This window comes from Caloenas nicobarica, chromosome 6 (genome assembly GCF_036013445.1).
Source record: "Caloenas nicobarica isolate bCalNic1 chromosome 6, bCalNic1.hap1, whole genome shotgun sequence".
NCBI classification, from domain to species: domain Eukaryota; kingdom Metazoa; phylum Chordata; class Aves; order Columbiformes; family Columbidae; genus Caloenas; species Caloenas nicobarica.
In genome coordinates, this window is record NC_088250.1 from 5,999,826 (window position 1) to 6,134,582 (window position 134,757).

Below are 134,757 nucleotides of genomic sequence, written 5' to 3' on the forward strand. Positions count from 1 at the left end.
ATAAACAGCCCCATGTCCCTCAGCTGCTCCTAATCAGGCTTGCGTTCCAGGCCCCTCACCAGCTTCGTCACCTCCTCTGCACTCTCTCCAGCACCTCAATGTCTTTCTTATGATGAGGGGCCCAAAACTGAACATGGGATTCAAGGTGCACCCTCACCAGTGCTGGTACAGGGAGACAATTACTTCCCTAGTCCTGCTGGCCACACTATTCCTGATACAAGCGAGGATGCTGCTGGCCTTTCTGGCCACCTGGGCACATGAAATGCTGGAGGAAAAGTCAGGCCCTGAAGCAACCAGGAACCTCAGGATGCGAGTCGCCAGCTGTGTCCGCTTTGCAGCAGCTGTTGGCACTGAGATGTACCAGGTGCAGTCTCCCAGTGCCAGAAGGGTAATACTGGCTACGCTTGCTAATGCAGCACCTCGTGGGACAGATGATGAAAAAATCCTTGACAGCACATGCAGGTTTTATTGAAGTTTCTCCTATGTCTGATGCTAGGGAGCCAGAAGACAGCAAAACGCACTGTTAGGAAGAAGCAAGAAGCATGGACACATCATATAAAATGCTACAAAGCTTTTTATTTTTCTTAACGAGGTATACATTACATGTAAAATGCCACCATCGCTTTACACACTGCCCTGGCTACACAAGAACATTTGACTTAATAGGAAAAGGCACTGCTCTCTGAAATGCTGGGCTCACCACTTTGACATCAGAGAGGCTCAGCTGCTGCACAAAGGTACAATCAACAGCTGGGAAGAACAGGAGAGCTGCTGCTCCTGCTGTCTGAGAAGTCTTCACAGCTTCTGCTGCAGTTGCACGGGAGGAAACAACCTCTGTGAAATGTCCACTGCACAGTGTGGGAGGGTTAAATCTACTCCTACTCAGGCCGAGACCAAAGACCAAGTGAAGGGTCAACTAACAGCAAGGTAATCTGTTAAAACAGATTTTAAGGAAAAATATCTGCTTCACCTTTTGAAATCTGTCTCCTAGTCCACTTCTGAAAAAAAGTTTCTCCTGCTTAACAGGACCGTGTAAGCCTGCAGGGCAAAAGACCCACCTGAAGCACCGAATGGTGCAGAATACTTCCCAGCAGCCATTTCTACGTAGCAGGAGACTGCAAGAGCTAGAATTGCACTCACACAAAACCCTTCTCAGACAGGAGCTGCCCTTTCCCTCTGGCTGGTGGTGCAGAACAGGGCTCTTTCCCCCATACCTCCACCCCAGCACAACCTCAGCTGCAGGGCTCCCCACTGCTCGGCTTATACACATTATCTTGAGGCCAAATGACCTTTGCTGTCTGTGATTGTCATCAGTTTGATCTCTTGCATAAACTGAAAGCAGAAATGCAGAAAATTTATTTGTTAAATTACTGGGAAGATCCATTTAACTGACGTAAATACTTGAAAGGCCTTCTACCACGCTCCCTAGCAAAGCATCACTGTCACTGAACTGAGTGATGGGCAACCCCAAAAGGGTGCTGACTCTTGCAGCAGTCCAACTAAATAAGCCTTTGGGAGGATGATGGGGGAAAAAGTTTCCTTTGTGAAGGTAAAACATAAGAAGAAACATAACCTTTCTTTTACCACCCTACAAGCCCCAGCTTTGTGCCTCTCTCAGCACAGAGACTGCTATTAGAAGCAGCTGGTGTTCAGGTAGAAATACCACCTCCTCTCCTTTTATCGAGCACTAATTGCATCAATTTGAACATTCACAAATTACTATTTGAAGAGGGATGATTTCCCCAAGGAATGGCAGAGTTTACACACAATCTGCAGCTCACGTAGCACAGGTTACAAAACCAAGATGTATTTTTGCCATCAGAGGCAAACACTGAACAGCACAAAAAATAAATACAGAAATGCCGTACAGACCACAGCTCTGTTAAATTTGTATTAATAAAAGTTAAACTGTTTCTCTTCTTCAGAACTTCGAAGAAAGCTCCAACTTACTTTGTTACTCAATTTCAGGACAAATTTTGGTTTTCAAATCAATTGCAGTGTCCAGTGTTGTGCTCTAATCCTGGGTACGCTGAGAACTGGATCATAGGCTGATTTCATTTTCATCGCTCCCATCAGTGCCTGGCTAAGAAGGTGAATATTGCTTGTACTTCAGAACCCAAATGTCAAGTAAACACCAAGAAGAAGGCAGACTGAGTTGTAGTTTGGTATTTCCCCATAGTTTTTCCTTATTCTTTTGAGCTCACCAGTATTGAAGTTCTTGGATTTCTCTGTATTTTAGTATACGATTTTCCAGTGAGTTGGCTGCTCACAGTTTTTCTCTTTATCGCCACAAAATCGGTTGTAAGTTGTTTTTGGATCAAATCCCAAGATCTCCCTCTCCTCATGGATCCGGAAGGAAAATGTTGAAACTGAGGTGCCTATAAAATACCTGTGAAAAAAATCAGAATGGATTTGTGAAGGGGGCCAGTTTTTAAAATGCAAGTAATTGCTAATGTTCATTGAAATGATATGATAGTTAAGTTATCATATATTTTATATATATACAATATAACTATTACACATCTATTTTATCTATAGATCAAATATATAATATAATGTCACATATGATTTTTAAGCAATTATATCTGGGTCAAAAACAATATTCAGTTTTGTGACAGTAAGATTTGGCTCCTCAAAGAAAAGTCAAAGTCGCAACCTTGCATGTGCGCAGATCCACTGGTCGATCACAGCCAAGCCCCCATCTTTGTAGAGTTCCAGCTCCTCCCAAGAAGGTTGAAACCTCACCATCTCAGGCAGCAGTTTCTTCAGCAATTCAACCTCTGAAAAAGGGGAAGATGCATATTTATTTTTATGTTATAAAGAGCTGAAAATTTGATTCCCAAATTCCCATTGTAGAGACCATCAAACCTCCTATGGGAAATACCAAAAGAATGGTTTGATACCAGCTATTCAAGCTGGAAGGAAACAGCTGCTCAATCCTGTTCAACTCCCCACTGAATTATGGAGACATATGGACTTCCAGTAATTTATAAAAAAAAAAAGTGGTAATTGCTGCACTCATTGTCAAAAGTTACCGATCCTAAACTGACTATAATCTGCCTACCCTCCTCGACAGCATCAGTGGCTACAAACACTTTTTCAAGTTTATGGGTCTCCAAGAGGCTGCGGATTTTCTTCACTGCTCCTTGTAGGGAAGGCACGTCTTCTCTGTGACCCCAGATGAAGTCTTTCCTTCTGAGATGAACCCCAAGGTACGGACCACCTCGAGCTGTGCCCGTCTTAACCTAAGAGAGAAAGATCAGTAAACTTTAAAACTCGAGAGCACCACTATTCATTCACACTGAAAAGGCCTGAATGCGTAACCTCTGGATTTTGAATTGCTCTAGCTACAGAAAGTAATTTTAAGGTATGGATTGGCAGTATTTTGGGACACTTATTGCAACATTTCCATCTTGGGCGGCCTGCATCATACAAGAGAAACTAGAGTGTGAAATATTTGTAAGCAAAAAGTCAACTCTGCTTGACCAAATCCACAACTGGCAGTTTGCGGCTGAACTTTACACCCAAAGACGATGCTGAATCCAAGAACAAATACCAGTTTCCTTCAGTGAAATGAGGGTAACAGAAATCTGGCACGCAGACCCAGTCAGCCACATCTCAGCAGACTCCATGAACTCATGTCACACAGGGAGAAGAGGGTACAGTAGCAACATGCCCATCCACCTCAATTTGAGCAGGGAGAGCTAGATTCATCTGTATCTTCCAAAATTCCCTGCAGCGTACGGCCAGGAGTATGCAGACAAAAAATTACATTTGTTATGGGAAACAGACTGTTATGATTTTACCTTCATCTGAGTCCAGTCCTCCTTGTAATGAGTCCTGTCTGCCTCATCTGTGGATTGAAGATATTTGTTTCTAAACTCATCTCCCACTACACGGAGGTGTTTAGCAAACACCATACTCCGACGGGTCTGTTGGAATAAGAGCAGATGCCGAGTCAGAAAAAAGGGAGAGCTAAAAATGACTAAATGGAGACAGTTTCACATACACAGAGCCTCCAGGATGCAGTTAGTTCTGATACATCCATGCAGCCCTACAAGCAACGATTTCTAACTTTTCATCTGAGCTTTAAACGTTTAATCACAAGTACATTTACAACCAGCATACTCGTCTGACTCTGCAACACACAGGCGTACAGAGCAGACTGTGGTTATTTATCATGGCACAAAGGCAGTTTCCTGCTGATTGCAGATGTGTTGCATAGGGGAGGTCCTCCTAGATGTCACGCCCTGCAGCACTGAATCTCTGGGGACAAGACACCAGGACAAATTCCTGTATCACATTAATCAACAGCAGCCTGAAGACCATCTTTAAGCATACACTACTGAAACATACGACACAAGTTACTTTCAAGAAAAGAAACCCCAAGCAAAACTGAAGCACACATCGGTTATGGAATTTTTATCAGAACCAAGTAAAAAGTCTAGAGAAGCTAACTGGAAAATACTCACATTCCAATAATCTTTCCCTCCGTAGTGGTCATGAAGAAGGTTTTCAGCTCTGTCTAACATCACTGACCTATTAAAAATTGTAAAACTGAGTGCAGTTCCCTTAGGAATAGAATTTACATTACGATGTTTATACAGTTGCCAGGATAAAGCACAGACTATGATCTGTTTGCAAAGGGAGCACAGGGAATGAGGGACAGGCTGCCAATCTGTTCTGTGTAAAGTAAATTGTGACCCATAGCCTACTGGGGAGAGAAGGGAACTGTATCACTGTGTGTGCCCGTTCTCTTCCTTAATACGTGATACTTTTAATTCTGACAGTTAAACACAAAGAAGCATTAACAATCCCTCATGTAGTCCTCGTAGTAGTTGATGCTGGAGAAATAAGATTGTCCACAGAGAGAGTGACTCAAAGGGGAGAAGCAATCTATGAGATGATGCTCAGCCTTGGAGCAAGAGGTGTGGAAGAAAATGTCCTACAGCAAAGGAACACATAGAGACTACAAAAACGTGTGTTAGCAACTAATCACAAATTCTAAAATGGAAATTTTTTACTACCATGAAAACAGCCCGTGCTTTTCCTAAATACACACAGTTCAGGATTGTGTACTGGAAACGTAACTGTTCCAAGTTCTAAGAAGCAGAAGAGATTTCGAGAGTATCCAAGAGCATAGGGGATGTAGGCTTGCTTTGTGCATGCTGAGCATAAGTGAACACAGCGAAATGCTGGATCTTCTTCTACTAAAATGAGAGGACGCAAATACCCAATCAACTTCAGATTATCACTGCTGATAATCAGCCGGAGACTTGCACATAAGGCTACAAATAATCTGGAAATCAGAGTACACTGTGCTGGTGGAGAAGCAGCACTGTGTGTAGCGGGAAGCTTGGACGTGAATCAGATTAATAATCGAAATATATCAGGAAGATTCCTATAAGTGACCACACCTGGAGAGTAATAATACAGTACCAGGACCACACAACTGATTGTCTGGCCAAAAGGGCAACGTGGGAGATCAGAGAGGCCACGGAGCACAAGACACCATTGCCACTGGAGATTTCAACTATCCCCGGGTAGGACAAGCAGGACGGGACTCAGCAACTGCAGTTTCGGACACTATTAAAGACAGTTCCATGAACCAATTGGGCAGGGAGCAGCGCCTGACATCGTCTTGAGAAGCAGCAAGACATGGACCAAAATCTCAGAGCTACTGAGATTACTGTGGCCATAAACGTACTCATCTTCAACATCCTACTGGATCAACAATGGCCCAAGGAAAGTTACCGCAGTTGCATTCAGTTTCAAAACTATGCAAAAATGCAGAAGTAGTGTCCAAGTGAAGAAAACAGAAAAGCTCATAAACTGCATGAAGTTAAACAGAAAAAGACAATAAAGAAGGTCAAAATAGAGTTAGAGCAACGAGAAAAAAGGCCTTCAATCTATTGACAAATCTTCATTCCAATGCAAAGAAAAAGGAACTTAGAGGCTTAACAAGCACTTAGAAACAGTAATGTCACGACAGAAACAGCTAATGTAATTTTTTGTAGCTGTGCGCTAGGTAGAGGAGCTGGGAAGACACCCATGCCAGAAGTACTTTTTACAGGGAATGTGTCTCAAACCAAAGTGTCCACAGGAAGTGTCCAGTGATGGAACAGCTAGACAAAATGAACCAACTAATGGCCAACGCCGGGCAGTATTCACCCAACAGCTGTCAAGGAACTCAAGTTTGAGGACTGGCCAATAAAATGGCAGATGAAATCTAATTAGGAGTGCATCTAGTAAAAAAAATACTGGCCTCACCTGATAACTAAAGGGCTCTGTGCTAACCATCAATGCTCAGGAATGAGGACAGTTTGATGAAAATGCCAAGGCAATACTCAGAGGTCAAAAAAAAAGAACTTGTATACTAGGAATTTCCAGAAAAAGAAGAGAGCACTAAACAGAGTGTGTCATTGTGCCACCATGTAATGGGATCACCCACACTCAGTGTGCAGGATCCAGCTGAACTGTAGAGGTTCAGTGAAAGGCAGCGAGGACCAAAGGCATGGAACAGCTTTCACATGAAGAACAACTCGGGGGGGATATGAAAGATGTAAAATCACACATGGTGTGGAGGTAAGTATGGAAGAGCTGTTTGTTCACTGTCCCTTGCGCTACATGAACTAGGGGACATTAGATGAAACTTGCAGGCAGGAGTCACAAAAGGAGGTGGGTTTTCACAGGATGCGCGGTTAAGGTGCAAAACCTTCAGGTCTTGTTCCAAGATTTTGTGGATGCTAAGTGTGCATGGGGGTTCGAAGCGAAGCTGCACAGCTCACTGAAGGATAGAAAAGATGTGAAAATCACTTTTGGTTCAGAAAGTCCCTACAATCGCAAATCTGAAGAGTGTGACAGGACTTAGGGCAGGTATTATACACACCTACCCAGTTCTTATACTTTTGCCCAGACATCTGATTTTAGCCAGTCTTGGCTTTCAGACACTAAACTAGATTGACTTTAACAGGAACCATTAGTTTTAACATTTAACTGTAGCTGCCCTTACATCTCTGCTATGTCAGTACTTCTTCCTCCTCATGTCTGATTGAGAAATGTGATCTTGTGGATAAAGCACTTTGCCTGCATGTTAGGAATACTTGGGCATCTATCCTAATTTTCCTCTTGACCTTCCTCATCTCCAGACCTTTGACAGTTGCCATGGAAGAGTTAACTGTAGGGCTAAACATGGGGATCTCTATGGCTTTTTTAATCCAGTTTTCTGCTGTCACTGGCAAAGATTATGGTATAATTCCTACAAATAAAACAACATTCCTGTTAAAAAATAGGACTTTGCTTTCTCTGCTCCCAGCAGGTGGTACTACAGATCTCCATGGCTCTGCTTAGGGGAACCTTCATCTCATTTCCAATTAAATCGTATCAGTGTCAAATTTTTGGATGTTTTTGCTCTCACGGCAAAACTGCAGTTCAGCTTACACCGTTTGCATTTCTTTTCTGGATTTATTCCCCTGATGTATTCATGGACAGAGATTTTTTTCTTCTTCCCACTCTGTTTTTTCCCTCTTGACCCAGCATCGAAGGGCAAAGGAAAGGTAAACACAGGGTGGCAAGGACATTTAGCTACCTGAGAATACGAAGCAGCTCAAAGCTATTTCCTCTTAGGTTTTAGCACTGCAGCATTTAACCTAGCTTACAATTAGGTGTTTCTTACAGTGTAAATTCCTTTTTATAATGATTTCAATGGATTACAATAACTCAGTGATGAAGTATCACAACAGTGGGACATGGGCTATAAGTTCCCTTCCCACCTGGCAATGGCTTTGTGAGCACACTATACCACAACGAATAGTAATACAAGGCAACTCACTGTGCTGAAGTGTTCTTCAAAAGGATGGGAGCCACAATTGAGGCAGATCCTTGGACAGACAAACAAGAGAGATTTAGGCCCCGCGTTTCCTCATAACCCCAGAACCATCCCCTGAAAGGGAACACAAAGTATTGGTTCACAGGCTTGTATTTTAAATTAATGCCATATGTATAATGAAACAAATAAACAGTACACCCTAGAAAGATGATATATAATGTAAATAAACCAGGCAGCTCCTTTTTTTCGTGTGAAACAACAACTTTCTAAAATTAGATCTTCTAGCACATTCTTATTACTGATGGGGTTTTAAAAAAAAGTGAACCCCAAGCATCCAGATATTCAGACAACACTACAACAACCGCATGAGTCTGTTCTTTTAGCGCAGGCCAATGTCTCACTGAAAACAATGCAAAAGAAGACTGAAATGACTGCTAGATGTTACCTGTAGTACTCATGTTTGTCTTTGGAGTACATAAGCTGATCAATACATGGCCTTTCATCTATTTTTTCTTCCCACGTTCCTTCTTTCCATCCTTCTGCATAGCCTTGTAGGACGTAAATCTGTTCAATAAAGGGCCCACCTGACTCTGAACAGAAGGCAAAGCAAAGGATTTGTGAGCATGAAAACCACATGATAAAGATATGAACTCACATTACCTGCAGTTAAAATTCTGCTAGAAATGCTAATATTACGCTACTCTCTGTTTTCACTATAAAAAAGGAAAGGAAGTTCTGTGTGAGCCAGAAAAGCTAAAAAGGTCAGGGGATGTGACAAGCTGGTACTCCCACCCAGCTATGTGTGACTTAATGTGCCAAACAGAACTGAATCGCCATGGAAAAGTAAATTTAAAAGCTGAGTAAAACACACCATGAAGCACAGAGGTTTTCAATGCTGCAGGTATCTGCTCTGGAGAGAGTACCTCCAAGAAAATGACAAGTACAAGCCCTTCTTCCCCCAGATTTCAGGGCTTCTAAATGTTTTTTTTTTTTTTTTTTCCTGAAAGGTAGGGGACAACCAGCTCTTCGGAGCTCTTTGCAGAGGTGTGACATTTGGTGGTCTTTATTACCTTTGCTGAAAAAGTCTGTGACACTGCTGCAGATTTTGGCATTTGGTGATTAGCTCAATGTGGAATTAAACCCTAAAGGAACCAACTTCACAGTTTCCACATTTTTAGGGAAAGCCTTTCTCTTATATGCTATTTTGTACACAAAAAGCGGGGGAGAAGTATTTTGAGTAAATGCAGCATCGACGATGAAAAAGTAGGTTCACCAAAGAACCCATTGTCCAGCCACCTCCAGAAAAAGGTGGCTTTTCTGTATTTCGACAGAGAGCTGCAGGATGTCTCTCTCTCCTTACAGGGCTGTTACTATGGCCAAAATTACACAGAAGTATCTTTGTTTTTAACCAGAGGCATCAACTTTCTCTGGGGTCCCTAGGAAGTCTGAGGGCCGACAGTGCTACGTCAAATGAGCTGCCAAATAATTGGGTTTATTTCATCCTAGTGGTTTGTTACTCTGCACAATCCTTTCCCACCCCTCCTCTCACCACCTTTAACTTTTATTTTACATATAAGGATGAAACCACATAAAACTGTGAATAAACCACTTCAAATATCTAGTCAATTGTAGATCGTATGATCCCATGCTCTACCTGCAAGGAACTGCTCATATTCAATGACAGGGATGTTCCTGTTGAGGCTGGGGACATCGAAGAACTCAGACCAAGGGATGCGGACCTGAAGGATGTCAGGGCTCTGCCAGTGATACAGGCGTCCCCAGGGAGGCAGAACCAACACCCAGTTTTCACTTTTCAGCAGGGTCTTTAGAAGGGAAGCGATGCGAATGTAGACGTCCCTGCGAAGGTTGAACCCTTCTGGAGGATTTACATCATACAACAGGTATCTGGGGAGAACAAAGCAATATAATTACTTCAGGGATTTTAAACCTTTTACAAGTTTATGGTTTGCTTTTTTTTTTTTACCCCACAATCATGTGATGCAACTCTATTGGGATGGCAACTGCTCATTTATCACGAGTTCATGGTACTCAGAAGCTGTAAGGGGATGAAGCAGAGGAGCGTAGAGTTGAATTTGAAGACAGGAGGACACGTTCAGGAGGGACAGGAGGAAAGGCTGCATGTCACCTGCTGTGGGGCAGATGTCCCCAGCAGGAAAGCCCCAAGACAGCTGCGATGGCAGCATCTTGCAGAAACAATGCAAAGAGCAGCAGCAGGTAAGGAAGATCTTTACGTGCCCACCAGCCGATGGCTCAGGGACACGAGCAACTCTATTGGGATGGAAACTGCTCCTCTTTCAGGAATTTGTGGTACTCAGAAGTTGTAAGGGGATGAAGCAGAGGAGCGTAGAGCTGAATACGAAGGCAGGACACATTCAGGAGGGACAGGAGAAAAGGCTGCATGTGTGAGAAAAGGCGGATGTCCCCAGCAGGAAAGCCGCAAGACAGCTGCGACGGCAGCATCTTCCAGAAACGACATAAAGAGCAGCAGCAGGTAAGGAAGACCTTTACCTGCCCACCAGCCGATGGCTCAGGGACACGGCAGGTCGCCTGTGCGGGGCACAAGGGGTCCCGGGGGGCGACAAGAGCTGACCCTGGCGGGCAGGACCGGCCCGGGGCGAGCGGGCCCTCGCCGGCGGTGGCTGCGGGGCCGCTCCTCACCTGGTGCGCGGCGCGGCGGCGGCTGCGGGCAGCGAGGACGCGGCGTGGCCGGCGCGGAGGGCGGCGGGAGGCGGCTGGGCGGCGGCGGGCGGCGGGAGGGCGAGCGCGGCCAGGCCCAGCAGCAGCAGCGGCGGCGGCAGCGGCAGGCGGCAGCCGGAGCCGGGCGCCGCCATCCCCGCTTCGCGCCACGTCCGGGGCGGCCCCGGCGGCGGCCCGGCCCCTCGGTGCGCGGGAGGGAAGCGGCGGCCGCGGGGTCCCCGGCGCGGCCGCCTCAGAAGAGGCCAGCGGTCAGGGGCCGGAGGCTGGCGCCGGTGAGCCGGTTCAGCTCCTCCAGGATCTCCGCCTCCTTCTGGTACATCTGCGGGAGAGGAGCCGCGGTCAGCGCCGCTGGCACCCGCGGCTTCCCCGGCCACGGGGGTGCGCGGCGGGGAGATGCTTTCCACCCGGGTGCGAGCTGACACGGGCACCGCACGCCTTCCCCAGCGCCACGGCATCGCCGTACCTGTTGCCACTCGGGTTTGGTGTTGTGCTGGTAGCCAAGCAAGTGGCACAATCCGTGGGCTGCCGTCACCTGCGCGAAGAGGCAAGAACAAGCGACATGTGTGACAAACGCAACCCCAGCAATAGCCCCTCGCCTGCGCAGACGGCCCCGGCGCCAAAGCCTGCCCCGCACAAGCCGGGGTGCGAGGGGTGACCACGGCTAACCCTGTACCGCACCATTCGACGTTTTGCCAGAACGTGCGGGGAAATGCGAAAACGACAAAGATCAGGCAGTGTCCCAACTCGCCAGTTCGTTAAGTTTTAAAACACAAGAGTTAATCTTTTCAGGGTACGCTGCAAGATCATCGCCCCCTTGTTTAGCCCGGCCGGGCTAGGGGAGCGGCAGCCGGTGCCCTGTCCCCGGGGGACACCCCGCCGTTCTCCGTCCCTGCAGCGCACGGGCGGGGGGATCGCTGCCCGCGGCGGGGCTCACCGCCAGGACGCCATCGAAGTCCTCGCCGGTGTCGCGGCACTGCTGGTGGATGTACTCCACCCCCAGGAAGATGTCCCCCAGGTTGTACTCGTCGCGGCAGCTCGGCCGCGGCAGCTCCCCCGCCACCACCCGGTGGAAGGGGAAGGAGAGCACGTCGGTGGGCTCCGGGCGCTGCCGGTACGCGCCGTTGAGGCGCCGCATCAGCCCGTTGTTGGCGCAGACCAGCCCCACGTCGAAGCGGGAAGCGCCCAGGGCGGCCCGCAGGATGCACACAGCGCGGCGGAGCGGGGCGCGACGCACCGGCACGGCCCGCTGCGCGTTCCGCAACGCCACGCTCATGGTGGCGGCCACCGCGCCGCTGACGGCGACAGCGGCGGGAGCCCGCCCACCCGCGCGCCTGCGCCTGCGCGCCGCGGCCCCGCCCCGCCGCGGGACCACGCCCCCGCCCGCTGAAGAGAGGCGGCGGCGGGGCCGCCATGAACGCCGGGGGCCCTTTCGGCGGGCCGCCCGCCTTCTCGCCGCCGCTGCGCTTCGGGCAGGCCGCCGTCTTCGGGCAGGGCGGTGCGGCCGCCGGGCTCCCCTTCGCCCCTGGGCCCGCCGGCACTGCTGCTGCTGCCGCCGCCGCCGCCTTCGGGTCGCCCTACGGGCTAGGCCAGGCGCCGGCCTTCACGGCGGCGGGCGGTGGCGGGGCCCCGGCGGGCAACGCGGGCTTCAGCTTCAAGCCGCCCACCAACCTGGGCGGCTTCTCGGGGCCGGGCGAGGCGCCGGGCGGCGGGGCCTTCGCGCCGCCCGAGTTCCGCTTCAAGGCCCCCGAGAGCGCCACTGCCACCTTCAAGCCGCTGGCGGGCGGCGACGGGGAGAAGGGCCCGGCCGTCCCCGCCGACTTCACCTTCTCGCCGCCTTTTGGCTTCGCGCCCGAGCCGGGCCCCGAGGCGGCGGGGCTGGGGGGGCCTTTTTCCTTCTCTCGCCCCGCCGCCGCCCTGGGCCGCCCGGAGGAGAAGGGCCCGCGGCCGCTGTTCGAGGAGTCGGGGGAGCCGGCGCCCAAGGGGCTGAAGCGGAAGGAGGAGCGGGAGCGCTCGCCGCGGCAGGCGGCGGCGGGCGGGCGGGCGGCGGTGGCGCCGCCGGAGAAGCGGGCGGTGCTGCTGAGCCGGCCCCGCGGCGGGGCGCTGTTCGGCCGCACGCTGGAGGCGATGCTGCGCAGCCAGAACCGCGGGCAGCGCGACCGCGGAGGCGCCGGCGAGGCCGAGCGGGGACCCGCCGAGGAGCCGCCGCCGGCCGAGGCCCGGGACCCCCCGCGGGAAGGTAGGTCTGGGCGGGGGTCGGGGGGTAAAGCCTCGGGACACCCCGGCGCTCCGTTTTCTGAGGTGCCCGCCAAACTCTCTTAACAGATGCCACCCCCGCGACCCCTGCGCGCCGGGCCCGGGGCAGCGAGAGCACAGAGGGGCTGGGGGGCCTGTCGCCCGGCGAGCTGACGGCCATCCAGTGCAAGAACATCCCCGATTATCTCAACGACAGGACGGTGCTGGAGAAGCACTTCGGCCAGTTTGTAAGAGTTCGACGGGTCATGACCAGGCGCAATAAAAAAATGGCCGTTGTCCACTTTTTTGATCATGTGAGTATTGGAAGTGGTGGGCACAAGAGCAGGCTTAAACCTGAATGCTTGGGATGGATGCAGCTCTGCTGAGAGTTTTGCTCTGTTTGGTAGTGTGGCGTGTTTTTCACCTGGGGCAAGCTTTGTATCCTGAGCACTGTGTCACAAACAGGCGTAGAAGTGTAGTGAGCTATACCTAAAACGTGGTAAAAACCAGAGCTCTGCCTGGCTTTAGCCGTCCTGTTAGCATCCAGCTCAAACACCAAACCAATCCTCCCTGCTGCTTGTATCATGTTGCCCAAACCTGAGTTACATACGCTGCTGCGTTCTTGCTCAGGCTCAGCAGCACTGAGGGTGGGATGAGCTTGTGCAATATCTGCAGAGTGACCAGCTTGCTGGATTACCGCTGTTCATCAGCGCTGAGGTGTGTTGAGGAGCCAGGTCAGGGACTGTGTGATCTGTTCCTGTTTTGTGCTTAAAAAAGCATCCGTGGGCTCAAGCGTTTGTTGTAGCTCTTAGAAAAGCAGCACTTTTTGTGGAAAACAGGCCTGCAGGTTGCATGTAAGTCTTAAGTGAGAGGTTAAAATGCAGCCACAAGAATTTTATGGAAATTGGTAAATGTTTCTCTGATGAAAACTGCACTGTGTGTTTTGGTGTTTTGCTGCTAATAGGTTTTCATACTTTGCTTTTGTTTTCTTTCAGGCCTCTGCAGCTCTTGCCAGAAAAAGAGCGAAAGAGTTGCACAAAGACATAGTAACATTCTGGCAAAAGAAGAAAACGAGTAAGTCTGTGTTTCCAGATATGATTACTGGGTGATTAAAAAAATGGAATGCCATGTACTCTCCTTGTTTCCTGATGTGCTGAGAATGATACAAAGGTGATCTCCACAGTAGGAATGTTACAGTTTCAGAAGTGTGATTATTTGTTTTGATATCTACTAGCCACACTGCTCAATGTGCAGAAATGCTGAGAGCATTGAGGGCTGGTCATTAGGGAAGCATAAAAATAATCGCCTTGCCATTCTATGTGATGTTTCAGCTAGCTCTGTCTCTGCCAATGTGAATATGCAGAGGAGGGGAAAAAAATAACAGGATAAAGCATGTAATTGCTTCCAGAATAATTTCTCAGCCTTTAACAGTCTATGGCTTGGGAATCCTGGGTGCCAGAAGGGACGTCTTAGACCTTGGAGCTTTTTCTCTTGTCGTTTTTGTAAACTGTGTAAACTTCCAGCATCTGTAGTACTGTCCTCTGGTGTTGAGGAAACTGTAAGTGAGCAACTGCAAATCTCAGTTGGAAATTGCACTGATTCTTTCTTAAATTCTTGTTGTTTAAAATGTTTTGCTTAATCTGAGTGAAAAGGCTGTTTCAGCCATACGAAAGAGCTAAAGACACATGAAACGACAGTGTAGTTTTACAAGAGAATTTAGAAACCATTTATGGAACCACGCAAGAGGAATATGGTGATGTTAACTTTCTGCTCTATATAAAATAGGATGTTCCTTGGGGTTGTAAGAAAACCCAGTTTCAAAAGCCTTGTTACTACCTGCTTCAAAGCGTGGGCTCGGATGTGGGCTTCCAACTTTCGGGAAGGTATCCCAAGAACCGAGTTAAGGAGTATTCTGGAGTGAGCGTCTGTTCTGTATATCAACAATTGCATAGTGCTTGAACCAAAAAGAGAACAATAATTTGAATTGTCAAGTGCTTCTCTTTGTGAATGCTGTGTGTGTGCCTCTGAGATCCCAGCCTGGGGATACGCTTCAGCTGTCAGCAAATGAATGGTTCTCCACAGCTTTGACCAACCACAGACTTGCCTTCCAGAAAATGAACAGCTGCTGAATTGTCTTCCTGAGAATTCGTGTCTTGAAGCAGCAACTGTAGGAGTTCCTGTTCGCCTTTGTGATTTTTTTTTTTTTTTTTTTTAAATTGTGGTGTTAAGTCTATAAAAACATAAATGGCAGTATTCTAAAATAACTAATCTGAGAATTCAAGAAATCACACTGGCTGAAAATTTGGTCCTGGGAGAAGAAATCTCCCTTCCTGCCAAGTGAAGATGGAACTCTTGAAGGCATGCCAATGTCAGTCTAGGCTTGGGTATGTGAAATTAATAATTAAAACCCTTCAGTGGGAGCACTGGGAATTGTGGTTTACATAGGTGAGATGAATTACATGTCTTGTTGAGTGTTATGATTTGTGAATTAATCGCAAACCCAAGAGGACATAAATTCAGATGATGATCAGACTTCATTTACTGGCAAGCTGCTGACCACTTATAGTTGTCGCTAAGTGATTTTTGATTGAAAAATATTCTTTACAGAACAGCGAAGCTGCCAAGCAATTAGTAGACTTACTTGGTGTACAGCTTCTCGTCCTGCATACATGAACAAAAGCATGAATCTTGGATTTATTTTCTAATAGTATTTTTTAACAAACTGCTCACCACCATCCCCATGGGGAAAAAAAGAATTGTTGCTTAAACTATTTGAAAAGTACCTGAGTTCGTATTTGTGTTGCTTCAGGTCCAGCAAAAAGAGAATTTTCATCCAAAGAGAAGAAAGCAGGTGAAGATGAAGTAAGGCAAAACAGTGAAGAGCAAAACTATCAGCATTCCCCTCTTCGAAAACCATTAATAAGATCCTCTGTCAGCAGTGTCATGCCTGGTAAAAGGTACGTGTGCTCCTCTGGGAAGCCATCTGGCAGGAGACAGTGTGGATGGTGGAAAATGATGATCAGTGTTTGCCACATAGTCATGTTCTTGTTGGGGAGTGTGCTTCATTTGTCTCTTCTGGTTTGGCTGAATTACAAGCTCACAGATCTCATGCTTAATTAGAAAGATAATTCTAACTGCTTAGTAAGGTCTTTTACTTTGGTCTGTATTTTGAATATTTTGTTCACAACATGAGTAACTGCCTGCAATAGTGAGGCAGAAGGGAATTGAATGAAACAGCACAGAGCCAAAATAGGACCAAGCAGTAATGACACTGTTCTGTGGTCATGATTAAATGAGCTTCTGAAGTGAGTAGTTTCATTTGTGGACAATTACAGTTCTGTAGAATGAGAATCCCCTTTTCAGAGTAGCTGGTGAGTTTGGACCGTTGTCGCATTTCAAGTGAATGGTCTTTGTACAGGAATCCTCCTGTTTCGTGTTGGTCACTGCAGTAGTAGGCTTGTTGTCTTTCTGTGGTACCTTAATGGTGTGTCTAGTTTGACAAAAGTAGCTTGGTATGCGCAGTCATAGAATTATAAAATTAGTAATATGTTGTGAAGGAATGCATGTTCCTCGATTTTTAAATGTTTGTATCTCTGCTGCTATAGAAAGCACTTTTTTTTCACACCAAGCAGCAGGCTAGCTCCTGATTCAAAATGCAAACTGCTGTGCCTTAGTGATGCAAAAATGCTGCAACAACCATCTGGTTCTGTCCACTCTAAGACAGATTCAGTAATACTACTTCTGTTGTACAAAGGCTGAGGCTTTCACCACAATCAAGAATGCTTGGCAGTGTTGTCAAGGCAGTGCTGAGGATTTAACCAGATTAACTCCCAGTGCTAGCATCATTATGATATTAGTATTTTGAGACATACTTTTTTGATACAATGCCTTGTGAAAAAAATCATTTTCTAAAGAGAGATGTTGACATCCTAAAGAACAGTGAACTGGTTAAGGCTAGGGTGTGCACGAGTGTATTATTGATAAAAATCTTCTACATTTAGTTCTCCAGCAAAGAAGCCTGGTCTTCGAAAGGCTCTGCAGTTTGAAGCGGATCTGTTTGATGCTGGTTCTGAAGGGCAGAGCTCAGAGGCCTTGGGAGCTTCCTTGTCATCTCTTGGTAACCTGGTAGGATTAGTGGCTGAGACATCTGAAGAAAGATACCGTCTTTTGGACCAAAGGGACAAAATCATGCGACAAGGTAATTACACAAGTTAATGAATGTAAAATCTGCTTCACTGCTGGAAAGAAATTAAGTGTTTGGTGTCTGTTGCTGAGCTGTTTAATACTATGGAAATGGCTTTAAAGAGTCTTTAATGTGGAGCAGTCTGCAAAATACTGTTCTATTGTGAGGGATTGTTGTATACATTAATTTATTGTAGAACACAAGTCTATTTTACTTATTGCACATGTGTATTTCTTGCCGAAATTGAATGGCAGATTGTTCATCTCCTGTGAAGGAAGCCATGTAGGGAGATAAGCATCCCCAAAGGCTCTTGAAAGAAAGCTACCCAAAGCCCAATGGTGTTTCCCTAAATTCAAACTATTATAAAGCTGGTCATTATTTCAAGAAATGGCCCTTTGTTTCACAGTGCTGGGTTGTAAACCCTTCTGTCATGTTCATGCTATTTCAAAGCTGACCCTACTTTTAATTTAAGATCTTATTTTTGATATAGACAAACATGTTTCTCAGCAACTTGATGTGGAATTGGGAAATAGCTGGTGCTTAGTTAGCACACAAAACAGGATAGACTGGTAGGATACAAAACATTTGGTATCTTTTAGAGGCTTCAGTTTTTTTGAGCAGAACTCCAGAGTGGAGGAACCCATCCTTGTGTGTTTTTGACCATGCCAGGGCATGGGTACTGCTTTGCTCTGAGTAAGGTGGGAATCTCTAGAGACCTTTTCCCACCAGCTTTTTTTGTCAAGTGTTGCCCTAGCAACGTACTTCTGACACCCATCTGACCAGTGTGCAGACCCCACTTGAGGTGTCTGGCCAGCTTAGGACTCTGTCAGCATATCAGGGTAACAGCTTGTCCTGAAAACAAAAATGAGAGATGCTCAATTGTTGAATTTTATTTTTTTTAGCTCGAATAAAAAGGACTGATCTTGGCAAAGTAAAAACTGTTGTTGGCACTTGCCCAGACATGTGTCCTGAGAAGGAGCGCTACATGAGGGAAACGAGAAACCAGCTCAGTATCTTTGAAGTGCTTCTAGGATCTGACAAGGTATGAGCCTTCTGTATGCTGGGGTTTGTTCCCAGGACAGCAGTTCACTTTTTATTTATATGAAGTTGTCAGTGTTGTCTAGTTGGTTACAGAGTTAATTTTGGTGCAAAAATTCTGGATGCTATTTCATTAATGTCTTTCAATTCTATGTTGTAAAACAAGAAGGTTAGAGAATTGCTTTTTCACTCTCTCATGTCTGTTATTTAGCTACAGACAGGCTTTCAGAACTACAATTCTAAGACTGTAGGGCAGCAGTATACACTGTCCTGAAAGTTATGAGTTGAAGTCAACACTTAGGATCCCGTCGTAAAAGAAAATAAAATATGTTTGCTCTTGTAGCAGAATGGATGTGGGCTGATCGTGTGAACAGTGGAGAAAGTGCTTTAATAGTCTGCTCCTTACTAAAGTAAAGGCATGGATGGGATTACATCCTCTGTACGCTTAAAAAGTTGGAAATACTCCTTGGACTTTTCTCTGCATCTTGCAGGTAGATCACGCAGCAGCAATCAAGGAATATAGCAGGTCTTCAGCAGATCAAGAGGAACCTTTGCCCCATGAACTGCGACCCTCTGAGGTGTTGAGCATGACCATGGACTACTTAGTGACAAACATTATGGATCAAGGAGAAGGAAACTACCGAGAGTGGTATGACTTTGTCTGGAACAGAACTCGCGGAATAAGAAAGGTAAGCAGTGGTGAATGGAGGTGTTTGATAGAAAGCATATCACATAATCCTGTAAAATGTAAAGCAAAAAGCAATAGCAATTCAAACGTTTTGAATTGCTAAGTGACTCAAAGCACAGATCAAATGAGTTTTCTAAAGGTAGTGCCAGATGACTGTGCTCTTCACCTGTAGTTCAAAAGTACAGGCAATGCTTTCTTTATCGTTCTTGTTAGGATATAACCCAGCAACATCTCTGCAACCCGCTGATGGTGTCTCTGATTGAGAAGTGCACTCGCTTTCACATCCATTGTGCTCACCACTTGTGTGAAGAGCCCATGTCCTCCTTTGATGCCAAAATCAACAACGAGAACATGACTAAATGCCTGCAGAGCTTGAAGGAGATGTATCAGGACCTGGCTAACAAAGGGATTTACTGCAAAAGTGAAGCGGAGTTCAGAGGTTATAATGTCTTGCTGAATCTCAACAAGGGTGATATTCTCAGGTAGGAATAATGGATATCACTTGTTTTCTCTCTTTGCCTCTGGGAACAACTGGGATTAAGTCCAGACAAATTGTAATGGAAGAGCCTAGTTGCAATTTTTTTTTTTGCCAAAGAAAGCGTGCTGTAGTAATGTTTTAATTGAATTTTTCAATAGGTCATTTTTAAAAGTGTCTTTTAAGAAGAGGAAAAAAAAAAGCTGTGTTTTGAATAACTCACTAGACCTGCAGGTAGTAAAAAACCAACCAGCCAAACAAAAAAAGTTGAATCTTCACTATTCTCAAGCAAGGGAACTTTTTTTCTCTTCCCAGAGTGATATGCAAGGTTCACTGATATATCTGCAGTAGGATCAAGCAAAAAATGTTTTGTGGGCAGTGTCATACTTTGCTTTTCTGGTCAGTCTATTAACTGCCATCCTCCCTAGACACTGGAGTGATGTACCTAAATAATAGCATGCTGATTATGCAAGCATCATTAGAAGATTAATGACTTGTAAATAATGCTGCAAATTCAGTTCACAGCTGTTTGTTTTGTACAGGAGTTGCACATCTCGCTTGCATTTCCTAATTTTAATTCCCCTTTGTTACAAGTTGTAATTGAGTTGTGATTGTTCCTATGGAAGCAAAAGTTTTGTCTCTGTTTTTTGTCTCCACAGAGAAGTACAGCAGTTTCATCCAGAGGTTAGAAACTCTCCTGAAGTTAGATTTGCAGTTCAGGCTTTTGCTGCGCTAAACAGCAACAACTTCGTGAGGTTTTTCAAGTTAGTGCAAACAGCTTCCTATTTGAATGCCTGTATCTTACACTGCTATTTCAACCAGGTGAGAAAAGGGCAAATGGATTTTTTTTTTAAGCATTAATCAGTAAAACTGTCTGGGACTGTTGAGAGGAAAGCTGCTTAGAGAGCATGAAACTGATGCTTAGCCTTAAAAATAATCTTGTTCTTAGTTCTTCAGAAGTGCTTAAAAAACTTAGCAAGAGTTTTCTGCCACGATATAAAAGGTAAAACCTAAAATGCTCATTTCAGCATTTTTTCCCATAACTGCGTACAAATACATATTTCCCCTAAAATCGTTGGGAAGCAGAGAAGCGGGCGTGAAACTTTTTTGCAAAGGAAGTATCAACCTGTGCTCTCAGAAGCCCTTGCAAGCTTTTCCTTCTGCACAAGAATCAAAGGGATATGCTCAAAATGAGAAGCGCCAAGGAGGAGCTGAAACTAGAAAGCAACTGCATAGAATTTTAAAAGAAAGTTAAATCTGAATAGTTGTTTGTGTGAATATTTGACAAAGTACTGATTTCTTTTAAACATGATTTTCATGTTTATAGTACACTATTTTGGAGTCTTTATAGTTATGTGGCTCTTCATTTTATCTTCCCTCAGATTCGTAAAGATGCTCTCAAATCTCTCAATATTGCCTACACTGTGAGCACCCAAAGATGTACAGCGTTCCCCTTGGATCACCTGGTCCGCATGCTGCTGTTCAAAGACTGTGAGGAAGCAGCTGATTTTATAAGTTATTACGGCCTGAGTGTGTCTGATAGGTAAGTGTAAGGAAAAAGGTGTCTGTGCCGTAGGAGGACTAGTGGGGTTAGACCACTGTGAAGTGTTAATGTGGATGGGCTGCCCCTGGAGTTTGCAACCAGAAAAAGAGGTGAAGGGCAGAGGCTGGGCACTGTAAGCAAAGCACTAGGATAGGGATGGGTGCAAATTGTCATGATCTGTTCTATTTTTATTGCTGTGGTTTATGTAAAGTTCTTCAATTTTGCATCTTTCCCTTCAGAAATGGGGTTTGTATCCCTGTAACTACTGTGACTTCCCATAATAACTTTTTTTTTGCCCTTATATATCTTTTTTTATAATACTTGGTTTGATGAGGTGACAAGAGATTTCAAGGGCACAAAATTCCTTCAGCCTTCTGGAAGGTGGGGAAAAAAGCAAGAGAAACTTTTGCACCAGAGGAACGACTGCCTATTGAGCTGTCTCCACTGGACTCCAGGGGCTTCCTAGAAAGAGACATTGTGGATAACCCTGTAGAAAAAAAAAAATTGTTTGGGTTCTTATCTTGCAGTTGAATTGTAGTAAATTGTAGCTCTCTAGGAAATGAGGATATAGGTCTGCTTCTCAGGAAACTGGCACTGTGGGGATGCATGTAGGGTGGGATGCAGCTGAACAGCATAAAACAGTTTTTAGAGGATGTTGGAGGCCAATGACTTGCAGATCAAAATATCTGTTGTGGAAATACATACATTGTAAGGTATGCTCATACAAACACCCAGTCTCATGAGACTGGAGAAGGTAAAAAAATTGAGCATGCCAGTTAATTTCCTGTAAACATTCTGTTTTGAGGTGATGAATTAGCCATACTACAGGTGCCAAGATTGGAAGAAGATAATCTTGGCATCTATCATGTGGGATGTAGTCTAGGCAAAATTATGTGGATATTATACACAGAGGGTAAAAGTTAAAAGGACAAAGAGACGAAACAGTCCATGAGAGTGCCCAGAAATGTTAGTTCAGTGTGTACTCTTTTTTATTTTTCCCCAGCGCTTATGTGGAGCTGAATCGCTCAGCTTTCTTGGAGCCAGATGGGTTACGTAAGCCACGTAAATCGATGTTTGTCAGCCAGAAGCTGACGGTGTCAGTTGGGGAACTTGTGAATGGGGGGCCGCTGCCCTCTGTGCCTCACCACGTGCCTCTGTCCAGCTTCAATGCACAGAACAAGTATATTGGCGGAAGCACCTCTGTGGATCAAGCCAATAGTGGCCAAAAATCCAGTCTGGAAGCAACAGGTAAGAGCAAACAGGTGTCTTTGGATGCAGCTCAAGAACATGCTGCTGGGTCAGCTCTGTGAGTGGTTTTATGTTACAAAGCAGAAACTGTATTTGGCTCATATGAGTTGAACTGCATGGAAACTTTGGGTGTAAAGAAAGCATGTTTTGATTTAAATGTACTTATGTATCTGTAAAAGCTAAGAAACTTTGTGATTAATAAAAAAATATTTCCCAAAACAGGAAATATACTAAAGGAAATGAGTGCAATTTTGCCAACATAAATGAAATAACTTGGCTACTCCAGACAGCCAACCGTCCTTTTCAGCTTTTGCAGATTTTGTATTGCAACTGTTTGTTCCCAATGTGTGTATAATAATGTTTTTTAAAAAGTTGGCTAAACATATATTCTTTTTCCTTGTTGAAAGTGTGGATATTTTGCATTTATTGAAGTGGTATGTGTAAGTGCTAAGTACGCTTGACTTCAAACAGTCGTTTTATTGGAAATGTATGTAGTTGGTGAAATTTTTGAATGTTTTGTATAAAATATTCAAAAATATAAATTAGTTTCTATGATATATTTTTAACTTTAAGGCAGCAAGCTTCAGATATGGACAAGTTTTATGAGCTGATGAGATTTATCAGTTAAGCAAGATCTTGAAGAGAAGAATAGCTTTGTTTCTATTTGTGACCGAACTGGTTTCTTTAATTTTTCTCTCCCCCGCCTCCCCCCCTTCCTCCCAAGAAGGAAGAGCAGAGAGCAAAGGTGTGGACTTAGATGCTGCAGCAGTAAGAGTCCAGCCCCCGGCTCATCTTCTGCCCTCGCTGTTACCTCGTCAGCTTGTGCCATTGCTGCCTTCTGCCCCAGCAGTGTCCCAACCTGCAGGACAGCCTGAGCCTCTCCCTCCAAAGCCTCAACCTGTCTACACAGACACAGTAAGGAAACTTAAAACCATCTTGAAGTATTTGGGAAAGATCTGTGAAATATAATGGAAGGTAACCAAATTCCTTAGGTTTAGTTTTCCAGAATCTGCATGTGTTATGTAGAGCCTAGAGGAGATGCTACCTGCTTCAGTGCCGTGGATGCTTTGAGAAGTTGTTTTCCTTGAACGGTTCTGGAGAGAAAGTCTTGAGTGATTTTTTTTTTTTTCTTTTTGTTTGGATGCAAGCCTGAAAAGGTAGTGCTTGCTCAGGCTCCTTTGTAGAGTAAACAGTCCTGTTTATTGTGAATATGACTAACATTGGGTTTTGGATGTGTACCCTGTGTATCTGTGCTGTTCCACTTTTCCTCTGTCCCACACATGTTTAGATATGTACTACTGCTGAACCCATCTTGGAGTATCTCATTGCTTTGTGAAGTACAGCTGCCGTATTCTACCTGAATGTGGCTATGTTTCAGTAGTCGTTTCACAGAAATTGTGTGAAATTCAGTGTGGAATTAAATCAGGTCCTACTTGTAGAGCAATCGCAACTCTATAAGAAACTCTCCAGTACAGAAATAGGGATCCCTCTCAAAATTTACTTTTCTTAGCTATTATTTCCAAACTTGAATTGCTCATATTTAATACAGAAAGCTGTAAAAATACAGGTCATGCTGATTACAGTCAGTTAAATGAGGCTGAAAGGCCTCACTCCCAGTTCACTTGTGTGCCCAGGCCATCCTGAGCAGGACCACATCTTGCTCCAACTGCTTCTTCTGTGTTGCAGGACATCGCCGAAGTGGTGGACGGTCTGGTGCAGGACGTCCTCAAAGCAGAGTGCAGAGAAGTTGGCACAGCAGGAGCGGCTTATGTGACTGCTGCCATCTGGTAAAGACTGTTTATTGCTGGTACTCCTGGAGTCTGCTGGCAAAGCTGCAATTTGCCGTAGTTGGCACCATGTGTGAAGGTCATAAAATTAAGCAAGGCAAAAGCCTGTTGCGGAGACTGTCTTAGCTGATACAGTTGAGGGAAAAGTGGGCCTTTCTTCAGATGTCTGCCCCCTCTGTTACACACTAGCTAGCCTAACGGAAGGCTAACTGCAAACCTCTGTGAACTGTAGTTTACATGACACACCACTGCCGCAAGAAATGTGTGTTGTGGATGGGAAGGTGCCTGAAGTGGGGGCAAGAGGAGTAAGTCTAGATCTGGCTGCTTCTCTGCTTCTAATAGTGCTTCCTCTCCAAGGCACTTGGTAGAGTTGTAGATTTGGGTTTGTGACCAAAACAGTGTTTTTATTGCACCAGTGTTTTGGTTGCTGCTGAAGAGCACAGTGTCAAGGCCTTGTTTCCCACTCTACACCTCTGTGAGTAGGTTGGATGTGCTAGAGGCTGGGAGGGGACACAGCTGGGACAGTTGACCCAGACTGACTTTTGTTCTTCCTTTGTTCTTCTCTGTCACAGTGTGGGGAGGGGAGCAAGCTGGTAACAGCACAGGTGCTTGGCTGGTAGCTGGAGTCAGTCCTCCGCAGCAGAGCAAAGGTGTGCTTGAGAAAAGCACAGACATAGGGTTTTGAATTAAAACTTTCTGGCTTTGAAAAGAGAATTATTGTTTCTGCACAGCACCTCAGAGGCCACTGTGGAGGAACTCATGACTGAAGTGACAGGGGAGGTCCTCAGACAGGTGGCTGGAAGCGTCCTCAGCGCAGAAAGGGAGCGTGTCCAGGAGGAGAGGCGCAGAGTGGAGGAGGAGAGGTGAGTCGCTGCGTTTGCTGTGGGGCAGGGTGGGCTGCACACACCCTTAGGCAATGTACCTAACCAGAGTGCCTACCTAACGTGCCAACCAGAGTCCTTGTGTGTGTGCTTGAGCCCTGTTTCTTTCTGCCACGCTGACAGCACTTGGTTTGTCTCACCTTGAACTGCCCTGGGATTGTGCAGACAGGCTGTCCCTGGTGACCTGCTAGTTAGTAGTTTGGTGACCTGACAGAGCCACTATTAGTTACCCAGAGCTTCCAGAGAGGGAGATGGATTCCAGCCCTCCTGTATGCAGGAGCTTTTCCTGCTGAGTGAGCTACTTGTCTGTAGTTTACTGTGGTGAGAATAAAATTAATCCCATTGTTAGCTATATTTTTGAGGGAAACCTGGCTCCATGCAAAGCTGTTTAGAGAGAAACCAGCTAGTGGGAACTCAATTTTAGGTGAATTAATGCTGAAGCTGCACGTAGTGCTTGTGTAATTAAGTGACAGGTTTGCCAGTGTGAATCTTTTCACTTGTGTAAGTCTTGCCACTTGTGTAAATCTTTGTCCTTCCAGGCAAAAGCGGGAAAGAGAACAGTTAATAAAGCAGTTGAGCCAGTTGGTGGGTATGGAGTTAATGGAAGAAGTAATAAAGGAGAGTGTTCAAGAAGCTTCAGCCAATGAGTTAAAGTAAGTACAACACACCATATTCTATACTTTGCTGTAGGACGCTTGCCTAAGGGTAAGAATTTGTCAGGGAGTGGAGGGGGCTTCTTGCCTGGTGTTCTCTGAGGTCATCCTCAGTAGGCTACTTTAAAGAGAGGGAAGGTGTACTTGGTTGTACAGTGGTTGGCAGTTTGCAATCGCACTGTGTTAGGCAGTATTGGTCTTCCAGGGTGGAGGGAACAGATGCTTTGTGCAGGATAAAGCTGCACTTTGCTTATTCTTCTTCTGACTCCCCTATGGCTCAACCGTGGGCTCTCTTGTAGACCCTACTTTGGAAGCCCATGATCAGTGTAAAACTTGAATGACTTCTGTTTTGATTGTAGGCCTTATTTAGAAAGGCCACACTGTAGAAGTGTGGACAATACCTCCCCTTTGCTGAATATGATGGTCTTCCCTGTTTCCAACTTGGCTATTTGTATTGCATTTGCTGCAGCCTCCACCTCGCTAGATGTCTTGGTTTGTTTAATTTTGCACTAGGTGTGCCTTAGAGAGAGATCAGCAAGCCCGTATTGCCCGCTGTTCAGAAGAAGTCTCTGGTCATGTCATGGACCTCTTTCTGGAGGATGAGATTTTCCAGATTGCCAAGGAAACCCTTCAGGAGCTCCAGTGTTTCTGCAAGTACTTGCAACGGTGAGTTGCCATCCTGCGACACAACTGCGCCGCTTGGGAGCGTTGTCACAGAGCAGTTAGTTTGAACTACTGCTGTCTGGTTGCATTGTTTTGGCTGTCTTGTCCCCACTATAAGGGTAGACTTAGTCTTACTGCCACCCTCTGAGTGAGTTACTCAGCTGTATGTGGGGAGAAGAGCAAACCTCATCGAGAGTCAGGTAGTGAGCTTGGTAGGAGATCTCAATTCCGTTCTGTCTAGAAACTTGCAAGAATTCCTCCTTGTATTCTTTCTGTTGGATGCCTGTTTCTCTGGATACGTGCTATGTGTTCAGTGGCTGCTGTAGTTTATCTCTGTGCTGTGCTGCCCCAGAGCAGCCAGCCTGAGGTGTGTTTTGGGTGGCATTTCTCCCTGCTGAAGAGGGAGCAGCAGGCGAGTCTCTATTCTGTGGAGCACCTTCCCTCACAGAGTTCTTCCTGTCCTAAAGCTGAGTTCGTGCATCTCTTAAGGGTGTGTGCCTGCAGAAGAGTTTGTTAATGTGACATTTTTATCTCTTCCAAAGGTGGAGGGAGGCAGTGGCAGCTCGAACAAAGTTGAAACGTCAAATGAGGGTGTTTCCGGCTGCTCCCTGTTGCACGGATCCGAAAAATAAACTGAAAGCACTGTCCCCCAGTGCTGAGTGGCCTATAGCCATGGAGAACTTGTGCAAGAGAATTGTAAACCTGGGGAACGGAGGAAAGCTGGGGACCTCTTGTACAAGGTAAGGATATTTACAGTGGCAGCAGTTGAAAATCTGATTTTTTGCAAGGCAAGTTACAGAGCAGCACTCTTCCATTGTGAACGTTAACGGTTTTGTAAAACTCTTTGTTCCTAAGTACCCCCCAAAAGATCCTTTCTGTACAAATGCCATGGCAAAGGTTGCAAACCTAATAAAACTCTTCTATTAACAGCAGCTTTCTAAAGCGTCTGCCGTACTTCTCGGATCTGAGCAAGTTTCTTAAATTCAGTTGAAGTGCCTGTTCAATACCAAAAATTACAACCAAGAATCTTTTTGTTTCCAGATTGAATTGGCTGAGAAACAAGACAGTGCATGAAATTAAAGTTCAGCACTTCTACCAACAATTGTTAAGGTATGTTGGTGTTTGATCCTTGTCTTCTTTCTAAGCAAATTGTAACAAATGCTGGAGATGTTAAATATCAGTAAGGAATGGCAAATGATACTTGAGTGTCCACGTGCAGCCCTGCTTCTGGGAGTATTTTCTAGATGAGGGAAACTAGAAGATAAATTGGTGGAAGTGTTAGGCCATCTGATCCTGTTGCTGTAGATGTAACTTTAAGGATCTGATGGATGTTGTGTGTGGTGGTGTGGTTTTTTTGTTGTGTGTTTTGTTGTTTTGTTTTGGATTAGCTCTGAATTTGGACAGTAGCTTGTTCAACACAAGCAAAAAATTCCTTAGGTGGGAATAAACACTAGGGGCATCTTTTCACCAGCTTCTGTATCTTTCTTTAAGTGATTTAGCTTGGACTCCACTGGATCTTGTCTCATTAATCACTGAACATATTCCGGTTCAACAAGAACATGTTTTTTGGAAGGTGCTATTGGTTTTGCCAAATGATGATGAATATGCGGAAGGTGATCCCAACAGGTAAGTAGAAGAGTTGGTTGTTGGGCCCCTCTTTCAAACAGGGCAGTCAAGTAGAAGAAAAGTAGTAGTATACAGTCCTTGATATGTTTTTTTTCCCCCTACTGTGTAAGCTTCCAGGTTTTTTCGTTGTGTGCTTTTTTTTTTCTCCAGAGCACTCTAAAGACTATAGCTGTAATTTGTTGCAGTGGTCTGTATCTTCTGGCATTGGTCATTGAATTCCTTTTGCTCATATTGAGAACAGAAAACCTTGAGATACATAGCAGTGTGGATAATTGCAGGACAATTAATAGCTATTTGGGAAAATCCAAGCAATATGAAGATTGGGGTTGTGATAGTTTGTGATATCTTAGAGGTGTTGGTGCTAAAACACTAAAATGCCATTTAAAAAAAAACCACCTCAAAAGCTCACTCTTCTTGTTTGCTAGGATACTGGTGGATTGGTTGAAAGCCAAATTTATGGGAGACAAAAGCTGGAAGAAAACAGATTCACATACAGAAGGCAGAATTCAAACACTGACATTATTTAGTTCTCTTGGCACGCAAGGGAGCAGAAGCATTAAAGTCAGCGTGTGTATAAAGGTAGGTGAGAACAGTTTTGTGATACCTAACAGGCCATAAAAGCAGGATGTGCTTTGATTTGCTTTTGCTACATAACTGTTGTCATCTTTGTTACTTGTATAGGTGGCACACGGTGTGCTCTCTGACTCTGAACTTGATATGGCCGAGATGCAAAAAGACTTGCTTGGAACCAGCGGTCTCATTCTTCTCCTGCCCCCTCGAGTCAGGAGTGAAGATGTTGCAGAAGATGATGTTTATTGGCTTTCAGCTTTGCTGCAGTTGAAACAGTTGCTCCAGGCCAAACCTTTCCACCCAATAGTTCCCCTGGTGGTTCTAGTCCCTGGTCAGGAAGAGGAGGCCACAGAGAAAGAAGTAGAAGAAGGTATATAATTATTTCTGTGCCTTGGGAAAAAAAAAAAAACCACAATGTAAAAGTTTAGCGCTGCTTGAAGTATAACTGTTGCAACTAGTGCAGTCTCTCAGATACATTGTCTGGTAAAGGGAGAGACTGAAGCACAGTACTTGTCAAATCTTTGCTAGAAATCCTGAGGCCTTAAGAACTGTACAGGATGGAAGGAGATGAACTTTCTTTTTGGCTTCCAGTTTTCCTGTGCACACAGTATTTGATTCTGACAGTCTGCAGGGAAGGGATAGAGGAAAGAAGTGATGCTGTGAATGTATGCAGAGTGTGAGAGTAGGTTAGAGAGGGAGATACCTGTTTGTTCTTTCTCTGTGTATATGGCAGGTTTTCTTATTTTTCAGGTTTGATGCTGCAGGACTTGATTTCAGCCCAGCTTATTTCAGACTACACCATTGTTGAGCTCCTGGGTTCTATCAATGACTTACAAGGCACCAAAAGGGTAAGAACAGCAACTCATGTGAAGAGATACTTAACTTGTTTATCATTGACCTCTTAATTACTAATGCCTAATAAGGAACTATTCTGTTCTCAGTAGCTTAAATTGCAACTGAGTCTTCTGTAATGGGATATTTTTTCCATTGAAGTTTTTGTTCAAAAAGCTCTCTTACCAATTTTTTTCCACACACCTGAATGTGGAAACAAGACACATTTGGAGTGATGCTCCCCCACAAACCCTCAGAGTGTACATCTCCTTGCAGTTCAAGGACTGCCAGGATCAGACATGGCTTCTTTTGGGCATAGTCACCCTGGGCTAATTCTGTGGAGTTGTCTAATTTCTCCCAGATAAGTTTTTGTCATCCCCAGTGTCCTGCCGCAGGGAATTCCACTGCACAACTGTACCTGGTGTGAACAGTCTCTTTCTTTCTGTTCCTGACCCTGCTGCCTGTGAATTTAGCTTATGACCCCCTAGCTGGAGAACTTACTGTTGCAAATATCAGGATGATGATAGTTGATTTGTTTGCGTTTTGCTGCATAGTACCTTGAATAGTGTTATGTCAAACTAAGAGTTGCAGGATTGAATCCTTTGTGTCCTGGTCCCTGCAGAGCAGTTTCCAACCGCCCGTGTTTTGTGTGTCGTAGATCTCTGAAGCTGTGGCCTGGCTGATTTCCCAGTGCCCCGAATCCCTCGAGCTCTGCAGTCAGACCCTTCGGGAGTACATTGAGGATGGGATCGACAGGGAATTTGGCAAGCGCTTCTACCATGACTGGAAGGAGAGGCGTTCAGCTGGCCTGCCATCTCAGGAGCCTGGAGTCATCATAGAGCTGTACAACAGCGTGCTGCAGTTTCTTTCGGATGTGGCATCCTCAGAGCACCTTTGTGACTTGTCATGGCCTGTTACTGAGTTTTCAGAACCTGGAGGGAACAAGCTGTTGCCCCACCTGCAATGGAATGTGCCTGATCACCTGGCCTGGCTGAAGAAGGCTGTGTTGTCCTTCCAGATCCCGTACCTAGACCTGCCTCCATTAGGTGGTATGTACTTCGTGCTGCAGTATCCTCTTGGTGGCATGTCATCCTCTCATATGTGCCAGCTCTGTGTTGAAATAGCAGCCTGTAAGGTGGGTAGTTTTGCTCTGTCACAAATCCTTGCAATTTACTTTTTTTTCCCAATAGCTCCTTGGCGTCCAGTTTGCCGCATGATTTTTCAGTATGCGTCTCAGATTGCGAGTTCTTCCCATACTCAACCACTGATCCAGTCTCAAGTGGAGAATCTGCTGAGCAAAACTTACCAGAAGTGGAAAAATAGAACATCTGGGAACTCTGAAGATGGACCTTCTGTTGATGAGATCCCTTGGGATAATCTCTTGGCAGTTTGTATTGATCATAAACTGAGAGACTGGAAACCACCCAAACTGCCCATTGCTCCAGGTATTGTGTGTCCTACAATGTGGATGACTGTTCTTGTGTAACTGTTTAAGAGCTTGACAGTGGTGCCTTTATGTATGGCAGTGAGTGATACATAGCAGGAAGGGAGCTGTGGTCTTGATCTCCTCCTGTAGAACAACACTGTGCTTATTGCGCATCTTTCTGCTCTTTGGAGTGTGTCTTTAGTGTTGACTATGACTTGAGCTTGTGATTAAAAATTTGTCTTTGTGGAGGAACATGGTCAGTCTTTCAGCCCTCCCCTCCCAGTAGGAGAGGGTTCATGTTCAACCAGAGGCCAAGAATTGGTCCCTCAGAAGTCACATAAGCTCAGGTCAGCTGAGATGGCAGATGCCACTGTTACTGAGCATTTCCATGAATGGAGAAATTTTCTCTCTGATTCTGTTTGATTTCAATTTCAAGTGTGTGGTGTGATCTTGCTGTCCTATAGGGAGCCTCTTCTAGTGAAATGACTGCTGAACCCACTGAATGCTGAACTTGGATGCACTAGATTTCTTAAATTTTAAGATAAAGCAGCATTTTACAGTCTTTCCCGGTAATCTCATATTGGAACAGTAAGTCAGTTCAAGAAGGCTCCTTTTCATGTGTATGTTACAATTTAAAACTACTTCAAAGTGAACATGCAATTTTTCTTCAGTTCGGCTTTTCAATACTGAGCTTTTTTTCTGAAGGGGAAAATCTATTCTAATATTAAATGTTGGGTTTGGCTTTATTCACAGAAGCAGTAAGTGAAGATGGTCAGATTCGCGTGTACTTCTTCAAGGAGCACTTAAAGAACTTCACTGTCCCTTTTTTGTGGGAACAAGCCAGACTGCGCACGCAAGAGGAGATCCGGCAAGGCTGCGAGAGGTGAGGCGGCTGCTGGCACTGCAGCGTTCAGCTGTCCAGTGTGCCCTCCGAATTGCTCGTGAACTCTAAGGAGGTTGTTCCAGGCCACTACGATGAACATAGTGCTGTCACAATGCTGGAACCATGTGGCATCCTCCCAGAATGTGCTTGTGTACATATCCTTAAAATGATGCACAAGGTTGTGCTGAAACTGGGTAGTAAGTAGATTTTATTTCTGCAGGATTACTCAGCTCTCAAAGAAATGGATTGCTTGGGTTGGGGGTGCTTAAAGTGTTACGAATAGAGAAATTATCTTCTGCCGAAGAAAACAGTGCTGAGGCTTTGGAATTAGATCTTAGGTACACAAAGCGTGGAAGAAAAACAATATGAGGCTGGAAAAGAGCATAGGGATAAATCATGAGTGTACTTGTTATTCAATAGCATGCCTTCCCTTGCATTCGCCTTCAGTTGCACTCTGGATCCGAGAGATGAATTATGCGTTAGATGATTTGTAGATTTACTCTTTGGTAATTACATGTTCATTTTGCAGCATTTTGAGTTCAAAAAGACGCTTTGTCCTCAGCTTGCAGGAACATGTCAGGAAAGTCCTACTGCTAAGAGAAAATAGCAGAGGTTGAGGGAGGAGAGTGCCTTAGAGCTTTGTGACATTGAAGTATTTGAGATTTCAAAAGTCTAGCTCACTTCCCTACCCATGTTCAGAGTGAAGCCGGTCTCCCCTCTTGGAAGCTTAGCTGCTGCTCTGTTGTGGAGCAGGAGGTGTTGGCTAGATCCCTTTGTTTAAGGTGATTTGCAGCCCTCTGTCAGATTAAGTTCCTCTCACATCCCACACAGAGGTGGTTGCATGTTGGATCCTGGTACAAAAGAATTGTCTCCATATGATCAGTTCTCACTCCCTGCTATTTCCATACTTCAGACTAGTAGGGGAGAAAATTGTCACCCTCATTTCTGTGCTGGTGTGTTGTTGTTTTTTTTGTTTTCTTTCCTCAGGTCAAGGGTAAAATCTTCCAACTCTTTTAAGAAACCCTATAGCGTCTCCCTGGTGCCAGGTCAATATGGTTCTGGCATGAGCATGCTGTCAGGTCAAGAGAAGAGCATTCCCAGTGCAGATGAATTCACTGACACAGCCTCCGCCCAGGAGCTTCTCCCAGAGCGTCTGTTGGCACAGTTGCAACTGGAGAAAATAGAAAGCAGAAGGTAAGTTTCCAGAGCAGCATCCTTTCCTTGCAGCTCTGGCTCAGGGTTGTAAACTATTTCTAACTTACACATCATGAGAAAGATGAAGTCCAACAACAGCCTAGACTGTCTCCAGTTTAATCTGATTTCATCAAGCACATCAGCGCCATGCTGTTCCCTGCCAGCTCCTGCTTGCATCACAGGAACAGTCCAGGATGGTATGAATACTTGGAGCTTTGAGGAATGGTTGGAAACTCTGTGGTCAATAGAGCCACCAATACTAAAGTAGTAGTGTATACAATAGTCTGTGTGTCCTGCAGCTTTGCAAATGTCCATAATTCCACTTTGGGATGTCAATTTGGTGCCTGTAGCAATGCAGATGAAAAAGCTGAAGACCTAAAGCTTTTGAAGATGGCCAAGGGTTTCTTGTTTTCGCATTGGTTGTGTGTCTTCAGTCTGTGTGGCTCCTTTCTGTACCACAACCTTCTACGATGGATTTGCATCGTAGTGGTGGGTTATGTCAGTGTTGGAAAAGACTCTGAACATCAGGTTCTTCTTGCTGACACCTCTGAACCCCAAAACTCTTGGTTACCCCCCTGGTTACAAGACAAAAGCCAGGCTGCAGTCTGACTGGTGCTATTGATCTTTCTGTCCAGGTTTGAAGAACGGTTGCACCAATATCTAGCTGAGGAGATGGAGCCCCTTGGTGATTTTGTAGGTCTTCCTCTCTACCTCCCCCAGTCTCTGGTCTCCACCCCAACTGTCACCTGTCCATTGAAGAGCTCTGTGTCATCTCAGCAGGTAAGAAAGAGTGGGACTGAGAATTAGCTGTAGCTCTGAGGAGTGCAGGTGCCAAACCTCCTGTAGTTGCAAAACCTTTTGTGGAGTTACCTTGGTGTGCAGTGTTGGAAAGACTTGAGAAATAAAGAATTGAAAAAACTGCTCCTTGGAAATCACTTGTTTTCAGGGAGGGAGATGGTTTCTGCAGATCTTTACAGGTGTTAATGCTTTCTGCTGCTGGCAGTTGTAACAGTGTCCCTTGGGGTGCTGCACTTCCACTTGGGGAAGCTGACCCCCAACACCAATCCCCTCAGTTGAAGGCTGGGGGCAGAAATAGCAGAACATCCTATTTTTGCCTGACCTCCTCAGGGGTGGAGGCTGCTGACCTCCATGGTCACTCTCAAAAGTGGGGGAACAGCCTGTCAGCTGAAGAGTCCCTTGTTGGTGCAGGGTAATGCTTCTTTCTCAGTCTCCTCTCTTTTCCTTCTGCCCAGGCTGGGAGTCAAGAAGGATGCAAGTTTTTGGAGGAGAAGCTGAGCCCCACGCTGTCGGACAGACTGAAACACTTGCAACAGCTCCTCAGAGCGAGCAAGGAGGCTGAAGTTGCCTCTGAGCTCCACCTCTCTGCTCTGTTGGACATGGTGGATATTTGAGCAGAGCTGAGGTAGATGTGTAGACTGAGAGACTTGGTAAAGAAATGAAATCCAGGGCTGGGTGATGGAACAGAGTTGCAGTTCTCCTGTGAGAAGAACATGGTGCCTGGGCCCTTCTCGTGTGGCTGGTTTGCACAGACGGTGTGGTGTGGCTCACTGCAGAGCTTTGGCTGGTCTGGGACAATCTCTTCTGCTTGCAGGCATGGAGATGAGTCAAATGCTTTTCTTGGAAAGCCTTAAATTGACACTTTGTGTGGGTGGTTGTGTGGTGGGTTTTTTTTTTCTACTGGCTCTCATTGTGGGTAAACATAGCCTCACCAGGAGAAAATGATAGGGCCCCTGGGAATATTGGAGCAGTTGCTCTGCACAGACACAGGCCCAGCTCTGTGCTTGCTTCCTGCAGAAGCTACTTTCCAGCAGCACTGGTGTTTGAAGTTGCTGCCCAGGAATGTCAATATTGTTCTTGAGCCTGTGCAACACTTGATTGTATTCTATACTTAAAAATCCTTCTGGATTTGCATTAAGCATCCTTGTGCTGCCGGGCCCAAGTTGTATTATGTTGAGTGTTTACAGCACTAAAGCAGATGAGTTGCTTATTCTACAGTTTAATTGTCGTGCTGCAAAGCAAAACACTTTCTTCAGTCTTCAGTAAACAGTTATGGAGAAACGGGTTTTACTTTTTTGGAAGAGCAGATTACCTGCATTCTCCGATATTTGAAAAGCTGTGGCTTTGGACGTTGAAGAGCTTTTAGTTTAATATTGATTCCCAACAAATAGTGGAAAGCAGTAGTCCTGTACAAATAATGTTATTAAAATAAGCAGATTTTTCTAAGGCTGAAACTTCAGCCTGGTGCAATACAAACTGCTGCGGCTTTGAGGGTAAACACTGATTATCTTGCCTACTAGAGACCAGTTGTCTCACTTGCTTCTAATTTAATTTGAAATTCTCAATTCAAAACTGTCACCTCCCTTCCAAAAAAAAAAAAGTAATTTCATGGTTTAAAATTAGCATTTGTATTATTTCTCTTTGAGCTACTCTTGCTAATCTAGGTTTAAGTTGAAATGAGGAATTTAAACTGAAGAAATTTATGCTTTGAGGCTGTTTGTGCTACATCTGCCTTTGGTGGGCAGAGTTGTGTTAACTTAGACGGGTTTATGTGAAGCAAAGCATCTGTGCTGTTCTCTGCTGTGCTTCACCCTGGTGCTGATGTTGTTCTTGGTTTAGTTGGAATTCAGCTGTAAAAACCCAGAAGTGTGTTGGGATGTGGTTCATACCATCTGATGTAAATGTGTTTTGTACTTAAATAAATTTTTAGTGGATCAAAAAGAGCTGTTGCCTTGTTGGTATGCAAAAGCTCCTGGTATAGGAGCTTTGTTTAATCCCTGGGTTGCCCAGTGTGGAATATCCAAGCTTGCCAGCCTCTGGGGGGACAGCAGTGCTGGAGCTTGCAGTCTTGGGGTGCTGCAGAGGCTGGTTTTGCTCCCTGCCAGCCCCCCTGCGTCTTGTCCCAGGAACCTCACACGGCGGATCTAGGGCAGGGTGGGATCCGGCAGCAAAACTCCCGACGAGGGTGGGATTCGAACCCACGCGTGCAGAGCACAATGGATTAGCAGTCCATCGCCTTCACCACTCGGCCACCTCGTCCTGCCCCGCGCCTCGCCCGGCCCCGCCCCTCCCGCGCCGCTGGTCCCCGGCCCGCCGGGCCGCGCTGTTTGCGGGGCCGCCTCGCCGCGGCGGGCAGGAGCGGGGGGTCCGGAGGGCAGCGCCCCGGGGGAGGACGGAGCTGGGCCCGCTGCAGGCTCCGCTGACACGGCAGCAAAACGTCGTCCCGTCCCCCACCGCCAGCCAGGTGGAGCGGCAAAAAGCTCTGCCCTCTCTGAGGCTCGAACTCAGGACCTTCAGATTATGAGACTGACGCGCTGCCTACTGCGCTAAGAGGGCGACGGCAGGATGCGCCCGGGCCGGGCCTCCAGCGGGCGGGCGGCGGGGCCGCTCTTCGGCACGGTGGGGCGGGCTGGGCACCTGCGGGGCGGCCGCCGGCGGGCCGGTTAATGAGAGGCGGGGCTCCCCGCCGGTTAATGAGGGGCGGGGCTCCGTACCGGTTAATGAGGGGCGGGGCTCCCCGCCGGTTAGCGAGGGGCGGGGCCGCGGGGGGCGCGGGACAGGACGAGGTGGCCGAGTGGTGAAGGCGATGGACTGCTAATCCATTGTGCTCTGCACGCGTGGGTTCGAATCCCACCCTCGTCGGAGCTTTTTTGCTGCAGCGCGGGGAGAACGGGGACAGCCCGGGCTGGCGCGTCCTGCGCTGGGGCTGGCTCAGGCTCCTGCCTGGCGCACGGAGACCCAGGGCTCGGCGATTCCCAGCGCTGTCTGAGCCCCTGGGGTGAGCTAGTAGCAAGTCCCTGGCCCACCATGGACACGGCATCTTCCCGAAGGGAAGAGGTCACCAGTCCCCGTGCAGTAGTGTTTGATTTTGGAAAGGGGATTGCAGGAGACAACGGAGTGGCCCCCGCAGAAGAAATTGAAGAAGTGTCTAAAAGGACAGCCAGGTCCTGGCATGGAGGCGGTTGGAAGTTTCTTATCTGAGACTCATGAAAAAGAAAACCACTCAGAAATCCTTTAAAAGAGTTGTTATGCTAGAAAGTGGCTGTTAGGCAGTAAGATGATAACCCTCTGAAAGAGAAGGGTGCAGCCGGAAAGCAAACTGGGACAAGTGAAGCGTGAAGCCGTGATGAAATGGATACCCTGGGGAGTGATGGGAGCGGGTTTCCATCGCAGGTGTCAGTGAATGTATGTGCCTGTTCGTTTTAACTCAAAAAAGAGATAAAAAGACTAAAAGAGCCCCAGGCAGGACAGGAAGGTTCCCCAGCCTCATGCCGCCCCGTGCCCAGGTTGGCACCGGGATGCCCGGTGGCTCTGGGTGAGCCGCCCGGAGAGGGACCCAAACAGAGAGCCGGTGGATCAGCTCCCTGCACCCCACCCAGCAGGGGGATTATCGCTGTCCTGCAGCTAATCCTGGCTGTCCAACAGGCCTGGGCACCCCAGGAAGGTTACTGAGATGCTGCCAGGTCCCTCCTGCCAGCCCTGGTAGGTATAAGAGCCCTTTGTGCCGGCTGCGGGCAGGGCAGCCATGCCGGGGGGACAGGTGCTGCTCCTGCTTGCGGGGCTGGCAGGCGCTGCAGGGCAGGGGCCGCGGTGGGACCTGGGTGGGAGTGATGCCTTGGTCATCGCCGTGTCCAACGGGGGACCCTGGGGAGACTGGGCCTGGCCAGAGATGTGCCCCAAGGGCTTCTGCGCCAGCGGCGTCAGCTTTAAGGTGCAGCCTCCACGCTGGTGCTCACAGCCGGGCAGGGGACCCTGCTCCCAGGAGGAGTTAACCCCCCACCCCTGTTCTCTCGCAGGTAGAGGCGCCCCAGGGGGTGGTGAAGGATGACACGGCGCTCAACGGGATTCGGCTGCACTGCTCCCGCGGCGGGGACCCCGGTGGTGGCTACACAGCTGAGTCGCAGAGTGGCAGGTGAGCCCCCAGCGGTCCCCTCCCCAAAGCTGGAGAGCAGCCTCCTCCTCCTCAGCGGCCTTCTCCTCCCGCAGCCCCCAGCCTCAGCACCGACCGTCTTCTCTCCCCCATCTAGATGGGGCCAGTGGTCAGAAGCCCAGTGGTGCCCCCACCGAGGGCGCCTGGTGGGCTTCGCGCTGCGGGTCCAGCCGCCCCATCACGAGCTCCTGGGCGATGAGGTGGCTGCCACCAGCGCCCGCTTCGTCTGCTCCGACGGGCATGTCCTGGAGGGGCCGGGGTCTGCCTGGGGCCAGTGGGGCGGCTGGAGCCCCCAGTGCCCCAGGGCGGTGTGCGGCATCCAGACGCGGCAGGATCCTGCGTGGGGGCTGAAGAGGGACGACACGGCCCTGAATGACCTGCGTCTCTTCTGCTGCCCCTAACGAGTGCTGGAAACCCACTGCAGGGCATCTGATCCTGTGACCCAACTCCGCGGCAGAGCCTGTGCCCGGGGTCCCCTCTCCCAGGACCCCACATCCATCGGAAGATTCCTTAGCCCTGGTACCCTCAGGGAGCACCTTTCCCTCATCCCTATGGGTTCCCTCATTGGACAAGCGCCGCTGCCAGCCCCACAACACCTACTCCACTTCCCAGAGATGCTCCCAAGTCCTTTCTGCCCCCACCCCGACTTCCAGATATTGCCCAGTGTCTCCAGCGCTGACCCTGTCCTACCCTGAAATGAGCTTTCAGTAAAAATGTGCACCCAGACTGGGCTGGGCCAGTTTTGTCGCTGGGAGGGGACAAAGTGGGGTAGAGAAGCGGGGAGCTGCAGCCAGCCCTGCCAGGACACGGGGATGCATCCCCCACCAAATGAGGTAACCAAGAAGTTGCAGCTGGACCTTCCTCAGAGGGCAAGAGGATGGGAGGACGCGGGCACTGGAAGAAGTCCTAGTGGGGCAGAAATGTGTGGCGACCACTGGGGACCCCTGCTCGAGGCAGAGTGCCCCCAGCTTGGGGCAGGGAGGAAAAACAGCCCCCGGGCCCAGGCACCACTGGGAGTCGAACCCAGGATCTCCTGTTTACTAGACAGGCGCTTTAACCAGCTGAGCCATGGCGCCCACCTGCCCCACTGCCATGGGTGGCCCCACAGCCATAGCGTGTGCCACGGCCATGGCATCTGCCCAGCGCCTGTCCCCATCCCACTGCAGCCCTGACACCAGGGTCACCCTGCAGGACCAACAGGCCTGGAAACAAGGTTGGGACCCCAGGGATGGGGGACGGTCCTGTGTGTCTCACTAAGCTCAAAGCCCCAGCAAGTGCGGCGTGTTCTTGGGGGATAAAAGTTGACAGCCAGGTCCCAGGTGAGCTCTCTGGTGGGAGGGTGGGAGTGGGGCTGTGGGTCCCCAAAAGGAGGGCTCGTCCGGGAGTTGAACCCGGGACCTCTCGCACCCTAAGCGAGAATCATACCCCTAGACCAACGAGCCGGGGTGCACAGCTGCCCGGGCACCCCCAGCCTGTGCCGGCCACTGGGGTGCTGGGGGCAGCGCTGCCCAGGGACCCCGGTGCTCTGGGCACCGCTTTTTGGGGACGGGCCCTGTCGCCAGCCCCTGGGGAGCAGAGCGGGGCTGAGGGGGGTGTGGGGATGCACCGGCCACCCCAGAGACTTTCCCGCTTCCCAGGACAATGGGGCAGCCAAGGGATATCAGGGGGTGCCTGGGGTGTGGGGCAGGTGTCCCCCCCCAGGTCTTTTGGGCTGGGGCTGTGATGGCCGAGGGGTGAAGGCGTTGGACTCGAAATCCAATAGGGTTTCCCTGCGCAGGTTCGAATCCTGCTCACAGCGAGAGATTTTAGAGATTTTACCCACTGCTATGGGAGCCGGCTTGGGGCTGGGGGCAGCAGGGGTGGTGGGAAGGCGCTGGGGTCTATGGCAACTCCAGCCCTGCACCTCACCTCCGCCCTGGCGAGCAGATCCTACACCAGGTAAGCTTCTCTCCAGCAGAGTGAGGTAACATAGGGTAGTACTGCTTGCTCTGGGGCCAGGTAAAACCCTGGGTCCACCCAGAAAGGATGGGAACCCCCAGACAGTCACCCCAGCTTTGGGCCGGGCAGGGCACGTGGGGCAGTTTCTATCTTGCCGGGTTTCTGGGCTGTGGTGCAGGCACCCACTGCACCCACCGTGCACCACTGCTGAGCCCCAGCCCTGGGCCAGCTGTGCCTGCAGGCAGACCCAAAGCTTTTTGGGAGGGCCGGGGGGCTGTGCCAGCCCCACAGCCGGCAGGGATTGGGCTCTGGGGAGTCCAAAAGACATGGAGATGCTGGGGGTTGAACCCAGGGCCTCTTACATGCAAAGCAAGCGCTCTCCCGCTGAGCTACATCCCCTCTGTGTGGTCAGCGCTGTGTCCAGGGGTCCCCGCTGACCCCTGTGGTCCAGCTGCCCCACAGCCACTGGGGCCAGGGCAGGTATGTGCTGTGGCCACTTCCAAACGCTGGCCCCACATCCCAGGGAACAGTAAGATGGTTTTGCCGGCTCCAGGCTGTGCCAGGGGCAAAAAGCAGCATCAGTCAGCCTCACCAACCCCCCAAAATTGTGGGGCACACCAGCTGGGGGTGCAATGGGGTGCAGCACCCCGGCTCGTTGGTCTAGGGGTATGATTCTCGCTTAGGGTGCGAGAGGTCCCGGGTTCAACTCCCGGACGAGCCCTCCTTTTGGAGACACAGCTTCTTTGGCTGGCTGGCACTACCAGGGCACGATGAGGCTGCGGTGCCTCGTGTGCAGGCTGGACTCCCAAGAGCTGGCAGCGTGTGCCCCAAGGGTTGTTTTTGGGACCAGGGCCATGGGGTCAGAGCAGGGTGAGCTGGGTCAGTGGGACAATGGTGTGGAGTGAGGGGACATTCCCAGGCCGCCACCACAGCTCCAGCAGAGGGGATGTAGCTCAGCGGGAGAGCGCTTGCTTTGCATGTAAGAGGCCCTGGGTTCAACCCCCAGCATCTCCATAGCTTTTTACGCCAGAAACTGTTGTCTCCCTGGATGTTACTGGAGGACCTGTCCCTTTGGTGCCTGCCCTGTGGCGAGGCTCTCTGCTGCACCCGGACTTTTTCCCAGCCATCGGTAAGTACCGCCAGATGTTTTCTTTACTCAGCCCCAGTACGTGTGTGTACTGGGGGTACTGAGACTCTGCAGATGGACCCACACCAGGCTGGGGGGCATTTTCTCCCCAAAGCAAACCCGAGGGCAAAGCTGGGATGTCCGCCCCCAAATAGCAATGACAGGGGCTGTGATGGCCGAGGGGTGAAGGCGTTGGACTTGAAATCCAATAGGGTTTCCCTGCGCAGGTTCGAATCCTGCTCACAGCGAGAGATTTTACCCACGGCTGGCTGGGGTTGGGGTCCATGGCAGCCTCATCGCACGGGGGCAGTGCGGTGGGACAGGGCAGCGCTCTGGGCAGCTCCGCTTCGCCCTGTGCTGGGTGCCTGTGGGACCTCCTTTTGGGCACCCGCTGCTGGGCACAGCGCCTGTGGGGATGGGGCGTGGACAGGGCGACACTGCCTGGCACAGGGGGGACAGGTGGCCTTAACACCTTGGCCACATCCCCTCTGCTGGGACGGTCCCGTTGCTGCCAGGAGCGGGCCCTGCCCGCTGCCCTGTGGGCAGAGACACAAAGCTCAGCCATGGCCAGGGCTTGTGCCCTCCTCCTGGCTGGGGAAGGGGCGGCGAGGGAGTGGGGCACAGCAGAGTGGGGTCCTGCTGCCACCGCGTCACCCCCGCGCAGCTCTGCCCAGGGGCCATGGTGTGGGCACAGGCAGATCTCCTTTGGGGATACCTTCCAGAGGCAGAGGTGGAGTTTGTCACCACTGCGCTGTGCAGGAGGCGGGTTTGAGGAGGCAAAAGGCTATGGAGATGCTGGGGGTTGAACCCAGGGCCTCTTACATGCGAAGCAAGCGCTCTCCCGCTGAGCTACATCCCCTCTGCGTGGGGGCTGCGTGTGCCTGGGGTCCAGCTGCCTGTCCTCGTCCTCTTGGCCGCACGGCTTTTGGAGCCAGGGCAGTCCCAGCCCGTGGCCATGTCCGGGTGCCAGCCCTGCAGCCAGGGCACAGCAAGGGCGAGCTCCCAGCTGCGAACAGCTATTGAGGCCAAAACACGCTCCCCCAGATTCCACCCCACCACAACCATCTCCCTGGGTCCCGGAGCTCAAACAGGGGGTTCCTGCCCCAGTGCAGCACTCTGGCTCGTTGGTCTAGGGGTATGATTCTCGCTTCGGGTGCGAGAGGTCCCGGGTTCAACTCCCGGACGAGCCCTCCTTTTGGGGACCTGCACACATGGTCCCAGCCCGTGGTGGGACCAGGGGCAGGTTGGTGGGACGGCAGTGGTGCCTGGTGCTGGGGAGATGGGAGAGCGTTTGGGATGGGCATGTCCCCACGGCCAGGATGAAGCCCCTTGGAAGCAGCGATGGGGATGGTGCAGTGCAGCCCCTGATGGTCTAGTTTTTGGGACCCTGCGGACAGAGCAGGGTGAGTTGTGGGCAGTGGGATAGTGATGTAGAGCGAGGGGACATTCTCAGGCCCCCACTGCAGCTCTTGCAGAGGGGATGTAGCTCAGCGGGAGAGCGCTTGCTTTGCATGTAAGAGGCCCTGGGTTCAACCCCCAGCATCTCCATAGCCTTTTGCCTCCCAAGAGCCCTAAAAAAGTTCTGTGGTTGCCTGTGGGCATGGTTGGCCTGGCGATACTTTGTGGCACCTGCAGCCCATGGACAAATGCCCACAGCCCTTTCGCTCCCCTGCCCAGGCATTGAAGGGTGTGTGGGTCACCTGGCCCTCCTTCCCCAGGGGGCTCAGAGCAAAAGTTGGAGTTGGCAGGAGCTGCCGAGCTCTTGAGACCACCCACCCCCCCCGTACCAGGCAGCGTTGCCCATCTGTGCCCAGTCTCTGCCAGGGCTGTGCCCAACCGTGGGTCCCCAAAAGGAGGGCTCGTCCGGGAGTTGAACCCGGGACCTCTCGCACCCTAAGCGAGAATCATACCCCTAGACCAACGAGCCGGGGTGCACAGCTGCCCGGGCACCCCCAGCCTGTGCCGGCCACTGGGGTGCTGGGGGCAGCGCTGCCCAGGGACCCCGGTGCTCTGGGCACCGCTCTTTGGGGACGGGCCCTGTCACCAGCCCCTGGGGAGCAGAGCGGGGCTGAGGGGGGTGTGGGGATGCACCGGCCACCCCAGAGACTTTCCCGCTTCCCAGGACAACGGGGCAGCCAAGGGATATCAGGGGGTGCTCAGCCCACTGTGTGCAATTTGACTACAAGTCAACCACTTTATTCTATAAATATGACAGCCTGGATGAGATATTTGAGCTCTCTGCTACAAAAGTGTGGCTCTGTGGCAACGGTTTTTACTACTCACAAATCAGTCGGTGAGCCCAACTTAAGTTTCATACCAGTCATTTAGCTTAAGTGAATGTGTACTAAATAGAATGAATCACTTAGAATTATACGGTTGTGTGATTTGTAATATACTGTCTGCTTCATGTTACTTAGTAAGCTGAATTTGCTGAAATCTTAAGCTGTAAATTTCTGCTCGTATTTACTATACTTGCATCTACTTCATGTAAACAAAAGCTGCTACACTGAACATCTGCAGGATAGGGCCTGTTTTGTACTTTGCTGGGAAGAAAAGGATTCATTCAGACAAAACAACACCTTCAAGGCTATGAACTATAAACAATATCTACAGTTAAACAAAACAAAGGCCCAGCTGCAATCAGTGGAAAAGATCCAATGAGAAGAAAGAAGACCCCAGACTCAAATATTGCTTTTGGACTGAATCACGTTGTGAGAGGTGGGTAAATAGTCTGAGAGGATATAAAAATCCTGGGATATCTATGCTTGGTTGGGACCTCTGCAAAGGCACCCAACTCGAGCCAACCCTCCTGCTATAGTACTATTTTAAATTATTTATTTCTACAAACGCTGATGCCTCAGGGTTTGCTTCAAGAGACCTGGTATCCAGACTTGCTGCCCATCAACTTTGATGCCTGAGAGCTTGCTTTGAGACACCTGGGATCCAGACTTCAGAGCAACCTGACATCAGGCCCCTCTAGGGGAGGTAAGCAGGCTGAGATGTGGAATAATGACACTGAAGTCTTAGCCAAGCGATATAAAGAACTGGGTGTGCACATATAACCCTTTGGTGGTCAGTAGGTCAGAGAGGTTCTCCTTCCCCTCTGCTCTGCCCTGGTGAGACCGCATCTGGAATATTGTGTCCAGTTCTGGGCCCCTCAGTTCCAGCAGGACAGGGAACTGCTGGAGAGAGTCCAGCGCAGCCACGAAGATGCTGAAGGGAGTGGAGCATCTCCTGTGTGAGGAAAGGATGAGGAGCTGGGGCTCTTAAGTTTGGAGAAGAGGAGACTGAGGGGTGACCACATTAATGTTTATAAACACGTAAAGGGTGAGTGTCATGAGGATGGAGCCAGGCTCTTCTCGGTGACAACCAATGATAAGACAAGGGGCAATGGGTGCAAACTGGAACACAGGAGGTTCCACTTAAATTTGAGAAGAAACTTCTTCCCAGTGAGGGTGCCAGAGCCTGGAGCAGGCTGCCCAGGGAGGTTGTGGAGTCTCCTTCTCTGCAGACATTCCAACCCGCCTGGACACCTTCCTGTGTCACCTCATCTGGGTGTTCCTGCTCCGGCGGGGGGGTTGGACTGGATGAGCTTTTGAGGTCCCTTCCAATCCCTGACATCCTCTGATTCTGTGATTCTGTGACATGAATACATGTAATCCCTTACATAAAATTCCTTTACCCTCTGTGTCTCTTAGACTTAAACCATTGATCAAGTCTGAGGCTAAGTTTGGATCCAGCTGCACCTAGGCTCCTCTCTGAGAAGGGGTTTAGAAAGCAAGGGGGTCCATTCTGAACCTTGTGACTCAACAGGAGGGCCTCCCTCTACCCTTTCGCATCTTCTGTCTCCATAGAAATCATTCTAAAGCAACTCTCACCTGATTCTACTCGGCATATTTCCTCCATGCGGTAAGTAATAGAGTGAGCCTTGCCATTGAACTCTGTTAAATCACACTTTTCTTCGAGTGATCTAAATGTTGTTTCATGGCAAGCAGAACCCTAAATTACTCATCTGCAACAGCTTGGTATCTCGGCAGAATGGTCTGCAGGTCCCCATCCTGCTACCCTTGAGGGCTGCTTCCTCGCCTCTCCCAGGTCTGCAAAACCTGGGAACCTCTCCCAGGTCTGCAAAGCCTGGAAGGCCACCGCGTGGCATTGCTGGGGACTCAGCCAGGGAGCAGGTTCTCTGGTGCAGGAGCTGCTCGCCAGGGAGGAGGTGCAGGGCTGGATCTGCCCTGGCTCCCAGCTCCCACAAGGGCGCCCAGGATCTCCACCATGGGCACCAGGGCAGTGGGTAAAATTATTCACTGTGAGCAGGATTCAAACCTGCGCAGGGAAACCCTATTGGATTTTGAGTCCAACGCCTTCACCCCTCGGCCATCACAGCCCCAGCCTAAGCCACCTGGGGGGGATACCTGTCCCCTGCTCCAGGCACCCCTGATATCCCTTGGGTGCCCCATTGTCCTGGGAAGTGGGAAAGTCTCTGGGGTGGCCGGTGCATCCCCACACCCCCCTCAGCCCCGCTCTGCTCCCCAGGGGCTGGCGACAGGGCCCGTCCCCAAAGAGCGGTGCCCAGAGCACCGGGGTCCCTGGGCAGCGCTGCCCCCAGCACCCCAGTGGCCGGCACAGGCTGGGGGTGCCTGGGCAGCTGTGCACCCCGGCTCGTTGGTCTAGGGGTATGATTCTCGCTTAGGGTGCGAGAGGTCCCGGGTTCAACTCCCGGACGAGCCCTCCTTTTGGGGACCCACCACTGGGCACAGCCCCTGTGGGGACAAGGCACACATGGGGTGACACTGCCCGGCACATGGGAGATGCGTGTCCTACTGGGATGGTCCCACCACTGCTGGGACCAAGGTGCTGCCTGCTGCCCTGTGGGCAGAGAGACACAGCCCAACCATGGTGTGGAATTATTACTGAGGGGGCAAATTACTGAAATTAATTATCAAGATGCACTTAAGAATAAAACTATATCCACATCTTTAGCATATAAGACAGCAGGGAAGAAATCTGCCTGAGCCAGAAATTTGCCTGATGGATGAACTTTGCTCATGATAATCTCATTATAATACCAAAACACACCTCCATCTCAAAGAATACACGCCTCCAGCATACTTTCAAGCACACTCATTTGAGTTTTTAACCTTAAAAATCGAAGCGAGCATTTTTTACACCAATCAGTAACAAAGGTATGCATGACTAGAGTCACTCATGCTCCACCTAAATGTAGAAAATAATATAAAATACCCTAACAATAGAGAAAGGTTGTGGGGAGACACCATCACAGAGGAGTCAAAGGAACAGCATAATAGGACTTCTGGGACCAGTTGAAGTGCTGGGCCTGTCTTCTCCATCCTCAGGAGGACGCTCTTGGGTAAGATTTGAGCACTTAATTATACCAAGTTTTCCCCTAGGACACTTAGACTTTAAGCACGTATTTGTAATCAAATTAATAGCGCTGTATAGTCATCTTAGAATTTTTATATATATGTAGTATCAATACTTATTTCTTGCAACTAACGTTGGTATTTCAACTAAAATGTGTTTTTGCAACTCAAGCGTGTTTTTGCAGACAGTGTATCTATCAACGGCATCTAAAAGAACTTGGGCCTGTTGCTTTAATAAACCTCATTCTTTGGGGATCTAGTCGTGAGAATTCCTCATTGAATGTGCTCAGACTTATAGTATTATTCTACTATTTGTGTGTCTGTGCCAGCGCATAAATTCAATGATTGCCACTGACCCGCACTATTAGTGAGTCTAATTGTGCAAATTCAATGTTAATGCGCTCAGACTTATATATTATGGCATTTGTGAATTCTGTGCCAGCACGTACGCCGGACTGGCCGTTGAGCACAATCGGACTTATAGTGCTGACTTGAGGTTATTTGATGTAATTGAGCATCACTCAGGGGTTAAGCCCAGCCGCCCCCAGCCCCCAGTGCACGCACTGAGGTCACGCTGGATCGCAAGGGGGTTTAACTTCTGCTGAATTAATCCTCTTAACGCAACACACGGTGAGGGCTTGTGCCGTCCTGGTCGGGGAAGGGGCTGTCAGGGAGTGGGGGATGGCAGAGCGGGGTCCTGCTGTCACCATGTCCCCACCAGGCAGCTCTGCCTGGGGGCCACATCCAGAAAACCATGTCCCTGGGCTGCCCCACAACCGTGACCCCATCCCAGACCCTGGCCAGCCCAGGGACACCCAGTGCCTGCACTGAACCCCACGTCAGCAGCTGCAGGGTCGGGAGAAGGAAGCAGTGACAAGGATTTTCCGGGAGTGACAAGAACGTTGGGTGCAAGGCAGGTCCAGGGGGATGTAGCTCAGCGGGAGAGCGCTTGCTTTGCATGTAAGAGGCCCTGGGTTCAACCCCCAGCATCTCCATAGCCTTTTGCTTCTCCAAAAAAGCAGAGTGGGACAGTGGACAGACAAACGAGGACTTGTCCAGGAGTTCAACCCAAGACTTTTTACAGCCTGAATGAGGATCATACCCTAGATCAATGAGCTGGGGTGCACAGCTGGGACCTGGTTCATATCCTGTCCCCCACAGGGACCCTGCCCCACACCTGCCTGTGCGGGGGGGGCGCACAGAGTTCACTGTACCCAGGAGCTGCCAGTGCTGGGGTTTGGGGATGTCCCCAGTGGAGTGTCCCCTTGGGCAGCTGGCACAGTTGGAGGGTGCTGTGGCATATGTTTCATCCTTAGCTGCTTTCGAGATGGGGACAGGGGTACCCTGGAGCTGGGGCAGCGGTGTGGGGTGCCCCATGGCAGTGGGGCAGGTGGGCGCCATGGCTCAGCTGGTTAAAGCGCCTGTCTAGTAAACAGGAGATCCTGGGTTCGACTCCCAGTGGTGCCTGGGCCCGGGGGCTGTTTTTCCTCCCCGCTCCAAGCTGGGGGCACTGCTGGGGGTCTCTGCCTTGCCCCAAGGAGTGAAGACCCCCAGCTCTCTGTCCCAGGCAACTCCACTCTGGGATAAGGAGTTTCCTTCTGCCTCCTCTCCCTGAGGAGCACACAGAGGAGAGATGACCCAAACTATCTCTACTAGGGAAATGCAGAGGTCATCCAGTGCTGGCTGAACCCCTACCGTCTTCCCCATTAATTTGCACAACTGGTGCTGAATCGTCCAGGAAAACCCTCTGGACACAAGCTGGCGGACCTACGACAAGTAACAAAGCCTGGGGCACACACTTTTACGACCAAAATGGATGCCGCCTTGCCCTTTGCCATCCTCTGAACACAGGGACAGAAGGGGACATGGAGAGGGGCAAATGAATTCCCCTCCCGCTGCCTGCCACCACCAGCCATTTGGGCTGCCAGGGCTCTGCCTGCCCAGCCCGGGTACCCAGAAGATGCCCTGAAAAAACAGCCACGAGTTTGCAGACTTTGGCCAAGAAAAATGGGGGAAAAAAAATCCTTAAAAAAATAATGGCAGGAGCAAGGGACGAGGTGGCCGAGTGGTGAAGGCGATGGACTGCTAATCCATTGTGCTCTGCACGCGTGGGTTCGAATCCCACCCTCGTCGGGCCCCTGGGGACCCCCACAGAGAGGGGGGCTCCTAGTACAGCCCCCAGCGTGGCTGCCTTCCTCTTTACCTCTCTCTGTTTTGCCTGTTCGTGATAAACACATATCTGACTCTGGGTTGCTGCTTCCACTTGCAGAACCTGCTCCCGCTTGCTCAGGGACCTGCGTTGCCCTTCCGTGAAACGTGCTGGGCCCCAGGCTCCCATCCAGGGCTGGGGTGCTGTCCCCCTCCATTCCCCGAGCCCACCTGCTGGTTGCCCTCCTGTCAGCCAGCTACCAGCTATGTCTTCTCCAGGAGGCAAAGCTCCAAACTGTGGGCAGGGAAGGTCAGCAACAGGCTGCCCATGCTTGCCAGGCAGCCATGCGGGCACACGCTGAGCCTGGGCACTGCTTGCTTTTTCTCCTTCTGCTCTGTCAGCCAATTTATTCCTTTCTGCATCTCATACACAAGCCCCGGGCATCCCTGTCACAGCAATGGGAGCCAAAAGCCAACCCTGGACAAGGCCGTGCCTTGCTAAGCCATTGCCACATCCTCCAGGTGCTTTTTGGAGGATGGCAGAGCTGTTGCATGTTGGCAGCTCCCTCCTGTGTCTGCAGCAGTGCTCGCAGTGGAGGTTCCTGGGGAGAAGATAGGGTGAGCTACTGCAAGGTGAAGAGGAAACAGGTAAAATAACCTGCCTGCTGGGAGGTCTTAACTGCTGAAATCCCAGCGGTCTTGCAGAGAGGGAAGCCTTGCGTTTGTCAGAGCATGTCTGTGCTTCGGCGCAGCTGGGGAAACATGTCGTACCAGCCTTGCAGGTGCCTTTCCCACACCCACCCCTTCTTTCTGCAGATGAGGATGTGGTCAAGCAATGCCATGACTTGGAGGCAAGGCAAGGATGCTCGGGCTTAGCTGCCCATGCTGCAAGCCCTGCACCGGCTTTCTGGCCTTGCCTGGGGCCGCGTTTCCTTCCTGTGCCGTGGGGAGATGCCCCTGGGGACCAGCTGGGAGCTGCTTCCCTCCATCAGCAACTCCCAAGCCAGAAATAGTGATCGGAATGCAGGGAAATAACCAGGCACCCTGCAAGAGGGGTGCGGGAGACTTCCGGGGGTAAAAGCAAGGGTTTCACTGCATGGGGGTTGCAGCCCCGGAGAAACACCAACTTGCAGCTGGAGATGGTGAAATGGGAAGGGGTGGTGGGTGCAGGCTGCTCCTCGGGTGGTGCATGGCACGGGGGCTGCTGCAGCAGGATGGGACTTGTGGGCTTGCAGGGCAGGAGAGGAGACAAGACACCCTTCATCCCTGCCGGGCTGTGTCTGCCCCAGCACACGTCTCCCCCTGCCCTGGCGCACGGTGACAAGTCCTCCTGGTGGGGACATGCCAGCCTCAGTGACGCCGTGGAGCATCAGCCCACTCGAGGACCTGGCAATTATAGAGAGCGTGTGGCACCGTGGAACTGGATCGTCCGCAGCCCCGGGGCAGCACAGAGCAGCTGCAGCCTGGCTGTCCCCAGCAGCACCAGCCGGGCTGCGCTCCCCAGGCTGCACACATGGCCCTGTGTGACAGAGGCGCTCAACCCCCCCCAGCCAAACCAGCGGCAGTTTGGTCCAGGCTCCAAAGCAGGTAAAGGTCTGAGCTTCAGCCAGGCCAAGAACTCCTGTTAGCAAACCCACAAGGCAGCAATGACACACTGAACACCGAGAACTTGTGGGTGCAGGGAGTCTCGTGCAGACCTTTCCCACTGAGTGCACCTTGGCTACGAGTCAACCACTTTATTCTATAAATATGGCAACCTGGGTGAGATATTTGAGCTCTCTCTGCCAGACAAGCGTGGCTCTATGGTGATGGGTTTTACTATTCACAGGTCACTGGATGAGCCCAATTTAAGTTTCATGTCAATCATTTAGCTTAAGTAAATAAATAAATAAATAGAATGAATCACCTAGAATTATAAGGTTGTGAGATTTGTAATACACTGTCTGCTTCATGTTACTTAGTAAGCTGAATTTGCTGAAATATTAAACCGCAAAGTTCTTCTCCTATTTACCGAAAGCGAATATAGACTACACTGAACATCTGTGAGCTCAGGTCTAGTTCACACTTTGCTGGGAAGAACAGAATTGACCGCTGAGGAAATAATGACTTCAAGACTAATGCAAAAACATGATGGACATCTTCAAAACTGGGCCTGTTTTGCACTTTGCTGAGAAGAAAAAGATACATTCAGCCAAAACAACACCTTCAAGGCTATGGACTCTAAACAATATCTACAGTTAAACAAAACAAAAGCCCATCTGAGATCAGTGAAAAAGATCCAATGAGAAGCAAGAAGACCCCAGACTCAAATATTGCTATTGGACTGAATCATGGTCTGTAAAGACAAAAATTATGGTTTTCTGTGTTTGGTTGGGACCTCTGCGCAGGCACCCAGCTCGAGCCAGCCCTCCTGCTATTCTACCCCATTAAATTATTTATTTTATGAATTTTGATACCTGAAAGTTTGCTTTGAGTATCCTAGCATATGGGCTTCTGAGCAAATTGATATTGGACCCCTGGAGAGAAGGTAAGTGGCGTATTTCCTCATGTAGTAAATAATAGAGTGAACCTGCCACTGAACTCTTCTAAGTCGCACTTTTCTTCAAGTGATCCAAACATTGTTCTGCAGTAAGCAGAAGTCTAAATCACTCTCCCGTGACAAATTGGTGTCAGAAGTGGGATGGCAGGTGGTATCACTAATTATTTACGAGGTGTGGGGTGATTCCAAGTCCTAAATTCTCAGAGGAATGGGCTCGTGTTAATTGGCATGATGGGAAAGCTCTGGGAGAGCAGCTAACAGCAGCCAGGGTCAAGATCTGAGGGAGGAAACAGAAGGTAAGAAACCTGCTGAACCATTATTGTCCTTAAAAACGAAGCAGCTGATGAAACAATTACAGGGGGAAAAAAAGGAGAAGATACAAAAGTTAGAGGAAAAAATTGAAATTATACTTACGTGGGCTCCTCATCCTCCTGATATTCTACAGATGAGGAAACTGAAGAATGGGATGGAAACACTTGGAATGAATCCTCAGACTCCGATAGTGAGTTTGAATTTGAGCCTGACTTAAAAGCCAGGGAGGTGGTAGGAGCACAGCCCCCTGTGCAAATGATGTGGCCGCAGGAACAAGTGATGGGGGGTAGATCATGCATACTTACGCTCTGAAAGGGTTCAGGGAATTTTTAGAGATCCCTCAGAAGATGAGTGGGAAAGGAATACTGGCATGGATTTTGTGAGCTCGAGACAGCGGAGATGCATCTGTCCGTTTATTAGCAGATCAAAAAGATTTATTAAACCCTATAGCCAATGATGATTGGATACAAGGAGGATATGCTCAGCTGCAAAATGTCAGAGGTCCTGATGGGCGAGGTATTATTGCACCTGTGCTGTATCAGTTGTTGTGTGCAGCGGTTTTAACAGCATGTGCTGAACCTGTTGAATTGGTGTTGTCTCTCAAAAATTTGTGTACAATGGAGGAGGGTATTGATTTAGTGTGGCAGATGCAGATGGCTTATGCATTGATTATAGGATCCTATCAAGATGGGGTAGCAGTGGCGAGAAGTATTGAAATGCAGCTTTTGCGAGGAGCGCCTGTCTCACTAAAACCCATGACTATACCAGCAGTGACAAATGCTATGGGTGATGTAGGCACTCTGGCAAATACCTTGAAGGAATGATCTATTGATTATGGCAGTTTCACAAGAAACTGAAGCAGCTGCTGAATTTCTGAAAGTGCATTTACCCAAGGCTGGACGATTAATCTGACTAAAACACAGGGTACTACTATACCATTTTTAGGAATAGTTTGGCATGGACAGCTTAGAGAAATACCAGCCACAACAAAATAATTACATGTCTTTTTGGGAATTTTGGGGCATTGGAGATCCCTACATCTTCTGTGGACGAGGCTTCCTCTTGTGAAGGGTTAATAAAAGATGACAATAAAGTTGATTCACTTGAGTCACAAAACAACAGGGAAGTAGATAATATGATCTCTGCCGAGCTGCATGCTCAAGCTCTAAATGTGCATATAGCTTGTGAATATTGATGAGTTTATACTGCACATGCATGGGACATGGCTCACAATCAATCCCCCTGGCTATTATATACTTACAAAACATGCGCGTATAATTGTGCTACTTGTACACAGTTACATTTAAGGGCATTATGTATACAATGGGGAAAGATAAAATGGGGTCAGTGGGCCTTAAACACCTGGCAGGTCAATTATTTGGGTCCCCTGTCCCCTCTAGGGGGTGGCAATATGTGTACACTGCTGTGGGTACGGTGTCAGGACTAACTACAGGGGAAATTGAATTATTCACATCAATAGACTGTGAAGTGGGACCACAGCCTATTAATCTCGATGTAAAAATTCATATAACTCCACAGAATGCTGTACGGCTCTGTAACCCGACTTCTCTTCTTACTTTATAACCTTTGTTAATACAAGATTCTCGAGTTCTTGTATTTCAGGTATCTCCAATAAATACATCTACCTTTTCTAGAGGAAACAATGTTGGAACAGTGTTACTGGTGTCGAGAACACATCGCATTGAAGTCCAATCTGAAAAAGCACAAGCCAGAGCTCTCCAAACTGCGGGGAATTATGTCCCATCGGGTTATCAGACCCAAGGTGACATCAGCTGCAGGAGCTGGAGCAACATGTATGTATTACTGGAAGGTGATGACACTCCTGTTTTCCTTCCCTATCACAGGCTGGCTCGTCATGCTTTGCAATCTTATACTACAAGCATATGCCCAGGATATGTTTCCACAAGACCAGTTTGCAAATACTTAGATTTGGTTAGGCTCTACTGCAACTAATTCATCTGCCTTTTGTATTAAGAGAAGACTAAGAGCTGCAGATCTTCTAACAATATGTTTTATTAGCACAACAACCCTGGTAGCTGTATAACAGAATTATACTATGCTAAAGGATTTTGATATTAATGTTTCTTATTGTTGTTTTTTTCTTAGTAGATAGTGGCTGTAAAAGCTGCTTTGACTGTGAAGGCATGTGTTGCTTCAACATAACTGATGATGTTTAACATCTGCAGGACCAAATGAAGCAATCTATTGATAACACCTCGCTGAATGACTGGTTTAATTCCTTGACAAGATGAATGGAGCACTTGATTCAAAGCGTTATTGTAGAGATGTGTTTATTCCTTTTTCTATATGTGTTTATGGTGTACCTCTGTAAATTGCTCTGTGCTACACCTCACAAGACCAAGCGAACGCCTCTGGCTTTGCCACCCCCAGCAGAAGCTGTCTCTTGACTAATGGGGTGGAACGTATGGGAATAAAGCAAGAATGGCGAGGAGGAGCATTGTAAAAGTGCTCGAGCAACTGCAACTGGCGTATAGAAAAGCACATAAATCACAAGTAGAACATCTGTGTTTAGAGAACAGGCCTGTGAAAAAGTCATAAAGGCACTATAAGGGGCCATTGAAGAGAGACTCTTGTTTTTACAACTCACCTGGCCCCAGCAGGGAGAAGGACTGAGAGACATCAGACTATGAGTCTTTAATGTAAGACAAAGTCTCTTCAAACTAATCCCAGAATGCAAACTGATTCCTGTATTTAAAAAGTTAAACTAGGGGGAAGGGTAGACAAAGAGCAAGGGATCCGTATTTTAAATAAGTCAATAAGGCGAGGTGATTGTTAGAATTAGATGAATGAGATAGGTAAACTGAGGCAGGCGTTGGGTAGTCTGTAAACCCTGAAGTACCCAACCACCAGCGAACAGAGGAGGGAATTAGCGGCTGGGATTTAAAGGATGGGAATATAAGCAGGTGCTTTTTGCCCTATTCTGTGTGCCTACCATTAGGTAGAACACCCAGTCTTGCAAAATCATTAATAAAATATGCTTTGCTAAGAGATCCTGCCTGGGCCTATTATATTCACAAGGTAATAGTTTCCTGCAGGCACCTTATCATACATCCTTGAGATTCTTCCAGGCAAAAGTCAAAGCAGCGGTTCAAAATGCAGAATTAATGCATGATGGATTTTCCCTTCTTTCTAATGGGATAACCTCCCCAGTAGACTCTACTAAGACCAGTCTATTTCACGTTATTGTTTTGCAGCTGCTTGGCGCAAAAGTAATTGTGGTTTTGGACTGAATTATAAATCATTATAACTAGGCTCAAACACATCTTTATTAATCAAAATAGGAACCATTACACTCAACGCATTTTTGCCAACGAGAAATAACTTTTTTTATTCCTGTAGCATAAAAACCCATGCTTCAGGATTCGTTGAACTCTTGGAAAGCATTTTTGGCATCTTGCTGGTTGTGGAAGCGTTTTTCCCCACAAAAAAGTTGTTGAGCTGCTTGAAGAAGTGGCATTCAGCCAAAACAGCACCTTCAAGGCTATGGACGCTAAACGATAACTACAGTCAAACAAAACAAAGGCCCATTTGAGATCAGTGTAAAAGACCCAATGAGAAGCAAGAAGACCCCAGACTCAAATGTTGCTATTGGACTGAATCATGGTGTGAATGGTCTGTAAAGACAGAAAAATCTATGGTTTTTCTGTGCTTGAGTGGAACTTCTGTGCAGGTACCCACCTCCAGTCAGCCCTCCTGCTATTCCACTCTATTAAACTATTTATTTCTATGAATTTTGATGCCTGAAAGTTGGCTTTGAGAGTCTTAGCATACAGACTTTGGAGTGAATGGATACCGGGCCTCTGGAGAGAAGGTAAGCAGCATTCGGCTTGGCATATTTCCCCATGCAGTAAATAATAGAGTGAACCTGCCACTGAATTCCTCTAAGTCGCACTTTTCTTTGAGTGACCCAAACCTTTTTCTGCAGCAAGCAGAACCCTAAATCACTCTCCCGTGACACCCTGAAGCACCCCAAGTCTGCCCCAGCAAGAACACAACGAGGATCGGTCCTGGGCCATGTTTCTCCTCATGCCCTTATCTGCAGGAAGAACCAGGGCCGAGATGGCCAGACACCCCGGGGTCCATTTCAGAAGTCAAGAAAATGGGTCTGACATGTTCAGTTTTGTGAAATTTTCTCAGTTTTGTGGTTCCTCCAGAGAAAGTCATGTCTCAAGCAGAAAGTGCTCATTCCCTGAAATGAATAGGAGTTGGAAAAACCAGTCCTTGTCTTTCTCCCAAATACCTTCGTTTCCAGGAATAGCTCTTTCCCCTATGGTTTTCATTTGTTTTAATCTCATTCATTACACAAATCTGATTGTTTTTAACTTCCTGACACGTGCCTTTTGTTTCCCCTGTTGCCTTCTTCAAGCAAAGGATTTGTTTCAGTACACAGATCTCATATTTAGCAACACGCCCTCGCTGAGTTCCCCTGTGCATTTATTTCAAGCATGCTTGCATCCATGGATATTTTTCTGGGACACAACGGTCCAATGTGAGCAGAATCTCAAGTACTTAAACTGGGTCACAAAACTGAAAAAATCAGAAGATCCCAGCAAAAACCAAAAACATCAAACAAACAAACACCCCAAAACAAACCAAACAAAACCACAAAACCCCAAACCAACCAACTAACCCCCAACAATACAACAACAACAACAACAACAAAACCAAACAAAAACCCAAACCAACCAAAAACCAAAAAAAACCCACCCCAAAACAACAAAGCACCAAAAAGACATGGAAGGTGATTAGTGAAGTCCTGATGGGCAGAAGGGTTTAATTCTTAGGTCGTGGGTCCAAGGTGCACCTGTGGCATCATTTTGTTATTCAAGAGTAGTGTAAAATGCAGCAAGGTAAAGCTTAAAGTAACTCTCAACTTTTCCTGCTCACCAAATTGCCATTTAGGAGGCTGCGGTGAACCCACAGCCTTACTCCAGCAGGCTGGAAGGTTGCTTTTGTCTGAAGCACATGTCCTCTGCTGCACTTTGGAAATGCTGATTTCCTCTTTCCCCTTCCAGAACGATGTTAAAATGAGCTGGGCTTAACCCCAGCACCTCCGAAAGGCTTTTTTTGCCCTGGCAGGCAGGGCAGGGAGGAGTCACTGGGGACAATTCAGTGCTATCAACCATGGCTCTGCAAGGCCAAGTCATGCTAAGAACTAAAATGACCCTAAAACCCCTACAAGGCATGCCTTCAACAGCAATGCTGACACCCCCTGGCTCTGCACATGCATAGTACATGTGCCCTGGTACTTGCTGTGGTTTATTCTGGGGCAGAAAATGCTTGTGCCTTCATCTGGGCTTTGCTGGTGTGAAATGAAAAGCCTTCTTCAAACTTTCCTTGCCCCTAGAGCTTGATGGCTCATTCCCTCACTTGGGACCACGTCAGCAACTCCTTCTTGCCAATGAGCAAGTGATTCATGTTTAAGTGCAGGTCGGGACTTTGGCGGCTCCCCAGCTGTTCAGCAGCTAACAGGCTTTCAGCAGAGCAAGCTCGTGTCACGCCGCAGCCTGTAATTAAAAATGTCTTGACGATGTCACCCCATCACAAGGAAGCATAGCTGTGAACTTCTGGCTCAGCACTGTCAGCATATCCAAAGAGCAGGAGGGAAAGGCTCTTGGCCTCGGAAATCAGCTCACCGGGTAAAATTAGTAAGTTTTGGTGTGCATCACCTTCAGGGCTGGACTCCAGAGTCCATGATTACTTTGCTTCTAAAAATTGCCTTCGAAACAGAATTCATACCTCAGACATGAGGAATAATAACAAAAAAGGGCAAAATTCTCTCAGTGGATCCAAAAGCATAACAACCTGGTCAACGCCGGGCTAGCTCAAGTTCCCATCTCTGCATCTGTAGCACCTGGGGCCGAGAAATGCCCACCAGCATTTTGCTCCCAGCTGTGCGTGGTCCCCCAGCACCCTCACCCCTGCAGCCCCCCTGTTTTTCCTGACATCACTGAGACTGCAGCGTTTACCTACAGATGCACATTTCTGGCATTCAGCCGCATCCCTGAGCTCACCCCAAGTGCACGGGGCAGCTGAATTGGTTGCGCTTGGATGAAGGTGGGAAGCGATGTGCTGGGGATGTGCTGCCCTAAATTCTGCTGAAAAGCTCTCCTGCCTGGTGGCATAAGACCTAAATCGTACTTTGGCCTTAGGAAGGAAGGTAATTAATGCCTGTAGCCCGAATCATTTCAATCTTACTCAGTATTAAATGGAAGCAAAACATGATAGATGAAAGAGGGAGCCGTTTAATCACCCAGGGGAGCTTTCCAGGAGAAAACTGCTGGTTGCTGAGGAGTTTCAGGCGGAAGGTATGCGCCTGCTCCCCCAGGGGCCGGGGCACCCTATAAAACTCCGCACGGTGCCTGTTCCCACCACCAGATCCCAGCCACCGCCGCCTCTGCTGCCTGGGTAAGTTCAGACGGGCTCCGTCTCCTCCCCACTGAGCTGTTGCTTTCATCGATGCCTTGTGCCCGGTCCTCCGCAAGAGTTCCAGGTTTGTTACCTGCCTCCCTCCCGCCTACGGAGGCTGTTGGGTTGAAGGGTTTATTTTGGCTTCAAAAGGAGGAGCGCGAGGGGTTGCGGGATGCAGGGCTTGCGGGGTCCGTGACCACATAGCTGGGTGCATCCTGCATGGTTTTCCTTGCTGAAGAAAAAGAAAAGAACAGCACATGCCCAGGTTGCAGGGGTTGTGTCTCTGTTTACAGAAGAGCAGCAGAGGTCTCTCATATTTTGGGATGGGATAGCTCAGCTTGTTCATGTTGTGTTGATTTAAGCGGGTTTTGCTACAACGAGGTGTGTTTCGGTGAGCATTTTGCTTGCTGCAGGCTTGCTGCCAGGAGTGGGTCTCAGTGCTCTCAGCAGCCGGTGCCTCCACAGCTTACCCAGATGTGCAGCACAAACCAAACTCCTCGCTTCTTCCTGAGCGAGTTACGGGGCGAGGGAAGGGGAAAGCCTTCCTTCGGGGTTTCTAAACTGTCCAAATTGACCCTCGAGCTAGCTCTCCCACACCTCTTATTATGGGAGCCGCTGAATGAGGGCTCAGCAGGGGTGGACTGGTCTCTGCCTTGCATTTATCCCCTGGCTCTGGCTTTCAGGCGCACCTCGTCGCCGAGCAATGTCCTGCTACGACCTGTGCCTGCCCTCCTCCTGCGGTCCCCGGCCGCTGGCCACCAGCTGCAACCAGCCGTGCTTCCGCCGCTGCGGCGACTCCACCGCCATCATCCAGCCCCCCACCGTCATGGTCACCCTGCCCGGGCCCATCCTCAGCTCCTACCCGCAAAACACGACGGTGGGGTCCACGGCGTCGGCGGCGGTGGGGAGCTACCTGCGGTGCTGCGGGGTCCCCGTGTGCTCTGGGGGTCCCCGGGGGCTGGGGAAGGCGGGACTGCTGTGCCTGGGCAGCGGGCTGTAGGGGTGTCCGCAGCAGTCACCTCCTCCCGCCGGTGCCAGCAGATCGGCCGCATCGGACGAAGCACAAGACCAAGACTGGGGAAGAGGACTAAGGAAATGCCCGTGGGTTTCCCAGCTGTGGGGGGCACCCACAGCCCTCCCAGGAGGAAGGGACCCATGCGAGCTTGTCAGTCACGACCGTGCCTCTGTATACCTTTCTCTTGCTAAGCCTTACTTTATATTTCCATGTAGGCGTCACACCCTGCAGTGCTGCACAGCATTTGCTGCTGGCTGGGCGAAAACGCTTATAGCAGGCTGTAGATGGAAAATGATAGTCACGGGGCGGTGGGGCAGAGGAACACCTTGTAGGGATTGACTTGTCCTGGAGTGGGGTTTATCCATTTATTTACCAAGCACTGGAAATGCACTTCTCTTACTCTGATCTGGTTTATTTTCTTTCTCCTCATTAAAGTCATGCTACATCACAGCCTGAGTCTTCTGGTGTTCCTTGTGCCTCTGCTCTGGGGGGGTAACCTGCCCTGGAGGCAGCTTGCTGCTGGAGGGAAGGTTTCTCTGTTGTCTGAAATGTGAGCTTCTGCTGCTCAGCTCTGCACTGGGCTGAAGTAACTCTGTGGTTTGCTCTGACCAGCCCAAAGGCAACTTTCTCAGCCTGGAAACCTTTCCTGCTGCCCCACAGCAGGCACCTGCTTAGGGAGGAATTCCCACAGGAGCAGACTTGCTGCCTGTTCCCTCGAGGAGCTGGGAACATGAAGGTCTGACATTTCAAACCAGCATTTACTCTGCATTTTGCAGTAATTTTTTGGGGTGACCTGAGGAGGATGAATGTGGAGTCAGGGAAAAAAGGCAAAAGCAGGCTTCTTGGGAGATGTTATTTTGGATGGTCATTCTATGCCCAACTCGGCCAATGTTTTCTGGGTGATGGTAAAGAGTAAAAAATTCTAAGATACACCAGGGCAAAACCAGACCTCAAGCATTAGGCTCTTTATTCGTACTCTTTACAACAGCATGTGGCAAAAGAGGCTTTATACACATATATATGTACTGACTGAAACCTAGATAGCCCAGATGCCAGTGAGGCATGTGATGTGTCTGAATCTAGCTGTATCTCTTAATGAAGTGGCAGAAATATTTTGTTCTGTGCTGCTGCATGCGTGCATAGGCATGCATACGTACAGGCACAGCTGCAACATTTGCCTCGAGTGAGTCCTGTGAATAACATGAGCTGCATATACCCGTGTCCCTGTACTAGCTCAGAATGATGGCTCAGGGAATGGCATCCCACCCTGTGTGCGGGTGTACCTTGTCCTGCAGCCCATGTCCACAGCATCCCTGGCCTCATCACACAAAGAGGGGTGCCTGCAATGCAAAACACAGTACAGGGTTACCCAGGTTTCCTCTGGACACAGACATTTGGGAACCAAAATTTTCTAAGCCTGGTGACTGAGCACTGATTGATCAGAGGTGTCGTGGGGAGAGGCATCCCAACTTTTCCTATAGACACCAAGTGTGATGGACACTTAGGTCTGTGGTAATGCTGTCAGGAAAGATATATGAACATCATAATAGAGACATGAAGAAGGAACTATAATTTCCCTGGAAGAAAAAACTATAATTTCCCTGTGTGCTCCAGATGCAGAGGCAAGAGCAACAGCTGGACCATCACTCAGCAGGGAGCTTTGCTGTGTTGCTGAGTGGAGAGACCTGCAGGTCCTGCACTGGTGAGCTGGTCATTAGAGGAGGACCAGGATAATCCTATCCCTGCCTCCAGCTACAGCACAGTGAGCTCCATACTGAGCTTTTCCCAAAGACTTGGATCAAAGACTTTAGCTGAACATGTTAGACAATTGGACAAGTTTTACAGGGAGGGGATGCAGGCATCTCTGGAAAAAGATGTCAGGCATTGAATAAAGCCTCTTTTTAAGATGTCCTGTATTATCAAGCAGAACCTTTTCAGCTGATGGAAGGAGGAATAAGAGTCTTCCATGAGTATTGTTTAAATCTTCTTTCATACTTTAAGCATTTTTGTAGTGTGACAATATGCATAAAACTTATGAGGTTGTAATGAGGCATTATGCTGAGCTTGAAAGCATGTTGGTCTTCAAAAGCCTTAACCAAGCTCAACTGGTTTTATTGCTCAGGAAATTTTCACAGAGGTGCTCCTAATTTGGAGAAAATTTATGTGGCAATTGCTCAGCAGTCAGAACACCAGAGGATGAGGGCTGTGGTTTCACATCCCTCTTCCAAGGACTGCTCGGATATTTTTATCCCAGCTCCAGAAATTGTCTGCAGAGGTAGCGTGCAAAATTCTCCTGAACACTGCAATGAGGAAAAGCACTGGATTTCCAGCAAAAACTTTGTCAGAAAGCTGTAGGCATCTGGGGCTTGTGCAACTGTCTTTTACCAGTCTTCTGCATATAACAGTCTAGGATGTAGCAGGGGGAAAGAATAATGATATTTTAATGGGGCTTTTCACTGAATGACTAGTGAGGGTATACAGATTTTTTGGTGTGTTTTTTTCCTAACGATCTAGTGTCTCAAAGGAGACTAAAATCCACACAGGTCCTTGATTTGACTTGAAAATTGTGATGCTGAGTGCAGACAGAGTCGGGGAAGTGAGGCCCCGCAGGGCTCCCTGTCCTAAGGGACCTGGCACCCTGTCTCCCACGGGTGCTGTGACTCCCGGCTGGGAGCCGCGCTGTCTTGGCTCCCAGAGCTCAAGAGCTGTCCCGAATTCACTCCAACCATATGTCCCCCCCAGCCAGCACTTGCCCAGGGCAGGACCCCACAGACCTGTTGATCAGGCCCTAAAATACAGGTTCCTGCCAAGACAAAGCAGCTAAAGGCCCTGCTGAGAAACAGGGAACTACATACCAAGGCTGAGACGAAAAATAATCCTTAGTGGATGGAAGGTGCACATGGGGGGAAATAGCTGGGTCCTGGGATTTGGCCCCAGCGTTGCCTGCTTGTGGCTTTCAAAAGCAGCAGCAGCAACAGGTCTCTCAAAAGCCTGGAGCTTAGCCCGAAAGCAACCCTTTGGCCATACCTGCATCTGTGGAGCTTCGTGTCTTCTGCTCACCTCCCATCGTCCCTCACCTGATCATGTCCTCGGAGGAAACCTTCTCCTTGCCGTCCCTCAGCATCTTCCAGCAGCAGTCATTGCTTCCAGGAGACCCAAATTTCCTTTTGTTTTCTTTCTTCTGTGCTATGTTTTGGTGAAGTTGACTCCTCCAGCAGAAATTACAGTGCATTAATTATAGAGCATTAATTACAGTGAGGTACACCAGCTCAACAGGGAGCAGCTGAAACACACTGGTCTGGGAAGGTGATGGGGTAGCTCCCTATTGTAGGGAGCTTTGGGGGTATCATTCTCCTCTTTGGGGTGCATGTAACCATGGAGACAACCCAGCCTGCATCACTGCATGTGCCAAATGAGCTTCCTCAGGTTTCTCTGCATTTATTTACTTGGGAAAGTCGACAGCAGCTGCCAGCAAACATCTCACATAGTGATGGGTACCTTGCCTTGCTGAGGTCATGGTTTGAGTTGGAACAAGTGGAGAAGCATAGAGAGTTGTTATGGAAAAGGGGATACTGGTGTGAATAGCAAGGGAGCGGGACCATCAGGAGTGGAAGCCCAGGGCAGCATGGGCCTGGTGATAGGGATGGAGAGATTAGTGGTGGCTGAATGATCTCTGGGTCAACAAGATCCTAGCACTTTAATCTGTGGCTTCTCTGCGCATCCAGATGAGGAGACAAAAATCCTGGTGACTCACAGCAGTGGGACAGGATGAAGAAACAGATCCACCCATCGTGCGTTTTCTGGGTTGCAAAAGGTGTATCCCACCCCAGCACCTGGCGCCAAGCTGAGGGCAACACCAGGAGGGTGAGATGGCCTCATCAGGCAGTGTTCCTCATCCTCCTCCCTGGGCAAAGCCTCCTGGCCAGAGTGCTTGGGGACACGTGTCCTGGAGCCAGGTGGAGAGAGAGAGCCCGTGGAGCCGGCACCCTGCAGGCATGGCAGACAGAGATGAGACCTATTTGCCAACAAAAAAACCCCTCCTTCCTCACCCACCAAAGCCTTGCAACGCAATTTACCACTGAAGCAGAGAAGACACCTGGTCTTAGGTTTTAGGAAGGGGGAAGAAAGTGATTGCATGGCTGGGATAAGAGAGAGGACAGGGCACACCACTGAGAGGACATTCTACCATGGATTGACCACAGGGCGGGGGCTCACCGTGGTTTTTCAGGATGCCCTCCCTGCCATGCAAGAGCCTGGTGCCAGCCTGTGGAGCCAGACAGGAGATGGCTCCGGCAAGGGCTCCAGTTCTTGCCCAGGGCTGGAAATCCCATAAATCAGGAAAATAACAGGCCACCCACACGTGTGAATCACGGGGGAAGAAGCACGTGAATCAAAAGGCTCTGGCATCCCAGTCTGGCCCTCCTGGTTCTGCCCGTGGGAGTGGGGCTCAGAAGGCTTGCACTCCCGCCAGCCCGCAGCCCTGGTGGCTCCACCAGCACCAGACTTACCCTGAGCCCAAATCATCAGCAGACACTGCTCCCAGCTGTCCTGCACCCCCTTCTCCTCCAAGCTTCTCCCCTGGGGAGGGCAGCCCTTGGGAAGAGACAGGGATGAGTGCAATGAAAGCAGAGCCCAAATCCCAACGGTTTGCAAGGTCCTCGGGGTGAAATACTTGTAGATTTGTGTTTCAAACTCAAGAACGTTCAATTAAATGTTCCAAGGCTGTTAATTCATGCTTGCTGAGAATTAGGTGTCTGAACACTTCCCTAAGAGGAGGAAGGCGATCTGGTTATTGCTGCGTAAGGTGGCTGGTGTTAGAAATGGATGTGTGGGGCTGAAGCAACTGGGCAGCCATGGTGGGTTATGTGACCTGGAAACTAGGGGTGCAGTGCTCCCCCTGCCCACTCCTCTGTGATTTGCAGGGCAGGGGAGAGGAGCCAGGCTTACCTGTGGCTGATCCTTCCTACCGATTCTGCTCAGTCAGCTCACACAGTTTGGATGTGACCAGGGAGGACGCCCTTGCTCTGGCACAGCCTGCAATGAGATGTAACCAGCATCAGAGGATCGCTGCAGGTGGGCTGGCTGAAAATCAGCTCTTTGCCCAGTTCCCCCTGCAGCTGTCCTGCCTGGAGGGGGGTCCCCAACAGCTGGGGCTCCCACAGCAGCTCTGTTTCCCACCCCAAGGGCACAGCTACAAGTAGCCCTTCCCTCGTGGACTGCAACCAGAAAAAAATCCCCCTGGTCTGCCCCAGAACTGTCCTCCCAGTCCTGCCCCCCACGGCACCCAAGGGAGCTCCAGTGCCAGCACCCTGTTGACCCCACGGTTGGCAAAGGAAGTGACTGGGGGTATTTCCCAGTAACCCGGCACTCGCAGGTCTTGTCCCTTGTTCCACAGCCACCCATGGGGCTGGGGAGAGGGAGAACATAAGCCCTGGGACCACATGAAATGGGTCTCTGAGGGGCAGTGATGGGAGATGGGGGCACCCAGGAGCCATCACCCTGTGCCCATGGCCACGGGTGGCTGGAGCACAGGGACACAGGGCAGGGATGGGTGCTCCACCTTGGCTCGTTGGTCTAGGGGTATGATTCTCGCTTCGGGTGCGAGAGGTCCCGGGTTCAACTCCCGGACGAGCCCTCCTTTTGGACACCCATCTTCCCTGGTGGGGCTGTGGCATGAACCCAGGGATGATGAGGCAGCAGTGGCTCGGCACGGTGGGGTCAATGCCATGTCCTGGCTGGGCACATCCCCATGGGTGGGATGGACCCCCAAGAGCCAAGAGGGAGGTGGCACTGGTGCAAGGGGATGTAGCTCAGCGGGAGAGCGCTTGCTTCGCATGTAAGAGGCCCTGGGTTCGACCCCCAGCATCTCCATGATTTTCGCATCCTGAAAACTCAACGGGGCTACAGGGTGGGAGAAATGACTGAAAAGGCTGGTGCTCAGTAGGAAACATCCCCTTTCGTGCTGAATGGGACATCCCCAAGCTGATCTCACCCTCGCACCAGGGTTTCTTCTCATTGCTCCCTGGAAATGCCAGGGGCACTTTATTTTCCAAGCTATCTGCTTCTGCCCCCGGCAGAGCTGCCCAGTGGGGATGTGGTCACAGCAGGACCCCACTCTGCTGTCCCCCACTGCCCCAACAGCCCCAGCCGGGAGGGGATGAGCCCTGGCCGTGTCTCTGCCCACGGGGCAGGACCTCACTCCCAGCAGCGGCAGAACTATCCCACCAGAGGGGATGTGGCTGAGGTGTTGAGGCCACCTGTCCCCCCTGTGCCAGGCAGTGTCACCCCATGTGTGCCCTGTCCCCACAGGGGCTGTGGCTGACAGCGGATCCCCAAAAGGAGGGCTCGTCCGGGAGTTGAACCCGGGACCTCTCGCACCCTAAGCAAGAATCATACCCCTAGACCAACGAGCCGGGGTGCACAGCTGCCCGGGCACCCCCAGCCTGTGCCGGCCACTGGGGTGCTGGGGGGCAGCGCTGCCCAGGGACCCCGGTGCTCTGGGCACCGCTTTTTGGGGACGGGCCCTGTCACCAGCCCCTGGGGAGCAGAGCGGGGCTGAGGGGGGTGTGGGGATGCACCGGCCACCCCAGAGACTTTCCCACTTCCCAAGACAATGAGGCATTCAGGAGGATGAGGTCAGACGTTGGAGTGCCAGGGCAAAGAGAACCAGGGGTGCACAGGGAGCCCTGCAATGCCCTTCCAGGGGCTGTGATGGCCCTGGAGCAGGAGGGGCACTGGCTCCTCCGAGATTCTCCATGTTTTGCAACCCTGGACAGGTGAGAAAGCAGCTTTTTCTCAGGATTCCGAGTGGCTCCTGCACATCACTCCATGCCATGTCCTCATGGAGGGAGAGGACAGAGGCCTGGGGCAGCTGCCCCCCACCAGCACTGGGCATAGGTTGGCTTGTGTGGTGCCCACGGCCATGGGGGACGGGATGGGCACCAGGTCACAGCTGCGCACCCCGGCTCGTTGGTCTAGGGGTATGATTCTCGCTTTGGGTGCGAGAGGTCCCGGGTTCAACTCCCGGACGAGCCCTCCTTTTGGGGACCCACCGCCAGCCACAGTCCCTGTGAACACCAGGCACAGATGGGGTGATGCTGCCTGGCACAGGGTGGGGGTACACGTGGCCTCAGCAGCTCCTGCCAACACCAAGATTTGCTCTGAGCCCCCTGGCATTTCTTCACAGTCTGCAGCTGCTGCAAATTAGCTCCAAGCCAGCCATACCCACAGGCAACCCCAGGACTTTTCTGTGAGGCTGGAGGGAGCTCTGCCAGGTCTGCAGCTGGCAGGGAGCGGGCTTTGGGGAGGCAAAAGGCTATGGAGATGCTGGGGGTTGAACCCAGGGCCTCTTACATGCAAAGCAAGCGCTCTCCCACTGAGCTACATCCCCTCTGCATGGGCAGTGTTGGGGACCCTGAGCAAGTCCCTTCACCCTGCACCTCTGTCCCACTGCCCACCACTCACCCTGCAGCGTCCCCAGCGCCCTGACCCCAGAAACAGACCCTTGGGACGCACCGTGCTGGCAGCACCCACTCTGCTCTGCAGTTCCCAGCCCTGCCTCCAGCTGCCCTTTCCCACCCACCCCTTCCTCCATCTGCCCCCCTACCCCAGGGTACCTCCCTGCCAGCTCTTGGGGGTTCATCCTGCCCATGGGGATGTGCCCAGCCTGGACGGGACACTGGCCCCACAGTGCTGGGCACCACTGCCCTCATCGTGCTCTGGTTCTGCCATAGTCCCATATGCTGCTAGGGAAGGCAGGTCCCCAAAAGGAGGGCTCGTCCGGGAGTTGAACCCGGGACCTCTCGCACCCAAAGCGAGAATCATACCCCTAGACCAACGAGCCGGGGTGCTGCACCCCATTGCACCCCCAGCCTCTGTGCCCCACACACTTTTGGGAGTTTGGGGAGGCAGCTGAGGCTGTCTGCATCCCTTGGCACACGCTGGGGGCAGGGAGGTCCCTCTTGCCATCCTGGGTCCATGGAGCCAGCAGCTGGAGATGACAGCAGGATGTTTGCACCCAGCATCTCCAGTTCCCACCATCTCTGGGAGTTATCCTCCTCAAAACCATCTCCCTGGCCCTTTCAGTGGTTGAAATAGTTGGTGCTTTGCAGCAACATCTGTCCACCTTCTTCTTCCCTGGGCCATCCCCCAAAGCCAATGCCCCCTCTGACCTGACTTTCTTATCACTCCAATAAAATCCCTGCTGCTGCTTCTTTCCCCAGCTGCCTGGAGCTACTGACCCTGGGGTTTGGGGGTTTGCAGGTGCTCGGTGTCCCTCAGGTGCCCCAGGCTGCCAGAGGATGGGGTGGGGGTGGCTCTGGGGCAGACCAGGGGCATGGTCTTGTGCATCCAGACCCTGGGTGAGGGGCTGCCTGCACTGTGCCAGGGTGGCAGACAAGCTGGTGCCATCACCATGCCTGCAGGGTATGTCACCCTGTCCACACTCTGTCCCCACAGGGACTGTGCCCAACAGTGTGTCCCAAAAGGAGGGCTCGTCCGGGAGTTGAACCCGGGACCTCTCGCACCCTAAGCGAGAATCATACCCCTAGACCAACGAGCCGGGGTGCACAGCTGCCCGGGCACCCCCAGCCTGTGCCGGCCACCAGGGTGCTGGGGGGCAGCACTGCCCAGGGACCCCGGTGCTCTGGGCACCACTTTTTGGGGACGGGCCCTGTCGCCAGCCCCTGGGGAGCAGAGTGGGGCTGAGGGGGGTGTGGGGATGCACCGGCCACCCCAGAGACTTTCCTGCTTCCCAGGACAACGGGGCAGCCAGGGAGGATTAGGGGGTGCCTGGGGTGGGGGGCAGGTGTCCCTCCCAGGAGGTTTGGGCTGGGGCTGTGATGGCCGAGGGGTGAAGGCGTTGGACTCGAAATCCAATAGGGTTTCCCTGCGCAGGTTCGAATCCTGCTCACAGCGAGAGATTTTACCTGCTTTCCTAGTGCCCGTGCTGGGGGTCCCTGTGAGCAGTTTTCCTCCACCATCACGCAGTGCTGGTGGTCCTGTTGCTGAGCAGGCTGTCCCATCCAGGAGCCATGGTATGGTGCTGGGCACAGCAGATGCTTTTCTGCATGTGGCATCGCTTTCTCCTAGCAATTAAGTGGCACTGGTGAGTAATTAGTGTTGAAGACTGGCCCTGGCAAGCATGAGGCACCCTCGTGCCCAGAGCTGCTCCAGGCACTGAATGGCCAGTACCACATTGTTTACCCAAGACCCTTTCTGTCTTCTGGCCACAGATCGATGCAGTTAATGAGAAACCCTGGCTCAGGGAAGAGGCAGCAGCTTGGGTGCTGGGAGGTTTTATCTCCGCAGTTGGACGGGACAGGGCCCACAAACCCACGGTGTGCAAGGAGCTGAGTACGGGGCTGCAGGGTGCACACAGACCCAGGGACCATGGCCAAGCTGGTAGAGTGCGTCCCCAACTTCTCGGAGGGAAATAACAAGGAGGTGAGCGACCGTGTGGAGGGGTGGGTGACGCTGGGGTGCAGATGGCTGGACTGCCCCAGCAAAGGGGCTGTGCAGGCAGCACCTGCTGCCAGATTCTGCCTTGCCTCCTTTAAAGCGCTTTGTACCTTTACTTGCCTGGCTAATGCTGAAAATGCTGCAAGGCAGCCTCTGCTCCCTCCTGGCATCCTGGTGAGAAGTGGGGGCTCAGCCTTCCCCCTCCCCACTGCCTGCAGGTTGCTGTAGCACCAGGGCTCGTCTCGGGGTGGTCTGGCATACCCCCTTAGAGAAATATTGCTTGCAGTGGTTGTGCCAAAACATGCCGTCCAGGTTAACGGAATCTGTGCTGGGCATCAGCCTCGGGCTGAACTTTGGCCGTGTCGTGGCCAGAGTGCAGCAAACCCGAAATTGCCATAACGCCATTGCTTCCTCCAGGGAACACGCTTTGCAGAGCCCAATCTATTTTGAAGCTATTTGTGCTGGAGCTCTCTGACATGCAGCAGCAGCTGGGCATCTCTTCCCCACCACAGAGGGTCTGGGGCTCACTGGGAGCCAGGGGTGTCCCAAACCCCCTGCGTGGGAGCGGGATGCTCGTGCCTTTGGATCCTGTATCCTCTGCAGCATAGGGCTGCATCCACACTGACCACGGGGTCATCCCCCAACCCAGTGCCAGTGGGAAGGGGAAAACTGAGAAAAGTTGTCCCCTACCTTGCAAAGCTGGGGTTGTGGCAGTGTCCAGCCAGCTCAGCCTCATTGCCCCCCTCCGCTGCCTGCCAGGTGATCGATGCGCTGGGACAGGCCATCTCCCGGACGCCGGGCTGCGTGCTGCTGGATGTGGACGCTGGTGCCTCCACCAACCGCACTGTCTACACCTTCGTGGGGTCCCCCGAGGCTGTCGTCGAAGGGGCCCTGAGCGCAGCCCGTGCGGCTGGGCAGCTCATTGACATGAGCCGGCACACGGGTGAGCTTGGGGGCAGTGCAGGAGCTCGTCTGGCGCAGACCATCCTTCGGCTGCCGTGCGTAGTTGGCTGTGGGTGAGCTTTGCACGGCTAGACCTAAAATCAGCTGCCAGTCACCAAGCACAGCACGCCACTGCACCTGCAGCAAGCAGCACTGCTGGGATGGATGGTGGTGGGACCATGCAAAACTCTTGCGCTCACCCTTCCAATCCCTCCTCTCCCTGGGCTAGAGCAGATGTTACTGCTGCAAACACAACTTTCCCTGTGCAGCAGTGCCCAGCCTGCAGAAGAGGCTGGAAAAGGGCTGTCCTTCCTCCTTGCCTGCTTGCTCTTCCCAGTTCCCAGCCTCATATCTGCCCCGTCACCAGGTGAACACCCCCGCATGGGGGCCCTGGATGTCTGCCCCTTCGTGCCAGTGATGAATGTCAGCATGGAGGAATGTGTCACCTGTGCCAACACCTTCGGGCAGCGCTTGGCAGCCGAGCTGGGGGTGCCTGGTGAGTGGGGGCCAGGAACCTCTGCCCCTCCTGTCCCACTCCGCGCACTTCCAGTTGCGGTTGCGCACCTCTTGCAGAAGGTTAACTGAATGGGGTTTGCTCCCAAATGGGCAAAACCAGACCCTGCTAGACAAGGTGCTGCCAGCCCCTGCCTGGTGATGCTCACCCCTGGCTCTGTCTTGCAGTTTACCTGTACGGAGAGGCAGCGCGGGAGGAGAGGAGGAAAGCTCTGCCCGCCATCCGTGCTGGGGAGTACGAGGCTCTCCCTGACAAGGTGAGCCTGGCAGCACCCAGCTGGGTGGCAGGGGCCAGGCAGAGCCAAGCCAGCCCTCCCCAGCTTTGGGAAGGGTGCCAGGAGCTGCCATAGTCCCCTCACACCGAGAAGAGCTGATGAAACGCTTTGGGTGCTGCTGAACATGGAGGGGGTCGTGGAAGATGCTGGCTGGGGAGGGAGATGCCATCCCGGGAGGGTGGCTCATGCTGCTTGGGCAGTGCCAGCCCACACGCTCTCCCTTCTCCCCAGCTTGCCAAACCAGAGTGGGCTCCCGATTTTGGGCCCTCAACCTTCGTGCCCCGGTGGGGGGCAACAGTGACGGGCGCCCGGACCTTCCTTATCGCATACAACGTCAACCTGCTGTGCACCAAGGAGCAGGCTCACCGCATCGCCCTCAACCTCCGCGAGCAGGGTCGCAGTGCCAACCAGGTATCCCCATACCGCCAGTGTGCCGGGAGCAGACCTGCTTGTCCCTGTGCCTCCCGGGCCATGCCTTGACCATGGCAGTTCTCGGCAGCCCGGACGACTGAAGAGAGTGCAAGGCATCGGCTGGTATTTGGAAGAAGAGAATATAGCCCAGGTTTCGACGAACCTGCTGGACTTTGAGACCACGCCACTCCACGTCGTCTACGAGGAGGTCTGCCGAGATGCGGAGGTGGGTGGCATGGGGCAACCTGCCATGGTTGTTTCAATGGTGGCTTCCAAGAGGATGTCTCCCTCCAAGCTTTTCTTCCCATCTCCAGGTCAGGCTCTGCTTTATCTCACTCTCAGCTCAGCCAAGCTGGGCAGTGTGCTGGATGGCACAAAAACCCCAAAAGCTCAGGAACTTGCTGCTAGCCCCCAGCTCTTCCAGTGAAGGCTTTTCCATAAGCTCCCCAGGTCTTAGAAAGGGATGAGGACCACCAGGCTGGGGTGGTAGTGGTGCAGAGCAAGTAGCTCTGGGGACACTCATATGTTAGGTTAACATTTGAACTCCATGATCTTAAAGGTATTTTCCAACAAAAATGATTCTATGTTTCTGATGTGCTTTGCAGGTACTGAACCTCCCTGTGGTGGGGTCCCAGCTGGTGGGGCTTGTCCCCAAGAAGGCCATGCTGGACACGGCTGAGTTTTACATCGAGAAGGAAAAACTCTTCATCCTGGAGGAGGAACAGAAGATCAGGCTGGTAATGTGGCTCCTCCCGGTACCAAGATAAGGGTGGGGTGAGAAAGACAGAGCACCCTGCCCTCCCCGCCCCCCAGAGTGGCACTGAGCAGAGATTTGGGACCACAGCAGCCCCCTGGCGTGACACTGATCTCCAAGGATGGTGCCTGGCAAGCTGTGAGGGCACAGCTAGTGGGACAAGTTGCTTTGTTGTCCTGAGGATGCTGAGGTGCTCAGGGAGCAGACACCCCCTCCCAGAGCACGGGCAGCAGCTGCCCGCTTGCCTGCATGGAGGCCAGGAAGGGAAGGAGACCTCCCCAGAACTCAAGCACAGTGGGTGGCTTTATGGGAAACTGCCCCAGAAACAAGGAGACAGCCTCTGCTTTTCAGCTGCAGGAGGGAGGGACTTTTCCACCCTATGGGGAACAGGCTAGATAAGAACAAGCTAATTATTTATCAATGCAGTTTCCAGTTGTTTGTAGGCAGCCACACACCGCCCCCAAGTCTGGGATGGGAGGGGCTGGTGACACAGGTTGTTCCTACCCTGGGTGGTGGCCCTAGCAGCAGTGTCCTAGGGTGGGATCGCCCATGGCTAATTAACAGCAAGGAATGAGGATGTAACAGGATTTACTGGGATGGGCTGACGTGCTGGTGCTGCTCCTTGCAGGCGGTCAGCCGGCTGGGCCTGGGCTCTCTGTCTCCGTTTCACCCCCGGGAGCGCATCATCGAGTAGGGACCCCCATCCCGCTTCTCTTCATGGTGCCCATCCCTGCTGGGATGGAGGGATCCTGCTGCCTGCATCTTGCACTCAGCTTGTTTTGGGAGTTGTGCCTGCACCGAGCTCCTCTTCACAGCCCAGGGACATCTCTGCCGGGTGTTGTGCAGGCACAGGGTGGTCCCTGCTCCCAAATGCTGATGGTTGTGAACACGGGGTGGGGGGACTCCAGATCACTTGGGCAGGCAGCGGGGGCAGGTTTTGTGGCTAAAGTCGAGCATGCATGTGCTAAATCCCCCACCCCCTCCTCAGCCCAAATTTCTCTGGCTTACATGTTGCCCTCCAAGTACAGATTCTGTGCTGCAGCACCTGGTGAAAAACACACGTTTCTGGGGGGGAGAGGAAACTCCCCCCGTGCCAAGGTGAAACCAGGACATGTGCTTTAAGTCCTTGTTGTCCCCCTGGGGACGTGGCTGCAGGCATGTTTCTGTCCCACCAAATGCCATTTGCATGAGCCCACCCTGTCTAATGCAAAGCAAGCCCCCACACCACCGGGACACCTGCTCCCCATCTGTCCCCATGCGGCTCCTTGTCCTCTCCCCCACCCTTCTGCTAGGTTTTTTGGGCTAGCCCCCTTCCCAACCACCTGCAGAGCTAAGGGATGGATAAAAACCTGTTGGAAGAGGGCAGTGCTGGGCGAGAAGTGGTGGTGGATGTCCTTGCACCTGGGGGGCTCTGATCCATGGGGCCGCTGTGCCGCAGGTACCTGGTGCAGGCAGGAGAAGCGGATGGGGGGCTGGTGGCCAAACCACTGGGCTCCTTCGTGCGAGCGGTCGGTGGAAGATCAGCGGCACCGGGAGGAGGCTCCGTGTCCGCAGCCGCGGCTGCCCTGGTATGTGCCCCACACCAGGATGGGGTCCCTGCCTGCCTAGGGGGGTCCTCTGTGGTCCCCCAAGGGGCTCCGTGTCCTGCTGGAGGATTTACCTCCATGCCCTCGCCGCAGGGAGCAGCGCTGGGCTGCATGGTGGGGCTGATGAGCTACGGGAAGCGGCAGTTTGAGGAGCTGGACCCCATCATGAGGAAGCTGATCCCCCCCTTCCACCAGGCCATGGACGAGCTGGTGGCGATGGTGGATGCTGACTCCCGTGCCTTCAGCAGCTACATGGTGAGGTCCCACTGGTGGCAGACATCCTGCGGGGAAGTGGGGGCTTTTCCAGCCGGGAGGGGGCTGGCATTGCTGTGCCCCAGCATCCTTAGGAACAGGGCTGTGGCCTTGGCCCAAGCCAGGGCAAGGGACATCATCACCTAAAGGAGGTTTGCAAGAGCATGGGAACTATGGGGTCTGCCCTGGCCCCTGACACAAGGCATGTGGGGTCTTGGTGCAAACGGTAGCAAATTTCAGGGTGGTAAAATACTGGCACAGGTTGATGCCCCATCCCTGGAAACATTCAAAGTCAGATTGGACAGGGTTCTGAGCAACATGATCTAGCCGAAGATGTCCTTGCTCATTGCAGGGGTGTAGGATTAGATGACCGTTGAAGGTCCTCTCCAACCCAAACTATTCTATGGTTCTATAATATCTCATTTTCTTTACCTACAGGAAGCTACGAAGCTGCCAAAGAGCACCCCTGAAGAGCAGGAGAGGTGAGCTGGGCTGGTAGACACATGCAGACCGGGGGAGCACAGCCACCCTGTGCTCACTCTGGGGCTGTTCCACGCCCAGACGCGCGGCTGCCATGCAACAAGGGCTGAAGACAGCTGTGAGGGTGCCCTGTGCCCTGGCAGAGAAGGTGAGTGGGCTCTGGCCTGCTCTGAACGACCTGGCACGCCACTGCAACCTGGCCTGCAAATCCGACATCCAGGTACAGCCCTGGGCTCAGGCGCTGCCCCAGCTGGGGCTCTGCAGGCTGCCAGGCTCACCGCTTGTCCCTGCAAGGTGTCCCATTGTGCCCTGGCTTCTGGGATGCATCTCTCCAGGTGCGCTTCCCAAACTGGCCAGTGGTTTCCACTCACTAACTTTTTGGCAGCTTGCAACCCTTGTAGGAGAGTAGACCTCTGCCAGCAATTCCCACCTGTGTGGCAGTTCCCACTGCTGCAGCCACATCCTGAAAACACCACGTTGGCAAGTGTTGCATGCCGCTGGGTCACAGGCAGTGGGAGTCCTGCAGCGTGAGGTTCTGCCCTGCTGCAGGACCCGCGTGGAGATGCTCGGGTTCAGCAGGACACCTTCTTGCAAGCCTCTTGTCCTAGGTGGGAGCCAAAATGCTGGAAGCAGCTGTGTTCGGAGCTTACTTCAATGTCATGATCAACCTAAAAGACATAAAGGATGAGAACTTCAAGCTTGCAGTAAGCAGGGGCCGTGTGTATGCCCTGGACGTGGTGATGAGGATGAGGTGGGACAGAGATGAAGCCTCTGTGACTCCTCATACCCAGACATCCACTCCCTTTGCCACCAGTGGGATGCGTGGGGTGGTCGGTGGATGGCTCTTCTGTCCTGTTGAGTGGAAAAAGATGCACCTTCTCCCTCCCCATGCAGATGTCACAGAAGGTCTCAGGGCTGCTGGAGGAGGCAAAGCAAGGCTCGGCGCTCGTGCTGGCACTGCTGGAGAAGCGCGTGGCCTGAGAGGGGCTCAGGGACAGCCCAGCTGCTCTGCAGCAGCAAATACAGCTGGGAAACACACTCAACGCTGCCTGGGCTCCTTTGGTATCCACCTTGGGAGAGCTGCTCTGCTCAGGCAGATCCTGGCATCATGTCCCCTACTGGCCTTTCCCTGCCAAGGGTGGTTTTTGCTGTCTCCGGCTCAGACCCCAGTCTCCATCCCCAAATCCTGGGGGTAGAAGGAGCTGGCTGGGCTGGCAGTGCTTGGGTCATAGGGGTCCCAACAGAGCAGACAGCAGGGACCCATTGCACTGCCCAGGAGGAGACCCCAATGCATGGGCACCTCCTGGCCCTGCACACCCCTGTGTGTTTCTGTGCCCAGAAAACTCCCCAGGACACCTGCCCACCCACAAGGCTGGGCCAAGACCTGGCACAATCCCTTTCTGCAAGGTGCCTTTTTGATGCTGCATGACAAGACCAGCCTGGCATATTGCTCACTGGACTGGGAAGAGAGTGCTGCCAAACACAGGGCAGCATCGGGGTGTTAGCGGGGAGAGAGAGATGGGATGGGAGAACCTCTGTCTCCTCCTCACAGACCTCCCCAAGAGGAAGACCTGAGCATCAGGGCATCCAGCCCTACCTCCTGTCACTGTTGACCAGGTCTGACAACAGATATCGCCTCCTCCACCCACATACCATGGCAGAACCCTGAGCACTGTCACAGGGAGTCATTAGCTGGACGCTGAGCCCCGCTGTCCCACAGCAGTGTCTGCTGGAGGGTGGCCCCCCTGGCACCCTGCCCCATGCTCGTGCGGGGTTCATGCAGGGTACGCCTGACTCACCTCATCACCTGATGTCAGGAGGGGAAAACCACCACCCTTCATCCCCTGTTTTTCTCAGCCCTGCGGGACCTTTGTGCCATCGGGGAGCGGAGTGTTGACATTTCCCGTGTGCCCATGGTGACGGTGCAGGGAGCGGTGCGGCTGGTTCCACCTCTCGGCAGTGTCACCCCTGCCCGCTGCACCTCTCCTCACCCGGGACGGGGCTCTGGTATTTAACGGGTGCCTGCCACCCTGGGAGAGCCATACCAAGGACAGTGAGCAGGGATGTGGAACCCCAACCCAGGTGAGGAGCCGCGGGGCCAGGCAGGGCTGTGGGTACCACGCAGCCATCGAGGCTTGGAGAGGGGCTCAGTGCAACTGCCACGGGCACCTGGGGGGATTCCCTGAGTACTAAAGGGGAGCGGGGCATCATTTGTGAGGAGGGGATAGACTTGGGAGGGTGGGCAGGTACACCAGCTCCCTGCATTGCCTTGTCCGAGGAGAGCCCTGCTCTGCTCCCTAACAGCTCCCTCTTCTTCCTAACTCCAGCAGGTCCCCACCCTTCCTGCCCCCCTGGACCCTGTCCCCCAGGACACCCAGGCGGCCCCTCTCCGCCTGGCCCCTGCCCACCGGGGCATCACCCACCGGGGCCACCCCCGCCGGGGCATCACCCCCACGGGCACCCCCCGCCAGGGCATCACCCCCACGGGCACTCCCCGCCAGGGCATCACCCCCACGGGCACCACCCCCATGGACATCAACCCCACGGGCACCACCCCCATGGACACCCCCATCCGGGACCACCAGGGTGCCCACCATGCCCCCCCTGGCTGCCATAAGAAGCACCACAAGAAGCACCACGGAGGCAAGGTAAGAACAAGGCTGCAGCGGATCCTTCCGAATCTCTGCTGCGGTCCTCCGGACCCCCTCACCCATGCCACAGCATCCCGCCCGGGCAGCTGCGGGTCCCCTCGGCTGCCAGCTCCCCGGTGGCTTTTTTTAGACTCCTGTTCGGTTAATGAACAGGCCAGCACGAGTCGTTTCGAGCGAGCCTTTTGAAGCGTGACCCCTGAAATTCTCGAAGCCATTTGCACCAGCGGCACAGCCCAGGGCGCACCCCGTGGTGTGTTAAATCCCAGGACTTTGTCCTACTCACCCAACAGCAAGTCCCACCTGTGTAAAGGACACAGGCTCAGTGCCCTGCAGCAGAGGAGCCGTTCAGTTCCCTCCTAAAAAACCAAACAAACCAGCAACAACACAAAACCAAAGAACCCCCACCCAGAAACAAAGCAAACCATCAGTTCCTCTCACCGTGTAATGGCTCTGTGATGATCTGCCTTGATGTTCGCCCTCGCTGGGAGAGAGCAGGACCCTTCTGGAGTTTGCTTAACTGGCCAGAACAAGCTTCTTAAATATTAACTGAAAAAAACAGCCCTCCCACGATATGCCCCTAATTCTATTCTGCAAGCAGAAAAATAACGGCTCCAAACTCTGAACCGTGGTTTGTAACAGCCCTGCGACAAACATTGCAGTGATGTTACTAGCAGCTGTTTTACCTTCAAGTCAAGGTGTCCCAGCCAGGCTTTGCTGTCTGCGGTGGTTGTGCTGTGCTGACTCCCACACAGGCTCACCCTCCCCATGACCCCTGGGGCTTAATTACGGGCTAATTGCCAGCTTGCAATCCAGCCAGCCTGCAAACCTGGGGTGCAAAGGCACCTGGGGAGAGGTGGGTCTGCAGCCACCGCTGCTGCAGGCTCAGCCTGGACCCAGCTGGGCACCGGGAACACGCACCCAGCCCAGGATCACTAATATCCATCAGAAATGGTGTGAAAGAGGGTTGCTTCTGAGCTACCTTAAAGTTGTGTTGTCTCCTCCAGCACTCCAGCAGCAGCTCCAGCAGTTCTGACTCAGACTGAAGCCAACATCTCCCCACCTGCACAGCGGTGAAGTGATGAGACATAAATCTGAACACCCCACAGGAACCACCTCCATGCTGCTCCTCTCCTTTCCCCTTCCTCTTAGAACAGCATTTTGCCTGCTGAGTGATTTTCTTGGTTTTAGCCTGTAAATTCTCTCCCCTGTGCTTTGGGAGAGCCCACTGAACTCCATCCCTGAGACTGCAGGTAGCAGCACAGGGAATATCATGTATTGGTTTGCAGTCAGCTGGTGTCTGTGTGTTTTTTTTTTTTCCTCTGCAATGATGCTGGCTTCTAACGTGGATCACATCACCCATAGAAGTCCTCCTTCTTGTCCTATCACTTGCTACCTGGGAGAAAAACATGTGGCCACAGGTCCCCACCACCCTGCCCTTCCCTGCGGCTCCTCTGCACCCTGTTCCTGGGGGCTCCTATGGACAACCCAAGCCCTGCCCAGCCTCTCCCTCCCCATCCCACCTCCGCCACCATGTACATGCACTTACAGAAACATTCCTGTCCCTGGAAGGTTCCCCTACCCCACCATCCTTGGATGCCAGAGGGGGCTGAAGAAACCTTGGGTAAGCCAGACTCAGGTGCAACTCCATCTTCATGATGGGGAAAGGCACAGCCCCCTCAAAGAGGGGCACCTGAGCTCTTCCCACCCATGAACAGGGGAGGAAGATGAAGCAGGTGAAGAATGAAGACACAGTCTCTGTTGTGCTGAGGGATCTTGGTCTGAATGGGCACTGTGGGGGTACTGAGGCCAGGGGTGAGAGCTGGAGGAGCCCTGTAAGCATCCTATGGTCCCTCAGGTCCTCAGTAGTGCCCTGTGACCCCAGTGCTGCAGGGACCCCTGGCCTCGTGCTCCAGCATTTGTGAGGAGAGGCAGAATACAAACTTATCTGGGCTTATCCTCATCCTTTCGCCTTCACCTAAAACTCTGAGCACACCATTTAAAGCTCTCTGAACCATTTTCCCTCCATCATATGCCAACAGCAGAGTTTTCTGAGCTCCCTGTCCCTATAGACTGGAAGCAAAACATGCTGAAACCTTGGGAGGAAGACTGCTTTTGCGCAGCACATCAGACCTGCTCATGTGCTGAGCGACACAAACGCCTCCCCTGCGTGCCTGTCACCAGACGCCTTCTAGCCTAGGCTGACAAGCCCCAGATGCTGAAAACACTGCAAGAAGTTCCAGTTCCCGTCCCTGAGCTTGGCAACCGGCTCCACTTTGCACACCTGGAAACGTTACGGCCCCACCGCATTTTTGAAGACCGTACATCTCCCTTCTGCCCATTAAATATGACATTTGCTCAGTATACTTTATTGTGATAATACCATGTCAGTTAGAGAGGCTGCAAAATTCACCTGCTGGCAGTAAACACTTCTACTCTTGCGTCTGCACACAAAATGCCGTTTTCTCTTCTTACAGCTTGAGAGGGCAGTAGTTATTCTGGAGGCAGGAATGACAGTCACCCGCCCGACCTTTTGTGAAAACCAGGGGCGAATGAGCTCATGGAAATATCACTCCTCGTCTAAACGCACGTACCCGCAGCACAAGTGGTTGGTCTGTAGTCTCTCTGAACCAAACTAGCACTGGGCATGGATTGAACAGGTTATACTACAAGTTTAAATACTTGCTCTTAAATAGCTCATGTAATGTATCACAGAGGTTTGACTGTGCAGTCATGGATTTTTGCTTTGGACTGCCTGGCCCTACATAAACTCTACCTCTTGGATATGAACAGGCACATGTTGCTCATTAAGACAGAAGAAACACAAATGTACAAGCAGAGAAAAAGGCAGAGAGAGCTCATATGGCTTCTGAGAGAAGCACTGCCCAGGTTCTAGTGCTCTCAATGGAAAGCCAGGCTTGCCCCCTCTCCCATACTGTTAGCTCTTTCCCCTCAAAATTCCTAGCTACCCATTAAACATTGTACAGAGACACTCACTGTGGCGGGAGGAGATACACCTTGCTTTGCTAGTCTTGCCGCACAAGTGGTTTGCAGGAGCCGAAGCAAGCCCTCAGGGTAACCCAGCGAGAGGATGCAAAAGATGCTCCAGAAGCGGTCAGCAAATACACATGTAGGAAATCCACTGGAGAAAGCTGCCCTGCTCACCAGCCAGCCAAGCCGAAGAGGACTGTCCCTGGTGTCACATCGCCAGCTGAGCACAACCAAGCCATTTCACTGCCTGTGTTTCTCCTAAACTAAAAGCATCTACCAATGTACCTGTCCCCTCTGCCAAACAAGCACTCGAGGAAAGACAATTGCAACCTCCACTCCACCTCTGCCTCCACCCACTTCGGCTGCGTTCTGGCTACAGTCACTGCCCTGCAGCGTGCAATGCTCCCGTGCAGCGCCCGGGCTAGTCAGGACTCCGAGAGCCTCTGTCCCCACCTGGCTGTGCTGAACTTCAATTCAAATAACATCCCAAAGCTCAAAGCAAAGCCTTTTGCGCGGGTTAGAAAGACTGTCACATTGCATCATGCAGTTTCTATTGAAGCAAGTGGTCAGTTCCTATGTGCTCAGCATTTTACCCGTTTAACACTCTAGCATCCAGTCAGCACTGCAGTAATCAATGGGTAGTAACAGGGAGACAAGGCTCTGCCCCAAAACCATGAACATGTGGATTTCCTGAGGCCTTCAGCTGCAGATGTGGACCCGAGGCGGTGACGTGCCTGGCTCTGCATGGCAGCAGAGAGGAATCCGGGCTATATGTAATACCTGTCCCTCTCTGTGCCCTGCTGACAATACCCAGGCTGGAGCTGGAGTACCTGGAATGAGCAATGGATTTGCTCCTTAAAAGTGCCAGGACTGCTGTAGCTGCCTCCCTGACCTGAAGCTGTCTGGCCTGTCTACAACTGGACACATGTGTTGGATGTGCCCGAAGCTCGCTCAGACACCCGGCGAAGGGCACCGTTTCCATCCAAAGGGTTTGCATGTGAATGGGCACCAACTCTTGAGCTGTACTCGGAGAACCAGAGGAAGCTGAGCACTGAGCAGAGAAGCCCCAGGCTCTCTCACATGCCTTATGTCACATTCCATCCAACATGTTCCCTTGCCACCAGGCAAGTGTGGTCATTGCGAATCCTTCTCAATGACGACAGCAACACATCACGCGCCATCAAGTGTGTTGGGTGGAAGGCCCTTTGCCAAAAGACCCCTGAATCCCTGAGTAGCACTTAAAACTTGATTTACCACGCCTAGCACAGACTCCTGCGCACCAGGACAACTTTTGCCCATGCTGAGATGGGCGTACTGGCACTTTCACAGGAGGCCCACACCTACCCAGCTGCGTCACAACACCTCCCATGGCCTCTGGAGCGCAAGTGTAGGGTCTGCACTTGACCTGGCCTGCCTATGGCAAGGCTTGAGGGATTCGCCCACCAGGGGACCCCCTCAGATGCCTCCTAAAGCCATTTCTGTCCTGGTCCCCAGGACTGGCAGCCACCAGTTCTCACCTTGCATCAGGACAGAAACAGCCAAGTGTACAGCAGGGAAAGGAACGCCAACTTCGCCTTGCATTGGAGGGCTTTGATGGCCCAAGCCCAGCAGAGCATGAGTGTGCCACTGCCATGCGGTGAGCCTGGCAGCACCCAGCTGGGTGGCAGGGGCCAGGCAGAGCCAAGCCAGCCCTCCCCAGCTTTGGGAAGGGTGCCAGGAGCTGCCATAGTCCCCGCACACCGAGAAGAGCTGATGAAACGCTTTGGGTGCTGCTGAACATGGAGGGGGTCATGGAAGATGCTGGCTGGGCTCCCGATTTTGGGCCCTCAACTTTTGTGCCCCAGTGGGGGTCCACAGTGACGGGCATCCGGACCTTCCTTATTGCATACAAGGTCAACCTGCTGTGCACCAAGGAGCTCAGGCGCTGCCCCAGTTGGGGCTCTGCAGGCTGCCAGGCTCACCGCTTGTCCCTGCAAGGTGTCCCATTGTGCCCTGGCTTCTGGGATGCATCTCTCCAGGTGCGCTTCCCAAACTGGCCAGTGGTTTCCACTCACTAACTTTTTGGCAGCTTGCAACCCTTGTAGGAGAGTAGACCTCTGCCAGCAATTCCCACCTGTGTGGCAGTTCCCACTGCTGCAGCCACATCCTGAAAACACCATGTTGGCAAGCGTTGCATGCCGCTGGGTCACAGGCAGTGGGAGTCCTGCAGCGTGAGGTTCTGCCCTGCTGCAGGACCCCTGTGGAGATGCTCGGGTTCAGCAGGACACCTTCTTGCAAGCCTCTTGTCCTAGGTGGGAGCCAAAATGCTGGAAGCAGCTGTGTTCGGAGCTTACTTCAACGTCATGATCAACCTAAAAGACATAAAGGATGAGAACTTCAAGCTTGCAGTAAGCAGGGGCCGTGTGTATGCCCTGGATGTGGTGATGAGAATGAGGTGGGACAGAGATGAAGCCTCTGTGACTCCTCATACCCAGACATCCACTCCCTTTGCCACCAGTGGGATGCGTGGGGTGGTCGGTGGATGGCTCTTCTGTCCTGTTGAGTGGAAAAAGATGCACCTTCTCCCTCCCCATGCAGATGTCACAGAAGGTCTCAGGGCTGCTGGAGGAGGCAAAGCAAGGCTTGGCGCTCGTGCTGGCACTGCTGGAGAAGCGCGTGGCCTGAGAGGGGCTCAGGGACAGCCCAGCTGCTCTGCAGCAGCAAATACAGCTGGGAAACACACTCAATGCTGCCTGGGCTCCTTTGGCATCCACCTTGGGAGAGCTGCTCTGCTCAGGCACATCCTGGCATCATGTCCCCTACTGGCCTTTCCCTGCCAAGGGTGGTTTTTGCTGTCTCCGGCTCAGACCCCAGTCTCCATCCCCAAATCCTTGGGGTAGGAGCTGGCTGGGCTGGCAGTGCTTGGGTCATAGGGGTTCCAACAGAGCAGACAGCAGGGACCCATTGCACTGCCCAGGAGGAGACCCCAATGCATGGGCACCTCCTGGCCCTGCACACCCCTGTGTGTTTCTGTGCCCAGAAAACTCCCCAGGACACCTGCCCACCCACAAGGCTGGGCCAAGACCTGGCACAATCCCTTTCTGCAAGGTGCCTTTTTGATGCTGCATGACAAGACCAGCCTGGCATATTGCTCACTGGACTGGGAAGGGATTGCTACCAAACACAGGGCAGCATCGGGGTGTTAGCGGGGAGAGAGAGATGGGATGGGAGAACCTCTGTCTCCTCCTCACAGACCTCCCCAAGAGGAAGACCTGAGCATCAGGGCATCCAGCCCTACCTCCTGTCACTGTTGACCAGGTCTGACAACAGATATCGCCTCCTCCACCCACATACCATGGCAGCACCCTGAGCACTGTTCACAGGGAGTCATTAGCTGGACGCTGAGCCCCCCTGTCCCACAGCAGTGCCTGCAGGAGGGTGGCCCCCCTGGGACCCTGCCCCATGCCCGTGCGGGGTTCATGCAGGGTACGCCTGACTCACCTCATCACCTGATGTCAGGAGGGGAAAACCACCACCCTTCATCCCCTGTTTTTCTCAGCCCTGCGGGACCTTTGTGCCATCGGGGAGCGGAGTGTTGACATTTCCCGTGTGCCCATGGTGACGGTGCGGGGAGCGGTGCGGCTGGTTCCACCTCTCGGCAGTGTCACCCCTGCCCGCTGCACCTCTCCTCACCCGGGGCCGGGCTCTGGTATTTAACGGGTGCCTGCCACCCTGGGAGAGCCGTGCCAAGGACAGTGAGCAGGGATGTGGAACCCCAACCCAGGTGAGGAGCCGCGGGGCCAGGCAGGGCTGTGGGTACCACGCAGCCATCGAGGCTTGGAGAGGGGCTCAGTGCAACTGCCACGGGCACCCGGGGGGGTTCCCTGAGTACTAAAGGGGAGCGGGGCATCATTTGTGAGGAGGGGATAGACTTGGGAGGGTGGGCAGGTACACCAGCTCCCTGCATTGCCTTGTCCGAGGAGAGCCCTGCTCTGCTCCCTAACAGCTCCCTCTTCTTCCTAACTCCAGCAGGTCCCCACCCTGCCTGCCCCCCTGGACCCTGTCCCCCAGGACACCCAGGCGGCCCCTTTCCGCCTGGCCCCTGTGCACCGTGGCATCACCCGCCGGGGCCACCCCCACCGGGTCCCCCCCCGCCGAGGCATCACCGGCTCTTGCCCACCCTGCTGTACCATCTCCTGCCGGGACCACCCCGGCCGAAGCATCACCCCCACGGGCACCACCCCCACGGGCACCCCCACCACTGACATCACCCCCACGGGCACCCCCATCCGGGACCACCGGGGTGCCCACCATGCCCCCCCTGGCTGCCATAAGAAGCACCACAAGAAGCACCACGGAGGCAAGGTAAGAACAAGGCTGCAGCGGATCCTTCCGAATCTCTGCTGCGGTCCTCCGGACCCCCTCACCCATGCCACAGCATCCCGCCCGGGCAGCTGCGGGTCCCCTCGGCTGCCAGCTCCCCGGTGGCTTTTTTTAGACTCCTGTTCGGTTAATGAACAGGCCAGCACGAGTCGTTTCGAGCGAGCCTTTTGAAGCGTGACCCCTGAAATTCTCGAAGCCATTTGCACCAGCGGCACAGCCCAGGGCGCACCCCGTGGTGTGTTAAATCCCAGGACTTTGTCCTACTCACCCAACAGCAAGTCCCACCTGTGTAAAGGACACAGGCTCAGTGCCCTGCAGCAGAGGAGCCGTTCAGTTCCCTCCTAAAAACAAACAAACCAGCAACAACAGAAAACCAAAGAACCCCCGCCCAGAAAAGAGAAAAAAAGGAAAAGCGATTTCCTGTGCCAAGAGTAGATGCTGCAGATAGCGCCATTCCAGGAATAGGTGTCCTCCAAGAGCAGGGGTGAGTGAGGAACTGCTGAACAAAACCGCAGTTGCACCATGGGGGGTAGGAGCATGTCCCAAACAAAGCAAACCATCAGTTCCTCTCACCGTGTAATGGCTCTGTGATGATCTGCCTTGATGTTCGCCCTCGCTGGGAGAGAGCAGGACCCTTCTGGAGTTTGCTTAACTGGCCAGAACAAGCTTCTTAAATATTAACTGAAAAAAACAGCCCTCCCACGATATGCCCCTAATTTTATTCTGCAAGCAGAAAAATAACGGCTCCAAACTCTGAACCGTGGTTTGTAACAGCCCTGCGACAAACATTGCGGTGATGTTACTAGCAGCTGTTTTACCTTCAAGTCAAGGTGTCCCAGCCAGGCTTTGCTGTCTGCGGTGGTTGTGCTGTGCTGACTCCCACACAGGCTCACCCTCCCCATGACCCCTGGGGCTTAATTACGGGCTAATTGCCAGCTTGCAATCCAGCCAGCCTGCAAACCTGGGGGGCAAAGGCACCTGGGGAGAGGTGGGTCTGCAGCCACCGCTGCTGCAGGCTCAGCCTGGACCCAGCTGGGCACCGGGAACACGCACCCAGCCCAGGATCACTAATATCCATCAGAAATGGTGTGAAAGAGGGTTGCTTCTGAGCTACCTTAAAGTTGTGTTGTCTCCTCCAGCACTCCAGCAGCAGCTCCAGCAGTTCTGACTCAGACTGAAGCCAACATCTCCCCACCTGCACAGCGGTGAAGTGATGAGACATAAATCTGAACACCCCACAGGAACCACCTCCATGCTGCTCCTCTCCTTTCCCCTTCCTCTTAGAACAGCATTTTGCCTGCTGAGTGATTTTCTTGGTTTTAGCCTGTAAATTCTCTCCCCTGTGTTTTGGGAGAGTCCGCTGAAATCCATCCCTGAGGCTGCAGGTAGCAGCACAGGGAATATCATGTATTGGTTTGCAGTTATCTGGTGGCTGTGTGGTTTTTTTTTTTTTTCCCTCTGCGATGATGCTGGCTTCTAACATGGAGCACATCACCCACAGAAGTCCTCCTTCTTGTCCCATCACTTGCTACCTGGGAGAAGAACATGTGGCCGCAGGTCCCCACCACCCTGCCCTTCCCTGCGGCTCCTCTGCACCCTGTTCCTGGGGGCTCCTATGGACAACCCAAGCCCTGCCCAGCCTCTCCCTCCCCATCCCACCTCCGCCACCATGCACATGCACTTACAGAAACATTCCTGTCCCTGGAGGGTTCCCCTACCCCACCATCCTTGGATGCCAGAGGAGGCTGAAGAAACCTTGGGTAAGCCAGACTCAGGTGCAACTCCATCTTCATGATGGGGAAAGGCACAGCCCCCTCAAAGAGGGGCACCTGAGCTCTTCCCACCCATGAACAGGGGAGGAAGATGAAGCAGGTGAAGAATGAAGACACAGTCTCTGTTGTGCTGAGGGATCATGGTCTGAATGGGCACTGTGGGGGTACTGAGGCCAGGGGTGAGAGCTGGAGGAGCCCTGTAAGCATCCTATGGTCCCTCAGGTCCTCAGTAGTGCCCTGTGACCCCAGTGCTGCAGGGACCCCTGGCCTCGTGCTCCAGCATTTGTGAGGAGAGGCAGAATACAAACTTATCTGGGCTTATCCTCATCCTTTTGCCTCCACCTAAAACTCTGAGCACACCATTTAAAGCTCTCTGAACCATTTTCCCTCCATCATATGCCAACAGCAGAGTTTTCTGAGCTCCCTGTCCCTATAGACTGGAAGCAAAACATGCTGAAACCTTGGGAGGAAGACTGCTTTTGCGCAGCACATCAGACCTGCTCATGTGCTGAGCGACACAAACGCCTCCCCTGCGTGCCTGTCACCAGACGCCTTCTGGCCTAGGCTGACAAGCCCCAGATGCTGAAAACACTGCAAGAAGTTCCAGTTCCCGTCCCTGAGCTTGGCAACCGGCTCCACTTTGCACACCTGGAAATGTTACGGCCCCACCGCATTTTTGAAGACCGTACATCTCCCTTCTGCCCATTAAATATGACATTTGCTCAGTATACTTTATTGTGATAATACCATGTCAGTTAGAGAGGCTGCAAAATTCACCTGCTGGCAGTAAACACTTCTGCTCTTGCGTCTGCACACAAAATGCCGTTTTCTCTTCTTACAGCTTGAGAGGGCAGTAGTTATTCTGGAGGCAGGAATGACAGTCACCCGCCCGACCTTTTCTAAAAACCAGGGGCGACTGAGCTCACGGAAATATCACTCCTCGTCTAAACGCACGTACCCGCAGCACAAGTGGTTCGTCTGTAGTCTCTCTGAACCAAACTAGCACTGGGCATGGATTGAACGGGTTATACTACAAGTTTAAATACTTGCTCTTAAATAGCTCATGTAATGTATCACAGAGGTTTGACTGTGCAGTCATGGATTTTTGCTTTGGACTGCCTGGCCCTACATAAACTCTACCTCTTGGATATGAACAGGCACATGTTGCTCATTAAGACAGAAGAAACACAAATGTACAAGCAGAGAAAAAGGCAGAGAGAGCTCATATGGCTTCTGAGAGAAGCACTGCCCAGGTTCAAGTGCTCTCAATGGAAAGCCAGGCTTGCCCCCTCTCCCATACTGTTAGCTCTTTCCCCTCAAAATTCCCAGCTGCCCATTAAACATTGTACAGAGACACTCACTGTGGCGGGAGGAGATACACCTTGCTTTGCTAGTCTTGCCACACAAGTGGTTTGCAGGAGCCGAAGCAAGCCCTCACGGTAACCCAGCGAGAGGATGCAAAAATGCTCCAGAAGCGGTCAGCAAATACACATGTAGGAAATCCACTGGAGAAAGCTGCCCTGCTCACCAGCCAGCCAAGCCGAAGAGGACTGTCCCTGGTGTCACATCGCCAGCTGAGCACAACCAAGCCATTTCACTGCCTGTGTTTCTCCTAAACTAAAAGCATCTACCAATGTACCTGTCCCCTCTGCCAAACAAGCACTCGAGGAAAGACAATTGCAACCTCCACTCCACCTCTGCCTCCACCCACTTCGGCTGCGTTCTGGCTACAGTCACTGCCCTGCAGCGTGCAATGCTCCCGTGCAGCGCCCGGGCTAGTCAGGACTCCGAGAGCCTCTGTCCCCACCTGGCTGTGCTGAACTTCAATTCAAATAACATCCCAAAGCTCAAAGCAAAGCCTTTTGCGCGGGTTAGAAAGACTGTCACATTGCATCATGCAGTTTCTATTGAAGCAAGTGGTCAGTTCCTATGTGCTCAGCATTTAACCCATTTAAAACTCTAGCATCCAGTCAGCACTGCAGTAATCAATGGGTAGTAACAGGGAGACAAGGCTCTGCCCCAAAACCATGAACATGTGGATTTCCTGAGGCCTTCAGCTGCAGATGTGGACCCGAGGCGGTGACGTGCCTGGCTCTGCACGGCAGCAGAGAGGAATCCGGGCTATATGTAATACCTGTCCCTCTCTGTGCCCTGCTGACAATACCCAGGCTGGAGCTGGAGTACCTGGAATGAGCAATGGATTTGCTCCTTAAAAGTGCCAGGACTGCTGTAGCTGCCTCCCTGACCTGAAGCTGTCTGGCCTGTCTACAACTGGACACATGTGTTGGATGTGCCCGAAGCTCGCTCAGACACCTGGCGAAGGGCACTGTCTCCATCCAAAGGGTTTGCATGTGAATGGGCACCAACTCTTGAGCTGTACTCGGAGAACCAGAGGAAGCTGAGCACTGAGCAGAGAAGCCCCAGGCTCTCTCACATGCCTTATGTCACATTCCATCCAACATGTTCCCTTGCCACCAGGCAAGTGTGGTCATTGCGAATCCTTCTCAATGAAGACAGCAACACGTCACGCGCCATCAAGTGTGTTGGGTGGAAGGCCCTTTGCCAAAAGACCCCTGAATCCCTGAGTAGCACTTAAAACTTGATTTACCACACCTAGCACAGACTCCTGCGCACCAGGACAACTTTTGCCCATGCTGAGATGGGCGTACTGGCACTTTCACAGGAGGCCCACACCTACCCAGCCGCGTCACAACACCTCCCATGGCCTCTGGAGCGCAAGTGTAGGGTCTGCACTTGACCTGGCCTGCCTATGGCAAGGCTTGAGGGATTCGCCCACCAGGGGACCCCCTCAGATGCCTCCTAAAGCCATTTCTGTCCTGGTCCCCAGGACTGGCAGCCACCAGTTCTCACCTTGCATCAGGACAGAAACAGCCAAGTGTACAGCAGGGAAAGGAACGCCAACTTCGCCTTGCATTGGAGGGCTTTGATGGCCCAAGCCCAGCAGAGCATGAGTGTGCCACTGCCATGCGGTGAGCCTGGCAGCACCCAGCTGGGTGGCAGGGGCCAGGCAGAGCCAAGCCAGCCCTCCCCAGCTTTGGGAAGGGTGCCAGGAGCTGCCATAGTCCCCGCACACCGAGAAGAGCTGATGAAACGCTTTGGGTGCTGCTGAACATGGAGGGGGTCATGGAAGATGCTGGCTGGGCTCCCGATTTTGGGCCCTCAACTTTTGTGCCCCAGTGGGGGTCCACAGTGACGGGCATCCGGACCTTCCTTATTGCATACAACGTCAACCTGCTGTGCACCAAGGAGCTCAGGCGCTGCCCCAGTTGGGGCTCTGCAGGCTGTCAGGCTCACCGCTTGTCCCTTCAAGGTGTCCCATTGTGCCCTGGCTTCTGGGATGCATCTCTCCAGGTGCGCTTCCCAAATTGGCCAGTGGTTTCCACTCACTAACTTTTTGGCAGCTTGCAACCCTTGTAGGAGAGTAGACCTCTGCCAGCAATTCCCACCTGTGTGGCAGTTCCCACTGCAGCAGCCACATCCTGAAAACACCATGTTGGCAAGCGTTGCATGCCACTGGGTCACAGGCAGTGGGAGTCCTGCAGCGTGAGGTTCTGCCCTGCTGCAGGACCCCTGTGGAGATGCTCGGGTTCAGCAGGACACCTTCTTGCAAGCCTCTTGTCCTAGGTGGGAGCCAAAATGCTGGAAGCAGCTGTGTTCGGAGCTTACTTCAATGTCATGATCAACCTAAAAGACATAAAGGATGGGAAGTTCAAGCTTGCAGTAAGCAGGGGCCGTGTGTATGCCCTGGACGTGGTGATGAGGATGAGGTGGGACAGAGATGAAGCCTCTGTGACTCCTCATACCCAGACATCCACTCCCTTTGCCACCAGTGGGATGCGTGCGGTGGTCGGTGGATAGCTCTTCTGTCCTGTTGAGTGGAAAAAGATGCACCTTCTCCCTCCCCATGCAGATGTCACAGAAGGTCTCAGGGCTGCTGGAGGAGGCAAAGCAAGGCTCGGCGCTCGTGCTGGCACTGCTGGAGAAGCGCGTGGCCTGAGAGGGGCTCAGGGACAGCCCAGCTGCTCTGCAGCAGCAAATACAGCTGGGAAACACACTCAACGCTGCCTGGGCTCCTTTGGTATCCACCTTGGGAGAGCTGCTCTGCTCAGGCAGATCCTGGCATCATGTCCCCTACTGGCCTTTCCCTGCCAAGGGTGATTTTTGCTGTCTCCGGCTCAGACCCCAGTCTCCATCCCCAAATCCTTGGGGGTAGAAGGAGCTGGCTGGGCTGGCAGTGCTTGGGTCATAGGGGTCCCAACAGAGCAGACAGCAGGGACCCATTGCACTGCCCAGGAGGAGACCCCAATGCATGGGCACCTCCTGGCCCTGCACACCCCTGTGTGTTTCTGTGCCCAGAAAACTCCCCAGGACACCTGCCCACCCACAAGGCTGGGCCAAGACCTGGCACAGTCCCTTTCTGCAAGGTGCCTTTTTGAGGCTGCATGACAAGACCAGCCTGGCATATTGCTCACTGGACTGGGAAGGGATTGCTACCAAACACAGGGCAGCATCGGGGTGTTAGCGGGGAGAGAGAGATGGGATGGGAGAATCTCTGTCTCCTCCTCACAGACCTCCCCAAGAGGAAGACCTGAGCATCAGGGCATCCAGCCCTACCTCCTGTCACTGTTGACCAGGTCTGACAACAGATATCGCCTCCTCCACCCACATACCATGGCAGCACCCTGAGCACTGTCACAGGGAGTCATTAGCTGGACGCTGAGCCCCGCTGTCCCACAGCAGTGCCTGCTGGAGGGTGGGCCCCCTGGCACCCTGCCCTATGCCCGTGCGGGGTTCATGCAGGGTACGCCTGACTCACCTCATCACCTGATGTCAGGAGGGGAAAACCACCACCCTTCATCCCCTGTTCTTATTAGCCCTGCGGGACCTTTGTGCCATCGGGGAGCGGAGTGTTGACATTTCCCGTGTGCCCATGGTGACGGTGCGGGGAGCGGTGCGGCTGGTTCCACCTCTCGGCAGTGTCACCCCTGCCCGCTGCACCTCTCCTCACCCGGGGCTGGGCTCTGGTATTTAACGGGTGCCTGCCACCCTGGGAGAGCCGTGCCAAGGACAGTGAGCAGGGATGTCAAACCCCAACCCAGGTGAGGAGCCGCGGGGCCAGGCAGGGCTGTGGGTACCACGCAGCCATCGAGGCTTGGAGAGGGGCTCAGTGCAACTGCCACGGGCACCCGGGGGGGTTCCCTGAGTACTAAAGGGGAGCGGGGCATCATTTGTGAGGAGGGGATAGACTTGGGAGGGTGGGCAGGTACACCAGCTCCCTGCATTGCCTTGTCCGAGGAGAGCCCTGCTCTGCTCCCTAACAGCTCCCTCTTCTTCCTAACTCCAGCAGGTCCCCACTCTGCCAGCCCCCCTGGACCCTGTCCCCCAGGACACCCAGGCGGCCCCTCTCCACCTGGCCCCTGCCCACCGGGGCATCACCCGCCGGGGTCACCCCCACCGAGTCCCCCCTCGCCGAAGCATCACCGGCTCTTGCCCACCCTGCTGAACCATCTCCTGCCGGGACCACCCCGGCCGAAGCATCACCCCCACGGGCACCCCCACCACTGACATCACCCCCACGGGCACCCCCATCTGGGACCACCGGGGTGCCCACCATGTCCCCCCTGGCTGCCATAAGTAGCACCACAAGAAGCACCACGGAGGCAAGGTAAGAACAAGGCTGCAGCGGATCCTTCCGAATCTCTGCTGTGGTCCTCCGGACCCCCTCACCCATGCCACAGCATCCCGCCCGGGCAGCTGCGGGTCCCCTCGGCTGCCAGCTCCTGGTGGCTTTTTTTAGACTCCTGTTCGGTTAATGAACAGGCAAGCACGAGTCGTTTCGAGCGAGCCTTTTGAAGCGTGACCCCTGAAATTCTCGAAGCCATTTGCACCAGCGGCACAGCCCAGGGCGCACCCCGTGGTGTGTTAAATCCCAGGACTTTGTCCTACTCACCCAACAGCAAGTCCCACCTGTGTAAAGGACACAGGCTCAGTGCCCTGCAGCAGAGGAGCCGTTCAGTTCCCTCCTAAAACCAAACAAACCAGCAACAACAGAAAACCAAAGAACCCCCGCCCAGAAACAAAGCAAACCATCAGTTCCTCTCACCGTGTAATGGCTCTGTGATGATCTGCCTTGATGTTCGCCCTCGCTGGGAGAGAGCAGGACCCTTCTGGAGTTTGCTTAACTGGCCAGAACAAGCTTCTTAAATATTAATTGAAAAAAACAGCCCTCCCACGATATGCCCCTACTTCTATTCTGCAAGCAGAAAAATAACGGCTCCAAACTCTAAACCGTGGTTTGTAACAGCCCTGCGACAAACATTGCAGTGATGTTACTAGCAGCTGTTTTACCTTCAAGTCAAGGTGTCCCAGCCAGGCTTTGCTGTCTGCGGTGGTTGTGCTGTGCTGACTCCCACACAGGCTCACCCTCCCCATGACCCCTGGGGCTTAATTACGGGCTAATTGCCAGCTTGCAATCCAGCCAGCCTGCAAACCTGGGGGGCAAAGGCACCTGGGGAGAGGTGGGTCTGCAGCCACCGCTGCTGCAGGCACAGCCTGGACCCAGCTGGGCACCGGGAACACGCACCCAGCCCAGGATCACTAATATCCATCAGAAAATGGTGTGAAAGAGGGTTGCTTCTGAGCTACCTTAAAGTTGTGTTGTCTCCTCCAGCACTCCAGCAGTTCTGACTCAGACTGAAGCCAACATCTCCCCACCTGCACAGCGGTGAAGTGATGAGACATAAATCTGAACACCCCACAGGAACCACCTCCATGCTGCTCCTCTCCTTTCCCCTTCCTCTTAGAACAGCATTTTGCCTGCTGAGTGATTTTCTTGGTTTTAGCCTGTAAATTCTCTCCTCTGTGCTTTGGGAGAGTCCACTGAAATCCATCCCTGAGACTGCAGGTAGCAGCACAGGGAATATCATGTATTGGTTTGCAGTTATCTGGTGTCTGTGTGGTTTTTTTTTTTTCCTCTGCAATGATGCTGGCTTCTAACGTGGATCACATCACCCACAGAAGTCCTCCTTCTTGTCCTATCACTTGCTACCTGGGAGAAAAACATGTGGCCACAGGTCCCCACCACCCTGCCCTTCCCTGCGGCTCCTCTGCACCCTGTTCCTGGGGGCTCCTATGGACAACCCAAGCCCTGCCCAGCCTCTCCCTCCCCATCCCACCTCCGCCACCATGTACATGAACTTACAGAAACATTCCTGTCCCTGGAGGGTTCCCCTACTCCACCATCCTTGGATGCCAGAGGAGGCTGAAGAAACCTTGGGTAAGCCAGACTCAGGTGCAACTCCATCTTCATGATGGGGAAAGGCACAGCCCCCTCAAAGAGGGGCACCTGAGCTCTTCCCACCCATGAACAGGGGAGGAAGATGAAGCAGGTGAAGAATGAAGACACAGTCTCTGTTGTGCTGAGGGATCTTGGTCTGAATGGGCACTGTGGGGGTACTGAGGCCAGGGGTGAGAGCTGGAGGAGCCCTGTAAGCATCCTATGGTCCCTCAGGTCCTCAGTAGTGCCCTGTGACCCCAGTGCTGCAGGGACCCCTGGCCTCGTGCTCCAGCATTTGTGAGGAGAGGCAGAATACAAACTTATCTGGGCTTATCCTCATCCTTTCGCCTCCACCTAAAAACCTGAGCACACCATTTAAAGCTCTCTGAACCATTTTCCGTCCATCATATGCCAACAGCAGAGTTTTCTGAGCTCCCTGTCCCTATAGACTGGAAGCAAAACATGCTGAAACCTTGGGAGGAAGACTGCTTTTGCGCAGCACATCAGACCTGCTCATGTGCTGAGCGACACAAACGCCTCCCCTGCGTGCCTGTCACCAGACGCCTTCTAGCCTAGGCTGACAAGCCCCAGATGCTGAAAACACTGCAAGAAGTTCCAGTTCCCGTCCCTGAGCTTGGCAACCGGCTCCACTTTGCACACCTGGAAACGTTACGGCCCCACCGCATTTTTGAAGACCGTACATCTCCCTTCTGCCCATTAAATATGACATTTGCTCAGTATACTTTATTGTGATAATACCATGTCAGTTAGAGAGGCTGCAAAATTCACCTGCTGGCAGTAAACACTTCTGCTCTTGCGTCTGCACACAAAATGCCGTTTTCTCTTCTTACAGCTTGAGAGGGCAGTAGTTATTCTGGAGGCAGGAATGACAGTCACCCGCCCGACCTTTTCTAAAAACCAGGGGCGACTGAGCTCACGGAAATATCACTCCTCGTCTAAACGCACGTACCCGCAGCACAAGTGGTTCGTCTGTAGTCTCTCTGAACCAAACTAGCACTGGGCATGGATTGAACGGGTTATACTACAAGTTTAAATACTTGCTCTTAAATAGCTCATGTAATGTATCACAGAGGTTTGACTGTGCAGTCATGGATTTTTGCTTTGGACTGCCTGGCCCTACATAAACTCTACCTCTTGGATATGAACAGGCACATGTTGCTCATTAAGACAGAAGAAACACAAATGTACAAGCAGAGAAAAAGGCAGAGAGAGCTCATATGACTTCTGAGAGAAGCACTGCCCAGGTTCAAGTGCTCTCAATGGAAAGCCAGGCTTGCCCCCTCTCCCATACTGTTAGCTCTTTCCCCTCAAAATTCCCAGCTGCCCATTAAACATTGTACAGAGACACTCACTGTGGCGGGAGGAGATACACCTTGCTTTGCTAGTCTTGCCACACAAGTGGTTTGCAGGACCCGAAGCAAGCCCTCACAGTAACCCAGCGAGAGGATGCAAAAATGCTCCAGAAGCGGTCAGCAAATACACATGTAGGAAATCCACTGGAGAAAGCTGCCCTGCTCACCAGCCAGCCAAGCCGAAGAGGACTGTCCCTGGTGTCACATCGCCAGCTGAGCACAACCAAGCCATTTCACTGCCTGTGTTTCTCCTAAACTAAAAGCATCTACCAATGTACCTGTCCCCTCTGCCAAACAAGCACTCGAGGATAGACAATTGCAACCTCCACTCCACCTCTGCCTCCACCCACTTCACTCGATCTCTAACGGAGATGTCAGCAAAGCCCTAGCACGGTTTCTGGGTCCCCCACAATCTCGCTGTGCACCATTTTGAAGGTGTCAATGAACAAGTCCATCCACTCTTGACGCTCATTTCCAGTGGCAAACTTGGCTTTTTCGGCGGTAAAGGCCAAAGTGGCCACCAGCTGGGTGTACATGCTGGGGTCCTGGGTTTCCCGCGTGGAGTTTAGGAACTGGGCGATCGAATGTATGGTGCTGGGGAAATCTATGTTGACTCCCTCTTCCATGGGGCGGAAAATAAGTGGATTTATGTTCCCAGGGTTCCTGTCATCTGCAAGTGAGCGTCAAAAGAATATTTTCAGGGCTTGCTAGCAATGGCTGTGTCTCTCTTTGAATGCTACCTGCCTTTCCTATCTGCACTGCGCCAGAGAAGAGCAGAGCTAACGAGGGACAGAAAAGTAAAGACCAAAGCCAGATTTTGAAACTTTCTGCCACTTTATGCTTGAGGAACCGTAGGATCCACACCAAAATCAACGGCACATTAACCGAGAGACCTCGGGAAATTATGTGAAACCTTCACTGCGCAGTTCCTTCCCACTCATCCAGCAAAGGCACAATGGAGAAAGAGCAGCGCTCAGGAAGAGATGGCCACGGGGTCCAGCTTCTTTCCTGCATATGGGATTCAGCCACCATGTAGCTTTGAACTCAGCTACATGCAAACCATACACACGATGCTGTACAGCATCTAAGGGACAGCATTATGCAAACTCCTTGCCTGGCACTCAGCCGGCTGCATTCTGGCTACAGTCACTGCCCTGCAGCGTGCAATGCTCCCGTGCAGCGCCCGGGCTAGTCAGGACTCCGAGAGCCTCTGTCCCCACCTGGCTGTGCTGAACTTCAATTCAAATAACATCCCAAAGCTCAAAGCAAAGCCTTTTGCGCGGGTTAGAAAGACTGTCACATTGCATCATGCCGTTTCTATTGAAGCAAGTGGTCAGTTCCTATTTGCTCAGCATTTAACCCATTTAACACTCTAGCATCCAGTCAGCACTGCAGTAATCTATGGGTAGTAACAGGGAGACAAGGCTCTGCCCCAAAACCATGAACATGTGGATTTCCTGAGGCCTTCAGCTGCAGATGTGGACCCGAGGCGGTGACGTGCCTGGCTCTGCACGGCAGCAGAGAGGAATCCGGGCTATATGTAATACCTGTCCCTCTCTGTGCCCTGCTGACAATACCCAGGCTGGAGCTGGAGTACCTGGAATGAGCAATGGATTTGCTCCTTAAAAGCGCCAGGACTGCTGTAGCTGCCTCCCTGACCTGAAGCTGTCTGGCCTGTCTACAACTGGACGCATGTGTTGGATGTGCCCGAAGCTCGCTCAGACACCCGGCAAAGGGCACCGTCTCCATCCAAAGGGTTTGCATGTGAATGGGCACCAACTCTTGAGCTGTACTCGGAGAACCAGAGGAAGCTGAGCACTGAGCAGAGAAGCCCCAGGCTCTCTCACATGCCTTATGTCACATTCCATCCAACATGTTCCCTTGCCACCAGGCAAGTGTGGTCATTGCGAATCCTTCTCAATGACGACAGCAACACATCACGCGCCATCCAGTGTGTTGGGTGGAAGGCCCTTTGCCAAAAGGCCCCTGAATCCCTGAGTAGCACTTAAAACTTGATTTACCACGCCTAGCACAGACTCCTGCGCACCAGGACAACTTTTGCCCATGCTGAGATGGGCGTACTGGCACTTTCACAGGAGGCCCACACCTACCCAGCCGCGTCACAACACCTCCCATGGCCTCTGGAGCGCAAGTGTAGGGTCTGCACTTGACCTGGCCTGCCTATGGCAAGGCTTGAGGGATTCGCCCACCAGGGGACCCCCTCAGATGCCTCCTAAAGCCATTTCTGTCCTGGTCCCCAGGACTGGCAGCCACCAGTTCTCACCTTGCATCAGGACAGAAACAGCCAAGTGTACAGCAGGGAAAGGAACGCCAACTTCGCCTTGCATTGGAGGGCTTTGATGGCCCAAGCCCAGCAGAGCATGAGTGTGCCACTGCCATGCGGTGAGCCTGGCAGCACCCAGCTGGGTGGCAGGGGCCAGGCAGAGCCAAGCCAGCCCTCCCCAGCTTTGGGAAGGGTGCCAGGAGCTGCCATAGTCCCCTCACACCGAGAAGAGCTGATGAAACGCTTTGGGTGCTGCTGAACATGGAGGGGGTCGTGGAAGATGCTGGCTAGGGAGGGAGATGCCATCCCGGGAGGGTGGCTCATGCTGCTTGGGCAGTGCCAGCCCACACGCTCTCCCTTCTCCCCAGCTTGCCAAACCAGAGTGGGCTCCCGATTTTGGGCCCTCAACTTTTGTGCCCCAGTGGGGGTCCACAGTGACGGGCACCCGGACCTTCCTTATTGCATACAATGTCAACCTGCTGTGCACCAAGGAGCTCAGGCGCTGCCCCAGCTGGGGCTCTGCAGGCTGCCAGGCTCACCGCTTGTCCCTGCAAGGTGTCCCATTGTGCCCTGGCTTCTGGGATGCATCTCTCCAGCCGCACTTCCCAAACTGGTCAGTGGTTTCCACTCACTAACTTTTTGGCAGCTTGCAACCCTTGTAGGAGAGTAGACCTCTGCCAGCAATTCCCACCTGTGTGGCAGTTCCCACTGCTGCAGCCACATCCTGAAAACACCATGTTGGCAAGCGTTGCATGCCGCTGGGTCACAGGCAGTGGGAGTCCTGCAGCGTGAGGTTCTGCCCTGCTGCAGGACCCGCGTGGAGATGCTCGGGTTCAGCAGGACACCTTCTTGCAAGCCTCTTGTCCTAGGTGGGAGCCAAAATGCTGGATGCAGCTGTGTTCGGAGCTTACTTCAACATCATGATCAACCTAAAAGACATAAAGGATGGGAAGTTCAAGCTTGCGGCAAGCAGGGGCCATGTGTATGCCCTGGACGTGGTGATGAGGATGAGGTGGGACAGAGATGAAGCCTCTGTGACTCCTCATACCCAGACATCCACTCCCTTTGCCACCAGTGGGATGCGTGCGGTGGTCGGTGGATGGCTCTTCTGTCCTGTTGAGTGGAAAAAGATGCACCTTCTCCCTCCCCATGCAGATGTCACAGAAGGTCTCAGGGCTGCTGGAGGAGGCAAAGCAAGGCTCGGCACTCATGCTGGCACTGCTGGAGAAGCGCGTGGCCTGAGAGGGGCTCAGGGACAGCCCAGCTGCTCTGCAGCAGCAAATACAGCTGGGAAACACACTCAACGCTGCCTGGGCTCCTTTGGTATCCACCTTGGGAGAGCTGCTCTGCTCAGGCAGATCCTGGCATCATGTCCCCTACTGGCCTTTCCCTGCCAAGGGTGATTTTTGCTGTCTCCGGCTCAGACCCCAGTCTCCATCCCCAAATCCTTGGGGGTAGAAGGAGCTGGCTGGGCTGGCAGTGCTTGGGTCATAGGGGTCCCAACAGAGCAGACAGCAGGGACCCATTGCACTGCCCAGGAGGAGACCCCAATGCATGGGCACCTCCTGGCCCTGCACACCCCTGTGTGTTTCTGTGCCCAGAAAACTCCCCAGGACACCTGCCCACCCACAAGGCTGGGCCAAGACCTGGCACAATCCCTTTCTGCAAGGTGCCTTTTTGATGCTGCATGACAAGACCAGCCTGGCATATTGCTCACTGGACTGGGAAGAGAGTGCTACCAAACACAGGGCAGCATCGGGGTGTTAGCAGGGAGAGAGAGATGGGGTGGGAGAACCTCTGTCTCCTCCTCACAGACCTCCCCAAGAGGAAGACCTGAGCATCAGGGCATCCAGCCCTACCTCCTGTCACTGTTGACCAGGTCTGACAACAGATATCGCCTCCTCCACCCACATACCATGGCAGCACCCTGAGCACTGTCACAGGGAGTCATTAGCTGGACGCTGAGCCCCCCTGTCCCACAGCAGTGCCTGCTGGAGGGTGGGCCCCCTGGCACCCTGCCCCATGCCCATGCGGGGTTCATGCAGGGTACGCCTGACTCACCTCATCACCTGATGTCAGGAGGGGAAAACCACCACCCTTCATCCCCTGTTCTTATCAGCCCTGCGGGACCTTTGTGCCATCGGGGAGCGGAGTGTTGACATTTCCCGTGTGCCCATGGTGACGGTGCGGGGAGCGGTGCGGCTGGTTCCACCTCTCGGCAATGTCACCCTTGCCCGCTGCACCTCTCCTCACCCGGGGCCGGGCTCTGGTATTTAACGGGTGCCTGCCACCCTTGGAGAGCCATACCAAGGACAGTGAGCAGGGATGTCGAACCCCAAACCAGGTGAGGAGCCGCGGGGCCAGGCAGGGCTGTGGGTACCACGCAGCCATCGAGGCTTGGAGAGGGGCTCAGTGCAACTGCCACGGGCACCTGGGGGGATTCCCTGAGTACTAAAGGGGAGCGGGGCATCATTTGTGAGGAGGGGATAGACTTGGGAGGGTGGGCAGGTACACCAGCTCCCTGCATTGCCTTGTCCGAGGAGAGCCCTGCTCTGCTCCCTAACAGCTCCCTCTTCTTCCTAACTCCAGCAGGTCCCCACCCTGCCAGCCCCCCTGGACCCTGTCCCCCAGGACACCCAGGCGGCCCCGCTCCACCTGGCCCCTCCCCGCCGGGACATCAGCCCCACGGGCACCACCCCCATGGACATCAACCCCACGGGCACCACCCTGACGGGCACCCCCATCCGGGACCACCGAGGTGCCCACCATGTCCCCCCTGGCTGCCATAAGAAGCACCACAAGAAGCACCACGGAGGCAAGGTAAGAACAAGGCTGCAGCGGATCCTTCCGAATCTCTGCTGCGGTCCTCCGGACCCCCTCACCCATGCCACAGCATCCCGCCTGGGCAGCTGCGGGTCCCCTCGGCTACCAGCTCCCCGGTGGCTTTTTTTAGACTCCTGTTCAGTTAATGAACAGGCAAGCACGAGTCATTTCGAGCGAGCCTTTTGAAGTGTGACCCCTGAAATTCTCGAAGCCATTTGCACCAGCGGCACAGCCCAGGGCGCACCCCGTGGTGTGTTAAATCCCAGGACTTTGTCCTACTCACCCAACAGAAAGTCCCACCTGTGTAAAGGACACATGCTCAGTGTCCTGCAGCAGAGGAGCCGTTCAGTTCCCTCCTAAAAAACCAAACAAAACAGCAATAACAGAAAACCAAAGAACCCCCACCCAGAAACAAAGCAAACCATCAGTTCCTCTCACCGTGTAATGGCTCTGTGATGATCTGCCTTGATGTTCGCCCTCGCTGGGAGAGAGCAGGACCCTTCTGGAGTTTGCTTAACTGGCCAGAACAAGCTTCTTAAATATTAACTGAAAAAAACAGCCCTCCCACGATATGCCCCTAATTCTATTCTGCAAGCAGAAAAATAACGGCTCCAAACTCTGAACCGTGGTTTGTAACAGCCCTGCGACAAACATTGCGGTGATGTTACTAGCAGCTGTTTTACCTTCAAGTCAAGGTGTCCCAGCCAGGCTTTGCTGTCTGCGGTGGTTGTGCTGTGCTGACTCCCACACAGGCTCACCCTCCCCATGACCCCTGGGGCTTAATTACGGGCTAATTGCCAGCTTGCAATCCAGCCAGCCTGTAAACCTGGGGTGCAAAGGCACCTGGGGAGAGGTGGGTCTGCAGCCACCGCTGCTGCAGGCTCAGCCTGGACCCAGCTGGGCACCGGGAACACGCACCCAGCCCAGGATCACTAATATCCATCAGAAATGGTGTGAAAGAGGGTTGCTTCTGAGCTACCTTAAAGTTGTGTTGTCTCCTCCAGCACTCCAGCAGCAGCTCCAGCAGTTCTGACTCAGACTGAAGCCAACATCTCCCCACCTGCACAGCGGTGAAGTGATGAGACATAAATCTGAACACCCCACAGGAACCACCTCCATGCTGCTCCTCTCCTTTCCCCTTCCTCTTAGAACAGCATTTTGCCTGCTGAGTGATTTTCTTGGTTTTAGCCTGTAAATTCTCTCCTCTGTGCTTTGGGAGAGCCCACTGAACTCCATCCCTGAGACTGCAGGTAGCAGCACAGGGAATATCATGTATTGGTTTGCAGTCAGCTGGTGTCTGTGTGGTTTTTTTTTTTCCTCTGCAATGATGCTGGCTTCTAACATGGAGCACATCACCCATAGAAGTCCTCCTTCTTGTCGTATCACTTGCTACCTGGGAGAAGAACATGTGGCCACAGGTCCCCACCACCCTGCCCTTCCCTGCGGCTCCTCTGCACCCTGTTCCTGGGGGCTCCTATGGACAACCCAAGCCCTGCCCAGCCTCTCCCTCCCCATCCCACCTCCGCCACCATGCACATGCACTTACAGAAACATTCCTGTCCCTGGAGGGTTCTCCTGCTCCACCATCCTTGGATGCCAGAAGGGGCTGAAGAAACCTTGGGTAAGCCAGACTCAGGTGCAACTCCATCTTCATGATGGGGAAAGGCACAGCCCCCTCAAAGAGGGGCACCTGAGCTCTTCCCACCCATGAACAGGGGAGGAAGATGAAGCAGGTGAAGAATGAAGACACAGTCTCTGTTGTGCTGAGGGATCATGGTCTGAATGGGCACTGTGGGGGTACTGAGGCCAGGGGTGAGAGCTGGAGAAGCCCTGTAAGCATCCTATGGTCCCTCAGGTCCTCAGTAGTGCCCTGTGACCCCAGTGCTGCAGGGACCCCTGGCCTCGTGCTCCAGCATTTGTGAGGATAGGCAGAATACAAACTTATCTGGGCTTATCCTCATCCTTTTGCCTCCACCTAAAACTCTGAGCACACCATTTAAAGCTCTCTGAACCATTTTCCCTCCATCATATGCCAACAGCAGAGTTTTCTGAGCTCCCTGTCCCTATAGACTGGAAGCAAAACATGCTGAAACCTTGGGAGGAAGACTGCTTTTGCACAGCACATCAGACCTGCTCATGTGCTGAGCGACACAAACGCCTCCCCTGCGTGCCTGTCACCAGACGCCTTCTAGCCTAGACTGACAAGCCCCAGATGCTGAAAACACTGCAAGAAGTTCCAGTTCCCGTCCCTGAGCTTGGCAACCGGCTCCACTTTGCACACCTGGAAACGTTACGGCCCCACCGCATTTTTGAAGACCGTACATCTCCCTTCTGCCCATTAAATATGACATTTGCTCAGTATACAGCCTGTTCCAGTGTTCCATCACCCTCACTGAGAAGAAGTTTCTTCTCAAATTTAAGTGGAACCTCTTGTGTTCCAGCTTGAACCCATTACCCCATGTCTTACTGTTGGTTGTCACCGAGAAGAGCCTGGCTCCATCCTCATGACACCCACCCTTTATAAATATATAAACATTGATGAGGTCACCCCTCAGTCTCCTCTTCTCCAGGCTAAAGAGACCCAGCTCCCTCAGCCTTTCCTCACACGGGAGATGCTCCACTCCCTTAATCATCTTTGTGGCCCTGCGCTGGACTCTCTCCAGCAGTTCCCTATCCTTCTTGAACTGAGGGGCCCAGAACTGGACACAATATTCCAGATGAGGTCTCACCAGGGCAGAGTAGAGGGGAAGGAGAACCTCTCTGGACCTACTAACCACCCCCCTTCTAATACACCCCAGGATGCCATTGGCCTTCTTGGCCACAAGGGCACAGTGCTGGCTCATGGTCATCCTGCTGTCCACCAGGACACCCAGGTCCCTTTCCCCTACACTGCTCTCTAATAGGTCATTCCCCAACCTGTACTGGAACCTGGGGTTGGTCCTGCCCAGATGCAAGACTCTACATTTTCCCTTGTTATATTTCATTAAATTTTTCCCCACCCAACTCTCTAGCCTGTCCAGATCTCGCTGGATGGCAGCACAGCCCTCTGGCATGTCAGCCACTCCTCCCAGCTTGGTGTCGTCAGCAAACTTGCTGATAGTACACTCAATTCCCTCATCCAAGTCATTGATGAATATATTGCATAGTATTGGTCCCAGAACTGACCCTTGAGGCACTCCACTAGATACAGGCCTCCAACCAGACTCTGCCCCATTGACCACGACTCTCTGGCTTCTCTCCTTCAGCCAGTTTGCGGTCCACCTCACTACCCGATCATCCAGTCCACACTTCCTCAGTTTTGCCGTGAGGATGCTGTGGGAGACGGTGTCAAATGCTTTGCTGAAGTCAAGGTAGACCACATCCACTGCTCTGCCATCGTCAATCCACCTTGTTACGTCTTCATAAAAGGCTATGAGGTTGGTCAAACACGACTTTCCCTTGGTGAAGCCATATTGACTGTCCCTGATGACCCTCTTATCCTTGATATGTCTTAAGATGGCACCAAGGATAAGGTGTTCCGTCACTTTCCCAGGGATGGAGGTGAGGCTGACCGGTCTATAGTTGCCCGGGTCCTCCTTCTTGCCCTTTTTGAAGACCGGAGTGACATTTGCTTTCCTCCAGTCCTCAGGCACCTCTCCCGTTTCCCAAGACTTGGCAAAGATGATGGAGAGCGGTCCAGCAATGACTTCAGCCAGCTCCCGCAGCACCCGCGGGTGCATCCCATCTGGACCCATGGATTTATGGATGTCCAGATTGCTTAACTGGTCCCTAACCCAGTCCTCATCAACTGAGGCAAACTCCTCCATTGCCCTGCCTTCCTCTGGGGCCTCAGGGGTACGGGGCTCCTCAGGACAGCCTCCGGCAGAGTAGACAGAGACAAAGAAGGCATTCAGTAATTCTGCCTTCTCTGTATCTTCTGTCACCAGGGCACCCACCCCATTCATCAGTGGGCCTACATTGCCTCTGGTGTTAGTTTTATCTACCATGTATTTGAAGAAGCTCTTCCTGTTGTCCTTGACCCCTCTCGCCAGGTTTAACTCTAAGGAGGCCTTAGCTTTCCTAGTTGCCTCCCTACATCCTCTGACAACAGCCTTATATTCTTCCCAAGTGGCCAGCCCCTCCCCTTCCATGATTTGTAAACCCTCCTCTTCCACATGAGTTTGCCCAGCAGTTCCCTGTTTAACCACGCAGGTCTCCTGGCTCCCCTCCTTGACTTCCTGCGCGTCGGGATGCACTGATCTTGAGCTTGGTAGAAGCAGTCCCTGAATGTTAACCAACTATCTTGGGCCCCTTCTAGCAGCCTTGCCCACGGGATTTCCTCCAGCAATTGTTTGAAAAGGCCAAAGTCGGCCCTGCTGAAGTCCAGGGTTGCAATTCTGCTTGGTATTCTGCTCCCACCACAGGAGATTCTGAACTCCACCATCTCATGGTCACTGCAACCAAGGCAGCCCCCCACCTTTACTGCTTCGACCAGACCCTCCTTGTTAGCGAGGACGAGATCCAGCAGCGCACCTCTCCTAGTCAGCTCCTCCACCATTTGCATCAGAAAGTTATCGTCAATGCACTGGAGGAACCTCCTAGACTGAGGCTGACTGGCTGAGTAGTCCTTCCAGCAAACATCAGGGTAGTTAAAATCCCCCACGACAGCCAGGGCCTGTGACTGTGAGGCCGCGCTCAGCTGCCTGTAGAAGGCCTCATCAACATCCTCACTCTGATCTGGTGGCCTGTAATAGACTCCCACAACAGTGTCACCCCTGCCAGCCTGCCCCTTAATTCTCACCCACAGACTCTCAACTCGCTCCTCAACCGCACCTGGACAGTACTCTATACATTGTAGTTGCTCTCTCATGTAAAGAGCAACTCCACCACCACGCTTGGCCGGCCTGTCTTTCCTGAAAAGGACATAGCCATCCATGACCACATTCCAGTCATGTGAGCTGTCCCACCATGTCTCTGCTAATGCCACCAGATCATAATCTCCTGACCGAACGCAGGTTTCTGACTCCTCCTGCTTGTTCCCCATGCTGCGCGCATTGGTGTACAGGCACTTCAGGGAGCGAGCCGAGTACACCGATTTCACCCTAGGGGCCTGAGGGGCCTCCCGGTCTTTATGGATTCCAGCATGCTGCCCCACTGATGCAAGCCCAGCTACAACCCCATCCCCCTTCAAATCTAGTTTAAAGCCCTCCAAATGAGCCCTGCTAATTCCTGTCCCAGCATCCTTTTACCCCTGTGGGATAAACCTTTCCCACATATCACTGACTGGACTGGTGTCTTATAAAAACAGCCGTTATCAAAGAACCCAAAGCCCTGCCTGTAGCACCAGTCCCGAAGCCAATCATTTACGGACTTAATTTTTCTATTCCGTCCCACATCATCACCCAAAAATGGAAAGAGGGAAGAGAAGATAACTTGAGCCCCAGACTCTTTCACCATTTGTCCCAAGGCCTTGAAGTCTCTCTTCATTCCCCTCAGACTACGGGATGCCGCTTCCTCCCCATCTGTCTGGAAGATCAGCAGGGGGTAATAGTCCGTTGGGCACACCAGTTTGGGGAGGGCCCTGGCGATGTCCCTGATCCGAGCTCCAGGTCGGCTACAAACTTCCCGATGCTGGGGGTCAGCTCTGCATATCGGGCCCTCCGTCCCTCTCAGAAGGGAATTGCCTACCACAATTACCCTTCTTTCTTTTTTATCGGAGGCAGTCTTAAGGTGTGGAGTCAATCGCCTCTTCCTATGTGACCTCGTAGGCGGCCCTTGCACCACGTCCCCACCTACATCTTCTTCAATATCCAGGGCCTCAAACCTATTACGGAGGGGCACCCGGGGAAGCAAAGCAGGTAGGGAGGGGGGTTGCCTGCGATGCCTAACAGGAACTCGCTTCCAACCCTCCTCAGCTGTTTGGCCCCCTACTTCTGCCCGACAGCGACAGGGCAGGGGCTCGCTCAGATCTTCCTTCTCTGCCCAACAGGGCAGGGGGTCCATCACCTTTTGGGGGGTTCCCCCTTGGGGCCTTTCTGCCTGGCACACCAGGGAGTTACTCCACCAGTCGATCTCCCTTTCACACTCCCTGATGGACCTCAGTGTCTCAATCTCCTCCTTCAGTTTTGCAACCATGACGAGCAGATGCTCCAAAAGCGGTCAGCAAATACACATGTAGGAAATCCACTGGAGAAAGCTGCCCTGCTCACCAGCCAGCCAAGCCGAAGAGGACTGTCCCTGGTGTCACATCGCCAGCTGAGCACAACCAAGCCATTTCACTGCCTGTGTTTCTCCTAAACTAAAAGCATCTACCAATGTACCTGTCCCCTCTGCCAAACAAGCACTCGAGGAAAGACAATTGCAACCTCCACTCCACCTCTGCCTCCACCCACTTCGGCTGCGTTCTGGCTACAGTCACTGCCCTGCAGCGTGCAATGCTCCCGTGCAGCGCCCGGGCTAGTCAGGACTCCGAGAGCCTCTGTCCCCACCTGGCTGTGCTGAACTTCAATTCAAATAACATCCCAAAGCTCAAAGCAAAGCCTTTTGCGCGGGTTAGAAAGACTGTCACATTGCATCATGCAGTTTCTATTGAAGCAAGTGGTCAGTTCCTATTTGCTCAGCATTTAACCCATTTAACACTCTAGCATCCAGTCAGCACTGCAGTAATCTATGGGTAGTAACAGGGAGACAAGGCTCTGCCTCAAAACCATGAACATGTGGATTTCCTGAGGCCTTCAGCTGCAGATGTGGACCCGAGGCGGTGACGTGCCTGGCTCTGCACGGCAGCAGAGAGGAATCCGGGCTATATGTAATACCTGTCCCTCTCTGTGCCCTGCTGACAATACCCAGGCTGGAGCTGGAGTACCTGGAATGAGCAATGGATTTGCTCCTTAAAAGTGCCAGGACTGCTGTAGCTGCCTCCCTGACCTGAAGCTGTCTGGCCTGTCTACAACTGGACACATGTGTTGGATGTGCCCGAAGCTCGCTCAGACACCCAGCGAAGGGCACTGTCTCCATCCAAAGGGTTTGCATGTGAATGGGCACCAACTCTTGAGCTGTACTCGGAGAACCAGAGGAAGCTGAGCACTGAGCAGAGAAGCCCCAGGCTCTCTCACATGCCTTATGTCACATTCCATCCAACATGTTCCCTTGCCACCAGGCAAGTGTGGTCATTGCGAATCCTTCTCAATGACGACAGCAACACATCACGTGCCATCCAGTGTGTTGGGTGGAAGGCCCTTTGCCAAAAGTCCCCTGAATCCCTGAGTAGCACTTAAAACTTGATTTACCACGCCTAGCACAGACTCCTGCGCACCAGGACAACTTTTGCCCATGCTGAGATGGGCGTACTGGCACTTTCACAGGAGGCCCACACCTACCCAGCCGCGTCACAACACCTCCCATGGCCTCTGGAGCGCAAGTGTAGGGTCTGACTTGACCTGGCCTGCCTATGGCAAGGCTTGAGGGATTCGCCCACCAGGGGACCCCCTCAGATGCCTCCTAAAGCCATTTCTGTCCTGGTCCCCAGGACTGGCAGCCACCAGTTCTCACCTTGCATCAGGACAGAAACAGCCAAGTGTACAGCAGGGAAAGGAACGCCAACTTCGCCTTGCATTGGAGGGCTTTGATGGCCCAAGCCCAGCAGAGCATGAGTGTGCCACTGCCATGCGGTGAGCCTGGCAGCACCCAGCTGGGTGGCAGGGGCCAGGCAGAGCCAAGCCAGCCCTCCCCAGCTTTGGGAAGGGTGCCAGGAGCTGCCATAGTCCCCGCACACCGAGAAGAGCTGATGAAACGCTTTGGGTGCTGCTGAACATGGAGGGGGTCGTGGAAGATGCTGGCCGGGGAGGGAGATGCCATCCCGGGAGGGTTACTCATGCTGCTTGGGCAGTGCCAGCCCACATGCTCTCCCTTCTCCCCAGCTTGCCAAACCAGAGTGGGCTCCCGATTTTGGGCCTTCACCCTTTGTGCCCCAGTGGGAGTCCACAGTGACAGGTGCCCGGACCTTCCTTATCGCATACAACGTCAACCTGCTGTGCACCAAGGAGCTCAGGCGCTGCCCCAGCTGGGGCTCTGCAGGCTGCCAGGCTCACCGCTTGTCCCTGCAAGGTGTCCCATTGTGCCCTGGCTTCTGGGATGCATCTCTCCAGCCGCACTTCCCAAACTGGCCAGTGGTTTCCACTCACTAGCTTTTTGGCAGCTTGCAAGCCTTGTAGGAGAGTAGACCTCTGCCAGCAATTCCCACCTGTGTGGCAGTTCCCACTGCTGCAGCCACATCCTGAAAACACCATGTTGGCAAGCGTTGCATGCCGCTGGGTCACAGGCAGTGGGAGTCCTGCAGCGTGAGGTTCTGCCCTGCTGCAGGACCCCTGTGGAGATGCTCGGGTTCAGCAGGACACCTTCTTGCAAGCCTCTTGTCCTAGGTGGGAGCCAAAATGCTGGAAGCAGCTGTGTTCGGAGCTTACTTCAACATCATGATCAACCTAAAAGACATAAAGGATGGGAAGTTCAAGCTTGCGGTAAGCAGGGGCCGTGTGTATGCCCTGGACGTGGTGATGAGGATGAGGTGGGACAGAGATGAAGCTTCTGTGACTCCTCATACCCAGACATCCACTCCCTTTGCCACCAGTGGGATGCGTGGGGTGGTCGGTGGATGGCTCTTCTGTCCTGTTGAGTGGAAAAAGATGCACCTTCTCCCTCCCCATGCAGATGTCACAGAAGGTCTCAGGGCTGCTGGAGGAGGCAAAGCAAGGCTTGGCGCTCGTGCTGGCACTGCTGGAGAAGCGCGTGGCCTGAGAGGGGCTCAGGGACAGCCCAGCTGCTCTGCAGCAGCAAATACAGCTGGGAAACATACTCAACGCTGCCTGGGGTCCTTTGGTATCCACCTTGGGAGAGCTGCTCTGCTCAGGCAGATCCTGGCATCATGTCCCCTACTGGCCTTTCCCTGCCAAGGGTGATTTTTGCTGTCTCCGGCTCAGACCCCAGTCTCCATCCCCAAATCCTTGGGGCAGAAGGAGCTGGCTGGGCTGGCAGTGCTTGGGTCATAGGGGTCTCAAGAGCGGACAGCAGGGACTCCATGGCACTGCCCAGGAGGAGACCCCAATGCATGGGCACATCCTGGCCCTGCACACCCCTGTGTGTTTCTGTGCCCAGAAAACTCCCCAGGACACCTGCCCACCCACAAGGCTGGGCCAAGACCTGGCACAATCCCTTTCTGCAAGGTGCCTTTTTGATGCTGCATGACAAGACCAGCCTGGCATATTGCTCACTGGACTGCGAAGAGAGCGCTACCAAACACAGGGCAGCATCAGGGTGTTAGCGGGGAGAGAGAGACGGGATGGGAGAACCTCTGTCTCCTCCTCATAGACCTCCCCAAGAGGAAGACCTGAGCATCAGGGCATCCAGCCCTACCTCCTGTCACTGCTGACCAGGTCTGACGACAGATATCACCTCCTCCACCCACATACCATGGCAGCACCCTGAGCACTGTCACAGGGAGTCATTAGCTGGACGCTGAGCCCCGCTGTCCCACAGCAGTGCCTGCTGGAGGGTGGTCCCCCTGGCACCCTGCCCCATGCCCATGCGGGGTTCATGCAGGTACAGCTGACCCACCTCATCACCTGATGTCAGGAGGGGAAAAACACCACCCTTCATCCCCTGTTTTTCTCAGCCCTGCGGGACCTTTGTGCCATCGGGGAGCGGAGTGTTGACATTTCCCGTGTGCCCATGGTGACGGTGCGGGGAGCGGTGCGGCTGGTTCCACCTCTCGGCAGTGTCACCCCTGCCCGCTGCACCTCTCCTCACTCGGGGCCGGGCTCTGGTATTTAACGGGTGCCTGCCACCCTGGGAGAGCCGTGCCAAGGACAGTGAGCAGGGATGTGGAACCCCAACCCAGGTGAGGAGCCGCGGGGCCAGGCAGGGCTGTGGGTACCACGCAGCCATCGAGGCTTGGAGAGGGCTCAGTGCAACTGCCACGGGCACCCGGGGGGATTCCCTGAGTACTAAAGGGGAGCGGGGCATCATTTGTGAGGAGGGGATAGACTTGGGAGGGTGGGCAGGTACACCAGCTCCCTGCATTGCCTTGCCCGAGGAGAGCCCTGCTCTGCTCCCTAACAGCTCCCTCTTCTTTCTAACTCCAGCAGGTCCCCACCCTGCCTGCCCCCCTGTGCCACCTAGCGCCCCTAGACCCTGTCCCCCAGGCTGCCTCCCTCTGCCTGGCCCCTGTGCACCGTGGCATCACCCCCCGGGGCCACCCCCGCCGGGTCCCCCCCCGCTGTGGCCCCTCCCGCCGATGCATCTCCCGCTGTGGCCCCCCCCGCCGAGGCATCACCCCCACGGGCACCCCCATCCGGGACCACCGGGGTGCCCACCATGCCCCCCCTGGCTGCCATAAGAAGCACCAGAAGAAGCACCACGGAGGCAAGGTAAGAACAAGGCTGCAGCGGATCCTTCCGAATCTCTGCTGCGGTCCTCCGGACCCCCCTCGCCCATGCTACAGCATCCCGCCCGGGCAGCTGCGGGTCCCCTCGGCTGCCAGCTCCCCGGTGGCTTTTTTTAGACTCCTGTTCGGTTAATGAACAGGCCAGCACGAGTCGTTTCGAGCGAGCCTTTTGAAGCGTGACCCCTGAAATTCTCGAAGCCATTTGCACCAGCGGCACAGCCCAGGGCGCACCCCGTGGTGTGTTAAATCCCAGGACTTTGTCCTACTCACCCAACAGCAAGTCCCACCTGTGTAAAGGACACAGGCTCAGTGCCCTGCAGCAGAGGAGCCGTTCAGTTCCCTCCTAAAAAACCAAACAAAACAGCAACAACAGAAAACCAAAGAACCCCCACCCAGAAACAAAGCAAACCATCAGTTCCTCTCACCGTGTAATGGCTCTGTGATGATCTGCCTTGATGTTCGCCCTCGCTGGGAGAGAGCAGGACCCTTCTGGAGTTTGCTTAACTGGCCAGAACAAGCTTCTTAAATATTAACTGAAAAAAACAGCCCTCCCACGATATGCCCCTAATTCTATTCTGCAAGCAGAAAAATAACGGCTCCAAACTCTGAACCGTGGTTTGTAACAGCCCTGCGACAAACATTGCGGTGATGTTACTAGCAGCTGTTTTACCTTCAAGTCAAGGTGTCCCAGCCAGGCTTTGCTGTCTGCGGTTGTTGTGCTGTGCTGACTCCCACACAGGCTCACCCTCCCCATGACCCCTGGGGCTTAATTACGGGCTAATTGCCAGCTTGCAATCCAGCCAGCCTGCAAACCTGGGGGGCAAAGGCACCTGGGGAGAGGTGGGTCTGCAGCCACCGCTGCTGCAGGCTCAGCCTGGACCCAGCTGGGCACCGGGAACACGCACCCAGCCCAGGATCACTAATATCCATCAGAAATGGTGTGAAAGAGGGTTGCTTCTGAGCTACCTTAAAGTTGTGTTGTCTCCTCCAGCACTCCAGCAGCAGCTCCAGCAGTTCTGACTCAGACTGAAGCCAACATCTCCCCACCTGCACAGCGGTGAAGTGATGAGACATAAATCTGAACACCCCACAGGAACCACCTCCATGCTGCTCCTCTCCTTTCCCCTTCCTCTTAGAACAGCATTTTGCCTGCTGAGTGATTTTCTTGTTTTCAGCCTGTAAATTCTCTCCTCTGTGCTTTGGGAGAGCCCGCTGAACTCCATCCCTGAGGCTGCAGGTAGCAGCACAGGGAATATCATGTACTGGTTTGCAGTCAGCTGGTGTCTGTGTGGTTTTTTTTCCCTCTGCAATGATGCTGGCTTCTAACGGGGATCGCATCACCCATAGAAGTCCTTAAATTTCATGTGAACTTTTCCAGTTGTAGAGGGGCTGGCTGGGGAATGCCACAGCTTTCCCTTCCTAAGCTGTACAGGTTGGCATCCTCCATGCCAGGATAACAATTAGCAGGAAAAAGTAGTGAGCTCTCCTTCTGAAGCCCCTGGGCCATGGGACTGTGTCACACTGGGAAAGGTGAAAAGCCTGGCAGTGCTTTCACCACAGCTGTTTTAACACTTGGCTGCTTTTGCTGTTTAAGAGGACCCTTCCCAGCCCCATTATCATGAAGCCTTTGCTGCCAGCCAGTGCAACCGGTTGCTGGACCCAGTGGCACAAACACAAGCAGCTCGCTGTGGCAGCGGGAGTCTCCAAAAGAGGTGGCACAGCCCATCTCACCCAGATCTGCCAGCAGCACAGCCTTGTTCTGTGCATGCTGGGGCAGTGGGATTTCAATCCAGTGGCTCCTCTCTGGATGCAGTCGTGCTTTGTCCTGCGGCCCTCAAAACTACCCATCAGCTCTCCTTATCAAAGGAGGGGACATAGAATAGAATCATGGCATCATTTCTGTTGGAAGAGACCCTCAGGATCATCGAGTCCTACCATAACCTAACCTAACTCTAGCACTAAACCACCTCCCTAAGAACTTCGTCTAAACGCCTTTTAAACACCTCCAGGGATGGGGACTCCACTGTTTCCCTGGGCAGCCTGTTCCAATGCCTGACAGCCCTTTCTGTGAAGAATTTTTTCCTAATATCCAATCTAAACCTCCCCTGGCACAATTTGAGGACACTTCCTCTTGTCCCATCACTTGCTACCTGGGAGAAGAACATGTGGCCACAGGTCCCCACCACCCTGCCCTTCCCTGCGGCTCCTCTGCACCCTGTTCCTGGGGGCTCCTATGGACAACCCAAGCCCTGCCCAGCCTCTCCCTCCCCATCCCACCTCCGCCACCATGCACATGCACTTACAGAAACATTCCTGTCCCTGGAGGGTTCCCCTACCCCACCATCCTTGGATGCCAGAGGAGGCTGAAGAAACCTTGGGTAAGCCAGACTCAGGTGCAACTCCATCTTCATGATGGGGAAAGGCACAGCCCCCTCAAAGAGGGGCACCTGAGCTCTTCCCACCCATGAACAGGGGAGGAAGATGAAGCAGGTGAAGAATGAAGACACAGTCTTTGTTGTGCTGAGGGATCTTGGTCTGAATGGGCACTGTGGGGGTACTGAGGCCAGGGGTGAGAGCTGGAGAAGCCCTGTAAGCATCCTATGGTCCCTCAGGTCCTCAGTAGTGCCCTGTGACCCCAGTGCTGCAGGGACCCCTGGCCTCGTGCTCCAGCATTTGTGAGGAGAGGCAGAATACAAACTTATCTGGGCTTATCCTCATCCTTTCGACTCCACCTAAAACTCTGAGCACACCATTTAAAGCTCTCTGAACCATTTTCCCTCCATCATATGCCAACAGCAGAGTTTTCTGAGCTCCCTGTCCCTATAGACTGGAAGCAAAACATGCTGAAACCTTGGGAGGAAGACTGCTTTTGTGCAGCACATCAGACCTGCTCATGTGCTGAGCGACACAAACGCCTCCCCTGCGTGCCTGTCACCAGACGCCTTCTAGCCTAGACTGACAAGCCCCAGATGCTGAAAACACTGCAAGAAGTTCCAGTTCCTGTCCCTGAGCTTGGCAACCGGCTCCACTTTGCACACCTGGAAACGTTACGGCCCCACCGCATTTTTGAAGACCGTACATCTCCCTTCTGCCCATTAAATATGACATTTGCTCAGTATACTTTATTGTGATAATACCATGTCAGTTAGAGAGGCTGCAAAATTCACCTGCTGGCAGTAAACACTTCTACTCTTGCGTCTGCACACAAAATGCCGTTTTCTCTTCTTACAGCTTGAGAGGGCAGTAGTTATTCTGGAGGCAGGAATGACAGTCACCCGCCCGACCTTTTGTGAAAACCAGGGGCAAATGAGCTCATGGAAATATCACTCCTCGTCTAAACGCACGTACCCGCAGCACAAGTGGTTGGTCTGTAGTCTCTCTGAACCAAACTAGCACTGGGCATGGATTGAACGGGTTATACTACAAGTTTAAATACTTGCTCTTAAATAGCTCATGTAATGTATCACAGAGGTTTGACTGTGCAGTCATGGATTTTTGCTTTGGACTGCCTGGCCCTACATAAACTCTACCTCTTGGATATGAACAGGCACATGTTGCTCATTAAGACAGAAGAAACACAAATGTACAAGCAGAGAAAAAGGCAGAGAGAGCTCATATGGCTTCTGAGAGAAGCACTGCCCAGGTTCTAGTGCTCTCAATGGAAAGCCAGGCTTGCCCCCTCTCCCATACTGTTAGCTCTTTCCCCTCAAAATTCCCAGCTGCCCATTAAACATTGTACAGAGACACTCACTGTGGCGGGAGGAGATACACCTTGCTTTGCCAGTCTTGCCACACAAGTGGTTTGCAGGAGCCGAAGCAAGCCCTCATGGTAATCCAGCGAGAGGATGCAAAAGATGCTCCAGAAGCGGTCAGCAAATACACATGTAGGAAATCCACTGGAGAAAGCTGCCCTGCTCACCAGCCAGCCAAGCCGAAGAGGACTGTCCCTAGTGTCACATCGCCAGCTGAGCACAACCAAGCCATTTCACTGCCTGTGTTTCTCCTAAACTAAAAGCATCTACCAATGTACCTGTCCCCTCTGCCAAACAAGCACTCGAGGAAAGACAATTGCAACCTCCACTCCACCTCTGCCTCCACCCACTTCGGCTGCGTTCTGGCTACAGTCACTGCCCTGCAGCGTGCAATGCTCCCGTGCAGCGCCCGGGCTAGTCAGGACTCCGAGAGCCTCTGTCCCCACCTGGCTGTGCTGAACTTCAATTCAAATAACATCCCAAAGCTCAAAGCAAAGCCTTTTGCACAGGTTAGAAAGACTGTCACATTGCATCATGCGGTTTCTACTGAAGCAAGTGGTCAGTTCCTATTTGCTCAGCATTTAACCCATTTAACACTCTAGCATCCAGTCAGCACTGCAGTAATCAATGGGTAGTAACAGGGAGACAAGGCTCTGCCCCAAAACCATGAACATGTGGATTTCCTGAGGCCTTCAGCTGCAGATGTGGACCCGAGGCGGTTGACGTGCCTGGCTCTGCACGGCAGCAGAGAGGAATCCGGGCTATATGTAATACCTCTCCCTCTCTGTGCCCTGCTGACAATACCCAGGCTGGAGCTGGAGTACCTGGAATGAGCAATGGATTTGCTCCTTAAAAGTGCCAGGACTGCTGTAGCTGCCTCGCTGACCTGAAGCTGTCTGGCCTGTCTACAACTGGACACATGTGTTGGATGTGCCCGAAGCTCGCTCAGACACCCAGCGAAGGGCACTGTCTCCATCCAAAGGGTTTGCATGTGAATGGGCACCAACTCTTGAGCTGTACTCGGAGAACCAGAGGAAGCTGAGCACTGAGCAGAGAAGCCCCAGGCTCTCTCACATGCCTTATGTCACATTCCATCCAACATGTTCCCTTGCCACCAGGCAAGTGTGGTCATTGCGAATCCTTCTTAATGATGACAGGAACACATCACACGTCATCCAGTGTGTTGGGTGGAAGGCCCTTTGCCAAAAGACCCCTGAATCCCTGAGTGTCACTTAAAACTTGATTTACCACGCCTAGCACAGACTCCTGCGCACCAGGACAACTTTTGCCCATGCTGAGATGGGCGTACTGGCACTTTCACAGGAGGCCCACACCTACCCAGCCGCGTCACAACACCTCCCATGGCCTCTGGAGCGCAAGTGTAGGGTCTGCACTTGACCTGGCCTGCCTATGGCAAGGCTTGAGGGATTCGCCCACCAGGGGACCCCCTCAGATGCCTCCTAAAGCCATTTCTGTCCTGGTCCCCAGGACTGGCAGCCACCAGTTCTCACCTTGCATCAGGACAGAAACAGCCAAGTGTACAGCAGGGAAAGGAACGCCAACTTCGCCTTGCATTGGAGGGCTTTGATGGCCCAAGCCCAGCAGAGCATGAGTGTGCCACTGCCATGCGGTGAGCCTGGCAGCACCCAGCTGGGTGGCAGGGGCCAGGCAGAGCCAAGCCAGCCCTCCCCAGCTTTGGGAAGGGTGCCAGGAGCTGCCATAGTCCCCGCACACCGAGAAGAGCTGATGAAACGCTTTGGGTGCTGCTGAACATGGAGGGGGTCGTGGAAGATGCTGGCCGGGGAGGGAGATGCCATCCCGGGAGGGTGGCTCATGCTGCTTGGGCAGTGCCAGCCCCCACGCTCTCCCTTCTCCCCAGCTTGCCAAACAAGAGTGGGCTCCCGATTTTGGGCCCTCAACCTTTGTGCCCCAGTGGGGGTCCACAGTGACGGGCACCCGGACCTTCCTTATTGCATACAATGTCAACCTGCTGTGCACCAAGGAGCTCAGGCGCTGCCCCAGCTGGGGCTCTGCAGGCTGCCAGGCTCACCGCTTGTCCCTGCAAGGTGTCCCATTGTGCCCTGGCTTCTGGGATGCATCTCTCCAGCCGCACTTCCCAAACTGGCCAGTGGTTTCCACTCACTATTTGGCAGCTTGCAAGCCTTGTAGGAGAGTAGACCTCTGCCAGCAATTCCCACCTGTGTGGCAGTTCCCACTGCTGCAGCCACATCCTGAAAACACCATGTTGGCAAGCGTTGCATGCCGCTGGGTCACAGGCAGTGGGAGTCCTGCAGCGTGAGGTTCTGCCCTGCTGCAGGACCCGCGTGGAGATGCTCGGGTTCAGCAGGACACCTTCTTGCAAGCCTCTTGTCCTAGGTGGGAGCCAAAATGCTGGAAGCAGCTGTGTTCGGAGCTTACTTCAACGTCATGATCAATCTAAAAGACATAAAGGATGGGAAGTTCAAGCTTGCGGTAAGCAGGGGCCGTGTGTATGCCCTGGACGTGGTGATGAGGATGAGGTGGGACAGAGATGAAGCCTCTGTGACTCCTCATACCCAGACATCCACTCCCTTTGCCACCAGTGGGATGCGTGGGGTGGTCGGTGGATGGCTCTTCTGTCCTGTTGAGTGGAAAAAGATGCACCTTCTCCCTCCCCATGCAGATGTCACAGAAGGTCTCAGGGCTGCTGGAGGAGGCAAAGCAAGGCTTGGCGCTCGTGCTGGCACTGCTGGAGAAGCGCGTGGCCTGAGAGGGGCTCAGGGACAGCCCAGCTGCTCTGCAGCAGCAAATACAGCTGGGAAACACACTCAACGCTGCCTGGGCTCCTTTGGTATCCACCTTGGGAGAGCTGCTCTGCTCAGGCAGATCCTGGCATCATGTCCCCTACTGGCCTTTCCCTGCCAAGGGTGATTTTTGCTGTCTCTGGCTCAAACCCCAGTCTCCATCCCCAAATCCTTGGGGTAGAAGGAGCTGGCTGGGCTGGCAGTGCTTGGGTCATAGGGGTCCCAACAGAGCAGACAGCAGGGACCCATTGCACTTCCCAGGAGGAGACCCCAATGCATGGGCACCTCCTGGCCCTGCACACCCCTGTGTGTTTCTGTGCCCAGAAAACTCCCCAGGACACCTGCCCACCCACAAGGCTGGGCCAAGACCTGGCACAATCCCTTTCTGCAAGGTGCCTTTTTGATGCTGCATGACAAGACCAGCCTGGCATATTGCTCACTGGACTGGGAAGGGAGTGCTGCCAAACACAGGGCAGCATCGGGGTGTTAGTGGGGAGAGAGAGATGGGATGGGAGAACCTCTGTCTCCTCCTCACAGACCTCCCCAAGAGGAAGACCTGAGCATCAGGGCATCCAGCCCTACCTCCTGTCACTGTTGACCAGGTCTGACAACAGATATCGCCTCCTCCACCCACATACCATGGCAGCACCCTGAGCACTGTCACAGGGAGTCATTAGCTGGACGCTGAGCCCCCCTGTCCCACAGCAGTGCCTGCTGGAGGGTGGGCCCCCTGGCACCCTGCCCCATGCCCATACAAGGTTCATGCAGGGTACGCCTGACTCACCTCATCACCTGATGTCAGGAGGGGAAAACCACCACCCTTCATCCCCTGTTCTTATCAGCCCTGCGGGACCTTTGTGCCATCGGGGAGCGGAGTGTTGACATTTCCCGTGTGCCCATGGTGACGGTGCGGGGAGCGGTGTGGCTGGTTCCACCTCTCGGCAGCGTCACTCCTGCCTGCTGCACCTCTCCTCACCCGGGGCCGGGCTCTGGTATTTAACAGGTGCCTGCCACCCTGGGAGAGCCATACCAAGGACAGTGAGCAGGGATGTGGAACCCCAACCCAGGTGAGGAGCCGCGGGGCCAGGCAGGGCTGTGGGTACCACGCAGCCATCGAGGCTTGGAGAGGGGCTCAGTGCAACTGCCACGGGCACCCGGGGGGATTCCCTGAGTACTAAAGGGGAGCGGGGCATCATTTGTGAGGAGGGGATAGACTTGGGAGGGTGGGCAGGTACACCAGCTCCCTGCATTGCCTTGCCCAAGGAGAGCCCTGCTCTGCTCCTTAACAGCTCCCTCTTCTTCCTAGGCACACACGGAGGGGTGCCACCACCGCAAGTCCAAATTTGCCCACCTGCTGCTCCGGGATGCCCTTATCCCAGCACTCCAGCAGGTCCCTACCCTGGCTGCCCTCCTGTGCCACCTAGCGCCCCTGCACCCTATCCCCCAGGACACCCAGGCGGCCCCTCTCCACCTGGCCCCTGCCCACCAGGGCATCACCCCCATGGGCCCCCCATGCCGGGGCATCACCCCCACGGGCACCACCCCCATGGACATCACCCCCACGGGCACCATCCCCACGGGCATCCCCATCCGGGACCACCGGGGTGCCCACCATGCCCCCCTGGCTGCCATAAGAAGCACCACAAGAAGCACAAGAAGAAGCACAAGAAGCACCACGGAGGCAAGGTAAGAACAAGGCTGCAGCGGATCCTTCCGAATCTCTGCTGTGGTCCTCCGGACCCCCTCACCCATGCCACAGCATCCCGCCCGGGCAGCTGCGGGTCCCCTCGGCTGCCAGCTCCCCGGTGGCTTTTTTTAGACTCCTGTTCGGTTAACGAACAGGCCAGCACGAGTCGTTTCGAGCGAGCCTTTTGAAGCGTGACCCCTGAAATTCTCGAAACCATTTGCACCAGCGGCACAGCCCAGGGCGCACCCCGTGGTGTGTTAAATCCCAGGACTTTGTCCTACTCACCCAACAGCAAGTCCCACCTGTGTAAAGGACACAGGCTCAGTGCCCTGCAGCAGAGGAGCCGTTCAGTTCCCTCCTAAAACCAAACAAACCAGCAACAACAGAAAACCAAAGAACCCCCGCCCAGAAACAAAGCAAACCATCAGTTCCTCTCACCGTGTAATGGCTCTGTGATGATCTGCCTTGATGTTCGCCCTCGCTGGGAGAGAGCAGGACCCTTCTGGAGTTTGCTTAACTGGCCAGAACAAGCTTCTTAAATATTAACTGAAAAAAACAGCCCTCCCACTATATGCCCCTAATTCTATTCTGCAAGCAGAAAAATAACGGCTCCAAACTCTGAACCGTGGTTTGTAACAGCCCTGCGACAAACATTGCGGTGATGTTACTAGCAGCTGTTTTACCTTCAAGTCAAGGTGTCCCAGCCAGGCTTTGCTGTCTGCGGTGGTTGTGCTGTGCTGACTCCCACACAGGCTCACCCTCCCCATGACCCCTGGGGCTTAATTACGGGCTAATTGCCAGCTTGCAATCCAGCCAGCCTGCAAACCTGGGGGGCAAAGGCACCTGGGGAGAGGTGGGTCTGCAGCCACCGCTGCTGCAGGCTCAGCCTGGACCCAGCTGGGCACCGGGAACACGCACCCAGCCCAGGATCACTAATATCCATCAGAAATGGTGTGAAAGAGGGTTGCTTCTGAGCTACCTTAAAGTTGTGTTGTCTCCTCCAGCACTCCAGCAGCAGCTCCAGCAGTTCTGACTCAGACTGAAGCCAACATCTCCCCACCTGCACAGCGGTGAAGTGATGAGACATAAATCTGAACACCCCACAGGAACCACCTCCATGCTGCTCCTCTCCTTTCCCCTTCCTCTTAGAACAGCATTTTGCCTGCTGAGTGATTTTCTTGTTTTCAGCCTGTAAATTCTCTCCTCTGTGCTTTGGGAGAGCCCGCTGAACTCCATCCCTGAGGCTGCAGGTAGCAGCACAGGGAATATCATGTACTGGTTTGCAGTCAGCTGGTGTCTGTGTGGTTTTTTTTCCCTCTGCAATGATGCTGGCTTCTAACGGGGATCGCATCACCCATAGAAGTCCTTAAATTTCATGTGAACTTTTCCAGTTGTAGAGGGGCTGGCTGGGGAATGCCACAGCTTTCCCTTCCTAAGCTGTACAGGTTGGCATCCTCCATGCCAGGATAACAATTAGCAGGAAAAAGTAGTGAGCTCTCCTTCTGAAGCCCCTGGGCCATGGGACTGTGTCACACTGGGAAAGGTGAAAAGCCTGGCAGTGCTTTCACCACAGCTGTTTTAACACTTGGCTGCTTTTGCTGTTTAAGAGGACCCTTCCCAGCCCCATTATCATGAAGCCTTTGCTGCCAGCCAGTGCAACCGGTTGCTGGACCCAGTGGCACAAATACAAGCAGCTCGCTGTGGCAGCGGGAGTCTCCAAAAGAGGTGGCACAGCCCATCTCACCCAGATCTGCCAGCAGCACAGCCTTGTTCTGTGCATGCTGGGGCAGTGGGATTTCAATCCAGTGGCTCCTCTCTGGATGCAGTCGTGCTTTGTCCTGCGGCCCTCAAAACTACCCATCAGCTCTCCTTATCAAAGGAGGGGACATAGAATAGAATCATGGCATCATTTCTGTTGGAAGAGACCCTCAGGATCATCGAGTCCTACCATAACCTAACCTAACTCTAGCACTAAACCACCTCCCTAAGAACTTCGTCTAAACGCCTTTTAAACACCTCCAGGGATGGGGACTCCACTGTTTCCCTGGGCAGCCTGTTCCAATGCCTGACAGCCCTTTCTGTGAAGAATTTTTTCCTAATATCCAATCTAAACCTCCCCTGGCACAATTTGAGGACACTTCCTCTTGTCCCATCACTTGCTACCTGGGAGAAGAACATGTGGCCACAGGTCCCCACCACCCTGCCCTTCCCTGCGGCTCCTCTGCACCCTGTTCCTGGGGGCTCCTATGGACAACCCAAGCCCTGCCCAGCCTCTCCCTCCCCATCCCACCTCCGCCACCATGCACATGAACTTACAGAAACATTCCTGTCCCTGGAGGGTTCCCCTACCCTACCATCCTTGGATGCCAGAAGGGGCTGAAGAAACCTTGGGTAAGCCAGACTCAGGTGCAACTCCATCTTCATGATGGGGAAAGGCACAGCCCCCTCAAAGAGGGGCACCTGAGCTCTTCCCACCCATGAACAGGGGAGGAAGATGAAGCAGGTGAAGAATGAAGACACAGTCTCTGTTGTGCTGAGGGATCTTGGTCTGAATGGGCACTGTGGGGGTACTGAGGCCAGGGGTGAGAGCTGGAGGAGCCCTGTAAGCATCCTATGGTCCCTCAGGTCCTCAGTAGTGCCCTGTGACCCCAGTGCTGCAGGGACCCCTGGCCTCGTGCTCCAGCATTTGTGAGGAGAGGCAGAATACAAACTTATCTGGGCTTATCAGCTTAGCACCAGGAGAATCAGCTCCTCATTAAAAGTAATTTGGAAAAAAAGAGACAAACTACAGAATAAAGAGGCTTTTACTGGATAAGGTGGAAAGAGTTTGTTTATTTTTGCAGATGGCACAATTCAAGTCCAAATCTAGGCATCGCTCAGCAGGTACCAGTGGGAAGAAGGCACCATGGTTGCTTTGAACACATTGGGGACAGGGAGGCAGCTCCAGAGGCTGCCCAGTATTTTGTGAGATACTGGGAGGCATGCTGACCCTCTCAGCCAGCATTTTGGGTGCAGTAATAAGTGAACAGGTTGTGATGAAGGTCAAAATGGCAGAAGGAAGCAAGGGAGATATGGCCCACAGGAAAATTAAGATCTTAAAGAAGATCTATGAAATGAAGGATAGACAAAAAGCCCAAAAGGAGCATGTGCAGACAACTGCAGAAGGCAGCAAAACCTCTCACTATCCCATTACTCCTGGAAAAAGAGGAGCATGCCACCAAGGGCCATGCAAAATGAAAGCAAGTCGCTGACCATTTCAAGCCGCATGTGATGTGTCATAAACTCAATTGGTTCTCTCAGAGCAAGAGTGCTGAGAGAACAGAAGAGATAATCTGGAAAAGGGTTTGCTAAGGAATGGGGGATGTCACAACCATAAAGCTCCTCACAGGATGCTGAGGGGTATTGAGAGTTTTTGAAAACTAGAGATGATCATTTGTCCTACTACATTGGAAAGGTTTCTTGCTTCTCTGACAAGCCCTCCTAGGCTTACAGCACGTATGCAAGGCATGGCTTAGTGCAAGTAAAGCTTTACAGAAGTACGTCGTATGGCTCTGTATCCTGCTTTGATTTTGGTTTTAATTAGCACCATAAATGTAAGATACATGACTTTTCATCATGAAAATAAAAAAAGAGCTCTGGATTTTGGCTAGAAAGGAGGACCCAGAGGGCAGCTTGTTCTGGGCCAGCTCAGAGTTGCTAGCAACCATACAGAGGGAAGAAAATGAAATGGGTAATATCAAGGGTGTGTATACTGGTGAAAGGAGGACATGTGCACTCCATTTAGCATATCCACCTAATGAACCTGTCAAAGAAGCTGGGCTGGGAGAGGCTGTCATAGTCCTTCTCCCGGAAGATAGCTGCCCGGTCCCCGAGGCCAAGCTTTAGCAGGACATCCATGTCTACGTCACTCCCAAGAGCCACTACCGTGGGCATGACGTCTTGCTTCTTCATGGAGTTGATGGCCTCCTCGAGGTTCTTGCTTCCTGTGATGCCATCAGTGATGAAGACGAAGGAGAGCTCAGCGTTGCGCCGGGCGAGTCGTTGCCCATTTCCCGGGCTGAGCACGATGTTGTTGATGGCGTGTATGATGGCTGACCCGATGTTGGACGATGAGTCCAGGTACTTGATCTGTGCCAGGGCATTGGAGATTTCCGTCAGGTTGTAGGTCAGTGGGAAGACCACGTCCTGGTCCCTCTCACTGCCGTACTGCAGCAGCGCGATCCGGGCATTCATGTTGTCGGTGTCGCTTCTGGCCAGCGTGAGCTGTCGGGCCACCTCCTCTACAAAGCGGTGGGCCTTGTGGAAATTCTGCTCCCCGATCCTTTCAGAGCCATCGAGCAAGAAGACGACATCAACGGGGCGCTGCGTGCACTGGGCCACCGCGAGCTCTGCAGGAGAAAGGAGACAAGAGCTGGGAGCATGAGATAGCCTACAGGATAAGGCTGGAGCTTGGCTCAGGCAGTCTGGGCCAGAGTTCCCTCTGTGCATCTTTGTCCAAAGAAGGACCAGCCCCACTCTGCTGCCAAAGCCTGCCTTTGCAGCTGGTAATGTACGTGGTTTGCTTCTGATGCCCTCAGCTCCTGGGCACTAGGTCTTACTGAATATTAATTCTAGGGCCTACGACAGACCTCCATGAGATTAGACCGGTCTGTACATTTCAGTCCCAGAGTTACATGCACCTTCTAACAGCAGTGCCCAGCTCTTATCTGTAACAGGAATATCCAGATTAATAGCAGGCAGTGTCTACAAACCTCTTGGTTACTTCTAGAGAGTGGTTTACTTTCAAAGGTATTCTTCACCCCCAGATTTGTAGGACGAAAGCTGTTTTCATACCTTTCACCCAGATTAGTTTAATCAGCAATCACTAATTCCTGAAGAGCTTGTAAAGATTGGGTCATATGGTTGGCAAATAAGACTATCCTTTTTGATGCACCTGTATGTAGTAAAGCAGCTTTTGTAATATATAACAGACTAATATTTGAGTGAAACACAGTGGGACATTGTTCTTCAGTCACTCAGAACAGCACAGGTCCACAAAGGGGGCATATGAATATATAGAGTAAATGAACTCAGAAAAAGAAGGCGACATTAAAGAGCATTCTTTGGAGACAGCTGTTAGTTACGGACCATTATTTTGTTCCTTTGCAGTCTATGTGAATTACATTTGGTGTTCCTCTGCATGCACTGCTTCTCTAAAAAACACTTCCATTATTGCACTGTTGAATTTTCTTCTTCTTTTGAGTTTCCTTCTGTGCTGAAAGCACTGGTCAGGAATACGATTGCAACAGCAGTATTGATTTGTGATGTACACTCTGCAGCTGGCTACCCCCTGAGTCGGCAACAGGGCAGTGGCCTCATCACTGTCAAGCAATTCTATGGCTCTAAGACTGAGTCTTAAAAGGGTGAAGTCCTGGAGCTGATGTCATGTTGTGCTGCATGACTGGCAAGCAATAAAAGATTCTGGAGCAGCCCCAGCAACCACCTCTGGAAATGAGGGGTAACTTTTGAGATAGTACTTGAATTTCTGTACTATAAGCAAATCCAACTTGACAAATTGCTTCCTCAGTGCTGAATGCTGTTAGACCTGGGTTCAGCATGGTGGGATGCTGAACCGGTGTAATTCCTTGTATGAGCTGAGCAACAAATGGATCACCATTTAGTACATTAGTACTATGTGTGTAGTCAACACTTGGAAAACAGCAAAGTTATATTTTAAGCAAAATAGATACATGCACTCTTGAGACTACAGAGACAGTGTCCAACGTGAATCTAGTGGCACAAGACATCGTAGCAGGAGCTCTGATGGTGATATTGTTGAGCTCACAGACTATTTGGCACCACTTCCATCAATGATAAAACAGTCAAAGCTGATAAAGGAACTTCTGCTGGTACTTGTGATTTAACCTAACTTGTTAGACTTTGCAAAAGTCCATGGTTGTTTCTGTATCATGTTCCCTGGCCTTGTAGACTGGCACTTCTCCTTAGCCCACACTGTAAAACATATCTACAATGACGGCAAGCCTTGAATGATGCTTACCGTACACTGTCTTACTGTGAACAACGAGATTCTGCAATGCCAGTTCCGACTGCAGTAGAAACTAATTTCCAAGCAATGCTTTCTTTCCCCATGAGTTTTTTGAATATCGCATTGCAAAATTCAACTGTGATACTCCACTCCTTTGAAGCATTAATGGTATGTACTCACCTCTGCCAGCCTTCTTTGAGAAATGTTGTCTAAAGGTACATGGATGCTGCAGTTCCCGGTGGGCAGGTGCTGCTGCCATAAGGATACTTTGCCATGGCAGCACCTACATCCCTGGTCCTCACCTGCTCAGTGCAGTTGTGGAAGAGGAAAGGAAGGCATGTTCCTTGCAACCACACGTCTCAAAATCTATACAGGGGTCTGCAAAAGCAGGTGGAAGCGAGCGAGCCAGGGTGAGGGCTGCATATCATGTTGGAGAAGTGTTACCAGTCTGTCTCTCCCAATGCTTGTCAAGTTGTAGTCATGTTTCTTGAGATGACGAGCAAGATCCACCTGCCACCCACATGATCCAAAGTAAGCCTTAAGAGCTCCTAGTTAAGCAGACCACAGCTGAGAGCAGCATCGTTCCACGGAGCTTTAGCGGGAGCATCACGCACGTGTGGCTCTCCAGGCAGCCTCTGCTGCGGGAGCACTCCCTGGAGACACACCACTTGTTGCCTTTGTGTTGTGTGATAAGATGCCTTTATATAGCACTTAACACACAGAAATGTAACTGCTGCGGGGCAGTGCAGCAAAACCTCGGGTTTGCCCCGCTCAGCGTCACGCTTTGGTTGCAGCTTGTTGCCGTTTCTGGGAGGTCGAGGGCTTGAGTGCCCTTTTCTGCAGCAAGGAACAAGATTCTCATCCTTAACTAGGAGATCAGCTCTGAGAGGCACCACCACAAATTAGGCCAACTAAAGTCTTCATCCACATCATGCTCTTAACTGGAGCACTCATCCGACTCATGCGGCTTACAGCAAGGCAGGGATGCCTGCGGCTCACTGTACTGCATACCGTGTGCTAGGACACAGCTGAGGACATCTAACAGCACAAAAAGCAGAAATACCATGGATTTCCTGCCATTAGCAATGCATCTAGTTACGGGCTTGTGCAGAGTGACCCCACCCATTCACATCATGTTCCTGCTTCTTCTAAAACCTGGGTAACTTGTATTTCCTCTCTTGTGTCACAGTGTTGACAGTGGAGGTGAAAGCAACAGTGAGATGGGGACTGACCTCCCAGCCCTTTCACAACCCCTCCCATTTCTTTGTAGAGGTGGTGTCTGTCCTTTCCCCAACCCCTGATCTGTGTCCTTCCCTTGCCCAAGAGCTTCACTGAAAGAACCGCTGCTGTGATGAAATCTGGTTTTCGCAGAGGGGTTAGCAAAACACCACTACACTTACTTGCCTCTGTCTAACAAGGGCCAAAGCAAACACTGCTCAGGCAAAGAGACTTTTTGTCTGTCCTTCCCCCCTCTCCTCACCTCCCATAATGAGCTGAGGGGTTTTGAGAGGTCAAAAACTTGAATTTTGCACTGCTTTGCTAGGAAACATTTCCAAAGCAAATGAAATAAACAGCCACTGTGTGATGAGGTCTAAAGCCCCTTTGCTGAAGACTTGCTGAATCCTCGTCTTGTTCAGCAAGATGCCCCAGCCCTGAGATGTTCCCTCCAGATCAGTGTTTCTTAGGGGCTTTTCCTCTAGCATCACGGCTGGAGCTGCTTAACTGCTCTGAGTTCAGTCACCTGCTACTTTTGGGGTAAAAATCAAAACAGAACAGGGGGCTTGGCGCAGACTATTTGGAATATGTGGATTACAACCAGATGCTAGCATCTGGACTCAGACACAGGCAGATCCTCATCCTTTCGCCTCCACCTAAAACCCTGAGCACACCATTTAAAGCGCTCTGAAAAATTTTCCCTCCATTATATGCCAACAGCAGAGTTTTCTGAGCTCCCTGTCCCTATAGACTGGAAGCAAAACATGCTGAAACCTTGGGAGGAAGACTGCTTTTGTGCAGCACATCAGACCTGCTCATGTGCTGAGCGACACAAACGCCTCCCCTGCGTGCCTGTCACCAGACGCCTTCTGGCCTAGGCTGACAAGCCCCAGATGCTGAAAACACTGCAAGAAGTTCCAGTTCCTGTCCCTGAGCTTGGCAACCGGCTCCACTTTGCACACCTGGAAACGTTACGGCCCCACCGCATTTTTGAAGACCGTACATCTCCCTTCTGCCCATTAAATATGACATTTGCTCAGTATACTTTATTGTGATAATACCATGTCAGTTAGAGAGGCTGCAAAATTCACCTGCTGGCAGTAAACACTTCTACTCTTGCGTCTGCACACAAAATGCCGTTTTCTCTTCTTACAGCTTGAGAGGGCAGTAGTTATTCTGGAGGCAGGAATGACAGTCACCCGCCCGACCTTTTCTGAAAACCAGGGGCGACTGAGCTCACAGAAATATCACTCCTCGTCTAAACGCACGTACCCGCAGCACAAGGGGTTGGTCTGTAGTCTCTCTGAACCAAACTAGCACTGGGCATGGATTAAACGGATTATACTACAAGTTTAAATACTTGCTCTTAAATAGCTCATGTAATGTATCACAGAGGTTTGACTGTGCAGTCATGGATTTTTGCTTTGGACTGCCTGGCCCTACATAAACTCTACCTCTTGGATATGAACAGGCACATGTTGCTCATTAAGACAGAAGAAACACAAATGTACAAGCAGAGAAAAAGGCAGAGAGAGCTCATACGGCTTCTGAGAGAAGCACTGCCCAGGTTCTAGTGCTCTCAATGGAAAGCCAGGCTTGCCCCCTCTCCCATACTGTTAGCTCTTTCCCCTCAAAATTCCCAGCTGCCCATTAAACATTGTACAGAGACACTCACTGTGGCGGGAGGAGATACACCTTGCTTTGCCAGTCTTGCCACACAAGTGGTTTGCAGGAGCCGAAGCAAGCCCTCAGGGTAACCCAGCGAGAGGATGCAAAAGATGCTCCAGAAGCGGTCAGCAAATGCACATGTAGGAAATACACTGGAGAAAGCTGCCCTGCTCACCAGCCAGCCAAGCCGAAGAGGACTGTCCCTGGTGTCACATCGCCAGCTGAGCACAACCAAGCCATTTCACTGCCTGTGTTTCTCCTAAACTAAAAGCATCTACCGATGTACCTGTCCCCTCTGCCAAACAAGCACTCGAGGAAAGACAATTGCAACCTCCACTCCACCTCTGCCTCCACCCACTTCACTCGATCTCTAACGGAGATGTCAGCAAAGCCCTAGCACGGTTTCTGGGTCCCCCACAATCTCGCTGTGCACCATTTTGAAGGTGTCAATGAACAAGTCCATCCACTCTTGACGCTCATTTCCAGTGGCAAACTTGGCTTTTTCGGCGGTAAAGGCCAAAGTGGCCACCAGCTGGGTGTACATGCTGGGGTCCTGGGTTTCCCGCGTGGAGTTTAGGAACTGGGCGATCGAATGTATGGTGCTGGGGAAATCTATGTTGACTCCCTCTTCCATGGGGCGGAAAATAAGTGGATTTATGTTCCCAGGGTTCCTGTCATCTGCAAGTGAGCGTCAAAAGAATATTTTCAGGGCTTGCTAGCAATGGCTGTGTCTCTCTTTGAATGCTACCTGCCTTTCCTATCTGCACTGCGCCAGAGAAGAGCAGAGCTAACGAGGGACAGAAAAGTAAAGACCAAAGCCAGATTTTGAAACTTTCTGCCACTTTATGCTTGAGGAACCGTGGGATCCACACCAAAATCAACGGCACATTAACCGAGAGACCTCGGGAAATTATGTGAAACCTTCACTGCCCAAATTCCTTCCCACTCATCCAGCAAAGGCACAATGGAGAAAGAGCAGCGCTCAGGAAGAGATGGCCACGGGGTCCAGCTTCTTTCCTGCATGTGGGATTCAGCCACCATGTAGCTTTGAACTCAGCTACATGCAAACCATACACACGATACTGTACAGCATCTAACGGACAGCATTATGCAAACTCCTTGCCTGGCACTCAGCCAGCTGCATTCTGGCTACAGTCACTGCCCTGCAACGTGCAATGCTCCCGTGCAGCGTCCAGGCTAGTCAGGACTTCGAGAGCCTCTGTCCCCACCTGGCTGTGCTGAACTTCAATTCAAATAACATCCCAAAGCTCAAAGCAAAGCCTTTTGCGCGGGTTAGAAAGACTGTCACATTGCATCATGCAGTTTCTATTGAAGCAAGTGGTCAGTTCCTATTTGCTCAGCATTTAACCCGTTTAACACTCTAGCATCCAGTCAGCACTGCAGTAATCAATGGGTAGTAACAGGGAGACAAGGCTCTGCCCCAAAACCATGAACATGTGGATTTCCTGAGGCCTTCAGCTGCAGATGTGGACCCGAGGCGGTGACGTGCCTGGCTCTGCATGGCAGCAGAGAGGAATCCGGGCTATATGTAATACCTGTCCCTCTCTGTGCCCTGCTGACAATACCCAGGCTGGAGCTGGAGTACCTGGAATGAGCAATGGATTTGCTCCTTAAAAGTGCCAGGACTGCTGTAGCTGCCTCCCTGACCTGAAGCTGTCTGGCCTGTCTACAACTGGACACATGTGTTGGATGTGCCCGAAGCTCGCTCAGACACCCGGCGAAGGGCACCGTCTCCATCCAAAGGGTTTGCATGTGAATGGGCACCAACTCTTGAGCTGTACTCGGAGAACCAGAGGAAGCTGAGCACTGAGCAGAGAAGCCCCAGGCTCTCTCACATGCCTTATGTCACATTCCATCCAACATGTTCCCTTGCCACCAGGCAAGTGTGGTCATTGCGAATCCTTCTCAATGACGACAGCAACACATCACACGCCATCCAGTGTGTTGGGTGGAAGGCCCTTTGCCAAAAGGCCCCTGGATCCCTGAGTAGCACTTAAAACTTGATTTACCACGCCTAGCACAGACTCCTGTGCACCAGGACAACTTTTGCCCATGCTGAGATGGGCGTACTGGCACTTTCACAGGAGGCCCACACCTACACAACCGCGTCACAACACCTCCCATGTCCTCTGGAGTACAAGTGTAGGGTCTGCACTTGACCTGGCCTGCCTATGGCAAGGCTTGAGGGATTCGCCCACCAGGGGACCCCCTCAGATGCCTCCTAAAGCCATTTCTGTCCTGGTCCCCAGGACTGTCAGGCACCAGTTCTCACCTTGCATCAGGACAGAAACAGCCAAGTGTACAGCAGGGAAAGGAACGCCAACTTCGCCTTGCATTGGAGGGCTTTGATGGCCCAAGCCCAGCATGAGTGTGCCACTGCTTGGGTCAGTCTTTCTCCTGCCGTGTTCCTCAAAAATGGGGAGGCTGCAAAGACCATAGCCTTTGAAGACACCTGAGCAGTCACCAGTGTGGCATGGGGAAGTCACCTCCTTTTGCACGGATCGGCACGACAAAGTTCCTCAGAGGACACTGCAGAGGAGCCTGTGCGGATATCTCAGCAACATGGTTGGACATTGTGCTCTCTGCATGTCCAGGTGCAAATACTCAAAATACTAGCGAAAAATTTTAGATGGGAATAATTATAGGTTTTCTGTCTTCAGATTTCTTAGCATCCTGGGACTAGTTTTCCTTTGCTTTGTATGGAAACAAAGGGACTTCTTTGAAAATGAAATCTGAGATTCTGTATAACGCTGAGTTGAAGCTGTGGACTTTCACAAAAACATTCATGGCAAGAGTAGAGACAAAAATTGCAAGAATTGGCAAAACTTTGTCCCCTGTAAGCTTTGTGTATATCAGCAAATAGCGCATCTATTGTATTTAAACAGGCACAGAGACTCAGACAGGATCTCTAGGAATTCACATTGCAGATCTGCCCCTTAACAAGCAAAATGTTATCAAGTAAAGCTACCTGCAGCAAGCAGCAGCTGTCTCCTTTATACCACAGGATCCTTACAGCCTCTTTCCTTTAATCCAACACCCTGAGTTAATTGTTAATTAAATACAGCCAGCATTAGAGAAGCCAAAGCTTTGGGTCCACTACTGTGTCATTTTCCAAACAGTCCCCACCCTCTGCTCTGCCCTCCTTGCTCCCAAGGAGCATCCTGTCCAGTGCGGCTGAGAGAGTTTAGCAAGGGGGTTTTGACTTGGTGTACAATAGAGATATGGAACCAGTGAGATATTAATTGCCAAGTCTGGAGGTCAAAATCTGGTTGCTCCCAGAAATTGGGACAGGGAGAAATACCAGGGCTGAGCCGTGCTGGTGCATAAACTCGGTGCATGCGTACCTACCTGCACAGAGAGCTCAGAGAGACAGGAAAAGAGCAGGAGATGAAAACCCAGAGCCTCTCCTCATGCAAAGTAACACTATTTCCCAAAATCCTGCTATCCAGAGGGAATGAACAGGGTTGCACACCGCCCTCCCAATCCTGAGTCTTGTGCACCCTCCCCTGGACCTACCACTTGGTGCAGATGACACAAATCTACTTATGATGTTTACCTGTCTGACACGGCAGCTCAGGGCAGACGATCTGCGGATCTAGAAGGAAAAGAAACAAGGAAAACTGAGTGATGTGCTGCCACCCCCCTCCACAGCTTGCACACTCGGGATGGCAGGGTATGGGCTCTTCACAAGGGGAAAAGGACTCCAAAGGACTGCCCCAAAAGGCCAGCACGTGTCTGAGGAAGGACTGTTCATCCAGGGCTACATAAAGGACAGCCTCTACCATGAATGACCCAACTTAGGAGCTATGGGCCAACCTGGTGGGACATGTCTCTGGAATCATTGCAACACACCATATATGCCCTCCACCCCAAACCCTGGGGGTGACAACTCCAGTTCCAGTAAGAACTGTGCGAGGACAGGTACAGACCTGGGCAGAGCACGTCTTCCATCTTATCAATGAATTCCTCTGCCACCAGGTCTGAGAAGAGCCTCATCTTCTGGACTCGCTGGGGTTCATTGCAGGCGATGGAGACCAGGGTCTCACTCTGTTCCGGCTGATCAAACATGTCTCCAATGCCAATGGTGTTGACGACCACGTCTCTACCGCAAAGAGCCCCTAGGTTCTTGTCGTCATCCCGGGGGTCGTAGCGCCCATCTGTGATCACCACAGCAAACACTTGGGCTTTCTCTCGCCTGCTTTCCTTGATGAGCTTGTTATAGGCAAACTGAAGGGCGGACGGCGTCCAGGTGCCTCCAGCGATCCACTCCAGGCGCTTCACTGCTTCCTTGAAGCTCGATAGTGAATCAATGCGCTCATCATCAAGCTTGATGGCTTCAAAGGTCCCCTCGTGACTGTACTGCACCACCCCAACGCGGGCACCTGCCAACGAAGCGTCACGTTACTTGGCTTTGCATGCTCAGTGAAAAGCGGAGAAAGTCAGCAGACTTTTGTATCAGCAGCAAAGACCTGCCTGATTGGCCTACAAAGGGTGGAAGGGGGAAAAGCAGAAACTACTGCAAAAATGTTGGACAGATGGATTGCAGACCAGAACAGCTACAGACAAAAGATGGCAGCTGGAGAGATCCAAGGCCCTTTTCTTTTCCCCATGCCCTGCTCAGTCCCCACACAGTCCAGACCTGTCTGCGACTTGGGGTCTTTGGCAATGGAGCCCAGCCGGCTGACCACGTTGACAACAAAATTTTTCTCCAGGGTGAAGTTGGTGTAGCCAATACTCTCCGAGCTGTCTATGACGAACATGATGTCCAGGGCACCACAGCGCTTCTCACAGTCTGGGAAGAGGGACAGAAGGAGGAAAACACAATGATCAGCTATGGTGGGAATGAGAGCCACCAGGGCAAAAGAAGACAGAGTCAGTTAGCATCACACCAAGCATCCACAGGGCTCGTGGTGCTGCCCGCAGCCGGCAGCATAGCGAGAATTTTACATGCATTTTTCTGTCAAGGTATATGGGAATAAACCTTTTTAATCTTGCTGTGTAATGCACACTAGCCTATCATCTGGACCATGCAACTCTCTACTACAGCTCACTGCTCGTGTGATGGCAGAGTTAAATTTTGGGAGGTAAGCCAGGCTGCCCTTGTGGTACCACCACACTCAGTGGTGGGCTGGGACTGGGATGACCAGGGAAGGACTTCCCGTGGTGTCTCCTCTGCAGGGTGTAGTGCTGTGCAGAGCAGCAAGGAGCCCACCGTGATGGTGGCTCAGTGCAAAGGGCAGCTCACGGGGCAGAGCTCCCTCGAGAGAGCTCCTGAAGAACGAGGCAGCCTCTGGTGACTTCCTTTCCCCATCCCTCGAGTGGTTGTTCCCTGCCCTGGGGAAAGACGATGGTCTGCTCACCACAGCATCCGCACGTCTCTCGCACGTAGGTCATCACGTCACAGTCCTGCCAAAAAAAGGAGTGCAGGGTGTGTGCCTCCCTCCTCATATGCAGCATCCATCCCCTCTAAGGGGAAGGCTCCCCTTCCACCCGCCTCGCCAGCCCCCTCCCCTCTTTCCTTGGCTCCCGTGGGAAGCCACAGGCCACCTCTGTGGGGCAGTGGCAGGACCTGATGCCCTGTTTTATTCTCAGGCTGTGCATGGCGAAGCCACGACCACCCCAGGAGGATAAGCCCCGGGGGCTGCAGGGCAGAGCTACTTACAGTCAGGCCAGGGTCTCCTGGTGGGCCGGGGGTCCCCTGTAAAGAAGAGCACAGGGATTTCAGGCACAGCTTTCCCATGAGTTATCTTTTTGGGAACCAGAATGTCAGAGCCACCAAAAACATGGCTTTTTGCAGAAATCTGCCATGGGAAGGGTAGGAAAGCCTCGATGGGAGCCAGCAGACTCATCTGGCAGCTGGTGTCCCCTCCAGCAAGCCCTGCTGCAGGGAGACCCCCTGGGGTCCTCTGGGCATCAGAGCATCAAGGAGAAGTGAGGAGGAGTAGAGAGAGCTGCAGCATCTCTCAGACACAAAGACACGGTACTGTACCTCAGAGCCTGGTTCACCAGTTGGACCGCGGGGTCCGGGCTCACCTCCTGGGCCAGGATCACCCTGGGGAAGAAGCAAAGAAGGGTCAAATATTTCACAGAATCACAGAATATTTCTCAGCGATGCAGACACTGCTGTCTGAGGCTCCTCCTGACGCCTCCATCAGGCACGGCTTTATGAAGCACAGTCAGCAGCCTGCCACAGCTGAGCTTGGGGACATGGGGCAGGCAGGAGAGCGGGCAGTGCTGTACCCTGCACAGCTGGCAGAGGTGTGGGAGGGGGACACCGACCCTGCAGGCAGTAGGGGAAGTCTGCTTACCGGTTCCCCCTTCTCTCCTTTGGTCCCTTGCGCTCCTTTTTGTCCAAGCTCACCTCTTCCTCCCTGCTCGAAGGAAGGAGAAAGAGATCCAGCATGGAGCACATCTGGATGTGCTCAGGCAAAGGCACTTACTGCTATGAGGCCATCAGAAATGGATGCCTGCCTGGCCTGGAGAGCACCCTCCAAAACAGCAGCTCAGCGCAGAGCAAATAAACAGTGTTTACATAGGCATTAACTAAGAATAAAGAAGTTTTGCAGAGCTTATTTCAGATGGTTTCAAAAGGAGCTGGGCTTGGGAGATCCACCCAGGCTCCGTTGCTGCAGGAACAGCCAGGACAGTTGCCGGCAGGACAGGCTCCTCAGCCACGCACCCGGAGGGTCGGGTGACAACTGCTCGGCATTTCAGTCAGTACAAAAAACAGTCGATGGAAACAAACACACTCACCTTGGGTCCCGGCTGCCCCTTCTCGCCCTTGTCACCCTGCGAAGGGAGGGGAGGGAGATGTCAGCACCCAGCCGGTACCAGCCCCCACCGTGCATGCACACATCTGAAGTTTGCAGTGGGGAGCACAAAGCTGAACAGCAAGTGTATCTTCAGCCTGATGGTTGGGGTGGTGGCAAAGCCACCTCCCCATCACCGCCACCGAGGCTGGGGTCCCCGGCACTGCTGCCATGAGGCTGATGGAGCTGCGGACAGGTTCAGTCCTGGCGTTCAACCCCCCCAGTCCCTGCCTTTGTGGGCTTCGTGTTTTCGAAAGAAAGTTAGAGCTCAGTTAATGCAGTAAATGACTGACATTATGATTTCAAATGTATTAGTTATTCTTATATGTGAGTCCTGATCTCTTCTAAACTCTTTTGTCTTTTCCTTATTCATGGCTTCATGTCTTAAATGTGATTTGAAGAGACTTTCTTTAGCTTGAAGGATCAAGCTGAGGATGCAGAAAAGTATCACACAGTACAATGTATACTCCACAAGAAGGCTGTGTCAGCAGATTTTGAGATTTTTCTATGATACATATGTGACTAAAACTTTGGTGTATATCATCGATCTTTTCCTCCTACTTTAATACTTCTTTCTGACATAGTGTGACAGTGTCTTTCATTATATGAAATTCTGACACTTTCCGTTTTGGTTTTGTGAGGTGAATTCTATAAAGTCTTCCACCTCCCTCCTATTCTTCTTGCCTCTGAGAATAAGACTGTTTTTCAGAATTTAACGCTTACAGGCCAAATCCTTATATTTCGTCATAAAATTGCGCTTTTAGCAAACTCATGCAGCTTGACAGGGTTTTTTTTAATCTACATTGCCTTACTTTTTTTCCCTATTGCTTGTAACTTTACCTTTATAATTTTTCTTCCTCCTTCCCTCTTCTCCCAGGCTGCTCAGCTCTAACAGCAACCTCCACCGAAACACATTTCCTTGCAGCACGTACGTCTGCACTGGGTGAGGCATACATACCTGTGGTCCTCTGGGTCCAGGGTAGCTAAAGCCAGGTCTGCCTCTGTCACCCTTTGGTAGAAAAAAAAATGACCTGTCAGAAACCAAACCTGGCCTTTCTGACCTGGTGATGACAGTGGCAGTCAGAGCTGTCTTCATCCCCTCTCGGGGTGAGACACCACCAGGGGCCAGACTTCGGCAGCTGGCCCTGAAACATTGGGAATGGCTGGATCTTGGGGATGTTGCATGCCAAGGACACCTCTGAACCTGTGCAGGGTAAGGAGTGTAATCACAGCTGCCTTGGCCAGAGCGAGACTGGCATCTCTGCCCCATAGGGAGGCTTAGGTTTGAGCCATTCAGTTTCTGAGGCACACAAGTTTCTGCAGTGAAAACTGCCTTTTTTTTTTTTTTGGGAAAAAAAAAAAAAGACAAGAAAGAGCACACAAAAATACCCTTGCAAATGCAGGCTGCATTCAGGGCCTTTACCTTTGGTCCTGGTGGTCCAGCATCACCTCTTGGGCCCAAGTCACCAGGGTCCCCACGTGATCCCTGCAGGACAGTGTTGGGGAGAGCAGAGGGAGCGGGTGAGGATGTTCCCCGGGGCTCTCTGGCCGTACAGGGGACTGTGCTGGAGAAACCGGCTCTTGAGACGATGGTGCAAGACCATCTCCCCTCCCGATGAGGTTACTGTGACAGTGACCGCTTCAGCACTTGTGTTCCTGCACCCCATGGAGCCACATAGATGTCACAGCACTACTGACGCAGTGGGGTGCTGGACTAACCACCGACTCGGGATAAATGGGCACTTGGGGAGCCCCATCTTTCTGCACCCCATGACCCGCTCTGATATGGTCCCTTCCACGTTGTCACGGGAACACCTGGGTCTGGGAG

At 52.3% G+C, this 134,757-nt stretch overlaps 7 protein-coding genes and 27 non-coding genes across 36 annotated transcripts in view; 19 read left to right on the forward strand and 15 right to left on the reverse strand.

Moving 5' to 3' along the window:
* Nucleotides 1-618: 618 nt before the first annotated feature.
* POFUT2 (protein O-fucosyltransferase 2) lies at nt 619-10,710 on the reverse strand. Its single transcript, XM_065637220.1, has 9 exons — nt 10,508-10,710; nt 9,483-9,733; nt 8,274-8,418; nt 7,832-7,942; nt 4,473-4,539; nt 3,807-3,932; nt 3,065-3,245; nt 2,657-2,780; nt 619-2,389 (listed from the first exon to the last, which is right to left on the reverse strand). The coding sequence occupies exons 1-9, from the start codon at nt 10,678-10,680 to the stop codon at nt 2,236-2,238; spliced, it is 1,332 nt and encodes a 443-aa protein (XP_065493292.1). The 5' UTR covers nt 10,681-10,710; the 3' UTR covers nt 619-2,235.
* A 68-nt stretch (nt 10,711-10,778) lies between these two features.
* On the reverse strand, nt 10,779-11,819 carry YBEY (ybeY metalloendoribonuclease). Its single transcript, XM_065637221.1, has 3 exons — nt 11,481-11,819; nt 11,010-11,078; nt 10,779-10,865 (listed from the first exon to the last, which is right to left on the reverse strand). The coding sequence occupies exons 1-3, from the start codon at nt 11,817-11,819 to the stop codon at nt 10,779-10,781; spliced, it is 495 nt and encodes a 164-aa protein (XP_065493293.1).
* A 112-nt stretch (nt 11,820-11,931) lies between these two features.
* On the forward strand, nt 11,932-35,194 carry MCM3AP (minichromosome maintenance complex component 3 associated protein). The gene is made up of 28 exons (XM_065637219.1): nt 11,932-12,782; nt 12,869-13,092; nt 13,774-13,852; nt 15,588-15,735; nt 16,780-16,976; nt 17,864-18,003; nt 18,491-18,688; nt 18,901-19,169; nt 19,822-19,984; nt 20,545-20,705; nt 21,709-21,953; nt 22,678-22,868; nt 23,640-23,740; nt 24,472-24,603; nt 25,161-25,274; nt 25,788-25,940; nt 26,480-26,677; nt 26,979-27,047; nt 27,429-27,563; nt 27,989-28,142; nt 28,245-28,503; nt 28,884-28,981; nt 29,623-30,013; nt 30,155-30,409; nt 31,144-31,273; nt 32,261-32,467; nt 33,103-33,247; nt 33,721-35,194. The coding sequence occupies exons 1-28, from the start codon at nt 11,957-11,959 to the stop codon at nt 33,877-33,879; spliced, it is 5,541 nt and encodes a 1,846-aa protein (XP_065493291.1). The 5' UTR covers nt 11,932-11,956; the 3' UTR covers nt 33,880-35,194.
* Nucleotides 35,195-35,442: 248 nt separating this feature from the next.
* On the reverse strand, nt 35,443-35,524 carry TRNAS-GCU (transfer RNA serine (anticodon GCU)). The gene has a single exon. It is a non-coding gene; the product is annotated as a tRNA-Ser (tRNA).
* Nucleotides 35,525-35,748: 224 nt separating this feature from the next.
* Nucleotides 35,749-35,821, reverse strand: TRNAM-CAU (transfer RNA methionine (anticodon CAU)). The gene has a single exon. It is a non-coding gene; the product is annotated as a tRNA-Met (tRNA).
* A 224-nt stretch (nt 35,822-36,045) lies between these two features.
* TRNAS-GCU (transfer RNA serine (anticodon GCU)) lies at nt 36,046-36,127 on the forward strand. The gene has a single exon. It is a non-coding gene; the product is annotated as a tRNA-Ser (tRNA).
* Nucleotides 36,128-37,010: 883 nt separating this feature from the next.
* Nucleotides 37,011-38,010, forward strand: VMO1 (vitelline membrane outer layer 1 homolog). The gene is made up of 3 exons (XM_065638239.1): nt 37,011-37,196; nt 37,282-37,397; nt 37,513-38,010. Exons 1-3 carry the CDS (start codon nt 37,011-37,013, stop codon nt 37,814-37,816), a joined length of 606 nt encoding a protein of 201 aa, XP_065494311.1. The 3' UTR covers nt 37,817-38,010.
* A 407-nt stretch (nt 38,011-38,417) lies between these two features.
* TRNAT-AGU (transfer RNA threonine (anticodon AGU)) lies at nt 38,418-38,491 on the reverse strand. The gene has a single exon. It is a non-coding gene; the product is annotated as a tRNA-Thr (tRNA).
* A 294-nt stretch (nt 38,492-38,785) lies between these two features.
* On the reverse strand, nt 38,786-38,857 carry TRNAP-AGG (transfer RNA proline (anticodon AGG)). The gene has a single exon. It is a non-coding gene; the product is annotated as a tRNA-Pro (tRNA).
* Nucleotides 38,858-39,131: 274 nt separating this feature from the next.
* On the forward strand, nt 39,132-39,213 carry TRNAS-CGA (transfer RNA serine (anticodon CGA)). The gene has a single exon. It is a non-coding gene; the product is annotated as a tRNA-Ser (tRNA).
* A 467-nt stretch (nt 39,214-39,680) lies between these two features.
* Nucleotides 39,681-39,752, reverse strand: TRNAA-UGC (transfer RNA alanine (anticodon UGC)). Its single transcript has one exon. It is a non-coding gene; the product is annotated as a tRNA-Ala (tRNA).
* A 250-nt stretch (nt 39,753-40,002) lies between these two features.
* TRNAP-AGG (transfer RNA proline (anticodon AGG)) lies at nt 40,003-40,074 on the forward strand. The gene has a single exon. It is a non-coding gene; the product is annotated as a tRNA-Pro (tRNA).
* Nucleotides 40,075-40,295: 221 nt separating this feature from the next.
* Nucleotides 40,296-40,367, forward strand: TRNAA-UGC (transfer RNA alanine (anticodon UGC)). Its single transcript has one exon. It is a non-coding gene; the product is annotated as a tRNA-Ala (tRNA).
* Nucleotides 40,368-40,645: 278 nt separating this feature from the next.
* Nucleotides 40,646-40,727, forward strand: TRNAS-UGA (transfer RNA serine (anticodon UGA)). Its single transcript has one exon. It is a non-coding gene; the product is annotated as a tRNA-Ser (tRNA).
* Nucleotides 40,728-41,266: 539 nt separating this feature from the next.
* On the reverse strand, nt 41,267-41,338 carry TRNAA-CGC (transfer RNA alanine (anticodon CGC)). Its single transcript has one exon. It is a non-coding gene; the product is annotated as a tRNA-Ala (tRNA).
* A 259-nt stretch (nt 41,339-41,597) lies between these two features.
* Nucleotides 41,598-41,669, forward strand: TRNAP-CGG (transfer RNA proline (anticodon CGG)). The gene has a single exon. It is a non-coding gene; the product is annotated as a tRNA-Pro (tRNA).
* A 286-nt stretch (nt 41,670-41,955) lies between these two features.
* Nucleotides 41,956-42,027, forward strand: TRNAA-UGC (transfer RNA alanine (anticodon UGC)). Its single transcript has one exon. It is a non-coding gene; the product is annotated as a tRNA-Ala (tRNA).
* A 307-nt stretch (nt 42,028-42,334) lies between these two features.
* TRNAP-AGG (transfer RNA proline (anticodon AGG)) lies at nt 42,335-42,406 on the reverse strand. The gene has a single exon. It is a non-coding gene; the product is annotated as a tRNA-Pro (tRNA).
* Nucleotides 42,407-44,784: 2,378 nt separating this feature from the next.
* Nucleotides 44,785-44,866, reverse strand: TRNAL-CAA (transfer RNA leucine (anticodon CAA)). The gene has a single exon. It is a non-coding gene; the product is annotated as a tRNA-Leu (tRNA).
* A 272-nt stretch (nt 44,867-45,138) lies between these two features.
* On the forward strand, nt 45,139-45,210 carry TRNAP-AGG (transfer RNA proline (anticodon AGG)). The gene has a single exon. It is a non-coding gene; the product is annotated as a tRNA-Pro (tRNA).
* A 1,576-nt stretch (nt 45,211-46,786) lies between these two features.
* TRNAA-UGC (transfer RNA alanine (anticodon UGC)) lies at nt 46,787-46,858 on the forward strand. The gene has a single exon. It is a non-coding gene; the product is annotated as a tRNA-Ala (tRNA).
* Nucleotides 46,859-47,256: 398 nt separating this feature from the next.
* On the forward strand, nt 47,257-47,330 carry TRNAT-AGU (transfer RNA threonine (anticodon AGU)). The gene has a single exon. It is a non-coding gene; the product is annotated as a tRNA-Thr (tRNA).
* Nucleotides 47,331-47,914: 584 nt separating this feature from the next.
* On the forward strand, nt 47,915-47,996 carry TRNAS-GCU (transfer RNA serine (anticodon GCU)). The gene has a single exon. It is a non-coding gene; the product is annotated as a tRNA-Ser (tRNA).
* A 10,022-nt stretch (nt 47,997-58,018) lies between these two features.
* LOC135990541 (beta-keratin-related protein-like) lies at nt 58,019-58,315 on the forward strand. Its single transcript, XM_065638273.1, has one exon. It carries the CDS (start codon nt 58,019-58,021, stop codon nt 58,313-58,315), a length of 297 nt encoding a protein of 98 aa, XP_065494345.1.
* Nucleotides 58,316-63,893: 5,578 nt separating this feature from the next.
* Nucleotides 63,894-63,965, forward strand: TRNAP-CGG (transfer RNA proline (anticodon CGG)). The gene has a single exon. It is a non-coding gene; the product is annotated as a tRNA-Pro (tRNA).
* A 164-nt stretch (nt 63,966-64,129) lies between these two features.
* Nucleotides 64,130-64,201, forward strand: TRNAA-CGC (transfer RNA alanine (anticodon CGC)). Its single transcript has one exon. It is a non-coding gene; the product is annotated as a tRNA-Ala (tRNA).
* Nucleotides 64,202-64,671: 470 nt separating this feature from the next.
* On the reverse strand, nt 64,672-64,743 carry TRNAP-AGG (transfer RNA proline (anticodon AGG)). Its single transcript has one exon. It is a non-coding gene; the product is annotated as a tRNA-Pro (tRNA).
* Nucleotides 64,744-65,293: 550 nt separating this feature from the next.
* TRNAP-UGG (transfer RNA proline (anticodon UGG)) lies at nt 65,294-65,365 on the forward strand. Its single transcript has one exon. It is a non-coding gene; the product is annotated as a tRNA-Pro (tRNA).
* A 283-nt stretch (nt 65,366-65,648) lies between these two features.
* On the reverse strand, nt 65,649-65,720 carry TRNAA-UGC (transfer RNA alanine (anticodon UGC)). Its single transcript has one exon. It is a non-coding gene; the product is annotated as a tRNA-Ala (tRNA).
* Nucleotides 65,721-66,101: 381 nt separating this feature from the next.
* TRNAP-UGG (transfer RNA proline (anticodon UGG)) lies at nt 66,102-66,173 on the reverse strand. The gene has a single exon. It is a non-coding gene; the product is annotated as a tRNA-Pro (tRNA).
* A 645-nt stretch (nt 66,174-66,818) lies between these two features.
* On the reverse strand, nt 66,819-66,890 carry TRNAP-AGG (transfer RNA proline (anticodon AGG)). Its single transcript has one exon. It is a non-coding gene; the product is annotated as a tRNA-Pro (tRNA).
* A 274-nt stretch (nt 66,891-67,164) lies between these two features.
* On the forward strand, nt 67,165-67,246 carry TRNAS-CGA (transfer RNA serine (anticodon CGA)). The gene has a single exon. It is a non-coding gene; the product is annotated as a tRNA-Ser (tRNA).
* A 474-nt stretch (nt 67,247-67,720) lies between these two features.
* Nucleotides 67,721-81,305, forward strand: FTCD (formimidoyltransferase cyclodeaminase). Of its 2 annotated transcripts, none has more exons than XM_065637929.1 (14): nt 67,721-67,774; nt 68,549-68,732; nt 69,099-69,227; nt 69,413-69,501; nt 69,751-69,930; nt 70,019-70,156; nt 70,536-70,667; nt 71,313-71,374; nt 72,123-72,252; nt 72,364-72,525; nt 72,961-73,004; nt 73,084-73,222; nt 73,611-73,706; nt 81,219-81,305. In XM_065637929.1, exons 1-14 carry the CDS (start codon nt 67,721-67,723, stop codon nt 81,303-81,305), a joined length of 1,626 nt encoding a protein of 541 aa, XP_065494001.1. The 2 variants fall into 2 exon arrangements, with proteins under 2 accessions (XP_065494001.1, XP_065494000.1); XM_065637928.1 differs by lacking the exon at nt 81,219-81,305 and adding an exon at nt 73,897-73,983.
* A 38,698-nt stretch (nt 81,306-120,003) lies between these two features.
* Nucleotides 120,004-134,757, reverse strand: part of COL6A2 (collagen type VI alpha 2 chain) — a 28,273-nt gene continuing 13,519 nt past the window's right edge. The window contains exons 18-28 of one of the 2 annotated variants that reach the window (XM_065637246.1): nt 134,353-134,415; nt 133,888-133,938; nt 132,874-132,909; nt 132,429-132,491; nt 132,110-132,172; nt 131,783-131,818; nt 131,481-131,526; nt 130,760-130,912; nt 130,050-130,502; nt 129,677-129,715; nt 120,004-121,579 (exon numbers count right to left, since the gene is read on the reverse strand). In XM_065637246.1, the coding sequence (XP_065493318.1) occupies nt 120,972-121,579; nt 129,677-129,715; nt 130,050-130,502; nt 130,760-130,912; nt 131,481-131,526; nt 131,783-131,818; nt 132,110-132,172; nt 132,429-132,491; nt 132,874-132,909; nt 133,888-133,938; nt 134,353-134,415 (1,611 nt within the window). In that variant the 3' untranslated portion in view covers nt 120,004-120,971. Of the gene's footprint in view, nt 121,580-125,319; nt 126,778-129,676; nt 129,716-130,049; nt 130,503-130,759; nt 130,913-131,480; nt 131,527-131,782; nt 131,819-132,109; nt 132,173-132,428; nt 132,492-132,873; nt 132,910-133,887; nt 133,939-134,352; nt 134,416-134,757 lie in introns of those variants that run through there. The other variant, XM_065637247.1, reaches the window with a different exon arrangement.

Bases quoted from the DNA above. Each gene is read 5' to 3' on its own strand.
- POFUT2 (XM_065637220.1), bottom strand. From the start codon at position 10,680: ATGGCGGCGCCCGGCTCCGGCTGCCGCCTGCCGCTGCCGCCGCCGCTG. The intron at 4,540-7,831 runs GTGAGTTGCCTT...AATTTTTAATAG, and splicing joins TTGAAGAACACTTCAGCACA to GTCAGTGATGTTAGACAGAG. The intron at 2,781-3,064 runs GTAGGCAGATTA...CCCCTTTTTCAG, and splicing joins CACTGATGCTGTCGAGGAGG to AGGTTGAATTGCTGAAGAAA.
- YBEY (XM_065637221.1), bottom strand. From the start codon at position 11,819: ATGAGCGTGGCGTTGCGGAACGCGCAGCGGGCCGTGCCGGTGCGTCGC. The intron at 11,079-11,480 runs GTGAGCCCCGCC...CTCTTCGCGCAG, and splicing joins ACTTCGATGGCGTCCTGGCG to GTGACGGCAGCCCACGGATT. The intron at 10,866-11,009 runs GTACGGCGATGC...CCTCTCCCGCAG, and splicing joins CCAAACCCGAGTGGCAACAG to ATGTACCAGAAGGAGGCGGA.
- MCM3AP (XM_065637219.1), top strand. From the start codon at position 11,957: ATGAACGCCGGGGGCCCTTTCGGCGGGCCGCCCGCCTTCTCGCCGCCG. The intron at 25,941-26,479 runs GTGAGTTGCCAT...TCTCTTCCAAAG, and splicing joins TTCTGCAAGTACTTGCAACG to GTGGAGGGAGGCAGTGGCAG. The intron at 31,274-32,260 runs GTGAGGCGGCTG...TTCTTTCCTCAG, and splicing joins ATCCGGCAAGGCTGCGAGAG to GTCAAGGGTAAAATCTTCCA.
- VMO1 (XM_065638239.1), top strand. From the start codon at position 37,011: ATGCCGGGGGGACAGGTGCTGCTCCTGCTTGCGGGGCTGGCAGGCGCT. The intron at 37,197-37,281 runs GTGCAGCCTCCA...GTTCTCTCGCAG, and splicing joins CCAGCGGCGTCAGCTTTAAG to GTAGAGGCGCCCCAGGGGGT. The intron at 37,398-37,512 runs GTGAGCCCCCAG...TCCCCCATCTAG, and splicing joins GCTGAGTCGCAGAGTGGCAG to ATGGGGCCAGTGGTCAGAAG.
- LOC135990541 (XM_065638273.1), top strand. From the start codon at position 58,019: ATGTCCTGCTACGACCTGTGCCTGCCCTCCTCCTGCGGTCCCCGGCCG.
- FTCD (XM_065637929.1), top strand. From the start codon at position 67,721: ATGGCCAAGCTGGTAGAGTGCGTCCCCAACTTCTCGGAGGGAAATAAC. The intron at 71,375-72,122 runs GTAGGGACCCCC...GCTGTGCCGCAG, and splicing joins CCCCGGGAGCGCATCATCGA to GTACCTGGTGCAGGCAGGAG. The intron at 73,223-73,610 runs GTACAGCCCTGG...CTCTTGTCCTAG, and splicing joins CCTGCAAATCCGACATCCAG to GTGGGAGCCAAAATGCTGGA.